Source organism: Cupressus sempervirens, chromosome 4, assembly GCF_028749045.1.
Source record: "Cupressus sempervirens isolate cs-2001-9-10 chromosome 4, ASM2874904v1, whole genome shotgun sequence".
Lineage (NCBI taxonomy): Eukaryota > Viridiplantae > Streptophyta > Pinopsida > Cupressales > Cupressaceae > Cupressus > Cupressus sempervirens.
Genome location: NC_143121.1, coordinates 724,892,273 through 725,036,451, shown reverse-complemented (window position 1 = coordinate 725,036,451; position 144,179 = coordinate 724,892,273). Strand labels below are relative to the sequence as shown.

At 36.7% G+C, this 144,179-nt stretch overlaps 1 protein-coding gene across 2 annotated transcripts; it reads left to right on the top strand.

Moving 5' to 3' along the window:
* Positions 1–25,688: 25,688 nt before the first annotated feature.
* On the top strand, positions 25,689–139,015 carry LOC149563324 (S-adenosyl-L-methionine-dependent methyltransferases superfamily protein). 2 transcript variants are annotated; one of them, XM_089826666.1, is made up of 10 exons: positions 25,716–26,008; positions 28,903–29,128; positions 29,251–29,385; positions 60,779–60,998; positions 107,767–107,953; positions 108,306–108,490; positions 121,566–121,703; positions 137,932–138,328; positions 138,443–138,625; positions 138,824–139,015. In XM_089826666.1, exons 1-8 carry the CDS (start codon positions 25,825–25,827, stop codon positions 138,058–138,060), a joined length of 1,404 nt encoding a protein of 467 aa, XP_089682792.1. In that variant the 5' UTR covers positions 25,716–25,824; the 3' UTR covers positions 138,061–138,328; positions 138,443–138,625; positions 138,824–139,015. The 2 variants fall into 2 exon arrangements, with proteins under 2 accessions (XP_089682793.1, XP_089682792.1); XM_089826667.1 differs by having other exon boundaries at positions 25,689–26,008; positions 138,443–138,842.
* Positions 139,016–144,179: the final 5,164 nt, after the last annotated feature.

Genomic DNA, 144,179 nt, shown 5'->3' with positions numbered 1-144,179 from the left:
TTAAAGATGGTGTGGTCAAGATTTACAAAGAAGCCAACCAAAATCAAACACATTCAAATGACAAGTCTAGGTATTGGAACAAAAACAAGCACGTTGCAACAGATGGGGTTACCGATACGAGACATGTGAATATTGTTGGTCCTTCCCAAAACCAGTCCAACCCACCTTATCAACCAAACAATCAACAAGCTATCAACTACTAGTAGCAGAATAACCAAAGCTATCAAAACCACAATCCAAGACCCAACTTTCAAGGGTCTAGCAATCAAGCTAATGCCATCAATGTAGTTGCAGGGCAAAAGCCCAGATTCCAACTTGCACCTAGAAATTATACACCCCTTGGTGAACCTTTGGATGTCATTTTTGAGAAATTGACTAAGGAAAACCTCATCAAATTTCCTCCTACCCAGCAAATTGACCCAAGCCAATCCAAAGCTGCATGGTACAAAGACAATGAGTACTGCAAATTTCATAGGGTAAAAGGTCACACCACCCTTAGATGTATGAAACTAAAATATTATGTGTAGGACCACATTGATTGCAAAGAAATCACCGTTGGTGCCCAAACCTCTCCCAATGCAGGCTTACAGATCTATCAAAATGCTTTTCCTCCTCACAACAACCAAAATCCTAGAAAAGCACCTATCCAAACCAACAACAACAACACCAACAACCGCCAGCCAAACCAACAGCATGGGAAAAACAATGACCATACTTCATCCTACATAGACTATGGTAGCCTCATCGGTTGTATATCTGAAAAGTAGCCTTCTGTCAATGTTATCAATATCCAAGGCCCAAACAATGAGTGTACAGTCACCACCAGAAGAGCGTGATTGAACATCGCAGCCCCATCAGTCCCATCAGCACTATCAACCCCAACAATATCATCAGCTCTGTCCAAAAGCCAATACAATATCTTGGAACACCTTGGGAACATGCCAACCCAAATCTCCATTTTAGACCTTCTCCGCACTAGTCCTGTGTACAAAAACATCCTTGATAGTGCTCTCATAGAATCTCGTGTCCTTTCAGATATCAATGCTACTAATTTTCATAATCTCGTTGGACACCTATCCTCCTCATGTGCCCTATCATTCAAACCCACCGACATACCCGTGGTTGAGCCAGATCACACCCTTCTGCTTCACATAGCCATCATGGTATCCAATTTTTCTGTAAAAAGAGTAATGATAGATAATGGATTAGCCTTGAATATTTGTACCCTAAAATTCATAAAACAAGCTAGGTATACTGAGGCAGATATCATCAGTGAGGTTATCACCATCAAAGCTTATGACAACTTGGAAAGAACTATAGAAGGAACTATTTTGCTGCCAATCAAGGTTGGGCCAATCATCTAAGAAACACTCTACCATGTTATTGATTTAAACCTACCATTTAACATCCTCGTCAGTCACCCATGGATTCATGCCATGAAAGTCGTTCCATCCACTTACCATCACTGCGTCAAATTTTTGCATCAAGACACTGAGGTAACCATCCATACCGATCCAGAACCCTTTGCTTACTGCAATGCGGTTGAAGCTTCATATGCAAACCATTGCCCTAGAATTGATATTGGCACAGCCATCGCCAACTCATCCCACACTTGTAATGACCCAGAAACCATCCTCGCCTCCACCCTATCTACCGTGAAAATCAATAACAAAGGCTGTGGAGAGTATAGTCTATCATATGCATTTGCTGTCAGGGCACTCCCACTTGATCCACACGCCCATGGATGATCGACATATCACAAAGCTAAGGAGATTCCACCTCCTCGATACAAACAGTTTGGCCCAACAACCTTTGTATCCTCAAAAATTCCTCTTCATGAGGAGCTCACTCCAGATATCAACAATTGGTTACATAAGGATGAACCTCCAAGAAATCAAGCACACCTTGATCACTTCAGCTAGAAGTATCCCCAAGAACATAAGCTAATCACTAAGAAATAGAATTATCAAGGTGGTGGTCTAGGGCCAGAAGAAAGAGGTATGCAGTGCCCCATCGATGCACACAAGTGGGAATCGAAGTCAAGTCTTAGCTTTGGCATACCCATAACTGGGGGCACCAATGAGAATGGTCACGCTTTTTCAAACATTCACCGAGACCTTGTAAAAAATTAAGACATTGCTAAGGAAGTTGAAAAGAGAGCCTATGACGATATCCCAGACCAAATCTTCCTTGGAGACTCTGTTCTCCAAGAACTATCCATCCATTTCATTGACCTACCACTCGCCCATCCACAACTCATAGATTAGGACCAACCAAGCATCATACACATTAATGAGTTCACATCAGAGGAAGCGCTTCTGAGATTCATGGGAGCTAAAACTTCTCACAAGAAAACAAAGCTAGATTCAACATATATCTACAAGTTGGATCCAAAAGCATATTTTGGAGAAAAGCCCCAACCTAGTTCTGATACACCCAAAACTGGAACTAAGGTGAATTCGAGACTAGCCAAGGCAGCAAAGAGAACCCCTTAGTAAGAAAATCCAGGACCACAAGCAGAACATGAGGATTTAGCATTGCCTCCTCAAGATAATCGACCAGAGGTGTCTTCTATTCTAATTGAGGATACTAGAGAAGTCAATGTCAGTTCTTCAGAGATCCCCAGACTTGTTCACATTACTGCATCCCTATCACAAGACCAAGCTGACCTCCTCTTTGAGGTCTTAAGAGAGAACATTGGCCGATTTGCATGGTCATTTCAGGACATGCCAACGCTGGATCCAAAGCTTGTAGTTCATCATCTTGCAGTTGATCCAAAGATCAAGCCCGTCAGACAAAAGCTTAGAAAAATGCACCCCAAGGTAGCATTACTAGTCAAAGCTGAATTAGAAAGAATGTTAGTTGCTAAGGTTATATGGCCTATCGACTACTCAGAGTGGATCTCCAACATGGTCCCCATCACTAAACCTTCTGGTGACATCAGAATCTGCACTGATTTCAGAGATCTTAACAAAGCTTGTCCAAAAGATGATTTTCCCTTGCCCAACATAGATATGATTGTAGATCTTACAGCTGGACATGAAATTTTGTCCCTCATGGATGGATTTTATGGGTATAATCAAATCAAGATTGCAGAAGAGGATCAGCATAAGACAACATTCACTACCCCTTGGGGAACCTTTTGTTACAACATGATGCCTTTTGGCCTAAAGAATGCTGGGGCTACCTATCAAAGAGCTATGACAGCCATTTTTCATGATTTCATTTATAGCATTTTGGAGGATTATGTGGATGATATCTTGGTCAAATCTCATACCTTCATGGATCATCTTGATGACCTAGAGAAAGTCTTTGATAGGTTAGCCAAATATCATCTCATGTTGAATCCCAAGAAGTGTGTCTTTGGGGTCACATCTGGCAAGCTTGAAGGCTTTATAGTTTCTAAAAAAGGTATAGAGATCGACCCCAAGAAGGTCAAGGCTATCTTAGACATGCCTCCTCCCCAGACACTGCGATAACTTTGCACTCTTCAGGGAAAGCTTCAATCCGTTTGGCGCTTCATCTCCCAGCTTGTAGATAAGTGTACACCATTTGCACATTTATTAAAGAAGGATGAAAACTTCAAGTGGGATCCTTTATGTCAACGCAGCTTCGATCATCTCAAGCAGTATCTCACCAATCCCCCTATCTTGGTTTCACCAGTTCCTGATCGTCCCTTGATCTTGTACATATCAGCAATGCTTACTGCTCTAGGGGCACTTCTAGCATAGCTCGATGACTACAGTAGAGAAAGAGCCATCTACTACATTAGTAGAACCCTAGTTGGTTATGAACTCAATTATACTCCTATGGAAAAAACTTGTTTGGCAGTTGTTTTCTCAACTCAAAAGCTTCGCCACTACATGCTAAGTCATACCATCCAACTAGTCTCCAAGATCGACCCTCTCAAGTATATGCTCTCTAAAACATCACTTACAAGCCGTTTGGCCAAATGGGTTATGCTCCTTAGCGAATTTGACATCCAGTATGTGGATAGAAAGGCAATCAAAGGGAAAGCTATAGCAGATGACCTAGCTAATGCACCTCTAGTAGATAGATATCCTTTGATCACTGAATTTTCAGATGAGCATATCTGTCTAATTGAAGAACAAGCCCCATGGAAACTTTATTTTGATGGCTCATATACATCTCATGGATCAGGGGCAGGAATATTGTTGGTCACACCTCAAGGAGATTAAATTCCAAAAGCCTTCAAGCTACAATTCCCTAGCACCAACAATATAGTTGAATATGAGGCTCTCATAGCAAGATTAAAGATAGCTGCAGAATGGAACATCACTGAGTTAAAAATCTTTGGTGATTCTTAGTTCATCATCAAGTAAGCCCTAAATGAATATCAAACCAAAGATGAAAAGCTATTACCCTACAAAGAGCTAGTTGATCAGCTAACCCATCATTTTACAAAGCTTCAATTTACACAAGTGCCTCGAATGCAGAATAAAGCAACAGATGCTATGGCTACTATCAGCTCGCTCTTGGAAATTCCCCAAGTAGCTACACAGTATGAGTTTTTAGTCGAGCAGCTCCTCACACCTGCTTATGCGAATGATGATTCAAATCGTGTTTGCATCTTGGTTGGTCCCCAATCCCCTTGGTACCATAAAATCCACGCTTACCTTCACGATGGTATCATATCCCCTCACCTCACACGAACCCAACGCCAAAACCTCATTCAAAAATCATCTCGCTATGTTATCATAGCCAATACCCTATATCATCAGGGTTATCATGATACTCTCTCTCGATGTTTAGATGAAAATGAGGTCGCGATGGCATTAAAAGAAGTACACTCCGAACTTTGTGGTGCCCACACGAGTGGTATTGTCTTAGCACGACAAATCCTTAGAGCAGGCTACTATTGGCCTACCATTGAAGAGGACTCCTATGACTTTGTCAAAAAGTGTCTCCCATGTCAGCAACATGCAAATCTTGTGCACGCTCCAGCACAGGATCTACAGCCTATTGCACCACCTTGGCCTTTCGCTTGTTGGGGCCTTGATCTAGTTGGGACTATCACACCTCTCTCATATGATGGACATAAATGGATAATAACAACTACAAACTATTTCACTAAATGGGTGGAAGCAGTCCCCCTAGTCTCAGCTACAGGAGTTCAGGTCTCCAAGTTCATCTTGTACCACATTGTTTGCTGCTTCGGCATCCCATCCACCATCTTCACCGACCACAGAGGTAACTTTGAAAATCTCAACATGGAAGAATTATGCACTTCCCTCCGCATCCATCACCTCTTTTCTAGCCCATATTTCTCATAAGGTAACGGCCAGGCAGAGGCAACTAACAAAACCCTCCTCAAAATCCTAAAGAAAGTTGTCAATAATTCTGGCTGCGATTGGCACCTACAAATAAATCCAGCCCTATGGGCCTATCAAACCTCCTTCTGTACATCCACAGGCACAACTCCATACTCCCTAGTTTATGGTGCTAAAGTAGTACTACCCATAGAGGTTGAACTTCCCTCCTTGTGCATATCTTTGTGAGGGCAAATATTAGATTAAGAATACAGAGTAGCCAGACTCACCCAACTAGATCTCTTAGATGAGAAGCGACAACAAGCCTATGATCATCTCACAGTCTATCAAACTCATCTCAAAAGGAATTTCAACAAGAAGGTGCTTCCACGACACTTTCTGCCGGGCGATATGGTCCTCAAAGAAAACATGAAAGTCCAAGCAGATCAGGAAAAGAAAGGCAAGTTTGAACCTACCTGGCTTGGTCCTTATGTTGTCACTGCATCCTTTGGCTCCGGAGCCTATCAGCTAGCTACACAAGAAGGAGAACTCTTGAATGATCCTACTAACATCATTCATCTCAAGAAGTTCTATGCTTGAAGATCCTTGGTATACCCAGCTTTTGAAAAATACAAAAAAATAGTAAAGAGAAATAAGTATCCAATGGTGAAAACTTGGCAATTCAAGAGCCTTGGATAGGTACCTTGGTGAAAACTTGGTAATTTAGGCACCTTGTGTACTAAGACTAATCCATTATCCATCACTATCCTACCCCTCATCCATCTGCTCACCATCCCATAAAACACCTGCTTGTTGCCATGGTGTTCCAACCAAATATCCCACATCTAATGAAGCTTGTAAATACCTCTTGTACAGCTTGTAAATCTTGTACCATCCCTTGTATCATAGCTTGTATATCCAAATCTTGTCTAAAGCTTGTACCATATTCCAGCTTGTATTATATGCCAAATCTTGTATCCTAGCTTGTATCCTATCACATGCACACAAAGAATCCCATTTTTCTTAAGCTTTTCGCAAACCATCTACCTATCTGCCTATCAACTATTGCAGACATCCCACCCTTCACAAACATTTCCATCTCACAAAACCCAAACATGAACAACCTTGTACATTTGTAACATATCTTGGTCTATCAGCTTGTACATCCTCTTTAGCTTAGTACCATTATATCTATCCAAATTTCGTGTTAGTTCATCCTTGATCAACATCTTGCACACATCGCACAACCCTTGGTTAGCTATTCCAATGCATCCTTTAGCTAGATCTCCTATCACCAAAGTGTTATCCTTCTTAGTTCAGCTTGCTAGATGCATCACTCATCCAGATCCATTAGCTTAGGTGCTCTCCGATAGATCCTTGTAGGATATAGCTTTCCTCATGTCTGATCTTGGTCCGTTAGTACCTCGTCCTACCCATCTCGTTGGTAAATGGTTCTCTTTTGGATTTTCACTTTCTTTTGATTTGGAATCTTCCCTTTTGGGTCTTAAAGTATCTTTTCCAAGCAATCTCCTTGTTCCCTCCTCAAGGTTGCCACGATCTTCCATATCATGGTATGTTGTGAATGGGGCAATTTGGGTGTAAGGTCTTTATCAAGTCTTTTGTTTGTTTTTCTTTTCTGCTTGTAGGTTACCCAGTGTCGGTTCCACTCTGATTCTTCCGAGATTCATGTGTGATGTTGGGGCAATCCTTGTGTGTTTGTTTCAAGTCAGCCTGTCAATCCTCTAGACAGTTGGTGACACGGCCTTGATGTTCTTGGTAACCTTGGCAATTAACCAATAGTCCTATAGCAAATCTAGTGCTCAACTACATAGTGGTACTTCTCTTTGAAGTATCCCCCTGCTCAAAAAAAAGCTTCAATGGTTTCCCTTCATCTCCATTATCCCCCATCCATATCCAACATCTGTCTCTCCTATCCCAGCTTATGCATCAGTATCTCTTTGAATCAATCTGCACTTTTAGCTTTAGGGATCCACAATCCTAGTCTTAGGGATCCACCAATCCAATCAATCCACCAAGCCTCATCTTTCGAGCTCCACAATCCTAGTCCTAGGGATCTCCAAAACCCATCTTTCACCAATCTGACTCTTTGAAATCCTGTTACATTAGCTTTATCATCCCATCATCCCTCTCCCTATCCTGGATTCCTTTTTATAGTATTCTGCTCCTTCATCCTCCACCTTCCCTAAAGTCTTAAGCTTGCTTCGTCTTGTGCATCTGATTCTCCCTTTATCATTCTCCCGTAGTGAGAGTTTGAGCTAATTTAGCCCCTTCTCTTTGCCAATCTGAGTCTCCTTACTCATCTCAGATTCTTGTATCTTTCAAGAAACCATCGACCCTCACTTTCTCTCCCCGTCGCCTTCTTGAGGGGGCATCTCGCAATCCATTCTCTTCTCTTCCACTCTAGCCTTGGGCATCTTTTTTTTTATCTTTGATGCCATGCCACTTGCGGCATCACGTCAAAGAGGGGCAAAATGTAGACACCTAAAAATCCTTTAGAAAATAAAGTATTTTTATTTTCAAAAAAATCCCTGACGACATCATCATTTATTAATTTATTTATTTATTTTTATGTCATTAAATCCCTTTATCTTAATTTAAAATATTTAATTAAGAAATCCCTCCCAAAAATGTTTAAATCTTATTTAAACATTATTTCCTTATTTATTAATTATTTAATTAATAAATTGACCAAAAATCCCAAAATAAATTATTTATTTATTTTTTGCCCAAAACTTGGCCAATTTCCTTAAGACCACTAACCTCTTCCAAAATCTTCTAATCCTTCTTTAATTTTTATTAAAGGCTAATCCCATCATTTTCTACCCTTAATCCCAACTCAAAATATTTAATTAAGGTTAAATATTAATCCTCATGTTTATTAAAAATGTTTTAATAAATATCTCCTCAACCCAAACCCATGAAATAAATAAAACTTTATTTATTTCCTAAAAAACCTTTTATCCTCATCCTAGGAAATTCTAGACTCTTCTAGAAGGTCTTCATCCTCACCCTAAGCCTATCTCTAAACCTCCATTTTAGCCTAATCCACCCCATCCACCCATACTAACCAAGCTTAGCTACTAACTCACCCACCCTCATTGAATGCCATCCACTTGCATATCTCTAACATCCATAATCTAAATCCTAAATCACCTCTAATCCCCCCCTAACCTTGTCACATTCCCTAAGCAAGCTTAAGACTTTCCTAAGCCAAGCAAAGTCAACAATCTCAACTCCCTCCAAAATATCCCAACCACCCAAACATGAATGCTCTTACAAAGTCATAAAAGACTCTTACAAACTCATTCATTTATCTTACAAGCCATTATGAAGGGTCTTTATGAAGATATTATCCCTTGAGCCTCCTTTGTTGACTCATCCTTGCCCTTTCGTCCATCCTCTCACCCTGTGACATGTGTCACTCCCTGATTGGCTATAAGGAAGCACAATCCATGTGCTCTCCTCTCATGCAATCTGAGCCCTCCATGAGCTTTTTCCCATCCTTGCATCTTAGCCCTCAAACCCTCAAGCCCTTAGCCTATAAATTGAATCCCCTCCCAAGCCATTTCATCACAATCCTTGAGCTAAAGTTATAATGTTAGTTTGAGAAAAAAGCCCTTAACCATACCCTTATAATGCCAAATTGAGAGCTCACAAAGCTACCAAATTGCCATTACCCATCCCCGCCATTGAAGCAAACTTGAAGCCCTTTGATCATACATACCAATTCTTCATTTAGACTCATCTACCAAACAAAGAATTAATTCCTATTGGGAGAGTCCATTCATTTGGCTCATATTCCTATTAGGGGTTCCTCTTTTGTCTATCTTATATGTTATGTTAATTTAGTTAATGTTAATGCTTTTGTTTTCATTAAATTAGTGTTTCTAGCATACTAAAGTAGCATATACAATAGATTTTAAAATATGATACATTCCTTACCTTGTAATAAGACATCATATGCAGTACACATATCATATCTAGTTTTTAAAGAAATTGTGAGACTGCATGGATTACCTAAGACTATTGTTTTAAACAGAGATATTAAGTTTACTAGTTACTTTTGGATAACACTTTGGAAGAAGTTGAATACTAAGCTTAAGTTTATAAATATATTTCATCTACAGATAGATGGATAAACTGAAGTTGTAAATAGAAGTCTAGGTAACTTGTTGAAATGCTTGATTTGAAACAAACCTACTAATTGGGACTTGATTTTGGAACAATCAAAATTTGCATATAACAATTCAATGAACATGAGTACTGAGAAGACTCATTTCAAAATTGTAAATGGTATGCATCCTAGAAGTACTACAAAATTGAGTAACTTGAGTACCGAGTTGAAGCATAGAGCTAAAGAAGATGAATTTGAGGACTTTATGAAGAATATGCATGAAGAAGTGAAGAGTAATATGAATAATAGTAATTGAGAATATAAGGAGAGAGCGAATGAGAAGATCAAAAGACATAAATTTTTTGAAGTTGGAGATGAAGTGGTGGTACACATGAAAAATAGCATATTTCTTGTTGAGACATATAACAAGTTGAAGATGAAGAACTTTCAGCCTTGTAAAATCTTTGTTAACTATTTTTCACTACTATTGCAAACTTTTCTTGGTTTGTTTATCATTATTGTTTATGTGAAAATTAGTTCATTAGAGAGTTGCATTGATATTTAAACATTGCACGATTGCCATTATTGTTATGGTTTGAGTTCAGATACATATGAAGAGTGGAATTATAAAGTTCAAAGTTTTAAGTTTGAGGAATAAATTAAGAAATACGAACACAAAATATTCATTTTATTGCTTCAAAAAAGAAAGTACATAGTATTTAGCCCACACAAGTTGTGGTAACTTTCAAAACAAAGAAACTTTAATAAATTTGAAATTTTCTTTTTCAACATTTTTAGAATGTTCAAAGTTCAATACATATGACACATATATAATGTTCAAGTATGTTGAACCAAAGAAGAATGAGGTAGAGTATTTTTCGTCATTGCCTGATTGTAGTGGGTTGTCTTGAAGGAGTTGATGAAGTACCTGGGAACATCCTTACAACCACTTGTGGAAACTAAGAAAAAATGAGCCAATCACATGAATGATTGATCTCGTGAATATAACCCTAACCATTCCTAATTGATTCTTCATAATTAAATAGAATTATACATGAAAGGAAGAGAAACTAGAAAATAATGATAATCAGGAAGCAAAAGGGATCCATTTTAATGCTAACTGGTTATTTAGTGTGCAGATACAATTAACAAGACCACTTAGTTATTGAAGGGATGTATTCGTCATGACATGAAACCTTCTAACTAATTAAGCTATGAAGAAAAGGGGAATGACTATTTAAACTATTATAGGGACATGTTTTGGCATGAAACCTTTTAGTCTAAGCTAAATAACCAATAGGATATCAAACACATCATGGATCAATAATACAAAAAGAAATTTCAGGAAATAAAAATATTACAAGTGCACATCCAATGAAAGATTGGTTTGTTTCTAGATGATGACAAAAAATAAATCTTTCATATACATAGCATGGAGTTTGTATCAAGTAAAGTTCATGGTATCATATAAAGTGCAACTCAACAATTATTAAAGAAAGGGTCACTTGTCAACATGCATCAATAAAAAGTGTTTACGATAATTGCAACTCAAAGACAACATGATAAGAGTTATAGCCAAAGATAAAGGAAGCTAAAAAACCATAAGATGCTATAGATTGTGGAAATTAGCATGTTACATAAAGAAAAAGAAAAATAGTCAACTTGGGTCTTGTTTTCTGGGCAAATAAGGTTGAACTTCACAAAATGATTTCTGGGTTATGTCCAAAGAAGGGTTATTTACAATTCATAAAGGGAAAAAACCTCATAATATCAAAGTGTGACGAGATATCAATTTTTTTTATCAAAGCGTCATTTTCTTGTTTATCAAAAAATAGTTGAGTAGACGTATAGTTCAATGAGCTAGCAACACAAATAATGAGTAGATGCATATTATTAAGAAGGAGCCATTTTCATATTCTAGACATTGGGGTCCATATGAATGGCAGAGACAATAAAGATGAAGGTAAAAATCTAATTCCAACTCATTATTTTTATGAAGGAAACCCTCATTGATCATAAAGATGTGTCCATAATGACCAATCACTATTGAGTTGTGTGTTTATCATAAGAAATCAATGATATTCAAATGCTTTAAAGAAACCAATTTCCAGAGCATTGAGGAAAGAAATCCAAAAAGAGAAATTAATGATAGGAAAAGACTCATGTATGAATCATCTTTAGATGAGAGCACGTTGTTGAGAAGAGAAAATAGAGCAAATATTTGAACAATAGTACCATACCTATGAAATGGTAGAAAATCTATGGGATTCCATTGAGAAAGGCTTTAGATCTTCTTCAAAGAAAAATCTCCATTCAAATATCCAAAAATGATAGTCATGCCGAGAGAGTTATTTCCAGAAAAAACAACTTCATTGAAATGCCAAACCTTTGCTTTTCTCCAACAACCGTTATTTGTAGTAAAGGTTCTAGAAATGTGAAACTATACAAATGACAAGTGACAAGAGCTTACCTTTCATTTCTTCACTTGAGCGTTAAATTTTTTTAAATGTTGCACATAATACCATTTCAGGTCCGACAAAGAGGGAGTTGCAATCTCACAATTGCACTTTTTATATAAACTTTAATTAATTTGTATATCTTAAGTGATCTTTTTTCACATTTTTCATTTAAAATATATAAATTAATAAAGTGTTTATTTATTTATTTATTATATTTATCCATATATTGTTGTATTTAATATTTATTAGATTTTATTATTTAATAAATATTAAATATTCAAATAAATAAATTACTTCTTGCTAGAATATTATTTTAAAATTTATATATTAAATTGCTGAAATTATAAACCCTTTAATATATCAATTATTTTTAAATGCAAGATGCAGAAGATTAATAAAAGGATAAAGAGAAGCTATAAATATGGAGACTACATGTGACTTTCAATTAAGGCAAAGAGTTCTATTTTAAGCCAAAGAAGATTGTTTCAATCAACTACATCTCACGAGGAGTTTATTTTGAGTCTAGGGGCAATTTGATTTTATCCTGCAGTTATTGAGCACTTAAGTGTTATTTTTAGCAAGAGATGATGTAGTTGAGGTTGGTTTCACTTACAATTCACTCAGGGACCCTCATTTATGTAATTTTTACATGGAGATGAACAATTTGACATGATTTTTGTGGCTTATTTTTCACATCCGACCTAGGGTTTTGCATGGATTTTTTAGTAGATGGAGGTAGATTTTAGTTAACTATCAGTTGCACATGGGTTTGGGAGTACATTGGATCAGTTTCTTCATAGTTTAAAGGCATTTGAGCATTATTTTTCATGCATATTTGTCATATCCGAGTTAGGTTTTTGAGCTCTATTTATTGTATTTTTACCTCATTATGAGGTCTCTTCTTTCTCGCCCAGATTTTTTGCACATTGCAAATTTTTGAGTTGATTGTAGGAGCACTTTGTAGGAGAGATTTTTTCAACATTGATTATACAGATTCAGTGATGTCTTCTAATTGATTCTTGTGTGATATTGTGGGTTCTTCACGTTTATGTTGTGTTCATCCTTCATTCAAGCCATATTCCTTATTGCATGTTAGAATCTCAATACTCATAATTGCAGGTCTTTATTTGTGTCCTTATTCTTTTGTAGAAAACTAGTAAAGCTTAGGTTTTCTCTTAAAAATAAAAGATTTCAGGTCCTTGCATAGAAAGACTTTTGTAATTAGTCTGGTTATTGTGAATCATTCGTATTGTGGATAATTTGTGTCGATTTAATTAAATTTTCATACAAATCATTGGTGTATCACCTCATTTAGGTTTAGTATTCATTATTTTCATTCACTTCTCATCTCTTTGCCTGCATACAATTAAGTTCTTAGGTGATCACTATTTAGGAACCAATCAAATCTGGAGATTCATCTCTTATTTTAGGACAACCCACCACCCGAGAGAGTTTCCATGTTTCAACAGGATAGCTAAATATTTCATCTTTTTAAAGGCATGATCCTAATTGACAACAATCTTGAGGAAGCATGACATTGGAAATAGTTTTGAAGCTGAATTTCTTAAAGACATGGATATTTATTATTTTAGACATCTATGAATATTTTGAATCTAATGAAGAGGCAACTAATAATCTTGATTATCCTAATAGAAAGACAAAGGTAATTGAAATAATTTCAAATACCAGAGTAAGCAAGAGCACTAGAGGAAAAAACTACAAGGAATATCTAGTTTAATGGTAGAATAAACATGTTGAAGCTAGTTCTAAGATATCTCAAGCCAAGTTGGATCTTTATTATTCTTCTCAAAACATAATGGCTTTTTTATGTGAACATTAGTCTTTTTTTAACCCAGGTGTTTAATGCAGGAGCATCTTGGGTTCTTTGGAAATCTTGCATCAACCAAAAATATTTCCTATTTCTGCTCTTGTCTGTTGTTCTTGGAATAAGCCCTATTGTTTGTGTCATTTCTTTCCATGTAGTTGGTTACCTAATGTGGACCTACCATGGATCATTCTCCTATATTCGTGAAACTTCATTTCATCTTGTTGAGGAGTTATGTTTTCCTTTGTTCAAAGTGTGTTCATTTCTTGGCATGTCAAGTAACACGTGGTTATTTCCTTTTGTAAGTTTTTTGTGACTTCAAGGCTTTTTTCAGCCTTGGGGATTTATTCTTGGATCACATGTGGACCTATAGTTGTTCCCACATATGTTAATTTTCTTAATTATGTGGTTGCTAATTTTTCCTTTGGAGCAACACCTATATTTTGTATTAATTGTATATGTCATGTTGACTTGTCATCTTGATGGTTATATATTTGAGATCTAGGATTAGAGTAAGAAGTAATCAAATGAGTGGAAAAGATAACATAATTTTGGCCCTATAAGCCTGAGATTCTAAGCGTTGATTGTAATTCAATTGTATATTATTGCAACTAGGTAGACCTTATGCTTGACACATTGTAAGAAGATTGTGTCAACATTTCTACCTTAAATCCAATTTAAATTGATATTTCTTCCATAATTATGTTGGCTTCCATATGTAACTCTACCAAGGTGGTTGGTGAATGTTTCCCTTGGGTCCATTTACCCTTACTCACTTGTGCAAATGTCGAATCTCAACTTCTAGATTATTCTTCAACCAAAAATCTTGCTAAATTTCTCAAATTTTTTCACTCCCTCTATCTTTCCACTTATCCATGGGTGAAATGTATAAATAAATCTATCTTTCCTTCTATCATGTTGTCTCTCATTAAACTCATGGGTATACACAATTGAGTCCCTTAAAAAATAACTCATCTTTAATGAAATAATCCAACCCTTGGCTTGTTCCACTACAATGAGTTCTTTACAAACTTTCCAAAGTTCAACAAAATTAGGGTCTTCTTTGTACAGGGTCTTGAATTTGTCAAATCTTAACACCCCATCTCTCATGTCTATCAACAGATTTCTTCTCCCACTCAAAGAATCAAAAAAATTATTTGATTCCCCACTCCTACTCTTTAGAACAAAAGTATAACTATGCAAGAAAACCACCCATATCATGTGCCTCTGATTCAACTTACCTTGACTGTTCAAATACTACAATTCCTAACAATTTGCATACCACACAAATTCATGAGGCAAAAAGAAATGCATCCACTTCTTCAAGGCTCGAAATATGAAATATAATTCCTAATCATATACTAAATACCTTTTCTTCACATCATTAAACTTCTTATTGATGTAGGAAATGTGTCTTTCCTCTTGACTCAATACTCCTCCAATTACATTTTCACTAGTATCACAATCAACTTGAAATACTTTACTTAAATATGGTAGGGATAATATTGGTTGTTTAGTCTCCTTTTGTTTTTGAAAACTCAAAATTTTTATTTGCTCCATATGTCCACTTTAAATCCTTTCGACCACCTCTTGTTGTCTCAGTCATAGGGTTGCAAAATGAATTGAAATTCCTAATGAATTTTCAGTAGAAACTATCCAATCCATGAAATGATCTTTCCCCTCCAAATATTTCAATTGTGGGTCATTCAAAACTTTTTCTCACTCTCTTAGGATCCATCTCCAAATATCACAAATCCCAAATATAATATCTCTTAATTCATGAAATTGCACTTCTTAATGTTTATCAACAACTTCTCTTCTCTCAACATGTATAACACTTGTCTTAAATGTCATAAATTATCTTCTTTTGATTTATTGAAAACCAAAATATCATCCAAATATAAAATCACAATCCTACCCAATAGTTTATTCAATACCTCATTCATTAGTCTTATTAAAGTACTTGGTGCATTAGTTAGTTTGAAAGGTATTACTAACCATTCATACAACCCTTCATTTGTCTTGAATGCAATCTTCTACTCATCATCTTCTTCGATCCTAATCCAATGATATCCATTGTTCAACTATCTAGCTCCAATCAAAAAATTCATTATTTCCTTCATCCTAGGCAAAGGAAACCTATACTTCATTGCGATTTTGTTTATAACTCTTTAATCAATACACATCCTCTATTTTCCATTATTCTTAAGTGATAGTATTTCAGGCACTACATAAGGACTCAAACTCTCTCTGATTGAACCCTTCCTTAATAATTCTTGCACCTTCTTATTTAATTCTACATTATTTGTAGACATCACCTAGTGTGTTGCCTTATTTAGAAAACTAGCTTCTAGAATAAGGTCCATACAATGACTAATATTCCTCATAGATGGAAATCCATCAAGTACATATATGAGAGTATGTCCTTCTATGTTATCAACAATTCCTTTATCTCTTCTAGTTGTCCTCCTTCGAATCTCAAATTAGACTTCTTAGTAATCAAGGTGTAAAACATACTCTCCCTTTTCAAACCATCCAAGAAATTTCTCCCTTTAACTAAAAAAACTTTGGTAGTTGTACATATATCACTCTTAGCAATCTCTTCTAAAGGAAACAAAACTTTTTTGAACCCAAAATAGTATAAATGTTTTTGCTCCCATCATGCAATACTTATTTATCATACTACCACGATCTAACCAGAAAGATATACAACTATAGGCATAATATAACACATAAATTCATCACAATAAGATCCAATCATAAATTTCACCACGCATTATTCACTTACTAGTACATTGTGATCATACCAAATCCATGTTATTTAATAGGGCTTAGTCAGGTGCTAATCTCAACAACTTCAACTTGTTCCCTGATTCCCATGTAGCTAAGTTATCTGAACCACCACTATCAATGACAACTTTGCAATATTTACCTTCAACTTTACATCTTGTCTTGAACAAACTCTTTCTCTATATTGGTTGTTCCATTTCATTATAACATAGGGCTCTCCTTACCATTAAAGCTTCTCCATTTGTAGGTTAATTTAGGAATCAAATAGTTTATTCCTCAATAAATATAGTACGCCATCATTATCCACCCTCTTATTTGAATTCCATTGAGTACATTTAAAGGCTCTGTGTCCATCTCCACCACACTCAACACTGTAAGTTCCTCTAAACATCCTCTTATCATCTCTTATATAAACATCTTTAACCATTCCTATAGAAGCTCCTATCATCACTTCAGTATGATTTATCTTCTTTGCCTTTCAACCACTCTGAAAATTTTCACCTCTTCCTCTCCATCTCTTCTCATACATTTTGTTTTACTTCTCTTCTACCTTCATTGTATATTTATAAGCTTCTTCCAAACTCTACAACTCAATAGAATTCATCTCATCCTTTCAAATCGCTTAACAATATTCTAAGTATGTCTAGATCTGATATCCAATTTGTAGAATTCATTAGTGCACTCTTTCCACTAGTTTCCTTCAGGGATAACTCAAGTGTCTAATATTCACCAATATGGTGGATTTGGCATTTTTGGCACAGTGGGATTCGGTGAATAAATTCAACATATGGGGTAGGGTATCTCACCCAAACTTTACAAAAATCAGGTCACATGTTGGTGCTCATTGCCTAATGATTTATGTAGTCAACTCCAATTTTGATGTGATATAACCAATCAAATTTATTTTTTACACATAGAAAGTTCCAAACATTTGCTTATAATTTCTAAATGGAAATTTTTGGATGTCTTAAATTCGCCCATGATTTAATAAGCTTTTTTTTTAGAGGAGGGATGAAATTCACCTATCATTTAGTAGATGTGTGTCACAAACAAATGCCATTTTTGCCAACTCTATTATTCACGAAAATATATTGCATGAATCATAATCACCTAAAAAATGACATAAGATGTGTTATTATTACTCGTAATTTGCCAAATATTTGTATAGGCTAATCATAATCACCTAAAAAATGACATAAGACGTGTTACTATTACGCATACTTCACCAAATATTTGTATAGGCTATAAGCTTCCAATGTAATTCACCAAAAAACATTGGTATAATTGCATTCATAGATCAATGTTAGTTTACACAATTTAGGTCAGTTGGTTCTATCAATTATGATTGATAGTGATATCTCAAACTATCAAGAGCATTGGCAAGTATTGATTGCAATTGATGAAAATGCGAGTAACTCAGGTCTCCATGTGTTTGCAATTTTGAGTTCATTCTTATTTAGTGGGTACAAGTTAGTGGTCAGTGGTCACTTGGGAGACCTCATATATGATGACATCTATACTTTATATTGTAGTTTGCAAAGCTAATGAATTGTAATTATATAAATAAATCCAGAATAGTCTATTATCACTTCATCAACAGGTTGATATATATATTTTACAGCCTATATTTGTTTGGAGATGTCAAACATGAACAAAGGTAAGAGTCTTGCATGTGGGGAAAGCTAAGAAAGACCAACAAAATGTAGAACCTTGTCATATTTTAGTTTGTGGTCAAAGTTAGGAAGCTACATTATCACAAGTACATTTAGAAGATTCCCAACTACTGTCACATATTGAAGAAGTTGGTGAACATGATATCTTTGATCACAATGAACTTGAAGAAGATTTTATGTAAATATCTAGAGTAGCCAAAAATACATAATCAACTTGAATGAGAATACTAGAGATGATGACAGTGTAAGAATTGAACTCCAAAATTCCTACAAAAAATCAAATAAAAGACATTAGCACCATTAAACAAAAGCTTGCAAGAATTGAAATCCAAACTTCCTCCAATCAACTCAATAAACAATAGTAAAAGAAGTATAATGCTATGTAAATATTATAAGATGCATTCATACACAAAATAAAAAAAATAATGTTAACTGGATTATTATTATCTTTATTTATCTTATTTTATGTATGAATAATAATAATAATATGGTTAGCATTGTTTATCTTATTTGGTGTATGAATACATCCTATAATATCTACATAGCAATATACTTCTTTTACTATTGTTTATTGAGCTAATTGAGGAAGCTTGGAGCTCAATTCTTGCAAGTCAGTGCTACTATATTTTTTAACTTTTACATTACTAGTCAATAAGTTATTAGTCCTTATTTATATATCGAAATTCTAAAGTTTAGGCTCTATTTTATTTATTTATTTCTACCTATTAATTTCTATTTTTTATTGGCTCCTCCTATTTTTATAAGGATTTTATCATTTTTTAAATTAAAAAAATAACAATAATAATATCTGGAAGTTTTTGTTGATTCCTACTCATGTTCTTACTCACGTGTAGTGACTCCAAATCTGGGTTTGAGAAACCTCAGGTTGGCAAGATTTTGAAGGTTTCTCCATTGTCACACTCTACAACTAATGTTCCAAACATAAGGGTGTCTCCTTCTAATCACTCTATTTTGGGCACAAACATTTTTGAAGGATTCAGGGGTGATCAAACCCTTGCGACATGTTGTTAAATCTCCTATTTTAGGATTCAATGATGAAGTTGTGGTTAGAGAAAACTATTTTTCTTCTCATGGCTTGATTTGATATTTTTCCCATCTCTCACCAAGTCTTCTAGACTTCAATAAAAATGTGATATGGAAATATACCCTTGTTCTTATTTTTTTAAACCAAAAGCACCTTTTTCATATGATATCATGCTAAGTGAAGTGAGGGTTGCACCTATCAAGCTTTTGCTATGGTTTGCCTCATTAGCTATCTAAAACGAATTGAAAAATTGTGTAAAGGTAGATGACCTAAGTGATATTTGAATATATTGTGCAAACGTAAAAAGACATATATGCAAAAAAATATCAAGTGGATGGGCAAATGGAATATCCATTTCAATATATGCCTTGCAAATAATAAAGAAACAAAGGTCTTCGTTATGGAGAAATGTTAGAAGAGAAATTGGGGAAATGAGCTTGGAAGAAAACAAACTTATGACATCATCGAGTTCAAATCTAGTTACAATCAACATGTGAGACCAAATGTTGGAAGAGGCCAAAAGAGTCTTGGAAAGAGAGAGTTTGTACATTTTTCAATTTTGGGAAGGACAAAACTTAATATAACATCCTCTTTTTTTGGGTCTTAACAAACAAAAGGCATATCAAAGAAATACAGTTATTACTTCATATTCATAGGGAGATAGTTATAACATATATGTTCATGTGAATGAGATTAATGGTTATAATTAGTTAAATGGAAATTTCATAACTAACTATTGAAGACACCATCAATGAATTCAACAAGGAATTTTAAATCTACATATCGTAGAATTTGAAACCAAAATCCATCTAGGAATGCTTCTAGAAAACCCAAGTTAGTCCATACATACCGCTAAGGACCAAATAGCTATACCACTTTATCAAAATGACAATTACCATCAAATACCACTATAACATCTAGGGCATCAAATACCACTATATTATTTAGGGCATCAAATATCATTGTATCAATTAGGGCATCAAATACCATCGTATCATTTACCACTATATCATTTAGGGCATCAAATATCACTATATCATCCCTTCTCTTTCTATTGCTAACTATGGCAATAACATATTGTTAGAAGGTATGCTCATATTCAATATTCACATAAATGAAAGACATAAATAACAATCCATCAGATAAACCTATCTTTTGCATATAGATATATTTCATGTTTAGTTGGAAGATCAATCGATCTAACTAGTTACCAATTTTATTGATGAGAAATGTTGCTTTCATTAAAGGAATAATTGAATTGATGATATAAATCAATCCACCATATCTTCTACTTGTATAAACACCATAAAAGTAAAATACATGTTACCAAAAAATGTTTGAATGCATAACTTATCTTTGTCTGGTGCATGGCATCTTGTGGAGAGGAGAAGCATTGTCATGGACTTTGCTTCCCAACCATAGACCCTTACAATATCCCCACATAATCTCATTCAAGAAAGACCCTCCCTACCTAGATTAGACATGGAACACCTTGCCCAACCATTGAGCATCTTGGTACTTAATTCCACCACCCGACTAGGCATCAAGAACTAAACATTGGACTACCATGAATTGACTCAGTTTAAACTCTTTTAATTTACTTGCTTATTGGTTACTGATTTTTATTTCTCTTATCATGCAAGGATGTACTTGAGGGTTAATGAGTATCAACACACACCCTCATCTTGACCATACTGGTCTTCCTACATGAATGCCTAGATAATTTGCCTTAACATTATATATATATATATATATATATATATATATATATATATATATATATATATATATATATATATATATATATATATATATATATATATATTCACAGCCATGCATACTGCCCAATCTGGGACAATGGCTTCAACAAAATATTCACATTACTTGTCTTTTATAAGAGTACTAAAAACATTCTTCATTCATAGTCAATGCATTATACATGAGAAATTTTGGTTCTTTCTAATTTGATGCATTGACACGTGGATGGTGTACTTATCTCAGAGGTATATTAATGATACCCTTGTACAAGTCGACTCTTTAAATAGAGATCAAAATAATACTTAACTTACTCGCAAATAACATTTTTCTTATATTACATGAATAAACAAAAGTAAAGGAGGAAATCCATGAGACTGTAAGTCATTTCATTTCCTGGACTTAATATTGATATTGTTTCCTTCATTTAGCAAACCAATTTGTTTAATCTATTGCTTGAATTCAAAATAGCACGAGAAGATCAAATATAATCATGACTTGAGAGTATCTAGCTTAACTCAATCTCAATCTTGTGGTCAGTCAATGTTGGAGATGGGAGCCTGTTATCCCGTGCATCAAGGAAGAATAACTTTGTCTTGGGAATGAATGTTGGTAGTATGAGCAATAAATCATACACACACAATGTAATACAGAAATACATTCTAATTTGGATTGAAATAGTAGCTTTGTAAATGTGAAACTTCATCGTAAGCAGGAGTATCGAAGAGCAACAAGATAGAGATGGGAGAATAAATAAGAATCTCATCATGAGCGTAGATGAAAGGTGTAGGTTCGGTTACACAAGGAAAGTTGAGGTGGTGAGGAGTTACAACAAAGACATTGGTTCATGTGGCTATCATATTTAAAAGGTCGCCTCCAAAATTATTAAAGTTTGACAGAGAAAGAAAGAAATATAGAGGGTCACTCAAGGCACAAATAATAATCAAGACCCTAGTCAAAGGTGAAAGAAATAATAATATTGTCATAGTATACAACACCATGGTATCTATAGATACCTATATATGTATGTATGTATACACATGTACATGTGTAGAACCCAAACCATATATTTCTTACATATATGCCAAACATCAAGTATGCGTATATGTCCTTATATATATAATTGGCTTACATATGTACACATATACATGTATGTATAGATATTTAGGTATCATGATGTCCAATATGAGAAGACATGCTTATGCACCATGAGGCTCCAACTATACAATTACAAAGGTACAAGCTTGCTCAAATTTCAATTCATGCTTAGTGATCTCTTTACCATTAAATGATATGTAATTTAATAGGTTAGCTCATGGTCGTCCAATGTACACTCTCACTTGCGTAATCATCTACATTTAGCCATGGTGGTTCAGGGCTTATACCTATTTTCTCAGCGATGGTGGTGCCCCCCCATGCCCAATTCCTTTATGACAATGCTTCTCCCCCTTCAATGTGCTCTTGCAAGGGAATTCTCCATGATTATATTATATTCCTCAATATAATAACAATTTACCATAACAAATTATTATTCATAAACCATCATAATGGCTAACCACCATTCCACTTCCCATGATGAATAACCAACTTTCTAAGATTTCAAGATAACAATATAATAGCATCATGACGATTAACTAACATGTCATCTTCATATGAAATTATAAGGATTAACCATCTTACCATTTCACATGATCATAACCAATTTTAACTGTTCATTGACTTCACATGAAACCTCAACGACTATGTGAACATTTTAAATTGAATCAAAAATTGGGATGTAACACTTAAGAACACTTTATTTTGTAATTTGATGTAATAAGGATAGAGGATGTTCAAATAGGACAAAATAGTCTTGGGAAGAGAGAGTTTCCACATTTTACAAATTTGAGGAGGAAATTTAAAATACTAATTTTAAAATCTGAGACATATAAGAACAACAAATCTAACCACTCTTCATAAAAAAGAACTAAAACATTAAAGTTGATTTAGTTTGAAGGGTGTCCCATATAGTCTATGTTTAGCACAATAGCCTTAAAATTCATCTATCTATGAATGAATGAATGAAGGATTTTAATAATGTCCATGAGGCTAAAGCAACCTATGGGATCCGCTTGCTAACAACTAGCCTAATCTAGCTGTAATCCTTTGACCAATTCTTCTCTTCTTTGGTGTATTTTGATGATCAAGTTTGCGGTCTTATCCAACTGCTTTTCTTCGAAGAGGTGGCCCATACTGTTATTTTCTAACATCTCTAAATATCCAGATTTGATGTTGTACGTCGAGCATTCCATGACAAAGTGATGTTCTATTTCAATGGCTCTTGTGTCACAAAATAGGCAGGTCCTATCTTCCTAGTCCTCTTTTGGCACTCTCCATCTACCTGTCTCGCATCTCAACTGGTGAGAACTAGTTTTAAGCTTGGCTATAAGCATTTTAGCCTTCCACTTAATTGCCGCGCCTAAATACACTTTTTCCTCGGGGCATGTGTTGGGGTTAAATTCCTTAATATAGTGAGATTTTTTCCTCCCCATGTGCCTTGTCCACATGATGTAACAAAATCTTTCACGAACAAACTTCTTAATTTCTTTAGTACTATCCGGGAAACTATGGATGTTGATGTCCTACTTTTGCATCTATTTGTTTTTAATTAGATAAATAGGTTTTATAGGGATCCTGAAACCCAATAGTTAAAACATATAAGGCTGATAATAAGCGTGAAAGCCCAGCCAAAAAAGTATAAGTTCAGAGGCTGATAATAAGCATAAAGCCCAACCAAAAAGTAGAGTTCTGAGAAAAGAACAGGAAAAAAGACAAGTAATACCACGGCCGAAAGCTAGAACAAAAGCCAAAAGACAAAGAAAACAAAAGAACAGGTGAGAGTTATTCCTCGCTCTTTTGCTCCAGCTCTTGCATAACCTGAGCAGCCTCGAAGGCCAGTTGATTCTCCTTCGGTTCCAGCTATTGTGCCCTTTGGTCCCCTTGGTCCTGATCAAGAATGGTGTTGTCCTTTGCAGAGTTGTCCTCTGTTCTGGCTTCATCCCTGTCTTTTCCTTCCTCATGATCCTGCATGTCTCTATCTTTGATCCAGCCAGTAAGAGAGATGATGATGTTGTTAATGGAGCTTAACAAAGAGAACATCTAATTCGCAAGGTTGTGATTGTAGTTCTCCAGGTTGTGTATCCTTCTTTCCGCCAGACTGAGCCTGTCAGCCGAATCCGTCCTCCTGTTAGCATCCATCCCATTCCTTGTTGCCTCAATATGTCTCACCTATTCTTTGACCTCCTCCAACTTGTGGAAAAGCCATTTGTTGTTTTGCTTCATCCATGTGTTTTTTCTCCTTTCTAGCTTTTATTTAGTGACTAGCTTAGGCTAGCGATGATTTCCCATGCCCTGAGTTTTCTTTAAGTAGCATATCAACCAGACCATTGCAATAACTTCCAAGGGAAAGGCACCCACTTCAGCTAACAAGATCTCATAAGGTGCTGAGGTTTTGATTTTGAGGTTGCTAATGATAAGGTGTTTTTATATTCTTTCTACTTGCCTCCATTTCTAATCCAACAAGCTGTTGCCCCAAATTTCACATCCATACAAAATCACAGGTGTGACAAGTAGCCCAAATAATATTTTCTTTGTCTTCCAATCCCAAAGTTATGCATTTCTGCACTTATTTTGTAAAGAATACAACGCCTTCCAACCTCCTTGAATCCTCTTAAATTTGCACATTTCTTAGCTGAGTTTGTTTTGGAAGTCTATTCCCAAGTACTTGTATTCGCTCACAATCTATAGAGGGCTACCCTTAAAGAGAAAAGTGTCCGAGGGTCTCTTATTTCTTTCCAACGAGAAGATCATAACTTTGGTTTTGCTGGTGTTAACTTTCATACCAACCTCCCGGCAAAAGCTTTCCAATGCCTTCAAGTGCTCTCTCAAACCATTGGCTGTCTTGGTGATAATGATAAGATCATCCACATATAATAATAGTTTTATCATATAACTAGCTAGCTGAACCCCCTCGCCACTGACATTATTTAACCATGCTTCCAACTTGTCAATGTAAAGCCCAAACAAGGTTGGAGATAGCGGGCACCCTTGTTTGTCTCCAACCTTGTTTGACCCCTATGTCATTGTCAAAGCATTCCGATAGTCCATTTGTAGTTTTGATTTTGGCCTTAACTAGTTCATATAGTCTGTGTACTGTTGTCCTTAGCACCATAGAGATTCCCAGCGCTTCCACTCTTTTCCAAAGTTTGTGACAAGGTACTGTGTCAAAGGTTTTTTTGAAGTCCACAAAACAACAAAAAGCCTCATCCATTGGAGTGTCCCATATTTTCTCAACTAAGTCTCTAAGAGTCGCCTCATGATCAATAGTGTAGTGTTTCGATCTAAAGCCCACTTGTTCCTTTGCTCTTTTCTCCTTTGTTTCAACCCATTTACTGATTTTTTGTTCTACCATGCTTCTAAATAGCTTGTCGAGAAGGGGGTTGATCATGATGGTCTGATAGTTAGAGGGGTTGTTTGTGTCTCCGCTTTTGTAGATCAAAACCATCACATTGATCGTCCAATTTTTTGAGAAACCCTCCTCATTGACACTTGTTAAAAATTCGGTTGATATGAGGTGCAAGCAAATTAACACCCCATTTTAGATATTCAACTTGAAATCCATCAATATCCATTGCTTTAGTGTCACTAACCTCCTTATACCTTGGGTGATATGATCAATCTCCTCGGGTACCATGTTTATCATTAAAGACACATACAATTTTTAAAGTTACGCACAAAATTCATCCTCAAAATGGTAGGCCTGTGCCATAAGGATAACGCTTCGATGAACGTTCACATTCTCGCAGATTCCTGCGTGCAAAACAAAGGAGGCAAATGAATCTTAGCAGATCATTGTCTGCCAAAATGCGGTTTCGATCTCAAATTTGTACAGCGTTTTTACGCAGTTCATGTTCGCGCGTTCCTTGTCGTAGTATTTCTTTCATTTTAAAGTCAGCTCGTTGCTTTTCTTCTTCTGTTGGGAGCACTGCGATTGGAGACGTGGCTGCTACTCATCCAGGTGAGATTTTTTTAATGGTTTGCAATCTTTGTTCTTATGATAAGTGATATGCCCAAACAACATTTCCTAACCACGATTGTGTTATGACAGATAAAAAATGGCCTCGCATAGTTTGTTCATTTTGAATCACACTTCAATTTATTCTCTTTGCAGTTTCCATTTTGTTCCAATGTGATTAACATTTGTATACACGAATTTCCATGGAAATGTTATGAATACATAAGTAGCTATTAAAATTCGTTGATGTCAAAACCAGCCCACTCGATTTTTCACTCTGCTCATTACTTGTATATGTAGTCCAATAATACTGTTATACGAATAAATTGAATTGTTCTACACGATTTTCAATCTTAACAAATACCCAAATATGGAGGTGTCGCTTATTTCAATACATAGTGGATAAACCACAGTCAGTTCTGTATTGCATTTGTCATATCAGATACACGGCCAACATTATCCTTATGTATCCAATAAGGATAAACTCCTCAACTTTTAAAATGAATAAGAAACGTTGTATGTAGGTTACTTTATATGCAGTTCGCCCGTAGTGTAAACTGTATCTTCCCGGGATTAGCGCCTTGTCAGGAAAAATCCAGTGGAGCTAAGGTATGCGAAATATGGTTGGGGCTGGGGTCACAAATTTTTTTCTTACGAAAGCGGCATGAAAACAAGTCCCTCACGGCTGCACAAATACAATTTGTTTCTTTTGGCTTAGATTCCGCCGTTTGAGGGGCAAGATGTACAGGGTGCCAAATTTAAAATTTGGGAACTCATCAATTTGATATCTCGATGCGGTTGAGTTATATCGGGAGGTTTATGTACTATAGAGATTCGAGAACAAGGAATAACAGGAAAAACAGAAATTTGTCAGCCCAGACTCAAGCTCCGCAAATGTGAGCTGGAAAAGATGCTTAACCTTGCTGATTTTATTCTTCCTCCTAAAAGCATATCCATATCTATGTCACATTACCTTAGTTAGTATTCAACAGCAATCACACGCATTAAGTGCAAATGCAATCAGCAGCATGACGTGGAGACTACCCTACCACCGTATAATTTTGTTGGGCTTGAATTATTTTGAGCTTGATGACTCATGGCTTAAACGTTAAACCCTATCGAACACGTCTCAGTTTTAGAGATAAAAAATTTAAAATATCTTTCCGAGGTTGCATTTTCAGAGCTTGAGATTCACCGACAATTATTTGCTTGGTACCCAGTCGTAACTTGTTTGTCATATTACAGAATCCTCCTTGTGTCTGTTGACCGAACTTCTTAGGATGCTCAAATTCGAAGGCTGGCTGGAGAGAAAATTTCCAGCATGGGTATACGCCTGTCACTAGAGGCCAGGCGATTTAGATAATTTTGAAATTGCTCCTTAAGTGGAGGGGAAATTAGATAATGTGGACGAACAGTGAAAGCCCAATAATCGAAGCCCTGGATACATATGAGAAGGTTTGATGTGTAGTGTACTGATTACCTAATTCCAGAATATGCAAGAGGTGGCATCGATTTCCGTAAGTCAGGTAATCTGACAACTGGATTTAAAAACTTAAAAAGGACATTATTCTTTACCATTTTCGAACTGCAAAGATAAAGTACAAAGTGAAATTGCAACCACAATATAAGAAGGTTGCTGGCAAAGGTGCCAAAGATATTATCAGCAGACAAGTTTACAAAGAAGTGTCTGGTCTAGGACAGATATGCTCAAGTGGACTAGATTAAAAAATTGCAATCAGTAATTACAATGTAACCAAGCCCATGCATGCTCAAGTGGACTAGATTAAAAAATTGCAATCAGTAATTACAATGTAACCAAGCACATGCAAGGATCGGAACTTCAACTGTAACCAGACAATCTGAGCCCTAGATTCACTGAAAATATACTTTACTTACTATGAAGATAAAATAAAATTGCGAGCCTTTGTAATGGGTAGCAAGCATGGTTATATTTCAGACAAAGGTAAAACATGCTCAATTCTGATAGTATAGGATCCATAAAATTGCTTCAGTAACACTTTGGCATTTTACTTTCTTGCATGCATCACTTTAACGTGAACTTAAAAAGTATAAGAAATTGTGAGAGGAAATATTGTTAAGTTGACATCAAGAAACATCTTGGACTTAAATACTCACTTGTTTAAGTGTGGGACTCCATTTATCTGGCTGAACTGTAATTTCATCTGTACAGCATCTAAAATATATAAAGAAACTGTGAGCATAACCACAATCTTTTACATTATTATAGTAAAACATAACTACCCTGCTGAAATTATAAAAAGCATTAACCTGAAAAGATTTAGAATATATCTTGCTACTTCTGGGCTCAATCTTTTTAATAGTTAAATGGATTGGATGGAAGGAAGAACTTTATTCAGTTGAACTTAAACATATATAAATACTTTACATAATTTTAATTCTGATTTTCTTCTTCATCAGGCCATGTCAACTGAGCCAGTGGAATTTCAAATTATAACTTATAATGGAATTTATTATATAAAGCCTGAGATTGATTCATAAAGATGTATAGCTTTTATTACTGTCCAGGGGACCAGAATAGTCAATAGGACCAACAGCTACAGCTTGCCTTTTTTTAATTACAAGCGCATCTTCAATATGAATGTATCTACTGCACAACTCTGCTCAAACCTGTATAATTATTTTCTTCTCAGGTAGTTCATGGACACATATGCAGAGTCATTTTTATCGGGTCCACACCATATGCTGCATAGCCATTACCTTTTGGACTGTTGCTCTCCTACACACTTGCAGCCTTAGATGACTTTTATGGAATATTGACAACTATAGAGAAAATTTCTGTTTATATACTATTTTTGACTATCGATGAATATAAATAGTCATTTGCAAATTTTAATGTGAATATTTCAATATAACAGGCCTAGCAAAGGTAGTGTTGAAGAAAGGAAAGGCAAAGGTCTTTCAGGATGGAAGTCCCATGGTATATAGTGGAGCAGTAGATAGAATAGTTGGACGGCCTTCCCCAAGGACAGGTGATATTGTGGTAGTTGCCAATGAATCAGAGAAAGCCATTGCATGGGGTATTTACAATTCGGTCTCCATGTTTTGTGTCCGCCTGATGCAGATTGAAGAGGATGCTAGTAGGCAAGTCAAAGTTCTAGCCACTCTATATTTTGTATAATTTGTATCTAAGGCACATTTTTGGAGTATCTGTGAGCAAATGGTTGACTTTATCCTTATATATTTCTTTGGATATATGATGGCAGAGATCCCACAAGCATACTTGACATGGAAAAATTACTTCAGTTAAGGATGAACAATGCACTAGACATGCGCAGCCGTCTTGGACTTCTGGGATCAGATACAAATGCATACCGCCTTGTGAACAGTGAAGGAGATAGGCATGAATGTTCCTTCTGAACTCTACCCTAAAGTGTCATCCATATTTATTCTGACAATGTGTATGTTTTTTCTTAATTGCTTTAATTATGCTGAATACAAGGAAATATGCATTTTTCTTCTTTCTTATTATTTTAGTTTGATTTCACAGTGAGTTCTAATTTGTCAAAAGCAATACTTAAATTATACGAGAGATCGAGAGATTAATATTTATATATTTATGTTGACAGGATGATCTTTCTGCATTAACTGAGATTGCCCAATTGATATCTGGGATGGTATTTGTCTAGAAAAGCTGTTTTTTTGGTGGAATTATTATTAAATTGGAAAGAATGAATGCAAGGAATTTTAGAGAATTCGATAACCACACTAAATATAGTGTGGCTTCTATTCATTATTGAACTGGAAAGTTACAAATTGGTTTTAAATTAATCTTGCAAAGTGTATTATGACATTATGTCCAACATTAGATCATCTAAAATCCCGTTAATGACTATACCTATGCCAACTCCAATATAACCACAAAATTCGACAATAGAGAACAGCATCAAAAGGTTTTGTCATTATATCAGCAGACTATTCCTGAGAATTCCGTTGATGAATGGACATGCTATCAATGACTACCAATTGTTGAATGTAGCGATGATGAACATTTTACAATAATAGATAAGTCGTCTATTATTAGTTAATGGTTATCTATTGTAAATATCTAATTAGCTTTAGTTTGCTTTCTCTAGAATAGAATGTTTCTATTCTTTACGATCATTTCCTAAGGAAACATTGTCTCATTCTTTTGTATAAATTGTCCGTCTGGTCTCTATTAATAACAAGCAAGTATTTACCAATTACTTCCGTAATATGGTATCAGAGCTAATACTTAAATTTTTTCAAAATTTTTCAAGTCAATTTCTCTAAAACCCGCCTAGGGTTTTCTGCATGGAGAAATTCGAATCAGCCTAAAAACTTGACTAGGGTTTTACAAATCACAACCGTGTCTGTGCAAATCGCATATTGGAAAAATCATAGGTTCTGTTCTCTGAAAATTGTCTCCAAATCACGATTTTCTCCTTGCAATTCGTGATTGGTATCTGCAAATTGTGGTTTACTGGGTCAAGCAACGAGATTTGCAGTCGTTTTTCCTCCTGGTTGCATGATTGTAACTGCTGGTGAAAGTCGTTTTTCATGCCATTTCTCCTTTGTTCGCGTGACCTCTAGCTGACAATTTTCTGAGTTAACATGCATTTTTTTCTCCTCCATACTGCCGTGATCTCCTTCCAACATTGGTCGCTTGTTAAAATTGCTAATTTTTGACCAAGTCTCTGCTTTTGCCCAAACCGCCATTATTTGGAGCTTGTTTTGCTACTGGATAGGGTTTTGCCCGAAAACCTAATTTTTGGGTCCGGAATTTTTTTTAATTTAAGATTCTTGGTGTGTTTTTCGAGAAGTCAACTGGGTTGTCCTTTTTTTTGGGTGCCTCGATTTTTGAGCCAATGGATCCAAAAAACGACAACATATTCCTTCTGGGTTTTTTGAGCTCTCTTTTGGGTCACTCTCCGATTTTTTTGGGTCTTTTGTTTTTTGCCTTGAAGAACATGCCTTCACAGACTTTCACAATTTTCATTGAAAAACGTGCCATGGCATCTTTGACAAACATTCTACTCGAGCATAACTTCAAATTCAATTGTTGAAATTATGGCACCTGGAAGCAACGAATCATCACAATTTTTGAATATCGGAACACCGATCAACTTGTTCTGGGTGTTACGAAGTGTCCTACTTCTCTTGGTCCTGATCAAGATGCATGAGATCTAAATAATCGAGAGGTAGTAATGCTTCTCAAATTATCTATGGTTGATGATTAGCTTTCTCAGATTCCATCGCTGCCAAGATCTGGACACATCTCAAAGGTCTTCATGAGACTTTTGACAAAAACAGAGCCTTCTTTCTGAAAAACACTGTTTTCTATTGTCATGGATGAATGCACCTTGCTCCAGACACACCTGAATCAGATTCAGGAAATTCGTGATCAGTTGCTTGCCATCGGTTGCAAGATGGAGGAAGAGGATATTGTGGTTATCACTCTTCGGAATTTACCAAAATCCTATGAGCATTTTATCAAGACTCTCAACATCACATCTTCTGGTGTTGATTTGAAGTTCACTGATCTCTGCACACTGCTGCTTAAACAAGATTGGTGGAAACAATAGTTTGGTAGTAGCTCCAATTCCACCTCCACAGAGCAAGCCTTTGTTGCGAAATCCTTTCAAAAGGATAAAGGCAAGTTTTAGTAGCCATCTCAGCAGAAGTCTTTTGCTCTAGCATCAGATGGTTCTAGAAAGAAGAACATTCAATGCAACTACTACCACAAGTTTGGACACATGAAGGTTGAATGTTGGAAACACTTAGCTGCACAGTCTAAGCAATCAAGTTCGCAGCCCAAAGCGAACAATGCAAAGCACACTGAGTAGGCGGAATTTGCCTTTTATGCCTTCATTGCTAAAAGACCTGCAAATCATGTGAAGTCGTCTGCCTGGTACATTGATTCAGGTGCCTCTCGTTAGTTCACTCACCATAGAGATTGGTTTACTGACTACTAGCCTTATTCAGACTCTGTTATTTTTAGTGGCGGAGAAGAGTACACGGTTGTCGGTAAAGGCAACATTTAGATTTAGTCTGTTGGGAGGAATCTCATATTCCTTGATGTGTACTACGTTCCAGGGATGGAACTAAATCTACTCTCAGTCAGTTGTTGCGACATTCTCCACACTTGGCAATCACCTTCAGTTCACATCAGTACAGGACTAAGTCTACTGTTGCAGTGGGTCTTGAGGATCATGGTCATTTCAGACTTATTGATTTTGGTGATTCTCAAGACTTAGCTATGGCTGTTTGATGGTCTTCTGTTAGCACACTTTGGCATTCGTGATATGGGCACTTAAATGTGTATTATCTCTCACAGCTTGCTTGGGATGAGCTTGTTCTTGGATTGCCAGAGATTCAAACTCAACAGCTTGGAGTTTGTGATGCATGCCAGGCTAGGAAACAACATCGCACACCTTTCACCAATGGCGATTCATGGTGAGCTTCTCAGGTACTTCAACTTGTTCATGCCGATATCTGCGGTCCTATGGCCACTCCTGTTCTTGGGACCAGGTATTTTCTGTTGTTTGTTGATGATTTCAATAGAAAAATGTAGGTGTATTTCCTTAAAAAGAAATCAAATGCATTTCCTGTATTTTAGAAGTTTAAACCTTTAGTTGAAAAAGAGTCTGGGAAATCTATTATTACTCTTAGATCAAACAAGGGGGGTGAATTTTGTTCTAATGGATTTTCCAGCCTCTTGGATAAACATGGCATCAAATGCCAGTTAACCACACCCCATACGCCACAACAAAATAGTGTAGTTGAACGTCGGAACAGGACAATCACTGAGATGGCTCGATCCATGCTCAAACACAGACATGTTCTGAAGCAGTTTTGGGCAGAAGCAGTTAACACTGCAGTTTATCTGTTGAACCGGTCACCCACAGTGGCAGTCAAAGATAAAACTCCGGAAGAGGCTTAGTTAGGTCACAAGCCCAGAATCAGTCACTTGAAGATTTTTGTTTCCCTTGCTTTTGTTTGGATCCTTGATGCGTCATGCACCAAGTTGGATGCCAAGAGTCAGAAACTCATGCTTGCTGGATATAGCAATCTTCACAAAGCCTACCGCCTGATCGATGTTGAGACATCTCGTCTTATCTACAGTCGAGATGTAGTCTTTGATGAGCAGCGAGGACCATTCATGCCTCTCTCTCCTGTTCTTGGTCCAGCAGACCAGCCTATGATGGCTCATGATTTGGGAGTTTGACTTCCATTAGGTCCACCTGATGGGAGGGCTCCAGTAGCTCCTGTAGCTCCAATTATTCTAGTGATACCTGTACAGACACTTCCGACTTCTCCTACAGGATCACCTCGCTTTGTAGATGTTTCACTTGAGTTTGATCCAGATTCTTCTGATGAGGATCCTGCTGCTCAAGCATCTCCTGGTACTAATATTGGTCATTCTCCTATTCGGGCTAAGTGGTGGGCTAAGACACTTGCTGACCTTCGTGATGATGAGCTCATTGATGGGAGAACTGCTCGGAAAAAGAGTAAAACTACAGATTCTGTTTTCTCTCATGGCCAACATTGTAACATAGGGTTTTCCCAGGTCTAATTTTAACATCTATCATAAGCACAGAATACAATTTTAACTTCGACTTCATAAGAAGGCAGTTACATCATTCATGTTCATGTGAAGAAGATTACCGTTAAAGTCAGTTAAACAAAATTGCTTAACTAAATATTTGAAATACTTTTTAATGAAATTACTTCAGAAATTGAAATCACATACCTCGGAAAAACTGAGACTGAAATTCATCTAAGTATGCTTCTGCAACCACCCGGGTTAGTCCACAAATATACTATAACAATTTCTCAAATTGACTGCTATCTCAAAAATCATATGATGAATATCACTAAATACCATTATAACTTAAATTAGGGCATCACATATCATCTTACCAATTAGGGCATCAATTACCATCGGTTTATTTAGGGCTTTTGGTACTGCTTTACCACTTAGGGCTTCCGCGACCACGGATTCAATTTAGGGCTTCCGTGACAATGGATTTATCTAGGGTTTTTGCGACGACGGATTCAATTTAGGGCTTCCGCAACCACGGATTCAACTAGGGTTTCTAATACCACAGATTTAGTTAGGGCTTCCAATACCACCATATCAATTAAGGTTCCAGCTTTCGCACAATCAATTAGGGCTTCGAATTTCTTTTCCTTCCGATTGCTTATCCGTGACAATTTCTCAAAATTAGATAATTACTTATATTCAATATTCATTTATATGAAGTAAAATGATGATAACAATGAAATACCTCAATTTAATCTTACCTTCTCATAAACAAAAATGATAATACCTGTTTCCGTTAGATTTCATGACTTATCTCTGTTTGACGCATATCTGATATCTTGAGAGAGGTGAAACATTGCCAGGGGCTTTACCACCCAACCTCGGACCACAATATATATACCCACACGATCTCTTAACGAGAAAGGCCCTCCTTACCCGGAATTGACAAGGAACATCTTACCATTCACTGGGCATCATGAGATATAACACGCCATACGACTTGGCAGCAGGAGATCATCATAATAGGAATATGCATGAGCTATTATTAATGATATGTATTAAAATGTCATAATTGATATTACTGATTCTTATTGTTGATGAATCTTTCTTCACGCCCCCTCAATCTCATCAGGCCTCCAAGCCCGTGATTTCCAGGTGCTTGTTTAATATCAATAAATTCACTCTTGCAGGGTATGAATGTTTGTGATACATTCTGAACTGAATATCCATATCTTTTATACATGTTTAATACTCTCTTATGAACAAAGAAACATTTATGGTTTGAGACAGTTTTCCAAGAACAAGAATTCTTTTACTGACCATCTCAATTCAGTCTACAATTTTATTAATGAAAAAGAGACACATTGAACATTCTTGATTCAACAGTTGCATTAGAAAGAAAAACATGATTAGCCATTCTAAATTTGGCAACATTCTTACTGGTCTCCTACGCTTATATCTTCAACCAATTTTTAATATCTATATCCTTGAAAAACAAACTCTCAATACACACAGATACAGCAGATGAACTCATATTATATCCAACTTGCAAACTAGAAAAGAACAACTTATTGCACTCACTAACCATCAATAGATCTTTAGATTGGTGTCTCCTTGGTGCCTGAATCCATTACATCTTATACTTAATCATGAGATTATGATTCTGCATTCTCAGATCTTCCTTGATACTCAGACTTGATCTTTATTATTAGTTTTGATGGATTGAGACAGAACAATTCATATCACATTTTTACTGATAAATGACACGGGCTGATATTGGTATGATTTATAAGCAAGGCATGGTTGAATGCAGTGGTATTATCAGACAAATAGAATGAGATCAGAAGTCTTATTATTTTCTTAATCCACACTATCACAAGCTTCACATACTGTTATTGCTAAACAGGGTTCACATATTCTGTTGGTATTCTATAAACATGGTAAGCTCAAGTGTAATGTTAAGACTTAATCTGCACACATAACCCCTTCACACTTATTTCAACTTGACTCAAAATGATGACAGGAAAAGATGATAAAAAAAATGTGAGCAAGAAGTTAAAATCGTTTTTGGTTTACCCTTACTTGTTTGCAGATTGCTAGATTACAGTATGCCCAGCATGGTGAAGTCTTCAGCATAAACTAAATCCCGTCACTCAGAAAGTATGCAAGAACGGCTTCATGTTAACTCGGTTGTATGAATTTGTGGTGAACCAAAATGTTATGACAAGCGATGATTGTTTGGGCAGAGAGGTCGTTGGGTATTAGAGGAAGCCTGGAACAAATAACTCACAGTAGAGAGAGAGACTTGCATTCATCACCAACTCGGGTTACAGGAAGACAATATTGGAGACCATGGCGGAAGCAAGAACAGACGGGAATGTTGTGTTTCTTCCAAAACGACAAGGCAGCATATAAAGATATTGATCGGCTACCCATCTTCTGCTGTTACAAGATTGAAATGCGATTGAAATTCCCATCGGTTGGAAAATATGAAACGTTGGAACAAGGGGGGAAAGTTTTTATTAATATTATTAAATGTTATATTATTATAATTCGAAAGTTTATTAAAAACTTATAAGTATTTTTTTAAAAAACATCAATCTATTAATTTATTAAAAGATGCCAAAATATTTTTATATTCAAATGCACATGTATAAACTATTATTAAAAATAATATGACAAAAGATAATTAAAAATCTTTTAAGAATACGTTTATATTTAAACTTAATTAATTATTAACAACTCCTGCAGTTCCAGAGATGAATCCTGTTACAAATCGCTTGGTCCTCTACCTGTCTATCCAATGATGGTGATGCCCTGCCTAATTCTTTTCTAACAATGCTTCCACCTCCTTCGACAAGCTCCCTGCAAGGAATTTCTCTATAATTAAACTATAAATTATAAATAATCATATTAGTTAACCTTTCGTCTTAATTCCATTAATTCGCGATTAACGAATAACTAGCATGTCATCTTCATTTGAAATCATAACGACTAACTATCTTACCATTTAACCAGATCAAATTAATACCAACTGACTTCATGTGAACTTCAACGTCTATATTTCAAACTAGGTCAAAAATTGGGATGTAACAAACATTCACAGTGTATGAACCTCAAACATATTCTAAGGCTAAAGGAATTCCAGAGTGGGAACAGGCCATGACATCTGAACACCAAAGCCTGCTGAAGAACAACACCTAGGTCGTTTCTGATCTTCCACCGAGGAAGAAACCCATTGGCTGCAAATGGGTCTACAAAATCAAATACAAATTGGATGGTACTTTGGATAAGTACAAAGCTCGTTTAGTGGAAAAGGGCTTTTCTCAACGTTAGAACATTGATTATGAGGAGACCTTTGCTCCTATTGTAAAGATGAGCACCATCAGATTAGTCCTAACCATGGTAGCGCAGTTTGGCTAGAAGGTCCATCAGATGGATGTCAAGAGTGCTTTCTTGAATGTTGATCTCCATGAAGAGGTTTACATGACACAGCCTCCTAGTTTCAAGGTTGTTGGTAAAGACCATTAGGTTCTCCGATTGGTAAAAGCTCTCTATGGCTTGAAGTAGGCCCCTCGGGCATGGTATATTAAAAATTGATAAGTACCTCAGTGATCAAGGCTTCAAGAGGAGTTCTTCAGATTCAAATTTGTACATCAAGACTACTGATAGTGACATCATCCTTCTGGTTTTTTATGTGGATGATCTGATCATCACTGGCAGTTTGGCATCTTTGATTCAGGGAATCAAATAGAATTTATGCCAGTCTTTTGATATGACTGACCTTGGGCTCATGCATTATTGCCTAGGTGTTGAAGTTTGGCAACAGTCTTTTGGTATATTCATCTCTCAGTACAAATATGCTAGGGCCTTGTTAGACAAATTCTGTATCCAGGATTGCAAACCTGCATCTACACCTATGGAGAAAGGTCTCAAGTTATTAGCAAAGTCTGATTCTCCTTCCGTTGATAATACTACATACAGGCAACTAGTAGACAGCCTCATCTACCTCTCTGCTACTAGGCCTGATATCAGCTTTGCAATCAGCTATATTTTATGCTTTATGACAGCTCCTAAGGCTGATCATTAGATGGCAGCAAAGCATGTGCCTCGTTATGTGAAGGGCACTTCAGATTACTTCTGTACTCTCGAAGTTCTAATCCTAAATTCAGTGAGTTCTCAGATTCAGATTGGGCAGGCTCTGTTGATGATAAAAAGTCAACATCTGGATATGTGTTCAGTTTGGGATCCGGTGTAGTCACATGGACCAGTAAGAAACAATAGGTAGTTTCTCTCTCTTCTACAGAGGCCGAATACAAAGGGATTGTTGAGCCAGGATGTGAAGCTGTTTGGCTTCGTCGGATGCTTGGGGATATGCAGATGTCACCAGTAGAACCGACTACTCTATTTGTTGATAATGAAAGCGTTATCAAGTTAGCACGAAATCTTGTCTTCCATGAATGAACCAAGCATGTGGATGTTCACTGTCATTACATACTATAGCTGGTTGAAGAAGGGACTATAGATTTGTAGTATGTTCCTACCACAAATCAGACTGCAGACATTCTCACCAAGCCTCTTGGTTCTGATAAGTTTGTCAAATTCAGAGGACAGCTTGGTGTTCTACATAGATTAACCATTAAGGGAGGGTATTACTATAATAGATAAGTCGTCTATTATTACTTAATAGTTATTTATTGTAAATATCTAATTAGCTTTAGTTTGCTTTCGTTTTTTGCTTTCTTTAGAATTGAATGTTTCTATTCTTTATGATTGTTTCTTAAGGAAACATTATCTCATTCTTTTTTATAAATTGACTGGCTGGTCTCTGTTAATAACAAGCAAGTATTTACCAATTACTTCCATAATAAAACATCAGTGTGCTTGCTGTGAGCATGATATATTGGGTTTTATGCTAACTTCAAGTGTTTGATTGGCATTGAAGTAGAGCGGATTTACCTTGAGGATTTTAATACAATTATAACTTTGGCATAGCCATACAGCTTCACAACTGGCATTGACATCCACTTTGCATTTCATTTTAGTGGAAGATAAAGCAAAATTTTGTCGAAACTTACTTTGCCATCAAATAATTCTCAGAGTCCAAGAAAATATATAGACAGTAGTTGAGCTCCAAGTGTCAACTGAACCAGTCCAATTAAGGATGCCAAAAAGTCAAAAGAGTGATGGGGTCAACCGTAGGGAATCAACTGAACAATGACCTTTTTCTTGCAACAACACTTTACAGCACTCTTCTACTGGGTTCACCAATGTATGTAATGCTTCACAAGCTAAAATATGGGACCACCCCCTAAGAACAAATCGGCCAAAAAAAGACTCCAAATTTGCGTGTTCTTTGCCATTTTTTCCTTAAATAGTTCCAATATATTGCTTTTCTGTTTTAAGGCATAGCTTTGACAGTGAGAGATACATTTGGGATGATTTTCAGTGGTGATATAGCAGAGCTCAACTACTCTTAAAAACTAGTGTACTTATAGACAAGCTTAAAACATCTCAGTATGGGAAAATTGCTGATTTCATTATGGTTGTAATATTACATTAGAGTTTCTTGTGGAGAATTGGACACTTACCTTTGAAAACAGGCACTTGACAGATTTAACTCCCTTTCAGCACTTCTAGACTGAAAACCTTAATAAATAAGTCCAAAACTGCACAACCATTGGCACATTACGTGCTATCAAATGACAATCTTGATACATCCTTGCTGAGCTCGTTAACATGCAAATGGAACTTCTAAATGCTTTCTCTACCTTCAAATTGTAACAGACTAATCTGGAACCAATTATCCTAAGCTCCTTTCACGCCTTCCTATAATTATTTTCAATAGGGTGTTAGAATGAGAAGCTTTCCGATAGAGAACAAGAGAGAAAATAGAGGAGACTTTAGGATCATGATTTTGCCAATCTGGTGCCCCAATCAAATCACATGAGATGATTGAGGAGTAGAACTCCACCCATTACGTAGTGAATGTAGTGCCATCCTTCAAGATGAGTCAAAGACGACGTGAAACTTCAAACAAAACCCCTACAATTTGGCAATTGTGGCTTGTAAGCTTTGAGATAAATTGCAACACATCCTTCACATGGGCACATGGATGAAGGATAATGTAATATCCCTTGTCAATTCGAACCTCAACTTGTTGATTTGTAGGTCAAGGAAAATTGTCAAACGCTTCCAAAACGATCTCTATGCTTGCTGTTTCTGAGTTTCAGACTGATTATGCTTGCTTGAAATGATATCAAAGGGAATCTAAAAGTTTGTAATTGATTACTACTATATCTAAGAAAAGAACTAAATGTATATGCAATTCTCTTTTGGCTTTTCAAATGCATATAGATGAATTTTAAATGAAAAATGCGCACTTACAGCCAATTGGTATTTTGTCAAACACTTGGGATGCATACTATTATGTCAATCATAGAAGATATAAATATGCACACTACATCAAATATATAGACCTGCAACTTATCACTCCTTTAGTGAGATATTTTCTAATTCAATGTTTAACATAATATTCCAAGGCTCTTGGCTTTGCAACCCCAAAAAAACTGAGTAGAAATGACATTATAAATCTGATATAAAATGTGCATCTACAGCTAGTTATCACTGTCACCTTTACAATGCCAAACGACCAATTTAAATGATGCAAATTGATTGTAAAACCTGATATACAAATTGCCCAATGAAGGAGATGAAATTGCAATCATAATCAAGCCAAGTACTATAGCGCGGGTACTGTTCATGGCACTGTAGCAGCCAGCAATAAATGTTTTCTCCAATTTAAGCACAAATAGAACTCCAGAATATAGCTCTCCTGAATGCCAAATTCAGTGGATATTTCACCACCTCAAATGGTTGCAACACTGAAGAATTGACGCTCTCCAATGGCTAGCTGAAATCAGAAACCCTTAGTTTTTTCTCTCAAGTTTATATCAAATGCAATTGACAATAATCGGATGTCTAACAATGAAACTCTTGCCTCTATTTATTCTTTTCCTTCACCCTTCTAGAAGGAAATAAATTATTATTAATTGCACTCTCTAGAAGCTTCCCCTTTTCCAATACAATAATTAGTTGTGCTTCTAGAAAATTAAATTAATTAAATATAAAGTCACCTTTAGGTTTATTTATTTATTGACTTTAATTTAATTTATTTCTCCTTATTTCTCCACTTAGCCTTCAGAGAATGAAAAGCTAAGAACTCCATTGAGGGTCTAAAAGATGGGGAACATTACAGATAAAGGCATGCAAACAGTAGTTGTACATGCAGTTTGCAACTCCCTTCAAGCTTAATCCCAACTCTCCATCAAGTTCAATCCCTCAGACTCCTCTTCTGAAGTGCTTGCAAATCATCAACAAATGTGGCACTATTTTGGATTGCTAGGCACCAACTTATTGCAAATCAAATTCGTCACATATGAAATCTTGAGTGCCATTTTGAGAGGAAAACTGATTAGAGTCAGAATTATAATTTTCTTTTTTCAACCTAAGAAGCCAAAAGTTAGCGTCAATAAACATTTTTTCGTTTAATGCTAATTGCTCCTGCAAGATGATCCTCCACTTGGAGTATCTTCTATATATTGCGATACTCATTTTGCTACTTGCCAAGGAAAAAGATTCAACTGGGCTAAGATTGAGAGAGATAACTAACAAAAAAATCAAATATTAGGTCATGTGGATGTAAAATATAAAATATGTCAAACAACTGCCTACCAGTTGTTTATTGAGTGACTCATCAACTGGTGATGAATTGTCAAATGTTGACAACTTCAGCCTGATCTGTATAGGTCTAGTGGAAGGACTACGACAAGCCGTGCAAAATCATTCGAAAGAGTTTTAGCACAACTGGACCCACACAAATAAAGTGGTCATTTTACTAGAATTCTGCACCTAAGCAATACTATGGGGGACCTAAAAGGCTTCTTTCTAACATTAATTAATAATTTTGGTTCCAGATGCAACTCTTATACAAATGCTCACTTTATGAGTTTGCCAGTAAAGGATAGAGCTCAGAATGAATAAGATTAGGTTGTGGGAGTGGATTTTCCTTGGCCTTGTTTGTCATTGATCAGCGCACTAAGCACTAACCTGTTAGGTGCTTCACTCATAAAATGCAGCTCAAAAGATTCATCAATATCATATAGAAGTATGCTATGAGAAAATTTAAAATTTGTGGATCTGCTGTATGGTTGTGAGGCTGATATATCTGGATTTATGAACTCTATTTTGTGATGCTTTAAGAGGATCCTGGTTGATGTAATTCAAGCCTGCGCATGCCAATACGTCAATCACACATGCTGCAATTTCACTGAATTTGGGGCTTATACTCTACCTAATTTTGTCATATTTCATGTGATAACAACATTTCAATTAGTTCAGCACATGAAAAGCACAAGCATAAACTGGACAGAGTAATATCACATTAGTCCCTAATTTTCTGAGATGAGACAGAGAGGCCTTGACTGTAGTATCATATGCCCAAGTTACCACACTGTTCCATACCTTGCAACCAGATAGAATGAGTTGCGCACCAGCTCTTTTCTCTATTAGCATTGAACAAATGCTCGATAGTTATTAATTGGGATTCTTTGAGGAGATATATAAGGTGTCAAATTAATAATAGTGCAATCGTTCTATGGGTTAAGCTTTCCATAGAGGCCAACCATAGTCTTTTTTCAGTAGCTTTATATAGACACAAATCATCATTTTTCTAGTCATTGTCTGATTTGTAAAGTTTATGTACACAGATAAAAATTGAATATTGTTCGATTTTCAGATTCTTAGTTTATTAGATATTAGAATCAACTTTAGAGGACTTTGAGTACTTAGCAAGTCTTCAACTTTTGTGTTTGAGCAGGTCCAGATGAGCCCTGCTGAGCATTTGTGATCTTTTTAAAGAGTTCCTTTTTGTGCATGTTATTTGAGTTCATGTTTGAGTTTTTCTGATTTGAAGTACAAGTTCATTAACACTGATTAGCATTTTCATTGAAGATAGCTTAATATGGGAGCATGCAGCTTTCTTCTTCTGAAAGTTGACTTGTAGAAGAAGCCTTCTTGTAGTATTTTTTATTCATAGTTTTTACCACTTCACATCACATCCTTATTTTATCCTCAAGGAGGCACAAGATGAAAGTCTCACTGTCGAAAGTATTATGCAGAGCGATTTTAACATTGATTATTTGAGGATAAGATTGGATATTATCAGATTTTCCTACCTATCACTATCCCCTTCTTTCTAGCTTTAGAGTTTCCATATGCACATGAGGGTTCCACAATTGTTTTGGAGCTTTTTGGACTCTCTCTTCATATTTACTCACTTATTGTATTTGCTTGTAATATTGTATTTATTTGTAAGCTCTAGTTGTCATTGCTTTTAATTTGCGTGAAGTAGTCTCCTTGTATTGTATTAGCATTTAATTTAAAAACAAAACAATTATATGGAAAAACTACTCTTTGAGCTAGAAGAAAAAAGTGCTGTATAAGTAGAAGTTAGCCTAAACCAGATGATATATACTTGCAATTTACATTAATTCTCTAATATTTGGGGTGGTTCGTGTTTGTGCTGAATAAATTGTAAAAATGTGTTTTCTTGGTTTTTGCTAGGGTAAAAAGGCTATGATGGTCTTTCGACATTAAGCAGTTATGCTTTTTGACTAAAAACAAACCCAGATTCCACATTTATGCCATTTTCTAAAAAATAGAGATTGAGCAGGGAAGTAAAACACATTGATGCAGATAAAAATGTTATTTTTTTGTAGGATACTAGGACCATTTCAAAAGCAACAATATACATCTTTGAGCTCATCTGTACTACCAATCTTGCAAATTCATTGAAACAATTGAACCCTGAGCACACATTGTGATGCATCTCAATAAATATTCATAAGCAAAATATGCATAGTAAATATTGTTGAACGAGTAAGACAAATTCAGGATAGCAATAACATTGAATAATCAATGAATCAACTAATAGTGAAGAGTACACAGGAAATCCTGAGGGGAGGGGGGTGTGGCGAATCAATATTTCAAAATTTAAAACTTTTAAAAACATAAAAACACATAAATCATAACAAGAGCAACCATTGAGACATTAATACCAGATTTCTCATGGAAAACCCTTTCAAGCAAAAAACCATAGCATGCAAAACTTCATTAACAAAATGGGCACCAATCCACAAAGAGTACCAACCCTCTTTGAAGCACCAACTTCAATCAGCTGAGGCATCAACCTCAGTTTGACAGCACTAACTCACAGAGAGCACCAACCCTCCTTGAAGCACCAACTCTGATTAGCGCAAGCACCAAGTCCAGATAAAACTCAAAAGTCAAAATAACATTACCAAACACTTATATTGATTTTTCTTTATCAAGCAAATCCGTATACTTCAAAACTGAGACCAACCAGTAACTTGCTCCTTAACAGCAGTAAACTCTTTCAGCGATCTTTATCCAGTGTGTGTGTGCACGTGCATCTATATATATATATAACATATCTTTAATATATTAATACCCAAGTCACTTAACATATCTTTAATATATTAATTCCATTGTGGAAGAAGCAGATTTTGAATGGGAGGTGAGAGTGGGAAAACAGGCAATGGCGACCAGCCCAGAGATTTTGTAGCTCGGGATACTAGAAAGCCACTGGCTGCACTGATTTAGGTTGGTGGGAAAGGCAGTAGGTCAATGAAAGACAAGGAAGGTGACAACAAAGATGCTAGGGATAGGGATCCATGGGGCAGAGGGGCATTGTTGGATTTAGAAGGCAATAAGAGACCGTCTAATGACGGCGATGGCAAGGAAAAGGCAGTGACTCATTCATGGTCCTCTCTTTTGGTGTTAAATTGACTTAAAAGTCTTCCTTCCCGCAAGTCATAGATATCTCCGACTTCTCCTTGGGTAAGTTTTCCATTTTTGTCCTTGACCCTGTTATAGATCACAACATCGCCTCCATGGCTCTGTCTTTGGTCAGAGAATTCATGGGTCCTAGGCCCAACATAGATGTTGTTAGGGCTTATGTGAAAAGGTGGCAGCTGAAAGGCCATTTTGATATTGCCACAATGCCGAAAGTTTCTTTTCGTTTGTCTTTGCTTGCGAAGATCTTTCTAACAGTCTTTGTGGAGGTCTGTGGGTTGTAGGGAAGTCCTCCTGGCTCTCCAGAGATGGTCCCCCAATTTTAAACCTAAATGATGAAATTTTTGCCTCCTTGCCTGTGTGGGCAAGACTCGTGGGTTACCATTGGAATTCTGGAGTGAGGATGTTTTTCAGGGCCTGGCTAGTTCTTTTGGGGAACTTCTGTTTATTGATCTTATGACTGCTTCTAAGTCTTGGATGGTATTCACCAGAATTTTTTGTTGTGTAGGTTAGCTCACTGACCTTCCCCTAGTAGTAGAAATTGTTTCAAAGCTGGGAAAATGGCCTCAGCCTGTGGAGTTTGAAACCTTGCCTTTTGCCTGATTTGTGTGCAAGAAAATAGGTCATTGGGCTAAGCAATATCCTCAAAAGGCCAACAAGGAGAAAGGAACCAAAAAGAAGGGCCAGGAAAAAGCTTGGAAAGAAAAAAATCCTCAAGGATGTGCTGTGGAAGATAAAGAAAATGGTGACCCAAATCCCAAGATAAACTCGAACGAAACATCAAATGAGAAAGACATCCCCCAGATCGAGGATATTAATTTGTTCTCTCAAAATTTTGAAGACAACTCGGAGACTTGGCAAGATAGCTCTCTGCTGGAAAGTGAAATTCTTGAAAGTGTGGGCTTCCAAGATAAAGAAAAATGGGAAATAGTCTTCCTTCTAGAGTGGAAGAATCCCATTGAAACACTGAGGCTTTGGACAACATATAGGATTCCCAACCATGTAATATTCTGGTGGAAAATCAATTTCTGTGTTTGTTTGAAAATAGGTCCCAGGAATGTGTGAAATCCACATTCCTTGACCTTGATAAGCTGTGCACTAAATGGGGAGATGAACCTATGGAAGACAAGGAAAATCAGGTAAAGTTTGAGAATGGAGTGAGGGATGCAGCCCCATGGACTAAAGTGGAAAAAAAGAAAGGGAAAATGGGAGGGGAAAATGTACAAACTGTTTCCTCCTCTCAAAGTTGGGTTTCAATGAGAAATAGAGTTAAAGATGATGATGGAACTCCTAAAGAAAATAGAGTTAGAGCTGATGTTGGTTCTCCAAAATCAAATGTGGGGAGGAGATCAGCGAAATGGATCAGAGAACAAGAGAGTAAACAAAACATTGTGTATGGTAGCTAGAGAACCATCCAGAAGGTTTGCATCCCTCTTAAAAAATGAAAACATCATCTTAGAATATTAGGGGGGCTCAACAACTTCCATAAGCAAGATGTTCTTAGGAGCATTTTTTTTTTTTTTAAGGCAAAAGTGGGCAAGCCACTGAATTTCTTAGGAACATATTAAGCGATCATAAACCAGACATTTTATTGATCCAGGAAACTAAGATGTCAAGTGAAAAAGTTGAAAAAATAAAAAGTTTCCGAAAATTGTGGAGTTGTTGGTACCAACACGAAAGGAGCTTTTGGAGGTACAAATGTTTTTTGGAATCTGAACTATGTTAATGGAGAGCCTCTCAAAGTGGAAGATAACATTGTCTCCATCAGATTTCATCATATTAGGGATGGATTCTCTTGGTTTCTGTCAAACATTGCTCCCAATACAAGGAACACAAGAGGTAGATTCTGGTCGAGGTTGGCTTTGAGCAGAGCTAACTGGCAAGATTCTTGCTAGCAGATAATGGATGATGTTAATACCCCGTTAAAGGACAATAAAATTTTTGGTGGTCTGTAGTCCCAGTCGGAGAGTGGACAAGATCTTATGGACTTTATTAATCATCAAGCTTTGATGGATGTTGATCTCCAAGGAACCAGTTGGACTAACTGAAGGACTAGGAGCGAGCTGATTCAAGTAAGATTAGACTGTGCTCTCATTACAAATGATTGTCTGGTAAAGTGCTTATGCTTTCTCAGTGCTATTCCAGAATTGGGTCTGATCATCTAAGAAACCTTGCTGGTTCGAACTCTTGAAACACAAATTTAGATGTTTGACATTTCATGAAACAGCCATCCTGCAAAGTCTTTACCTGCTGTTCTCCATTTCAGTTTGAACTGTTTTGAGTTTGTTTGCTGCAAATGTTTTTTTTCGAATTTTCTAATGATGCAAAATTGATTGGCAATGGAATAGAGACAATATTCTATCTTGTTTATAAATTTTCAAGTTTCTCATACATATGAATGATTGAAATCAGCTTTAACATTGAGTTGACATATTTTCAAACACTTCCCATGCATCCTAGGAAAAACTAATATCCATCTACAGTAAATGGCATTTTTACAAACATTTGGCATGCAATCTAAGTTGCATACTAACGTTATTTACTATATGAAAATTTTGTGAATATCTATAATTCCAAATAAAAAATGATGCACAGAACCTAATAATTTCAAATATCATTAATGGAACCTAGCACTACTCTTAGCGTTGATGTTGAATGCTCTAACAATCAACATCAACTATAATTAACATCATTGGTCATTCAACAGTAAAACAGCTACAAGAAATAGACAACAGCCTTGGAATGCAAATGTTTCTCCTATATAACTGATTGTAGCTCTCAAAAGACCACACTAAGACTTATTAGAGCCCGATCTGCTTATCAAAACCCCTTCCACGTTGCCCAGCTGCAATGTCACTATAGCACACCCATCGTGGCCCAGACATAGCATACACTGCTTTACTCCACCCACAATCACTGCTGCAAACTAGCCGCCCAAAATATATAACCATCTGCAGGTGTATCAATGCCCAATTGCAGCCTTGTATATGCCTTCTAGCAACAGTAATCACAGTAAAGAAGACAGATAACAGGCATCCAAACAGCAATTAAATTGCAAACCTGAAATTTCCCAACTGCGGCTAGCAAATGATCTCCCAAGTTGCAGAAGCTCATGCCAAAATGAGGGTAATTTTTGGCGTCCAAACCTTGACTTTAATGCAACAAGAATAAACAAAATCGGTATACAACAAAACTGAACTTTGCAACCAGAGTAATCAAAATTAATTCTCAGACAACCACTGCCCAATTCACCATGTCTTTTAATTGCTCGAAGTGTGAATCAGAGAGAGGAATCAGTCCCCACAAATCCATGATGAAACCTTCAGCAAATTCACAAAGTAATAAAATCAATAGGCAAGAGAATGAATTCTTTTTCTCCATAAAGGCACTTTTATAACACAAAATGAAGTGTGACTTCTCCATTTCACTTTTCACTTAAGATGCTTCTTGCACACTCTTTCAAATTATAATAGTTAAATGATAACATCATTTATTAAGATAGACTTAATAAACAATGTATAATATGAAGCTTCATTAATGGATCCAATCAAATACTGATGGTGCCCAACATGTGCCTCCATTGCACTGCCAAAAATAGTAATCACCCATAATTGACTTACTATGAATAGCAAGTCTATCAACAGAGACCCTCAAATCAATTTGTCAGTCATGAGTGTTGCAATGATGAACTGACCAAACCTTGCTACAGGAACCTACTAAAATGAAGACATTACAGTCCTCCTTCACTGAGAATGCTTGTCCTCAAGCAATTGTCGGAACCAAAGGCACATATTGATTCACCTAGATCCCAAGGAAAAGTAGGTGTAATGTCCTTGGCATCAACTGCAAACTCTTGTGATAATAACTCTATCCATAGAGTTATCCTAAGTAAAATGTCACCATACCAACGATGGCGTCTCAACCAATCCGTAGTGCTAAATCTTTCTACACTTGGCTCCCAATAGAGACGTAACTGACATCCGACCATAACAAGGAAAAATGGATATCTCATATCATCTACTAGATCAAAACTCCCTGCATACCCTAACAATCAGTCATGAGTATGAAGTCTATCTGCAGAACAGGAACTAATATTCCCAAAAACATCTTTATCATAACCCAAGCATCCATCCTCTATAAAACCGTCGTGAACATAGTGACTTTGCAAGTAGCCTCCCCCTAACTTGCTACTACTAATCCCATCAATTGCAAACGATGCAAACCCATCCCATAAAGAATGCTACAAAATTGGTGCCAACCCACACTTGCGCGAAACCAAATCCTCTACCTATGAATCAAAAGAGAAATGATGAGCACTCCTCACTATATAGTTGCGGTAAAATGCTCCAATCTCTATCAGAGGTTCATCAATACCAAAATGGGAATCAAGAGATGGCTCCATTGTTTGACTCCGAACAACTAATTAGGCAAGATCATGGGTAACTTTCTCAACAAACCTAACCAAAAAATCCCTGTGGGGAAGCATTGTAGCCAAAGTCTGTACAATCTTTCCCACCAAAAATCGATTACCACGAGAACCTGAATGAGAGCACCCTTAGAGGTTCTGTATAGTCCCTCTTGCGATTCTGAACTCTCAAGAGAAAACTTCATAAATGACTCTCTGCAGTAGGAAAATTATATAAAGAAGCATCAACCTGCTCCCCTGTAATCCACAACTGATCCCTCTGAAATTGTGACACTACCAACTGTCTATTGTTATCAGCTGTATGAGATGAAGTAATAGATTTGCTTCCGACAGAAGGAAACAAATCTTCATGAGAGCTCATCTCCAAATTAGACGATACCTTATCCAAGTCCTGTGAAAAAGTGAGAGTAGTGTTAGGAACTAGCATACAACACTCTAAAGAATCCATTGCTGTCACATGAAGGCTTTAATGACCTTTTTCGCATCAGCTATCAATATACTACCTACTGGGGTATCTAGTACTATAGGAAGCTCTCTGCAGTCCTCCATTGATGCACTCATCTCATCTGTAACTACTGCACTCTTATCAAGGATGGATGTAATAGCATTATTTATCACATCCATCATCCCTATCCCTTGAAGTCAACTCACCATCACCCACCATTATGTGTATGTGAACTAGACCTGGGGCTGGTGTAGATTGTACATGCTCCAACTCCGTGGTAACCTCATCAAAATGTGATTGTGACTCCTAGAGGGCCAACTGAGTACACTGCAAAGACTCTATAGTCACCTCAAATCATGGGTGAGCTCGTCAACCTCCTCCCTTATTCTCAAGGCATCATAACATACCTAGTCTTTTTCGAGTAGGAAATCCCTATTTGCTAACAACTGTGAATAATTGTGTCTCATGATTTTGAAAGTCTCTCGAGGAGCATGAGACTCCTCAAGGGAGACTACCATCATAGTGCTCATCTGTCACAGGAGCACTCCAACCATAGATAGAAAAGATCTGTTGGGCAACATGAAAGTGCTCTAATGTTGTGGCAATCATGCTGTCGCTAACCTTCAGTTGCCCAATCAAATGATAAGGAATTGGTAACCACTGATTACTGTACATGTATTCTAACCCAAACATGACATTCTGATAGGAAGTTGTATCCTCACTGCTCACCACATGATCACTAACATCATGTGCACTAACAATCTCACACATGTCCACCAACAAGGTACTGCCAGTGTGTACCTCTACCAATACTTCCTTCGACGAACTGGAAGCCATTGCTGTATCAAACTCATTGCATGTCTTTGCTTCCCCCTCACCAGTAAGTCCCTGTAAATCATGATCTTGGGACCTATCATCATCCAATAAATACTCGAAGTCATCATGATATATCAGACTTGCTGCAGCATGAATCATCAACACGTGAAACATCAAAGGTCCCTACCACACTAGTATCAACACTGTCCAACAAAGATCCCTCAACTGTTGTGCGCTGCAACATACATGACTCAATGCCATCATGTGAATCAATAATACCACCTGTTGTTCTTTGTTTCAGGTTGTATTGTTTTGAGTTTGTTTGCTGCGAATGATATTTTTTGAATATTTTAATGATGTAAAATTGATGGCAATGGAATAGAGACAATATGCTATCTTGTTTTCAGACTTTCTCATATAGATGAGTGCTTGAAATCAATTTTAGCATTGAGTTGACATTATTACAATAATAGATAAGTTGTGTATTATTAGTTAATGGTTATCTATTGTAAATATCTAATTAGCTTTAAGGTTTCTTTTGTCTTTTGCTTTCTCTAGAATAGAAAGTTTCTATTCTTTATGATCGTTTCTTAAGGAAACATCGTCTCATTCTTTTGTATAAATTGACCGCCTGGTCTTTGCTAAAAACAAGCAAATATTTTACCAATTACTTTTGTAATATGGTATCAGAGCTAATACTTAAATTTTTTCGAAAAAAATTATAATTTCTTCTTGAAATTATTTGCTTAAATTTTTTCAAAATTATTTCCGTCAATTTCTTTAAAACTTGCCTAGGGTTTTCTACCTGGAGAAATTCGAAATCTCGAGCTAGGGTTTTGTTCTCTCCAAATCTCTATTCCTCAGGCTCATTTTTTTTACACACCTGGTTCTCAGCTAGGGTTTGAGGATCTACAAATCGCTAAGATCAAATTGCGTCTGCAAAATCGGATCTGCAAATCGTGATTTCTTTGGGCATTTTTTTTGCCACTCACGTCTGCAAATCATGATTTCTTTGGCGTTACTTTTTTCAAGGGGTTTCTCTTCTGCTCACGACCAGAAACCACAACATTTACCAAGAAAAAAGGGTAATTTTTGGCATTTTTTGTGCAAGAATCTTTTGCGACCTACAACTTGCAATCTTTGCCATTTGTGGAGTTAAAATCTCCAATCTTCAGCGTGGTCTTTGCCTCTAGTTGAGCTCTGAAACAAAAATCGACCATTTCTTTCCAAGAAATTGCCATTTTTCTATTGGTTTTGACCTCCATGGCCACCGACCTGGTTTTTTGCTTGAAACCCTAAATTTTGGGTTCAAATTTTTTTTTTGATTTCAGAGTCTTGGTGCATTTTTCGAGAGCTCAACCGGGTTGTCCATTTTTTTGGGTGCCTTGATTTTTATGCCTCAATTTTCGAGCCAGCAGATCCAGAAAATGATAGCATATTCCTTCTGGGTTTTTCATGCTCTTTTTTGGGTCACTCTTTGATTTTTTTTGGGTCTTCTGTATTTTTGCCTCAAAGAACGTGCTTTCATAGATTTTCACAGTTTTTCATTGAAAAACGTGCCATGGCACCTCGGACAAACATTCTGCTCGAGCATAACTCTAAATTCAATGGTCGAAATTATGGCACTTGGAAGTAGCGGATCATCGCAACTTTTGAATATCGGAACACCGATCAACTTGTTTTGGGTGTTATGAAGTGTCCGACTTCTCCTGGTTCTGATCAAGATACATGGGATCTGAATAATCGAGAGGCAGTGATGCTTCTCAAATTATCCATGGTTGATGATCAGCTTTCTCAGATTCCATCTGGCAAGACGGCTGTCGAGATTTGGACACATCTCAAAGGTCTTCATGAGACTTCTTACAAAAGCAGAGCCTTCTTTTTGAAAAACACTTTGTTTTCTATTGTTATGGATGAGCGCACTTCGCTCTAGGCACACTTGAATTGGATTCAGGAAATCCGTGATCAGTTACTTACCATTGGTTGCAAGATGGAGGAAGAGGATATTGTGGTTATCACTCTTCGAAGTTTACCAAAATCCTATGAACATTTTATCAAGACTCTCAACATCACATCTTTTGGTGTTAATTTGAAGTTCACTGATCTCTGCACACTGGTGCTTCAGCAAGATTAGTGGAAACAATAGTTCGGTAGTAGCTCTAGTTCCACCTCCATGGAGCAAGCCTTTGTTGCAAAATCCTTTCAGAAGGATAAAGGCAAGTTTTAGCAACCGTCTCAGCAAAAGTCTTCTGCTCCAGCATCAGATGTTTCTAGAAAGAACATTCAATGCAACTACTGCCACAAGTTTGGACAGATGAAGGTTGAATGTTGGAAATGCTTAGCTACACAATTTAAGCAATCAGGTTCGCAGCCCAAAGCGAACAGTGCAGAGCACATTGAGCAGGCGGAATCTGCTTTTTATGCCTTCATGGCTAAGACCTGCAGATCATGTGAAGTCATCTGCCTGGTACATTGATTCAGGTGCCTCTCATCATTTCACTCGTCGCAGAGACTGGTTTATTGTCTACTAGCCTTATTCAGACTCTATTATTTTTGGTGGCGGTGAAGAGTGCACAGTTGTCGATAAAGGCAACATTCAGATTCAGTTTGTTGGGAGGAATCTCATATTCCTTGATGTGTACTACGTTCCAGGGATGGAACTAAATCTACTATCAGTCAGTTGTTGCGACATTCTCCATACTTGGCAATCACCTTCAGTTCACATTAGTGCACCATCACTAGTATGGCGACTAAGTCTACTGTTGCAGTGGGTCTTGAGGATCATTGTCTTTTCAGACTTAGTGATTCTAGTGATTCTCAGGACTTAGCTATGGCTGCTCGGTGATCTTCTGTCAGCACACTTTGGCATCAACGATATGGGCACTTAAATGTGCATTATCTCTCATAGTTTGCTCAGGATGAGCTTGTTCTTGGATTGCCAGAGATTCAAACTTAACACCTTGGAGTTTGTGACGCATGCCAGGCTGGTAAGCAACATCGCACACCTTTCACCATTGGCGATTCATGGTGAGCTTCTCAGGTACTTAAGCTTGTTCATGCCGATATCTGTGGCCCTATGCCCACTCCTTCTGTTCTTGGGTCCAGGTATTTTCTATTGTTTGTTGATGATTTTAGTAGAAAAATGTGGGTGTGTTTTCTTAAAAAGAAATCAGATGCATTTCCTGTATTTCAGAAGTTTAAACCTTTTAGTTGAAAAAGAGTTTGGGTAATCTATTATTACTCTTAGATCAGACAAGGGTTGGGGGGGGGGAGGGAATTTTGTTCTAATGCCTTCTCCAGCTTCTTGGATACACATGGCATCAAATGCCAGTTAACCACACCCCACACGCCACAACAGAATAGTGTAGTTGAACGTCAGAATAGGACAATCACCGAGATGGCTCGATCCATGCTCGAACACAAACATGTTCTGAAACAGTTTTGGGCAGAACCAGTTAACACTGCAGTTTATCTGTTGAACGAGTCACCCACAGTGGCGGTCAAATGTAAAACTCTGGAAGAAGCCTGGTTAGGTTGCAAGCCCAACATCAGTACCCTGAAGGTTTTTGGCTCCCTTGCTTTTATTTGGATCCCTGATGCATCATGCACCAAGTTGGATGCCAAGAGTCAGAAACTCATACTTGTTGGATATAACAGTCTTCACAAAGCCTACCGTTGATCAATGTTGAGACATCTCGTCTCATCTACAGTCGAGATGTAGTCTTTGATGAGCAATGAGGACCATTCATGCCTGTTACTTCTGTTCTTGATCCAACAGACCAACCTATGATGGCTCATGATTTGGGAGTTCAGCTTCCATTAGGTCCACCTGATGGGAGGGTTCCAGTAGCTCCTGCAGCTGCAATTATACCAGTGATACTTGTACAGACACCTCCGGCTTCTCCTTTAGGATCAACGCGCTTTGTAGATGCTTCACCTGAGTTTGATCAAGATTCTTCTAATGAGGATCCTGTTGATCAAGCATCTCCTGCTATTAATGTTGGTCATTCTCCTATCCGACCTAAGTGGTGGGCTAAGATGCTGATCTTCATGATGATGAGCTCATTAATGGGAGAACTACTCGGAAAAAGAGCAAAACTATAGAATCTATTAACTTTGCTCTAATGGCCAACATTCATAGTGTGTTTGAACCTCAAACATATTTCCGATGCTAAAGGAATTCCAGAGTGGGAACATGCCATGACATCTGAACATCGGAGCCTGCTGAAGAACAACACTTGGGTCTTTTCTGATCTTCCACTAGATAAGAAACCCATTAGCTGCAAATGGGTCTACAAAATTAAATACAAATCGAATGGTACTTTGGATAAGTACAAAGCTCGTTTAGTGGCGAAATGATTTTCTCAGCATCAGGGCATTGATTATGAGGAGACCTTTGCTCCTACTGCAAAGATGAGCACCATCAGATTAGTCCTAGCCATGACAACACAGTTTGGCTGGAAGGTCCATTAGATGGACGTCAAGAGTGCTTTCCTGAATAGTGATCTCCATGAAGAGGTCTACATGACGCAGCCTCTTAGTTTCAAGGTTGCTGGTAAGTAAAAATTGATAAGTTCCTCAGTGATCAAGGCTTCAAGAGGAGTTCTTCAGACTCAAATCTGTACATCAAGATTACTGACAGTGACATCATTCTTCTGGTTATTTATGTGGATGATCTGATCATCACTAGCAGTTTGGCATCTTTGATTCAGGGAATGAAAGAAAATTTATGCCAGTCTTTTGATATGAATGACCTTGGGCTCATGCATTATTGCCTAGGTGTTGAAGTTTGACAACAATCTTTTGGTATATTCATCTCTTAGTCCAAATATGCCAGAGCCTTGTTAGACAAATTTTGTATGTAGGATTGCAACCTTGCATCTACACCCATGGAGAAAGGTCTCGAATTATTAGCAAAGTCTGATTCTCCTTCCGTTGATGATACTAGATATAAGCAACTAGTAGGCAGTCTCATCAACCTCTCTGCTACTAGGCCTGATATCAGCTTCGCAGTCAGCTATATTTCACGCTTTATGACAACTACTAAGGCTGATCATTGGATGGCAGCAAAGCATGTGTTTCGTTATATGAAGGGCACTTCAGATTGTGGACTTTTGTACTCTCGAAGTTCTAATCCTAAACTCAGTGGGTTCACAGATTTAGATTGGGCAGGCTTTGTTGATTATAAAAAGTCAACATCTGGATATGTGTTCAGTTTGGGATCTGGTGTAGTCACATGGACCAGTAAGAAGCAACAGGCAGTTTCTCTCTCCTCTACAAAGGCCGAATACAGAGGGACTGTTAAGGCAGGATGTGAAGCTGTTTGGCTTTGTCGGATGCTTGGGGATATGTAGATGTCACCAATAGGACTGACTACTCTATTTGTTGATAACGAAGCCATTATCAAGTTAGCATGAAATCTAGTCTTCCATGAAGGAACCAAGCATGTGGATGTTCACTGTCATTACATACGACAACTGGTTGAAGACGAGACTATAGATTTGCAGTATGTTCCTATCACAGATTAGACTGCAGACATTCTCATCAAGCCTCTTGGTCCTGATAAGTTTGTCAAATTCATAGGACAGCTTGGTGTTCTAGATAGATTAACCATTAAGAGAGGGTATTACAATAATAGATAAGTCGTTTATTATTAGTTAATGGTCATCTCTTGTAAATATCTAATTATCTTTAAGTTTACTTTCATTTTTTGCTTTCTCTAGAATAGAAAGTTTCTATTCTTTACGATCATTTCCTAAGGAAATATCGTCTCATTCTTTTGTATAAATTGACCGTTTAGTCTCCATTAATAACTAGCAAGTATTTTACCAATTACTTCTGTAATAGACATATTGTCAAATACTTCCCATGCATTCTAGGAAAAATTGATATCCATCCACAACAAAGGGCATTTTTCAAACATTTGGCATGCAATCTAATTTGCATACTGACTTTATTTACTTAATGAAAATTTTGCGAATAATTCCAAATAACAATTTATGCAGACTCTGTTTCAGAATCATTAATGGAACCTGACAATGCTTTTAGCATTGACGTTGAAGGCTCTAACAATCACCAGCAACCATAATTAACATCATTGGTCCTTCAGCGGTAAAACAGATCCAAGAAATATACGACCACCCTGGAATGCAAATGCTGCTCCTATGTAACTGATTGCAGCTCTCAAAAGACCACAGGTTGAGACTCATTAGAGCCCAATCTGCTTATGAAAACCCCTTCTTTGTTGGCCAAGTGCAACATCAATTAGCAAACCCAATAGCAGCCCAGAGATAACTCCTCCCACAATCACTGCTGCAAACTAGCCTCCCAAACAATATAACTGTCTGCAGGTGTATAAATGCCTAATCGCAGCCTTGTGTATGCCTCCTAGTAACAGTAATCACAGTTCAGAAGACAGATACCAGGCACGCAAGCAACAATTAAATTGCAGACTTAAAATTTCCCAAAAGATACTAGCAAATGATCTACCGACTTGCAGCAACTCATGCCAAAATGAAGGTAATTATTGGTGTCCAAACCCTGACAGTAATGCAGCAAGAATAAAGATAATTCCATATACAACAACACCAAACTTTGCAACCAGAGTAATCAGAATTAATTCAGACAATCAGTGAACATTTCACCATGTCTTTCAATCGCTCAAAGTGTGAATCAGAGAGAGAGGGATCAGTGCTCACAAACCCATGACAAAATCCTCAACAAATTCATTAAGTAATAAAATCAATAGACGAGAATGAAATCATTTTTTCTTGATAAAGGCTCTTTTATAGCACAAAATGAAGTGTGGCTTCTCCAATACCCCTTTCACTTAAGATACTTCTTAGACACACTTTCAAATTACGACACTTAAATGATAAAGTTATTAATTAAGATAGACTTATAAACAACTTATAATATGGAGCTCAATTAATTGATCCAATCAAATACCGATGATGCCCAACAACATGTGCCTCCATTTCACTGCCAAAAATAGTAATCGCCCATAATTAACTTACTATGGCAAGTCTATTAACAAAGACCCTCAAATCAATCTATCAACTCACGAGGGTCGCAATGATGAACTGACCAAGCCCTTCTACAGGAACCTGCTAAAATGGGGACATTACATATCATTCTCCCATCTCTTTTGTGGTTGACCCTATTAATTCTATGATAAATTTTCCTTTTCACTTTGAGAAAAATGTGTCTGTTCAACCTTAATCTTGAGGATTGCAACAAGGTTTGGTGGAGTGTTGCTGTGGATGGATCAATCATGTTTAAAGTGGTGAAGAAGCTAAGATTTTTAAAGGACAACTTAAGGAAGTGGAATAGAAAAGGCTTCAGGATATTTTTGCCAATAAAAATTCCATTAAACAAGATCTTAAAGAGATTTGGGATAAAATTCAGGCTGAGGGGTATAGTGCAGCAACTATGGCAAGTGAGTCTGACATCCTTGTGAAATAACATGATATCATTGCGAGGGAGGTCTACTGGAAGTTGTGATCACAAACTATCTAGCTAAGGAGGAGGTCTATTGGAATCAGAGATCGCAAACTATGTAGCTAACTGCTGGAGATAAGCATACCAGTTTTTTTCACATGACAACCTCAAAGCATAGAACAACTAATAGAATTTCCCACATAAATAGGGAAAAGTACAAATTGGAGAAGGAGGAGGATATCAGAGGAGAGACTGTTCATTAGTCCTTCTGTTTGCTTTCACCTAATGCCACTTTGAGATATGGGGATCAGAACTTGCTATTATCGGTTATTCCTTTTATTTTGGGGAGGAGCAAAATAAATTTCTCACAAAAATTCCTTCGTGCAAAGAGATAAAGAATGGTGTTTTTTTAATGGAAATAAGGCCCTTGACCTAGATGAATTTTCCATGTTTTTCTTTCAGAGCTTCTAGCAAACTGTTGAGCATGATGTTTCTAATGCGGGGAAGGAATTCTTTGGAGCTAAGACCCTTTTGAAAGTGATTAATGCTACTTTCACTATGGTAATTCCCAAGAAGCCAGGGGCAAATTGATGCAGAGAGCACAACTAAGAAGCTTCAAGTGGGCTTCCCACTCTTGAAATCAACCATCTGGCTATCAAATCTTCAACCTTATTACAAGGTTTCAGCACACTCCAATCCTCCAATGGATGAAAGAAACACACTCTCCAACTTCACCAAGAATCCAAGGACAAAAAGAACCAATCTTGCCACTTTATGGGTTTTGCACCAATCTCCCACAACTAGGTCAATACTAGGAAAACACCCTAGAAGTTTGTCCCATAGGGTACCTATTTACCATAGACTACACTGGCTGGAATCATATGCTTGCACAAAGCCTCAAACCCCAATGTGGCCTAGTAGCCCTATGAGCCCCTTTTAGCCCTCCTGAAATGGCTTTTTGGATCTAACTTCACAAAGTTTCAAACAAGACCCAAAACAAATTAGGTTTTTTAATACCCTTTTCAAAGTTACTTCAAAACCCAAAGCACCAAGTTGTAGCCCCACTCCAGCATTCCCTTTCCTTCACAAAGCAACATAGACCTAAGTGATCAAGTTAGGCTTGGTTTACAAAGCAACCAATAGGAAATGGGGTCATGGAAATGAACTCAATACTTAGGAATGACTGACAACACTAAAATAAATTATGTCCAAATGCTCAGCCCTTCACCAAGTCCCAAACTCTTGCCATTCACAAATCAACACACTACAAGAGGTGAAATCCTTCATGGCACTTGACCTAGGGCTTGGTTGGAAAAATCACAAAATATGTCCTCCAGTTTTGGAACCCTGGAATCTTCAAGAGGACCCTACTAACTACCATTTCCCAAGTGGCCATGAAATTCCAACCAAGGAAATTGCAGTGAGAGGCCCATCTTTGCCGAACACACCAAAATGCTGTCCTAAAAACCTAGTTTCATTAAAAATGCAATAACTTGAACAAAAAAACACTTTGAACGATGAGATTAGAAGCAAATGAAAGTTGATTCAAAGCTCTATCTCAAACATCCATCAGATCTGGTCTGACAGTCCATACAGTACGTGCAACGTACAAACAACAGTAAAAACGACTCCAAAACTGAATTTTCTTCTTTGCAACTTCTTCCAATCCGTACATTAATGCCCTCCAGACCTCACAAATGAGGTATATATCTCTCCTATGTCTATTTCAATGGTTACAACCAAGATTTTAATAGTTATAACCCTTTTCTCACTAAATTGCAATTTTGAGCAACTTTTACAACTTTCAACAATGTAACTTTGCACAAAAAGTGCAATTTTTATATTTTTCACTTGATTCCACTTTTAGGATTTGGAAAAGGTTCCAACATACCTAAAACCAACCAAAACCACCTAATCCTAGGCTTTCTTGATAAAAAACATTTAAAAACCCAAATTTTCCTAATGAGCAACTTTTGCTTATAAATTGCATAAAGTGCCTTAAATATGCAAAATGGTGTCTTGCTTTGACAAGCATGGACTTTTCATCCGAGGTTTGTTTATTCTAGCCTAAGTAGGTGAAAACAAACATGAAAACCAAAATTTAAACCAAGTGCCTTGGTGCTCTGCACCACAAACTCAAGGGACTGTTTTAGACCTATTGGCCTATGCAATTTGGTCTATAAAATCTCCTCAAAGATTCCTACCTCTACAATTCTTTCTTTTCTGTCCTTATTAATTTCTCCTCAATAGAGTGGTTTTGTGCCAGGAAGACAAATTCTGGACTCCATTATCACAGTTCATGAAAATATCCATTCGCTGGAGATTTCAAATAATCAAGATTCTTTTTAGAGCTGGATATGGCCAAAGCTTATGATCGAGTTGACTGGTCTTTTCTCTCCAAAGTTCTTCAAGCTTTTGGGTTTAGTGATAAGGTGCTAATGCTTATAAAACAACTTATTTTGACTTCCTCCAATGCCATCTTAGTCAATGATTCTCCTTCCAATTTATTCAAGTTATTTAGAGGCCTAAGACAAGGACACCCATTATCTCCAATTCTGTTTTCAATCACAATGAAAAGTCTTGGAAGATATATTCAAAAAATGATAACAGAGGGTAAATTGCAGGGCCCAAGGCCTTGGTCTTCAAATTTGACCTGTTCTTATCAACATTTTGGAGGTGATATAGTTATGATGGGGTTGGTCATAATAAGAGAGGCTAGAATGAGAAAGGAGATCCTGAACATCTACTATAAAGCCTTAGGGAAAATGATAAACTGAAAAACAATCTCTTTTTACTTTATTAAGATTCCCAAGGAAAGACAAAATAGAATCTCTAACTTATTTACGTGAGGATTGCTATGACGAATTGACTCAATCAACTGCAGGAGCTCGCCAAAAATGGTGACATTACAGTACTCATATAGCTTTACATATTACACATCTGATTATCTTCATGCCTTTGTTGTCATTGCTCCCCCTCCTATTATAGTTTTGATTTAGGCTTGTTCAGATAATTCTGACTAAATATTTGAGATTAATGTAGAATCAACAACCTTTAGATATTCCTTTGTCTGTTATAAGGCAACCTATTGTTAAAACTTTTCCAATTTTGAACTTGATAATTTAGTGCCTGCTTGTTTAATTGGCAATATGGTTGAAAATTCTCATATGCAATTGCTGTTAACAAGTAGAAGAATATAATCTATTTTTCTTGTTACTTTTACAGGTTGTCCGGGCTCATTGTGGATGTGTTTAGCAATCATGCTGTTGTTGCCTCATCTGCCGCATGGGTTGAGAAATATCGGTCTATGATAGAGCTGCTTGTGAGGGAACTCCTTAAAGTTGAAGATATAAAATGGAGGCCCTCTACTGAAATATTGAAGGAGGAAGGAATAAATACAAACCTTGAGTATCAGAAACCAATCTCTGCAGAAAACAGAGTGAAGGTGATGTCTTTTGTCTCTGAAATTTATGCATTAATGATACCTACATTTCTTTCTCTGTTTTCAAACTTTGAGTAATAAACTCAAAAAAAAGTATTACATGCATTTAGATCTTGGATGTCTAAGAGATCTAACATGCACCGATAAGAAAAACTATGATACATATTAAAATATATATTTATATCCACAAATGGTGAAGCTAGGCCAATTACTGAAATTTACTTCCATTTGCAATAGAAGAGTACTTGGGTAAACTTAACTCTAGGTTCTTAAAAAGTTAAAATTATCTCAACACAAATGCAATGTAAACATACCTAGAGGGAGAAAACCTGACCTCAAACCATTAATGCAGGTACAGATAGTGATGTTGACAAAAACCTCTCAATGAAGTGATTAAATGAATATTCAAAGCCAGAGACCAAGCCTAGGGATGATTCCTATTACACAGTTGTAGTAAATCTCAGGATTGAAGAATTAACGACTTTCTAGTTGACCACCACAGGAGGGCCAATACAGATATGATAAATGCAGAAATGCCTAGGACTGATGGCGTTGTTGAGTATCCATTGGAGGAAGCAGTGGTACTTTCTACTGTAGCAACACAAATCTTTGGAAATAAAGTCAGCAAACCAATAGTATAATTCGTTTATGAAAAATCGGGCTTTAAATAAGAAACACTTGGGACTAAAAAGAAAAGTACAAAAGGGATAATTTTTTATTTATTTTGAATAATTTTTTTGAAGGCATTTCAATAGCATAGGGGATATAGAGAGCAAATAAAATTGAGGGTTTAGCCCATCAGCTGTGAGATATAGGATTTTTTTTCATTGTGTCCATATTGATATCACGGATAACATTGCATAATTCATCCTTCATAGTGCATAAATAACTAGATGCTAACAGTGTTGATAATATCAAATCTTTTTGTCAATCTGTATCTTTGCTTTGTCTGCTGTCTAATAACAAGACGGAGATAACGTTGCAACTGATGTAGTCAAGGCAATTTAACTATAATAACTGAATTTGGGTGGGACATAATCTAAGTTGGAAGTGCTTTGAATATTCCAAAGTATCATAAATGTCCTTAAGGTCAATACCCTTAGATCATTTAGATACCAAGAGTAGATAGACATCAGCACAAGAAATGTCTTGGAGAATTGTAGCAAATAAACAACTAGATTAATTCCTTGATACTTCTGTTTTGCCTGGAATAAGTTATATATTTGATGCAGGAGCATCCTGGGTTTCTTTGTAATCCTGCACATTAGTTCATTCTGCCTAGTTCCAATTTGGCCGACTTTGCTCACATTTAATTTTGGTATAGTTAATTATATTTGATGAGGGCCGACTTGTGGTTTCTCTATGTTCTAGAATTATTCGTAAGCCATTTTGGCAAGTATAAGTAGGGTGTTTAGGTTTAGGGTTAGGACAGATTTTTGGGGAGAGTTCAAAAGAAAAGAGATATGTGGATTTAAAAAGCTGATTTGGAGATCTGGAAGTTGTACATTTGTAATTGGTCGTAACCCAGAAGGCCTTACAGCTGGGCATGTATGCTGAATATTTGATGAATCAATAAATATATCCTTGTTCTCTCTTTCCTTGGTGCTGTTCCTCGTGTTTGCTTCTGTTGTGTTAACTCTTGCAAGGTGGTTTGGATAGCTGGGTGTGCCTTTGGCCCTAGTTATTCATCTCTTGCCTGCATCAGTTGGTATCAGAGTCCGAAGTTCATCCTTGTGGAGATTGGATCGTGTAGAACCCTGATTTGGATCTGGTTGTAGGGTGGCAGATCTGTGGATTTGACCTATAACTTGCAGAGGGTTACGATCTTGCAGGAACCTGATTTGTAAAGATGGTTTGTGGTAGAGGAAATAATATCGATAACGCTATATTGGATTAAGACAAATTGCAGCCAGATTAGATGCTGTGGAGACAGCCCAGAGGAGAGGAGCGCATCTTGAAGATGTAAGTGATGATGAAGCAGCAACACCAAACCATAATCCAGAACCTGAAGAAGATCGAGATGAGGAAAGATTGTTGCGATTATTGTCTAGGGAAAATTCAAAGCCTGCTATAGAAGTTGTTCCTTATGATGGGAAATTGGATACAAATACTGTGCTGGATTGGATCTCTGATATGGAGAAGTTCTTTGAGTATGAAAACACTCTTGATAACAGAAAGGTGAAGATTGCAGTCACTGGGCTGAAAGGTCATGCATCATTATGGTGGGAGCACTTGCAAATTGATAGACAAAGGAGAGGAAAGGAGAAGATAAGAACTTGGCCAAAGATGGTGAACAAGGTAAAGAACAAATTCCTTCCTGTTGATTACCAAGTTAGCTTATTGAGAAAGATGCAAAATTTGAAACAAAGGGACATGACTGTGAAAGAATATACCGAGGAATTCTATAGATTGGACATCAAATCTGGACATGTAGATGATGATGTTGAGAAAATTGCAAGGTACATTAATGGATTGAGATCTGGAATTCAAGATGAGATAAGTTTTGTGAAGTTGGGAAGTGTGGAAGAAGCATACCAGTATGCCTTGAAGGCTGAGGAGATCTTGACCAAGAAGCATGAACAAAGACAAAGAGGTAGAGGTGGTAGATTCCAAAGAGGTAGAGGTAGATCTTATGGAGAAAGTAGTAGATTTGACAATTCTATGCAAGATAAAGGCAAATCTGAATGGAAGAGTGATGATAAAGGCAAGACCGAATGGAAAGGTGGTAATTCTTACCAAGGAGGCACTAATTCTTATTGGGGAAGAGGTAATTCCTATTCTAGAAGTGGATTTCATGGTAATTGTTTTAGATGTGACAAAGAAGGGCATAGATCTTTTGAATGTAGATCCTCTAAAAGTGGACAGAATAATAGAAATGCTGTGATTCAAGAAGACATTGAAAGTTCACCAAGTGGACCTGAGGTTGGAGAAAATCTGATGGTGAGAAGAACCTTATGTAATAAAAGAAGTGATGAGGAACCTGTTTTAAGGAGAAGTCTTTTCAAGACAAGATGTAAGATGGCTGGAAAATGCTGCAAAGTGATCATTGACAGTGGGAGTTCTACAAATCTAGCATCAGAAGAGCTGGTTACCAAGTTGCAGTTAGAGAGGCTGAAGCATCCCAAACCTTATCATGTTTCATGGATCAAAGATGAGCATAAGATATTGGTAAGTGAGCAATGCCTTGTGAAATTTAAAATTGGACATTATGTTGATGAAGTTTTGTGTGATATTATGCCCATGGATTGTTGTCATATTTTGTTGGGTAGACCTTGGCAATATGATAGACATGCTATACATGATGGAAGATTGAATCAATATACTCTTTGGGTGAATGGGAAGAAACAAACATTGTTGCCTTTGATTGAAGTTCCAGAGGAGGTTAATTGTACTACTGTAAAGATTTGTATGGTTAATGGAAAACAATTTGAAAAGGAAGTGAAGAAGAATCAGGTTTGTTTTGCCATAATTTCAAGAAAACCAAGTTTTGTCAATGAAGGCCAAGTGCAAGAGAATAATGCTAACTGAGTGCCAGATAGTGGTGACCGAGTGACAGATGGTAGTATTGACCAAGTGCCAGAAGAAATTGCAGAATTGCTCAATGAATATAAAGACATTATTGCTGATGATCTTCCTGATGGATTACCTCCAGTAAGAAGTATAAGTCATTGTATGGATTTGATTCCTGGAGCAAGTTTGCCAAACAAAGCACCATATAGATTGACACCTACAGAGAATGAAGAACTTAACAAACAAGTGCATGAGTTGTTGCAGAAAGGTTTGATCAGAGAAAGCTTGAGTCCATGTGCTGTACCTGCTGTATTAGCACCTAAAAAGAATGGAGAATGGAGAATGTGTACTGATTCCAGAGCCCTTAACAAGATAATAGTGAAATATAGGTTTCTTATGCCAAGGATGGATGACATAATGGATTGTTTAAGTGGAGCAAAGTATTTTACCAAGATTGATTTGAAGAGTGGCTATCATTAGATCAGAATCAAAGAAGGTGATGAATGGAAGACTGCTTTCAAGACAAAAGATGGTTTGTATGAATGGTTGGTTATGCCTTTTGGTTTGACTAATGCACCTAGTACTTTCATGAGGTTAATGAATGAAGTTCTGAAAAGATTTTTGGGTAAGTTTGTGATTGTTTATTTGGATGATATTCTGATATTCAGTAAGACTAAGGAAGAACATCTTGAGCATATTAGACAAGTATTGCAGAGGTTGAAAGAGGAAAAGTTGCTGATTAATCTAAAAAAGTGTTCTTTTATGCAAGAGGAGATTGTGTATCTGGAATTTGTGATTTCAGCTGATGGTTTGAAGATGGATCCTGAGAAGGTTAAAGCAATTTTGGAATGGCCTACACCTGAGAATGTGAGTGAGGTAAGATCATTTCATGGTTTAGCTAGTTTTTATAGAATGTTTATAAAGAATTTCAGTGCTGTTTGCAATGCTATGACTGAGACAATGAGGGGAGATAAAAAGGAATTCAAGTGGACACATGGAGCTGATAAGAGTTTTGAGACTGTGAAACAAAAGGTTGCAGAATTACCGGTATTGGCTTTGCCTGATTTCAACAAAGTATTTCAAGTTGAATGTGATGCAAGTGGTAATGCAATAGGAGCTATATTAAGTCAAGAAGGTAAGCCTGTTGCTTTCTTCAGTGAAAAGTTGAATGATGCTAGAAGGAAATATTCTGTGTATGATCAAGAGTTTTATGCTATTGTTCAAGCATTGAAGAAGTGGAGACGTTATTTGATGCCTAAGGAGTTTGTGTTGTATACTGATCATAAAGCTTTACAATACTTGGGAAGTCAACATAAATTGAATCAAAGACATATGAAGTGGGTTGAATATTTGCAGAGTTTTACATTTGTGATTAAGCATAAGAGTGGAGTTACTAACAAAGTTGTTGATGCATTGAGTAGAAGATGTTCTTTGTTGACTGAAATGAAGGTTGAAGTTCTTGGTTTTGATGAGATGAAAGAGTTATACGATGTTGATCCTGATTTTTTTGAGGCATGGAGAGAGTGTAGAGCACCAAATCTGACAGATCACATAAGTAAGTATGATGAGTATTTCATTCAAGAACGTATGTTGTTCAAAGGCATGCAACTGTGTATTCCTAGAAGTTCTATGAGGTTGAATCTAATTAAGAAAAAGCATAGTGGTGGATTAGCTGGACATTTTGGAATTGATAAGACATTGGGTTCGCTGAAAGAAAAATATTATTGGCCACAAATGTATAAGGATGTTCAAAAATTTGTAAAAAGTTGTGGAGTTTGTCAAGTTGCAAAAGGAGTGAGTCAAAATACTAGTTTGTATACATCTATTACTGTTCCTGAGAAACCTTGGACTGACATTAGTATGGATTTTGTTCTTGGATTGCCTAAGACAATGAAAGGGTATGATTCCATATTTGTGGTAGTGGACAGATTTTCTAAGATGGCTCATTTTATACCATGTAAGAAGACATCAGATGCTGAGCATGTTGCTGAACTTTTTTTTAAAGAGATTGTGAGATTGCATGGATTACTAAGAAGTATTATTTTTGACAGAGACAGTAAGTTTGTTGGATATTTTTGGAAGACTTTGTGGAAGAAGATGGGTACTGAGTTGAAGTTTAGTTCTACATTCCATCCACAAACAGATGGACAAACAAAGGTTGTGAATAGAAGCTTGGGTAATTTGCTAAGATGTTTGGTTGAGAATAAGCCGAGTAATTGGGAGATGGTATTGGCACAAGCTGAATTTGCATATAACAATTCTGTGAATAGGAGTATAGGGAAGACACCTTTTGAGATTGTTACTAGAATGCATCCTAGAGGCATATCAGATTTGAGAGATGTTGTTGGTGAAGAAAAGAGAAGCGCTGCAGGAGAAGAATTTGCTGATTTTATGGAGTCTTTGCATAAGGAAGTGAAGCTGAGATTGGAACAAAGTAATCAGAAGTATAAAGAAAATGCTGATCAGTGTAGAAGACACCATGATTTTCAAGTTGGTGATGAGGTGATGGTTCATCTGAAGAAAGGAAGATTCCCAGCTAGCACATACAATAAGCTGAAGATGAAGAAATTTGGACCTTGTAAGATCTTGAAGAAGTTTGATAGTGGTAATGCTTATGAAGTTGAGTTACCTGATGACATGGATATATCTCCTATATTCAATATTTCTGATTTGTATAAGTATCATGAGTTAGAGGATGAAATTACTGTACTTGATGATTATCTTAAGAAGCAAATCGAAGAGGTTGAACAGATATTGGATCAAAGAGTTGGTAAGAGCACAGGAGGAAGAGATTACTATGAATATTTGGTGAAGTGGAAGAATAGACCAGTTGAAGATGTTACATGGATTTCTTAGTCTGAGTTGGATTCAACTCAGGGTGTGACACTTGCATGATTCAGGAGAATCATTTTTTTTCCAACCTTGGTTGTCTGATGCAGGAGCATCCTGGGTTTCTTTGTAATCCTGCACATTAGTTCATTCTGCCTAGTTCCAATTGGACCGATTTTGCTCACATTTAATTTTGGTATAGTTAATTATATTTGATGAGGGCCGACTTGTGGTTTCTCTATGTTCTAGAATTATCCGTAAGCCATTTTGGTAAGTATAAGTAGGGTGTTTAGGTTTAGGGTTAGGGCAGATTTTTGGGGAGAGTTCAAAAGAAAAGAGATATGTGGATTTAAAAAGCTGATTTGGAGATCTGGAAGTTGTACATTTGTAATTGGCCATAACTCAGAAGGCCTTACAGCTAGGCATGTATGCTGAATATTTGATGAATCAATAATTATATCCTTGTTCTCTCTTTCCTTGGCGCTGTTCCTCGTGTTTGCTTTCATTGTGTTAACTCTTGCAGGGTGGTTTGGATAGCTGGGTGTGCCTTTGGCCCTAGTTATTCATCTCTTGCCTGCATCAATATTAAATTCAGGTAAGCTTTAGGTATTTTTCCAATCAACAAATAACTTGAGCTATATTGGGCATACAAAGCTAAATGCTAGGATCTTGGTTATGAAGAAGCATGCACTATCAATGCATCTCTTCAAAATTAGATTCCATTGTGTTAGAACTACGTTCTTGGAGGGTCTGGAAAAGCTTCTGCTTAAATTGCAAGGTTTTATTAGAGAAAGAAATGATCCCTTGTGGATGGGGAAGGGGGCTACTGAGAAAAGACTTCTGGAAGTGAGATTGGTCGATTTCAGATGAAAAAGCTGCTGCAGTGTGCAAGGGCCACTAAAACAAATTAGTGCACAGCAGGAAAGTGCTCTTATATCAGCCAATATTAGCTCAAATGGTGAATCTAAACCAGAAATTTAGAAAGTGAAATTATGAAATGAGAGCATTTTCAATAGTCAATATAATCCTCGAGGACAAGCTTCAAAATTTCTGTAAAGAAACTGAATTGCTTTACAAATGAAGAAGATTATCACAATCTTTAATTTCCTTTAAAAATCCAAGATTAACTTGAAGGATCCAACAACATGAAGGCTGACAAAGTTCAATACATTGAGAAGGATCAAGGCTAAAGAGGTCCAAGTAAAAAATGCTGAAGATTGCCATGAAGATGAAGATAACGAGGCATCCCAAATAATGAAGAATTCCGAAGGATGAAGAAGAAAGTTAATGAAGAATTCTGAAGGATGAAGAAGAAAGTTAATGAAGATGAAGCAATTTGGGATATGAGCCATTGCAATCAATTGAAGGCTTGAAAATGTTGAGTATCAAGAGATATTGCTAGAGATGTACGGACTTCTTTATGATGATGAAGAAGTGGAAATTGAAACAAATATTACAAGATATACATGGTGAGGTGGTATCCATAGATCAAAGTCTTGCAGAGATATCACTAGTATATCGGCTTCTCGCAATAAGTTCAGTGAGCTGAGAAAACTTGTCAAGTTTGCACGGTGATAAATAATTAAAATATTGTCGAGAAGTACAAGATTTATCGCTAATATATTGCGATAACTTGAGAAAATATCATGTGCGGTGCCAATAAAACTGGGACGCCCAACAAGAGTTAAAAACATATTTTTTTGTTTGCAAGAGTAACTATGGAGGGGAGAAACAGGTTTTGGAGGAGAAAGGTGGTCGTTTGCTGCCTTGGAGATCATTCTCTTGTGGATTTGAAGCCCAATTCAAAGAGATTTTTGAAGCAAATTCAGATTCAACAGTAAGTTTTCTAAATTCTTTTTCCTTTTAAAACAAAGATCATTTTCTCTTGCCTCAGTTGCATCCAAGTTTGTACAAACTTAAATACCATTTTCAATGTACTCTAACACGTTTTTATAGCGTAATGAATAAGATCTAACACCATTTGAAAGCATTTTTTCCAAAAATAATCATACTTTTCTCAATAATTTCATAACCTAACATTGCTTTGAATTTTTTCCTTCAAGTCTCAACTTATATATATTTTAAAAAGTTTTAATCTAGTTTAGTTTGTTTCTAAATATGTTTAAAAATTCCTAAAATTATCCCTTTAAATTGTATTTTGTATTTGTAGGTTGATTCTTCATTAAACGACAATTAGGGACTCCAATAGGCACATATCCGTTTGGATATGTAGGCATGCGCCCTAAAGGCATTAGAGACGAGGCATGGAAATATGCCTTTGAAGGACCTGAATATAATATTGTGATATACATAAAATGTGAAAAACTAATTAGTGGAGGCATATCTCGTTTGAAATACCACTTTGTAGGGATAAAAAAGGCATGACACAAGGGTTTGTCACTTCACCATGGAGGAAATATTGAGTGAGATAAATGCCTTGCTCTCTGCCCAAGAAGAGAAAAAGTTGCAAAGGGAAAGGGCAAAATTGTTCATGAGGGCGGCCATTTTTGAAATGCAAGGTATGTCACCTTTTTAAGAATTGTTTAATATTTTCTAATCACCATTATTAGTTTGGAGTTTGCTAAAACAATGATTATAATGGAATGATTTGGGTTGTGACTATGTATCCCAACCACCCCTGAAGAAGAAGTAACAATTTAGGGCATAGTCACAAATCCACAAACCTACCATCCCACAGGCTTCCACTTCTGCTAGTATGTCGTAGACCACATACATCTTCTATAAATAGTTTTTTGGTGCACATAAACATACTCGAAGCACAACGATCACTAGAGGGTACTAGGTGGAACATCGATGTGCATCAACAAGTTAACATTCAATGTGTCGATTTCTGGTATTTTAAGATCCCCTTCAATGGTGCAGCAAGTTCCTATTTTTTGAATTTTGTGATTGGTTGTACAGTGGTGGGAAAGCGCTACAAGACACCTAGTCCTGTAGACTTGAGTGGGAGGTTAGTTCACTTGTTTTGATTTTTAATTGTTTTATAGTTTTACAATTTACTTATTTTTGGTGAATGTAAGTTTTTTTTAATCAAAGTTGTTTATTAAATATCTTTTTTATTTTGTGCATGTAGCTTTCTCAAAGATGTTTCTAGGGTTAGAGATGTGGTAGAAGACCAAAATTTACAATAGAAACAATTTGGCTGCACATACTTGTCGTCTGTAAATATTGTGTAGTTGATAGGGTGTTGTCATCGGTAAAGATTTTGTAGCCGACGGGTTTATGTCGTCGGTAAAGATTTGTAGCCGATGGACCCCTTCAGGAAGGTTCGGCAGAAAGTATTTATACCCCGTCTGGGATCATTGTAAATAATCGGATCCAGCATAATGTAATCTCTTGGCGTATGCGAATAATAAACGGAGTACTGCTGTTGCTGTTCTTGTTCATTATTTGTGTGCATTAATCAATTAACTTATGCGGTAAACATTTGGCACCGTTGCCCTATGAACCTACAAGGAGGGAGGAATGAAGCTTAATGCCAAATCAGCTTAACAAAGATCGAAATAAGATAAGGGGAAAAGATGGAATACGTATTGCGCAAGAAAATTTAATTTTGGCACAGCAAGCCGAACGTAGGAGGTTCCAGAAGATTACCGACAGACACAGAAGCATGGAAGAATTGTTGGAGGAGACTTGACAATGGGTGGAATAGGTGGAGGAAGCAAGGGAGGAGTTTTTGAATTTGTATTCGCCGAGGGAAGAGAGTCCAGACGGAAGAGAATCGACTCGCACAACTCGGAGTGTTGAGGGAGCCAGAGCGTGGAGTGAACTCCTTGTCTGGGATATACTTCTAGAATGGACAACTTTAGAGGAACCTTCTTCACCATCATTTGCAGCTGTTGAGACCGTCGGTGTGGGAGAACAGTCTGCCAATGTGGGAGTACAGTACGTCGGTGTGGGATTGCAGATCGCCTGTGTGGGAGTGAATAGCGCTAGTGTTGTAGGATCGAGCAACGCACATTCACAAAATCCAGTAGTGATGGCAAGACCAAAAGAAAAGTTGCCGAAGTTTGATGGTGATGGTACGGCTCACCCCATCCGACATTGCAAGACATGCGAGACAATTTGGAGGGAAAATGGCATAACCGATACAAACGAATGGGTTCGGCAGTTTCCGGCCACCCTACGGGGTGTTGCAATCCATTGGTTTGCCAATGTAGATCCCCAAAACTTAACCACTTGGGATAACCTTAAGGAGTGTACGGCAAAATTTCAACTACTCCGTGACGATAACAAAATTGTAGTAGAAATATACAATACAAGACAAGGAAAAAATGAAATAGTCCGAGTCTATGCCAAGAAGTTGAAGGACTTGATCAACAAAATGGAGAATAAGCCAGTTAATGGATTACAGAAAAGGTGGTTCATTGAAGGCCTACACCCGAAATTGCGAAAGAAAATGAAGATCGTGCCGTCGTCGTCATACACTGAAGCGTACAACCGGGCACTGAACCTGGAGAGTGAGCGAAAGACAAAAAAGAAGAAGAAGAGTAGCTCCTCTGAGTCAGACGACGATGCATCCTCGGAAGAAGAAAGTAGCGATGAGGAAAACAATAGCAAGAAGGTCCAAGCCCTCTAGAAAGACATGATCCAGATGATAAAAGAATTCAAGAACATGTAGAAAGAAACAAAGGGAAGCGAATTATGGTGCACAGAATGTAAGGCAGAAGGTCACATAAAGGGCTTCTGTCCAAAAAACCAGTTCTGCGATATTTGTCAAATCATGGGACATTCCACAAAAGAATGCCCCTTCAACATGAAAACTAGAGGCCCTCAACAGGTGTTCCTGGCACAAGAGACTTCTGCGTTTGGAGGGAGCGGGAATACAAGCACGGAGGGTGCCACGTCCGAAGGATATAGGAATAATAGACACGGGCAAAACAACAACAATGCGAACAATAACAATAACAATAGCAGCCAGAGTTGAATTCAGTATGATGCGAACGGACGACTGATCGTTCAATGTTGAGCATGCAATTTGTGGGGCCACTTTGCCCGGGATTGTACAACAACAAACACACCAAAATTATTATGCAGGTGGTGCGGACCTGGCAATCATAAAGATGCCAAGTGCCCGAAGTTTGGAGTGAATTTGATCATCGTTGGGATGGATGAAGAGGAGGTGCTGACAATCACACGGAAACAAGCAAAACTATACCTCGACTTGGCGGAAGGAAAGAAGAGGTTGGAGGAAGTACGAAAGGAAATTGAGAAAGCAACACAGGCGGAGACATCTTAGTTGAAGGATACCAAGGGCACCTCACCAAGGAATTGCGCGGAACAAAACATCGTACTTTAGATATTACAAACTGAGGTACTCGTCAAAATAGGCGATTTGTTGCTCACAATGCCTCAACTCCGATCGGCACTCACAAATATCGCACCAATTGCCAAGTTACCAAGAGAACTAGGAAGAGGGAAGGAAATTGCCGTTGGTGGAGAAGACCCAATGTTGTTAACCCTCACATCCAGACGACATTCGGCGGTCCTCGAGATGGGGATTCTCGGAAGTGTGTTGACGGACACAATTGTCGACGGAGGGTCCAGCGTGAATGTTTTACTTGAGGATACCTGGAAGAGGTCGGGACAACCGACGCTGTGGCCACCTACATTTCAGTTGCTGACAGTAGAGCAACATGACATTAAACCTCTCAGCGTTCTGATGACACAATCGGTGACAATTGGCACATAGCCGTTTCTGCTTGACTTTTTCGTGATCTCGTTGAAGAGAAAAGGATACGACGCCATTCTGGGCCGTGGATGGCTTATTCAAGCTAGGGTTAAACATGACTTGAAGAAAAACACTTTATCACTTGAAAGCAAAGGGAGGAAATTTGTCATTGATTTGCGCACCCAGATGGTGGGGGAAGAAGCTTTGTCCTCAGATTCTGAAGCAGAAGATGGAGGCAACATATGGAACCAGATCGGGAGGGAGTCCTGCGGTTGGAAGGAGGATCAACGGATGACGATTTGGATTCTGTCAACGGTCTTTACCACTGACAGATAGAGGACTACGAACTCTTTTCGAGCTGTAATATGTTAAGGGTGGATGAAGGTGAGAAAGAAGAGGAAAAGGAATGTTCGAAGGAATATAGAGAAGCGGAAGGTGGTTACGGCTGAAGTTGAAGGGAAGAACATACAGTACGAACCCAGAAAAAGGAAAGATCCCATTGTACGATTGCTCAGGAAGAAAAGGTTACGACGAACCACTGATATATTAGAAGGGTGTCAGCAGCAGGGAAAACACATCGTACGGTCTGCATAGGAAACGAAGAGAACAGACTCAATAAAAACTTTAGCAATACAGAGTGAAGGTTCTAAAATCAAGAATATAGTTATTGACGGCAAGGGATGGCAGCTGACAAAATTGTAGGCATAATGGGCTACGGAGGTGACACAGAACAGATGCAAAGCGCGGCGTGATAAGCACCTGGAACTAAACAGGTTTCAGCTGGGGTAGTTGGTGTTGAAGTATGACAGACGAAATAAACCAAGAAAGTTTAAGGTCAGGTGGGTTGGGCCATACCAGATCCGCGAGGTAGACGACAATGGAGTAATAAAATTGTGGACTCTAGACGGACAAGAAGTGCCGCAGGTAGTGAACGGGTTGACGCTGAAGAGGTACTATGCCAGGAAGACTCCCACGTCGTCGCAGAATGACAAAGACCGAACGACTCCCTCGTCGTGGCAGAATGCAGTTGGAACGACTTCCTCGCCGTTGCGGAATGGCAAAGTGTGGAGGGAAAATTGAGGAGTTGTATTTTTTTAGTTACGAAAAAACAAAAAAAAAAAGAAGAAAATAAAAACAAAAAAAATGAAAATGTAAGTAAGAGAGTGTCTCGCGGGTGGGTCCACGGATGACCTTAAGTCCGCAGGTTTCTTTTAATTCCCCGCGGGGTGGTTCTGCGGCTTAATATCTTCCTTTTGCGGATGGTTGGCAAGCCGGCATTCATATTATCTTTGTGGACTTGTCTTCTTTTTCTGCAGCTAGTCCAGCGGATTGGTTCTTTGCGGCTAAACTGGTATCTCTGTGATGTCCTCCTTCCTGCGGATGTTTTGGTCTTCCCATGGATACTTTGTGCCCTTTTGCGGATGAAATCCCTGCCGAGCTTGTTTTTTGCAAAGTGTACATCTTTCCTTGCAGGTTATCTTGTTTTTCCGCGGACAGGTGGCTAAGGCGTAAACTTGTCCCCGCAGATGCTCTTATTCTCTCCGCGGTTTGGACCTCTTCTTCCCGTGTGCACCATTTCCTCTCATTTCTCCCGCAGACGGGACGCCTGGTACCAAGGACGTTCTGTTGTGCTGTGCGTTTGTTTCCCATGGTGTGGGTTTGAGAAGTTATCCGATTGGAACAAGAAGACATTCTCGGGAAGTTCCAGACAGAACCTTGCCGTAGAAAACAAAAGCAACGGAGAAACCCTACATTGTAGAGAGGTAGAACTGATGAAAGAGGCACAGCAGCGGACGAGCAAAAAAAAAAAAAAAAAAACGATGAAAGATTGAAACAGTTCAGAATGAGTAACGCATGATGCCAAGGGGAAGGGAAAGATATAAATAGGTGGAAAATGCAAGCAGTTGCCAGAAAGAGTGTGGTATAGAAAGAAAATCACGAAAATGGTGTTTTGTGTGGCGTCGAAAGTGCTAATTTGGTCTTGGTGGCGACCTCGCCTTGTATTGCGACAGGGAGTGCCCCAAGAACCACTGTAACAACCAGTTTTTCTAGGTCTAAATTAACATCTAATCATAAGCATAGAATTTAGTTATAACTTCGATTTCATAGGAAGGCAGTTACACCATTCATGTTCATGTGAAGAAGATTTATCGCTAAAATCAGTTAAACAAAATTTCTTATCTAATTACTTGAAATACCATTAAATGAAATAACTTCACAAATTGAAATCACATACCTCGGAAAACTGAGACTGAAAATCATCTAAGTAAGCTTCTGCAACCATCCGAGTTAGTCCACCAATACACTATAACAATTTTCTCCAGTCGACTGCTATCTCAAAAGAATCATTCGATGAACACCACTAAATACCAATATAACTAAAATTAGGGCATCACATATCATCTTACCAATTAGGGCATCAATTACCATCAGTTTATTTAGGGCTTCTGATACTGCTTTACCACTTAGGGCTTCCGCAACCACGGATTCAATTTAGGGCTTCCGCGACCACAGATTTTATCTAGGGTTTCCGCAACGACAGATTCTATTTAGGGCTTCCGCAACTACGGATTCAACTAGGGCTTTCGATACCACTGTATCAATTTGGGCTTCGGATTTCTTTTCCTTCCAATTGTTTATCTGTGACAGTTTCTCAAGATTAGATAAATACTTATATTCAATATTCATTTATATGAAAGTAAAATAATGATAACAATGAAATACTTCAATTTAATCTTACCTTGTCATAAACAAAAATGATAATACCTGTATCCGATAAACAATTGAATGCATGGCTTATCTCTGTTTGACGCATGTCCGATATCTGGAGAGAGGTGAAACATTGTCAGGGGCTTTACCATCCAACCTCGGACCTTGGCATATCCCCACACGATCTCTGATGAGAAAGGCCCTCCCTACCCAGAATTGTCAAGGAACATCTTACCATTCACTGGCTTCAGGATGTAAAAACGCCATACAACTTGGCAGTAGGAGATCACCATAACAGGAATATGCATGAGCTATTAAATAATTCACATTAAATGATAAATATTGATATGTCACAACAGGTACTGTTTCATAATAATGTTGATTCCTTTCTCACACCTCGTCACCCATCTTCTCGGCTTCACAGCCGGGTGAGTTCCGGTGATTAGAATAGGCAGCTCTAACATTTATTCAAAAAGATTACAATTTACATACAATTGTTATTTCACATTCTATAACTATATTCTTTAAAGATTCAAAATAGACAACATTCTAATTGAGTGAATCATGCATAAGTTATAGAAATACTTTAATGTATCACTTTATGAATACTGATGTCAACCTCTTCACCTCCTCACCCTGTTCAGGCTTCCAAGACGATGGTTCCCAGGTGAAATTAGATTAAAGATCGAAAAGATAATTACAGCTTCTTCACCACATACTGGCATTCGCCTGGTGATTTCCTTGGTGTACCGTACCAGGTTTGTAATTAATTTCCAACTAGAAGATTATCTTCTTAGTCATTGAGTTTAAATGATTTAGAGAATTCTTATTTGGATATGTATAAGGATAAAGAGAAACCATCAAAACTTGTTAAGCAATGTATGTTATTATAGGAATAGAAACTATTACTTCTAATATTGACTACGACAGACTGTAAGTAATTAATGTCGGATAATCCCCAAAAAGATTGCAACAAACTTCATAATGGAGAAACGACAGGCTAAATTCAGAACGGGTTTTGTTTCCACTTGCTAATGCCAAAGAATTCGTCATCTGAAATTGTCGACTCACAAATTATATTCTTTTCATAAAAGAAAATTAGAATGGTTATACAAGTTTACCAATAGCTTACATGGCTCACTGTCACCAAACAATGAGATGAGCCTCTACTTGAAATAAATCCGCCAATCTGCTCTGCAACTCGCGGCAATTGACATTGCTTTGAAAGAATATGATGCGACTCTGCTCGACTGTATATAGCCTCACGTATTGAGATGATTCCGCTAGCTTTTCTGGAACCCGCAACAAGAGATCTCATTCAGCTAGCTTAACATGCACATACGGGTTGTCTAATATTGGACTTTATCTCCTCCTTAAGTTTCCACGTATCAAATGCTTGAGAAAATGGAGACGTATCTCTTTCATCTTACTAATGAGTAATTCTGAATGCACAGCCGAATGTATTCTTAGATGCAATGATATATGAACTCTAATTACTATACGTATGGAGCAGATGAAATGGCGTTAGAACTTTTGAGTTGCAAAACGAATGGAGGCAAAGACGTGTAGTTCTAAGACTATGGCACCGTAGCAGATTAAAGTCAAGAAGGAGGAAAGCTGGTTCCCTCAGCGAATACAAGCAGCCAATATATATTTAAGGAGGGGTCCTTACGGCTTCTTGCCGTTACAAGACTGCTCAAGTCTTTAATTCGATTAATATGAAGAATTTGAAAAGGAAGAGGAAAATAAAATAAAAAGGAAAAGAAAGCTGATTACAAGGTTTTCTCTCTTGTCGATACATGTTAAAGGTTCCAAATATAAATTTGAGCCGACCTTACGGCTACCCAACAGATATAATGAAGCTATTCGCATTCCCAAGGTAAATATTAATTCAAAGTAAATTAATTAAAAACAAGAACATAAGTTGGAAGATTATAATGGATTCTAATTTCCAATTATTTAATCGATTAAAAACAAGGAAGGCATAAAAGAATATAATTCGAAAATAATAATTCAAATGTTGTTAAAATTCGAACATTTTTAAATCTTATACAATCAACATTACTTGATTATTAAATTATAATGATTTCAGAGGTGATTTTATAAAATATATGTTTATAAAGAAGGATAAATTAAAATCCTTTTAAAAATTAAAGTCCTTATGATACATTTTATATTTTAACTCAATTATTTTATTTAAATAACTCATGCAATTCCACAGATGTATCCTGTTTTCAAATCGCTAGGTCCTTTACCCGTCTGCCAGTGATGGTGATGCCCTGCCAAATTCTTTTCTGACAATGCTTCCACCCCTTCGACATGCTCCCTGCAAGGAATTTCTCTGTAATTAAATTATAAATTATAAATAATCATATCAGTTAACCTTTCATCTTAATTCCATGAATTCGCGACTAATGATCATCTAACATGTCATCTTCATTTGAAAATCATAACGACCAACTATGTTACCAATTCATGTGAACCTCAATGGTTATATTTCAAGCTAGGTCAAAAATTGGGATGTAACAACCACCGTGCTAGGGGCGATGCCCCCTAGACCCCCAGTCATTGCGGTTATTAGTCGTGGGAAGTGTGATCAGTTGATGAGACTTGGAGCTGCTGCAGACATGGAGTGTCTATGTACCAGAGGCACTTGGAGTAGGTGTTGGACGTGAGGCTGTTTTGGAGGATGTATAGAGAGCTCGGGAGGAGTTGATCATCCAGTTGAAGACAGTATAGCGACACTTGGCTCAGTGTACCCGGAGTTGGTAGTACAGTTGGCTATCAAGGTCAGCTTGACTAAGGAGACAGTATTGTGTTAGCAGAGGCTACAAATGTGCGTGGGTTGGAGACTAGTTTGGTGCAAGCATGGGACGAATGTGAAAATGTTGTGACAGAAACAGATCTATCTTGTTATAGTTAGTCAATTAATGTATTTTGTTTGTTAATTTGTCTCGGATATTATGTAATTGTCATCCAGAGACGACTTTTTCTTTTGGGGGGATGATGTCGTCTGTAAATATTGTGTAGCTGATAGGGTGTTATCGTCGGTAAAGATTTTGTAGCCGACGGGTTCATGTCGTCGGTAAAGATTTGTAGTTGATGGATAGATTAGTATTGTTATGTAGCTGACGGACCCCTTCAAGAAGGTTCGGCGAAAAGTATTTATACCCTGTCTGGGATCATTGTAAATCATCGGATCCAGCATAATGTAATCTCTTGGTGTATGCGAATAATAAACGGAGTATTTCTATTGCTGTTCTTGTTCATTATCTGTGTGCATTAGTCAATTAACTTATGCAGTAAATAGTTTCTTTTAAGCTTAGGGATTTCACGAGGGTTTTTGGCATTCCTGGTCCTGGAGGTAAGAAGGTGGAAATCAAGAATCACAAGCTCTCTCAAGAATGGAAGGAACACTAGATTCAATTAGTCGGCTGTGACCTTACACCCGACGAGATGGAGTCAATTATCAAGGGGTCAAAATGCAGAGGACTTCGGCGGGATCTCATTCGAGAAGGCCATTGGAGGTGTATTATGGACGTTATCAAGAGCAAGTTGATAGGGGCAACTCGAGCTTCAAATATAGCATTGCCGCAGATAGTATTCATGAATGGCATCATGAACGGCACGGTGTATGATTGGACTACAATTCTTGTTGACAGGATGGAGGAGTTCATGACACTCCAGCACCGCACATTCTTTATGCCACATCATGCGATTGGCCTATTTCTAGAGGCAGCAGTTAATCAGATACCCATGGATGATATTGAGGCACCACCTTGGGGAAAGTTGGCAAACGGAGAACCTCCGATATTTTAGTGGAGACATCTGGACACGGGTGGGACAGCAGCGGGACAGAAGAAGGTATTTCGGGGATTGCAGGCGGCTCACGGGGACACTAACAACGGACGGGAGGAGACTTTGGAGAGCAGCGGGGCAGAGTATGAGGAAGAAAGTACTTCCGCGTAGGTTGGCAGCGAACCAGCAGATAGTGAGCCCACATTTTTCACCCCGTCGCAATTGTCAACTTCGGCGCACTTGTCCACTTCTACATCACACATTCCTCCTTTTGGTCAGTGTCATGCACCGGTCATGATGACCTCGCCGACAGTAGCAAATGTCCCATGAGCAGTGGCAGAGGGTGTCCCATCGCCAATAGTTGTTACATCGATGATCACTCCAGGTGTTACTTTCTCCACGGTTGTAGCAGATGTTGTTCTAGTTGCACTAGCGGAGCCAGTCTCGAAGAGGGTAGAGTTGCTAGTGTCGGAACCTGAGCCCCAGGTTTGCTTGGATGTGATTGACTGTGATGCAGTCCTCACCATTTTGTCTACCTTGTTAGCAGCCGCCGAGCCAATACAGATAGTCCAGCCAGCCTAGCCAGCACACTAGGAGGAGAGCATGGAGCCCGCACAGTTAGAGTAGCTGGAGGTGATGGATAGAGCCAGTGCTTTCTTGAGACAGCAGTTCTGACTCATCCCTACCGAGGTTGGTTCGTCCATCCAGTCCCTCGGGCACCTAGGAGTATCAGTTACAGTACCAGAGCCTCAAGAGGTGGAGGTGCCACAGGCCGAGGTTGCGTCGAGAGCAGAGGAGGCCGCACCGGATGTGGGCATGGTCCCCGTAGATGAGGAAGAGAATACTAATGTCGAGTGGACGATGGATGGTTTTGCAAAGGAGGATTATGGGTCGGATGAGGATAGGTGTAGGGACTACCTCAAGGCTATGAAGGTTGTGCTAAAGAAGGGACACGATGTGGCATTGCAGGCTATGACTCGACGGAGGTAGTGGCATTTGGTTCGAGCTTACATTAGGGGGATCTGTCCATAGCGGTTCCATTCATGTTTTGACGAGAGAGGTTGGCCAGCACTTGAGACACCGGAGATGTTGGCAGATTGGGCCAGTGAGCCAGAGTTGGGGCCGCGCAACACTTCGCTGGAGAAGCTGGCGCATGAGATTGTGGGATTGTATAAGGAGGTTTATTTTGTTCACAGGCATGCAGAGGCGGATAGGGCAGCAGACAGAATTGCAGCCGAGAGATCTCTGGCAGTTGAGAGGAAGGCTAGAGAGAACTTGGCCAGTCAGCAAGCAGCATGGGCAGCTGAGAGGGCAGCTTTGTTGAGGGATAAGGATGCAGTAGAACAGGAGTTGCAGTTAGCCAGGACGCAGGCTATGGATGCGGCACTTCTCTTGAAGGAAGCCGTCGAGGTTAATTCATGGATATAGAAGGATTTGAGCATTCAGACGGAGCAGGTCTATGAGTTGCGTCAGTAACAACACTCTTCAGGGGCACCACCTTCTCTCTAGTATTTTTGTTTTGTTGTATGTGGGTTGTCTCTTATTTTCTTAGTCGTCAAGAGACGACTTTTCTTTTTTGGGGGGGATGATGTCGTCGGTAGATTTTGTGTTCTGTAGCGGACTAGGTTATGCCATCGGAGATTTTGTATTTGGTAGCCGACGGGTAGATTATGATTGTTTTGTAGCCGACGGACCCCTTTTGGAAGGTTCGGTGGAAAGTATTTATACACCCTTTTGGGTCATTGTAAATCATTTTATGCTCTGTATGTAATCTGTTGGCATATGCGAATAAAGGAGTATTGTGCTGCTGTTCTTGTTCATTATCTGTGTGCATTACTGAATTAATCTATGCGGTAAACAATACTTTTAGATGGATGGATGGATAGAAGAAACCGTACCATCATTAGTTTCTTTGTTTCTTGCGAGGATCAAGTGGTTTTTATGAAATCCTTGCATGCCTTAAGGTAAAGATAGCTGAAACTTTGGCTCTAATGTTAGAGTAAGTTGTGTGTTGGCTAAATATTTTGTAAGCCATTGTAACCATAGCTTACAAAATGGGAACTTTAGGCAACGGTGTAGAGAGACAAGTCTCTCCTCTTAGCAATAGCTGAGGCTCCCTTCTTACCGTAGGTGGCTACAACAGATACCTAACTAGAAATAAAAAAAAGGTGATTCACAAGATCAATTCCTCTTCTTTCAGTAATGATCTTAATACTAACGACAACTATTTGTAATTTAACTAAAGGAATCTAGTGCTACCGTAATACCGATGACTTAAGAATTAACATAAGAATAACCTTAAGGCAGCAGTTACAACTTTAACTTATGTGATTGATAGCAAGAATCCAAAGTCTCCTATATGCAGTCTTCTTGAAACAAAAGAACAAACAACTAACAGAGCTCAAAGTCTTTGCTCAACTATTCAGATATGAAATAATATACGAAGAAGTAAAGCTCAGTCTTTAAATATTAGTACTTGCAGCCACTATCAAACTATATCAATCTTGTTTATGAAAGCTCAAAGTCTTTCAAGAACAACATCAAATATTCAAATGCTTCACAAGGAAAGAAGTAACAAAGATGAATCAATCAATGCAACGTAAGAGGCAAAGATTAATTCCAAGTATCACAAACAAAGTTTGGGAAAAACTTGCTTCTTTATTCACGTCAAAGATTTGCAACAAGAAATACAAAGCCTTCTAGTCACAAGCCCAACCTTCTCCTATAAAGCAAAAGATGATTATTTATAATGAGCTCTCTCCTTTATATTGGAAAAATGAAGAGAGCACGACAGAGGAAAAAGTGGAACAACCTCAATCACGTTCACTTATTTTTAACTAACTACTTTGACGTTACTCAAAGTTGCACGCCTAATGCAATTGCAACTTAACTACATGAGCTGATTGTATAGGTACATGTTATCTTGTTATTACAACATAGATGCTCTTTACATGTAGCCCTCCTACTACTATTCCACCTAAATCATATGAAAAATTGAAATGTTCACAGTGTCTCAACAATCTTTGTAAATTTTTGCAGTGAGTTCTGCACAACTTCGGCATCGGGCTCACCGATGTACTCAATAACCATTATGATCCTTCCATATGTGTTGGCTGCCTCTGAAACTTCCTTAATAGAGATTTCCTTTTTGCTTTGTAGCTCATCTAGTGAACACTTCCAGCTTGCAAATGTATTCGTTATACTGAGATTGAAATCATGCATTTCAAGTTGTAAGCGAATTGCTGTAGTGAACCTTATGAGAATATCCTCTTCGTTCTCGAGTTCTCTGTTCTCAGTGATAACTCCACACGACAACTACTTCTTGTTGGGTGGATATTGTTAAATATATTAGTAACTCTGATAATCATTTTGATCTGACTTCTTTGATCTAACAGATCTGGTAAAACATAAAAACCCTTAAGTGGATTGACCTCTTAAAGTACTCTAAGTTATTAACTTGATCGACACCTTCCTTGGGAGCATTTATTAATGTTCTATTGCATAGTTATAGTTAGTGTAATTACTAACTAATTGCAAACCCTTAGAGACGCCGATCTTGGCAAATACATTTTAGTTTATATAGGGCTGACCTGGAGAGGGTCATGTCCTTTCTAAGGACATGCCCCTTGGGTGCTATATATAAAAGAGGTAAGAATATGGATAGAGGACACACTCAACACAAATAAGTCTGCTCCTCTAGCATTGCTGCCTTATGCAATTTATAGTAGGGATAAAACATTTTTCAGAATAATACATCGTACTCCAAGAACACTAAATTTTCTGTCCTGAATATATAAGGACCATCTTCAGCAAGGTTAAAGGTATTATATTAGTATTGTAAAATCAGAATTTGCAAAAATCTTACATGGTATCAGAGCTCTGGTAGTTGAACCTTGGCTCTGCAAATTGATAATCAGATTTAATATATATCTAGCTTCATTCTTCTACCTACATTGGCTAATACAATCAGACCCGAAGATAGATTTGATGGAAAAGACCACTTCATTGTATGGAAATTCAGAATTATGATGGCTCTTGAAGAAAATGATGTAACACAATTTGTTGATAAGGAATCCAAGCAGTCTGATGCTAAACCTTATAAACTAAATGGATCAAAGGAAATAGGAAAGCCATGAAAATCATATTAGATGGAGTTAAAAATAAATAGTACCTATGCTAATGAAACATCAGACAACATTCAATATGATGAGTGCATTAATAAATGCATATGAGGTTAACAATGCAACTAGAACTCTTTCACTTAAAAGGCAACTAAATCATATAAAAATAAGGAAGGGAGAATCTATGAATTCATACTTCCTAAGAGTGGTTAGTTTAAGAGATGAACTTACAAGCATTGGGTACATAACTGATGATGAAGAACTAACATTAATGGCAATAGATGGATTACTAGATTCATGGGAAATATTCTCACAAGGAGTAAGTGCTAGAGACAAACTTCTAGACTTCAATAGACTTAAATGAGATTGCCTTCAAGAAGAATCTAGGCAACTCAAGAAAGGAAGGAAATTGAAAACTAAAGATGAAGAACTTCATGTTTTCAACACCAATTCCTATAAAGGTAAGAAGAAACACTTCAAGAAGAAGAAGGGTAATCAAATAAATGACAAACCTAAGAGAGATTTATCCAAAATAAAATCCTTCAAATGTGAAAAATTTGGACACTATAAATCTAATTGCCCTGAGAATTGAAAGCAGCAAGTAAACTATACAAACGTTATTAAGAAAGAGGAAAATTATGATTTTGAGAAATGTGTTGTATTCAACACTATCAAGTGAATTATCAAGCAAAGCTTGGGTAATTGATAGTGGATCATCTCGACACATTATAGGATACAAAGAAGTACTAGACTCAATATCAGAAGAAGTTAATGATGAAGTTACCATAAGTGATAATTCCACTCATCCTGTCAAAGGAATTGGGAACTGCACCTTGAAACTAAAGTCAGACGTTTCTCTTCATCTCAAAGAAGTGTTCTATGTACCAGGAATCAAGAGGAATCTAATCTCTATTATATCACTTGAAGATGATGGACACAAGGTTGCATTCATGGATGGTAAAGTAATGATTTGGTCTAAGAACTCTTCATTTAAGAAATCAAAGTTAATTGGTCAAAGAAAGGGATACGTGTATGAATTAAAATACGTAACCTATTCAAGTCTTAATTCATGAAGCTACTGATATAAACGAAATGTGGCATAGAAGGTTAGTACATCTAAACTTTAAAGCCTTATCGACAATGGAGAAGATGGTTACTGGTTTACCTAAGTTGAATAAAGATCATTCGAGCATATGCAAAGGATGCGCTCTAGGTAAGAACACCAAAAGTTCATTTCAAGATAACACTAGAAAAACTAACAATGTTTTAGAATTAGTCCACTCAGATTTATGTAGACCTATGTATGTTCCTTCTCTTGGAGGATTCTGGTACTACATACTTTCTATAGATGTTTTCTCTAGAAAAACATGGATTTACTTTGTAAAATGTAAAGAATCAGAAGAAATCCTTACCGTTTAGTTGCAGGAATAGGAATACGGGAATAGGAATACATATTCTGGGTTTGTTATTCCAGGAATAGAAAATAGGAATATGTATTGCTATTCTCTGTTTGGTAGCACCTATTCTTTGTTTGATAACACTTCTGATAACTCCATTTGCTATGACTCTATGGATGTCCCTTATGATTCCACAGTTAAAATGAAACCCGTATATAGCAGCTTGTGCGTTTTCTATAAGCTGGTCTATGGCTTTGTTGGGGTGAACATACCCAAATCTGTCTTGCAAATCATAAAATTTAATAGCTGTAGAATGATACATTCTCACCCTTGTGTCTCTAGGTCCTTTTGCAGTACTAATTTTACAATGCTGATCTTTAGCAGGAGATGAGCGAACTCTCAATGCTTTAGAAGTGTGAGTACATGACATATTCTCAGATATCTCAGTAACAACAACCCTCTTTTTTCTTTTGGATTCATTACAAATCCCATGAGTTAAGGCATGCTGGTTACTTATCGTTTCAGCAGAGAATCCCTTCGCTTGATCTTCATATATGTCGACGAAGATTATAGTAGCACAATGTTACTTCAGATTCACGGACCCGAACCCTAGTAGACAATGGAGTATGCGGATGAGCGCCAATATTTGGGCACCAAAAATTCATTGACCCGACGATTTTTTTTTTTTGGAAAAGTAAACATTGGAATAGGGTTATGTATTCCAATTCCACCTATTTTGGTGGAATAGACAAAATCCATTTTTGGGGTAAAATTGACATAGGTATTCCTATTCTAAATTCTCATTTGACATATCCAAATAGAGCATTCAAATTTTCGGGAATTTATGAATGCCAATTCTGCCCATTTTCCGGCTGCCAAACGGGCCCTAAGAGATTTAAAGAATTCAAATCCTTAACTGAAAATCAGGACACAAAATTAAAAATCTTAGGTCTGATAATGGAGGGGAATATACTTTAGATTTGTTTAAAGATTTTTGTAAAGAAGCAAGAATTAAGAGGGAGTATACTGTTCCTTATAACCCACAACAAAATGGGGTAGCAGAAAGGAAGAATAGAACAATTATAGAAGCAGCAAGAGGTATGATACTTTATCAAAATTTAGAATATTATCTTTGGGTAGAAACCTTATGTACTGCTGTCTATATTCAAAACAAAAATCCTCACTCACACCTTAGAGTTAAAACTTCTGAAGAAGTTTTTTCTAAGGTTAAACCAAATATAAGTCATCTTAGGATATTTGGGTGCCTAGTATACATATGTATTCCAAAAGAAAAGAGAAATAAGTTAGAACCCTCTGGGAGGAAAGGTATTTTTGTTGGGTATAGCGAAACATCTAAAGCATACAAAATTTACATACCTGGTCAAAAGAACATTGAACTTAGTAGAGATGTTATCTTTGAAGAAGAGCTTGCATTCAAAAGAACCCTAAGTTTTGAAGATTCCTCTCATATACCTAGTTCTGAAGAAAATCATGAACTTGAGTTTCAGAGGGAGAACATTGAAGAAATTGAAGGTGAAGCTCAAAATCTTAATCTTGAGGAAACTCAAAATCCTAAGAAAAGACCACTTTGGGCCTCTAAGACTATAGAAGAAGCACAAGACTTCTTTGCACCAGAAAGAACCTTCAGAGAAAGCAAAAGACCCAAAAGATTCTCTATCTATGCTGCAAACATGAGTGATTTATCTAAATCAGAACCAACCAATGTTTTAGATGCTATTAAACATACAACTTGGAAGGATGTTATTACAGAAGAATACCAATCCATTATTAAGATTGATATTTGGGAAATTGTTCCAAGGCCTGAGGGAAAATCTGTTGTTTCTTCTAAGTGGATATTTAAAATCGAGCATGTTGCTGATAGTAGCATTGAAAAATATAAAGCTAGAGGATTCTCTCAGAAGGAGGGAATTGATTATGAAGAAACCTTTGCACCAGTTGCTAGATACACCTTTGTAAGAGCAGTCCTAGCTATTGCAGCATCGAAGGGATGGAAAATACATCAGAGGAATGTGAAAACAACATTTCTGAATGGAAAGATTACAAAAGAGGTATATTTGGAACAACCTAAAGGATTTGAAACTCATAATCCTAAAATCTTTGTTTGCAGACTCAAGAAAGCTCTTGATGGGCTTAAATAGGCTCCCAAGGCATGGTATGAAAGAATTGATACATATCTCACCAGTTTAGGATTATCTAAGAATGAAGTTGATCCAAATCTCTATTATAAAAGGGATAAAGATATGATAATTTTGAAACTATATGTTGATGATTTACGAATAACAGGTGATGATCATCTTATAGATCAATGCAAGAAAGATCTTATCAAAGAATTTGATATGAAAGATTTAGGACTCCTTCATTACTTCCTAGGACTGGAAGTATAGCAGAACTCTAACAACATCATACTTAATCAAGGAAAGTATACATTAGACATCTTGAAGAGATTTGGAATGAGGAACTGTAGACCTATGTCTTCTCTAATGGAGACTAATCTATACAAACTTAAGGAAGCAGTAGCAGAATCACCCTCCATAGATTCTACTCTTTATAGACAGATGATTGGGTCTCTTATGTACTTGGTAAATACAAGACTTGATATTTGCTATTTTGTTAATGCCTTAAGTTAGTTTGTGTGTGAGCCAAAGGAGATTCATTCGGTTGTAGTCAAACACGTTACGAGATACTTACAAGGCACTCTTAGCCTTTTGCTTAAGTATAAGAAAGTTGACTTAAACTTACATGGATTCACAAACTTAGATTGGGGTGGAAGTGTTAATGATAGGAAAAACACTTCAGGATGTTGTTTTAGTGTAAGCTTAGCAATGATATCATGGATATGCAGAAAGCAGTCATCAGTAGCACAGAGTTCCATAGAAGCTGAATACATTGTAGCTGCAATGGCTTCTCGAGAAGCAATTTGGCTTAGAAAGTTACTTGTGGGATTATTTAATCAACCCATGAATCCCACTACCATTCATTGTGATAATCAAAGTTCCATCAAGCTTTTTGTGAATCTAGTTTTCCATGACAAATCCAAGCATATTGAAATTCCCTACCATTATGTAAGAGAGATGGTAGACAAGTAAACAATCAAGTTAGAATACATTTGCACTGTAGATTAGACAACATATATTCTTACCAAACCTCTCTCTCGAGTGAAGATAGATCACTTCAAAAAAAGATTTGGTATGGTTGAATTATAATACATTTGTATTCTTTAATTATTAATGAAATAATTTTGTGTTAAAAGTATTATTGTTAGGCTATTGACTGTTATGGGCTTCATCATTTGTATTCATTATTTAGGAGGTGACAATCTCTGAGATAATGAACACTTGTATAAAAGACATTATGAGAGGTGACAATCTCTGAGATAATGTACTAAATAGTAGAGAACTACTGGTAGATTTGGATGAGTTTAAGATCACGTTGTGATATAGAAATTTTTATGTCTATGAGTTACAACTTGGATAAAGGATGAATTTAATCATTCTCCGAATTTTATCCTATGTATTGACAGATCTTAACTCAGGATCGTATTGTGATGTAGGCTTGTCAGTGTCTATGAGTCACAACTTGGATAAAGGATGAATTTAATCACTCTCCAGATTTTATCCTGTATATTGCATTCCATGCAAAACTATTATCACAGTATAAATGATAATTCATATCACAGGTATAGTAATATGACAAGGTATCGTGTGTACAATGATATCACATGCTTAGAAGATTCAGATAGATATAGAGTATCAATCTATGCTTAGTCATCATAATTGATGAAGCTAGATATGTTATCTCTCATTATGATTATCAAGTTAAGAGGGAGTGTTAAATATATTAGTAACTCTGATAATCATTCTAATTTGACTTCTTTGATCTAACAGATATGGTAAAGCATGAAAATCCTCAAGTGGATTGGCCTTTTAAAGTACTCTAAGTTATTAACCTGATCGACACCTTCCTTGGGAGCATTTATTAATGTTTTATTGCATAGTTATAGTTAGTGTAATTACTAACTAATTGTAAACCCTTAGAAACGCCGATCTTGGCAAATACATTTTAGTTTATAAAGGGCCGACTTGGAGAGGGTCATGTCCTTTCTAAGGACATGCCCCTTGGGTGCTATATATATGAGGTAAGAATGTGGATAGAGGGTACACTCAACACAAATAAGTCTACTCCTCTAGCATTGCTGCCTTATGTGATTTATAGCAGGGGTAAAACATTTTTCAGAATAATACATCATACTCCAAGAACACTAAATATTTTGACCTGAATATATAAGGACCATCTTCAACAAGGCTAAAGGTATTATTTCAGTATTGCAAAATCAAAATATGCAGAAATCTTACAGATATTTGCAATTGACAGTTTGGTTAAAATCCAAAATCCAGTCACAAAATAGGTAGACTAGTCGTAGCGTATGAGATCAAGTCTTTCCTACATTAAAGGGAGGGCTCCCCCTTCTCACCATTCCTTGGATCAACTCAAGGTAAGCAAGAAGTTGAGGGATTTTGTAAAGGTTGTTACCAATGTTCTTTCCTCTTAGCTTTTAGGAAAGAATCCACTTGCCTGCAGAGTGAATAATGGGCAAGACTAAATCTCTAAACTACACTTCTATTTTATAGCTGGAAACAGTGATACCGATAAACCAAAACTAACTCAAAGGTTGATTGAAAGTGTACTAATTTGGCTCTAAGTCTGTTTGTCTAATTCTTAAGAAAAATCACTACCATTGGGGTGCAAAGACTTCTAGAAGTAGATGATTTCTATTCTATAATTTATTTTATTTTAATCTATTCTGAAAGAAAAACCTTTACCATTGGGGCACAAAGATTCTAAAAGTAGGGAAATTCTAACTATTTTTTGTGAACTTGAGATGGTAACATACGCTACAATCAGAGTTTCTAGTCTATGTATTACTATAATCGTTCTCAATCAAAGCTTCGGCATAGATTGCTTCTTAAATCACTATGCTCTATTATTGAACACACAATAAAACATGAATCAAAGATGATAAACACAAATTATAGTCAAACCTTCCAAATTGTGCTATCACAATTGCTTCCAGCCAAAGCTTCGAATCCAATTGCTTCTTTTATTCACCTTCCTCCCAAATTGTTACTACACAATCAAAGTTATGGTTGTACAAGTTTGGCAGAGCTTTCTTGCATACAACAAAAGATGATTTTTACAATGAGAGGGGACTCCTTTATATAGGCAAAGGAGTTGAGAAAAAGGAGGAGGAAAAAGTGGGAGCAACTCATCCAACTTTGACTTAGTGTAACTAATGAGAGAAATTATTAGATTACATGTAATTGCATCATTTCATGCAATACATCCTCTCCAATTACAAACATGAAAGAAGAAAAAAGGGTTGACGCTATTGATTTTGAATGAATCAATCCTATAGATTTTTGACAAAGGCCTTGTACTTGATGATGCAATCCTCGATGATCACAAGATCAGGAGTTCTTATATTTCATACTTCATTCACCTGGATAACCATGGTGTTGCGTCTTTGATAACTTGATGTAATCAAGCTTTTCCTCATTCCACAATTGTGAATTCTTTGTAAGATTCACCCATTTTGGAGTTTCCAACACTTCGAAAACCTTCTTGATGATGTTCGGATGTAAACCCAAAACAACTTTTCGACAAGTATCTGCAACTCCTCTCTCTTTTTAAAAAAAATCTCTTGGCACATTCCCACACGAACTCAAGTTTTCGGACAACCATTTGGAAAAAATCAAATTAATTACCACTTCTTGAGAATCAAAACATGTCTTCTTGACGGGACATCTTTGTTCTTTGAAAAAGTTTTGTCCATATTGAAGAGTACGCCACAACATGAAGATGAAAACATCTTTCAATGAAATTTGATCCATCAAAACTTTGGGACTTGAGTTACAACGGTGAATCCATGAAGGATGGGTATATGAAGTATGGATTAGATACTTATGGAAGACGTATGATGGATGGAAATGAACCCGAAAGCATATGTATTTGGATGGAAAGGGCCAAAGTTGTACTTGGAAGGATGAATTGCATGTGGGAAATGATGGGTTTTCATGTAAATGATCAAGAATGCAAGTTAGGATGCATATGGATGTGTGCAAATGACGACTTTGGTGTTTAAAGAGTGACTTACCAAAGTCGGATTCTGTTGGTGTAAATAAGTATTTACTTATTACACTTAAGTTTATTTAGGTTAATGCATTATTTTATTATTTATTTAGGTGAGACACTTAGGATTTTGTGTACTCTCATGAGTTACGCAACTCTAATTATGCACATGGTGTCTACAACACAGGAGTTTGCATCATTCACTGAGTTGTCATGTTGACAACACAGTTATTCGCACTCCTAATTTAGCATATGTTGTCTACACCACTGATTTGCGTGCTACACCATTGTAGGCTTATCTTCACATCATTGCACTTAATTCCGTGCTTAATGGAGGATAACCCATATCTGGTGGACATGTGCCTAGTTGTATGACTTATCATGATGTTGACTTCTATGCATTCTAGAAGCTCTCTTGAGGCCTTTATATATAGGCACTCCTAGTGTACTCTCAAGCTGGCAAATTGAATGAATATCGTCATTCTGATCATACTCTCTCTATTTTGGTCTACTATGTGCTTGTGTTTGAGTTCCTTGGTTTTGGGTGAATTCTGGCCTAAGCCAAATTCTTATATGGTATCAAGAGCTGAGGGAAATTCTCTACACAGCCGTTTGAGACCGTTCATGCTTCAGCACCTCGACATGAATCCAGAGGATCCACAAAAATTGGGAGCGTCTAGAGCCAAATCTGACCTCACCATTGCGTCTGGAGTGTCGATTCGGTGAAGATTGACTATAAATTTGCCTATGCTGGGTGAAAGTTGATCGGTGGGCAAAATTTTTTTGCAAATCAAAACTCGGAGGCCCCGATTTGCAGTTCGGGTATGGTCGTTTTATCGATCTGATTATTTCATTTTCGGATTTGAATTTATTTTATTCTCTGCAAATTTTTTTCCGAATTTCTATTTTCGAAATTATCTCTCTATCAGTTGGCCAGGTAGAGAATTTTTTTTTAGCTGAACCAGGCAGTGACACCCCGGCTCGGCTTTGCAATTTCATATTTATTTAATTCACAGGGCATCCTTCATATTTAATCTGCGGGGGGCATTGTACATTTTTTGGGCCATACAACTCTGCTAAATTGGGCAAATTGCCTCTTCATCGGCCAGGCACCCAAATTTATGGACACATCACTATCATAACCAGCTTCACATACAATAATTCTGGCACCTCGCCACACCCCATTGGCCAAACCTCCCTCCGGGCAGCACTTTGTTTTAATGGTCGTGGACGCTTCTATTTACACCGCGCAAGAGCCCGCAACACCTTGCATGTGGGACTATTCCTTCCCCTGGCATCGCTAAACTCTTTCCGGCGCACAGTTTATAAATTCCATCACGTTGTAGGGTTTCACGGCAGCAACGTCAAACAAAGCTCTGGCCAACAGAGCGTTCAGAGGTTCTGGCCATCAGACAGTTTTGACAGCGCCTGTACAAGTCCCGGCTCGGAAAAAGGAAACCCGACATTCAAAATATTAAATTTGGTAGTGTCATTTGATCTCCGGTCAACGCTGTAGGTTTGCTACATGGCGTAATCTCATACGCACATGCAGGATAGACGTGTTCACCAGCACCGTGTCCCTATCAGCGCCACGCAGACATTGTGTCACTCGCACAGTTAGTGTCGAGTACGCCATCCAGTCAACGTTAGCGATCCAGTGAGCGCACTTTTTTTGTGGCCCTAGTCCATACACAACACGTGGCAGTACCGTACAATGTTGACGTCATCATAAGCTTGGAGGTTGCTGACGTCATCTTTTTATGAGCCTAAATTTGACGACTGTCTGACTGTCATTCTAGGGCCAAATTGAACTGCTGCAACGGCCGTATGACCATCAAATTTAACCCCGTTATTCGCTGATGCAACCCCTCTTCAAATTGATTTTGGTTTTTGCAATCCAACTTTGGGAGGCCATAATTCGGACATTCGAACTCCAAATCAGATCTGCTATCAGATTGTAGGGTTGTGTGGACAAAAGTGTCACTTTCAGCAATAGGGCCTTTTTTTGCTTTGTATTGCTTCAGAATTGTAGCACATTGTAAATCTCCAGATTTGTAATCTATCAAGAGGTTGTAACAAGCAAAATCAGTAGTTCACGAAGGCCAAATTGCCAAGTGGCCCATTGTAATCGCACTCCTGATAAAGTTCCCAAAGCATCTATTTTGGGGGGGTTTTTTGATTTAGTGAAAAGGGGGGGTGTTCTTGGTGTTGTGTTCTCTCTTTTCTGCACTTTTCTTTCATTTTTTGCATTATGGGCAACTTTAAGTTTCCAAAATTAACTCCTCATAACTATGCTACATGGTCAATCAAAATGTGGTATCACTTAATGCACAATGAAGTTTCACAATATGTAGATGGTACTCTTCCTAAACCAGCAGGCGATAAAGTTTCAGATAGTGATATTTTAGCTTGGGTAGCAATGGATAGGAAAGCCTTAGGTGATATATGTTTGGGGGTAGATAATAAGATCATGCATCAAATCAAGAAGTGTTCTACATCCAAAGAAGCTTGGGATACCCTCGAAAGCCTATATGGTAAAGTGTCTGAAGAGGATGTGTTCAAAATTAAAGATGAGCTTGTATCCTTAAATCCTAAGTCATATGACTCCATACAGGATTTCATCATCAAGGTTAATGAGTTAAGGACAAAGCTTATTGATTGTGGGAGTTCTATCAAAGATGACAGACTGATCTATCTCATACATAACAAATTGCCATCGGAATATTCCACATTTGTATCTTCTTTTAACACCTCAAAGACTACCGTAGGGTTTGCCTACATGAAAGTCACTTTTGATGAATATGCTAAACAGTTGGATGATGAAGAAAATAAGTTGAAATCAATGGGGATTCTCAACTCACCTCAGTCTAAAGCATTGGTGGCCAACAATGAGGGTTCTCAAAATTCAGCTGGACAGGCTTCAAATAAAGGAAAGGGTAAGAAGAAATGGAAGAGCAAATCAGAGGATGCAGAAAAGACAACACCATAATCCAATCAACAAGGCAAGTCTTCCTCAAATTCCAACAAGAAGGGGGACAACAATAAAGAGAAAAAGAAGTGCGCTTATTGCAAGAAATCAGGTCATGAAGAGCATGAGTGTTATCTCAAGAAGATTGATGAGTTGACCAACATTATGAAGAAACATAATGTTCCATTGCCTAATGCTTGTAAGGATAAAGGGTCTTCTTAGATTCAGAGGGCAAAGGGAAAAGGGCAAGCACTCATGACAAATTCAAACTCTTCAAAGGAATGGATATTTGACTCAGGTGCCTCATATCATATGGGTTCTTCAAAGGAGGATTTTTCTTCAATGAAGCAGTCCAAGGTACCGCACATCTTCATGGGAGATGAGAGCAAAATGGAAGTTGAAGGAAAAAGAAACGTGGAAATGGACAATGGAGAGTTTCAAGATGTTCTCTATGTTCCAAACCTAAGTTCAAATCTCCTATCAATCTACCAAATCACTCACCTCGAAGATGAACATAGAGTTGAGTTCCTTCCAAACTCAGTAAAGGTGCACAGTTTTAAAGACAATTCCTTGGTTGCAATGGGGAAAGTGAATCATAACAAAAGGTTGTACTTTTTCTCCCATTTTGTGCCCAAGTCTCCTTGAACATAGAGTTGAGTTCCTTCCAAACTCAGTAAAGGTGCACAGTTTTAAAGACAATTCCTTGGTTGCAATGGGGAAAGTGAATCATAACAAAAGGTTGTACTTTTTCTCCCATTTTGTGCCCAAGTCTCCTTCAAAGGCCTTGTTATCACAATCAAATTCAAACGTGCAATTATGGCATGAGCGGTATGGTCATCTTGACTTTCGCTAGTTCCGCTACCTTCAGCAACTTTGCACAAACCAAATGGTCAAAGGTCTACCTCAAATCAACTTTTCTAAGGGTGAATGTTCAACAGATTCAGTGGATATGCATCCAGAGGGGAAGTTACAGAGAGGGAAGTCTTCAAGAGCACCAGGTGTTCTATAGATGGTTCACATGGTATTAGCAGGTCCTTTTGCAGTCAGCGAAGGTCGCTATATACTTACCTTCGTTGATGACTTTTCAAGATACACTTGGGTCTACTTTCTGCATAGTAAGAATGAAGTGTTGGGCAAATTTCTAGCCTTCAAGTCTCTTGTGGAAAGGAAATCTAGGAAAGTCATCAAAGTACTCCGAATGGATAATGGAAGCATGTATGTGAACATAAGACTTAAGGATTTTTGCAGACTCGAGGGAATTGATCTTTAGACTCCACAAGCATTCAGTCCGTATAAGACAAATGTTGCAGCATTGAGGATCCGCACTTTTAAGTCTTTGGCAAGTTGCATGATACATGCTAAGTCTCTAGATCCATCATTAGAAGTCGAAGCAATCAGTAGTGCCACTCACATTCTTAATCGTTCTCCTCATCCAACCTTAGACGACAAAATTCCTTGTGAGGCATGGTGCGGTAGAAAACCTATTGTGACACACTTCAGAGTCTTCGGTTGTCCTGCACGGGCAAAAATATCTTCCAAAGGATGCAAGGCACAATCATCTTGGCCTTGTACCTTCATTGGGTATGAAGACAGTGTGAAGGCATATAGACTTCTAGATCCTGAGACACATCAGATTTTTGTGGGGAAGGATATACATTTTGAGGAAAGTTCACCAAGTTTGTCCTCTACTCCTCTTCGCACATCATATAGTCTGGAAATTGATAGTGACACTAGCGATAGTGCTTCAACAGATTCAAACACGTGGGGTTCTATTGACAGTTGCAGTGAGAGGTCACTATATTAGTTCAATCCGCATGCATACATCGCCACAGTGATAGGTGCAGATCAATAGGGTACATCCAGTCTTCCAAGTACAGGTTTAGTGACAGATTTGGGGGATAGTATTGATGATCTACCTCTTCTTATTGATGTAGAATCACCTTCTTCAGTTGTTACGAGGGCTCCATCAGATCCTCTTGTTCATTCTCTACATGATCGATCGTCACAGGTTGAAGTGATCGTGGATACTTATGATCAGCAGTTGCAGCAGGGTTCTTCATTAGTTGCAAAGATAGACAGTTCTTTGAGACAGGTTCTTCAGTCAGTTGAGCAGGTTTCAAAGACATCACTTATCCATGGGATTCTTTCCATGCATAGTGGAAGCGTCTCATTTGTACCCATGGCATTGTTTCTTCCTAAGGGGAGGAACACCATTCTGCAGTCTTGGATCAACTTCATCGGAGCAGTCACTGTTCGGCATTCTTCTTTGGGGGGGGAGCCTATCCTGTCTCTCTTCCTCTTCTCATCATTCTCTTATGCCTATACTAGATGTATGTCGTAATGGGGGGGTCTTGATTACTCCATCCATTCATGCATCCCTATTCATCTCTCTTTTTAGGGGAGGGTTTTTCCCATGAGGTTTTCCCTCTTTCTCTGCTTTATAAGAGATTGCATCTTCATTATGTACATGGGTACCTAACATGGCCTAATAGCCGGGACCCATCCTGCATTGCATCCTAGATTTCGTAAGCTTAAGGGCATTCCCCTAAGTTGCACTTAAGGGTGGGTTGTTGGTGTAAATAAGTATTTACTTATTACACTTAAGTTTACTTAGGTTAATGCATTATTTTATTATTTATTTAGGTTAGACACTTAGGAGTTTGTGTACTCTCATGAGTTATGCAACTCTAATTATGCACATGGTGTCTACAACATAGGAGTTTGCATCATTCACTGAGTTGTCATGTTGACAACACAGCTATTCGCACTCCTAATTTAGCATATGTTGTCTACATCACCGATTTGTGTGCTACACCATTGTGGGCTTATCCTCACATCATCGCACTTAATTCCGTGCTTAATGGAGGATAACTCATATCTGGTGGACATGTGCCTGGTTATATGACTTATCATGATGCTGACTTCTATGCATTCTAGAAGCTCTCCTGAGGCCTTTATATACAGGCACTCCTAGTGTACTCTCAAGCTGGCATATTGAATGAATATCGTCATTCTGATCATACTCTCTATTTTGGTCTACTGTGTGCTTGTGTTTGAGTGCCTTGGTCTTGGGTGAATTTTGGCCTAAGCCAAATTCTTACAGATTCTATGGATGCAATTACATGTAATCATGACTTGATGCAATCATGCAATTAGGTTAAGAGGATGAGATTACATGTGAGTGGGTTTGGAAAATAGGTGTATATGTAAATGCATATTAAGGATGGGATTACATGTAATTGCGGACGGAGAACAAGATTACATGTAATCGCATGGACATGGAATGAAATGATGCTCTTGCATGAAATGATGAAAGGTGGAGTGAAGTGAAATGCACTTAATTTCTTGGGAAATAACTTGCAACTTCTTTCGAAAGAAGAAAAACGAAAAAGTAAGCAAACAGACAATCAAAACAAGCACAAAACAAATACATACCTTTGGTTTTAGACTCAAACATGTTAACAAGAAAGATGCTTTTAAGTGCAAATTCGAATTTGGAGTTTGGGGAAAATTCGAAAGTGTGAAAATGAGTGTTTTCATCATATTTAAGGCAAAATGCACTTCTCATGGCATATCTATGAACAAGTGTGCAACATCAAGCTAAAATATGCATAAAAATAGCAAGATAAACATGAATTAATAAGCAAGTTTGAAAATGTCCACTTACTTGGAAATCAAGGAGCCAAAATAGCAAGTTTTATAGACTTGAAGACCAATTCTTCCTCAAATCTGGATTTACAAACAACTATTTGACTTCCTCCACACTTGCAAATAATGGATGATTAATGGACATTCAATGGCCAGATTTGGCATGAGAATACCAAAAACGTGGTCAAAGATCACCAATACATGAGACATTTTTGTAAAAAACCAAGTGTTGGGACATTTTTTGCAAAAATGTGGTCTTTTTCTGCTATGAAACAAGTCAATTTTGCTATGGGAATGCAAAACCATGTTCATAGATTACATAAATATGGATTTAAACCCTAAAATGATTCATTTGTGGTAAAAAATGTGATTCAAAACTCTCAAATTCGGGGCATTTTTGTAAAAACGTGATTCATAGAGGACATGAAATGGAGCATTTTTGACTTTTCAAGGCAAAAATGGGTTAACCAACAACAATGGCATGGGTTGAAATGCCAAAACGATTCCTTCTTGAGCAAAAACATGACAAAAATGCCCCAAATCTGCGCATTTTTCACTAAAATGTGGCTCCAAAATGCAATAAAATGAGCCATTTTTTGCAAGAAATCCAATGTTTAGTGCATGAAAATGCAACAAGATGCGAAAACAACCCTAGTTGGAGAGATTTCGAGCCACACAATGGGGAAATCTAGGCATTTTTGATGAAAAATGTGTTCTTGGAGGAGGAAAACATTAAGTTTTTTGCCCTTGAATCTTCAAATTCGGGCTCACCTTTTGCAAATGCATGAATTACATGCAAAACACATTCTCTAGGAGAGATTACATGCTTTAAAATGTATGTCTATGCCTTTTTCATGCCAAACACCTTCTTGAGGAGTGTTTGCATGTTTTAAAATGTGTATTTGGTCAAAAATGCACTCTTGGAGTGCTATTACACATTTTAAAAACAAATAACTTGCCCATGTAAAACACACTCTTGGAGTGCAATGACATGTTTTAAAAATATGCTATATGCCCTCAAGATGCAAAACACACTCTTGGAGGAGCATTGCATACTTTAAAAACTTGAAAATGCATCTCTTTTAGTGCAAAACGCACTCTCTAGAGGTGTTTGCACATTTTAAAAACTTGAATATGCATTGTTGACTCTAGAAGAGTGATTGCATATTTTAAGTTGAAGGCATTTACATGCCTTGAGTTCAAAAACACATTCTCTAGGAGCATTTGCATATTTTATATGTAAATGGCTTAAAAGACATGTTTGTACAACTTAAGTGATCAATTAAGCACATGTTAAATTATTTTATGAAGAAATTTCACTTAATTGGGTCATAAATGATATTTACAGCATATAGTTTTATATATAATGTGCAAATATCATTCAAAAAATAATATTTACTAAGATGTTTTGAATTAAAACTCAAAAATTAAATCAAACTATATAGTTAATATAGTCACTAAAGTGAAAAATTAAAAAACAACTCAACTCGAAAATATAACATGAAGTGCTCTATAGTTACTTTAAGTGATAAATTTAAATGATAAAGTAACTTAAAAACATACCATAAAGTGATTTTAAGTTATATTTTTTTTGAAAAAGTGGATGTCAACATTAAAATATAACATGCTTTTTAAAATCATGCAGATCTGGAGAGTCCACTTTTTGGGCACTAAAATGATCATATCTTTTGATTGCTAACTCCAATTAAGCCCTAAGGTAGACTGAATCGAAGGGAAAATCGAAAGCAATGATTTGAGCAAAGCCAAAAGACCAAAACCTAACAAACACACTCAAAAACGAGAAAAATGACATTGAAGGCTTCAAAAATCAAGCACAGACTCAACAAATAGAAAAACTAAAAATACTTGATGAAAGCCTTCAGTAAAAGGATTCATTATATCAATTGGAGTTGATTTGTTGATCAATATTATCCAATTAAATAACGAATGAACCAAAGTAACGTGACTTGGACCTAGCTCGAACTCGACAAGGGTAACTTGACTCGTGACCCGACTTAGACTCGCCAATGACTCAACAAAGTGAAAAAACCTCAAAATTTTGAGATTTTTTAGGATTTAAAGAACATTCCATGCACCCATTATTGAATAAAGCTTAAATACACAATAACATCATGAAATAGAAGGTAATTTGATCACAATGCACATACTTAAAAGTTAAACATACATCGATTACATAAGTACAAAGGTAAATTGCTAAATATTAAAATTTAAATAGTAGCTGAAGGAAATAGAAAAGTAAAACATAGAATCATAGATATATAAAATGATAAATCCATGAAACCCATCAAAATGTATATGAAATCCATGAAATCCAACACATCAATAGTCATCATCAAATGTTCCAAATTCCGATCATATGTTAAGTTAAACAAAAAGTTAAAACAAGACTATAGCTATGACTCCTAGTCCTCATCCTCATCGTCATCCTCATCCTCATCCCCAATCTAACCTCAGGCTCAGTATAATCTATAAAATGCCTCTTAGTAAGGTGTCTTAGGTAGGTCCTGGATGACTGATTAGCCATAGCATCAGCTTGTGAGGTGCCTCTAGGATCAACTATAGTCTCAGCCAGTGCCTACAAGGTGCCACTAGGAACAATTGTAGCTCTCTGGTCCTTTGCTGCCATAGCCACGACCTCAGCCTCTCTGTCTGCCTCGTCAACCAACTCTAGGTCCTCATCATCAAAGACAGGATCAATAGCCTCAGTGACCCACTCAGACTTTGGATCAACCTCCTCTAAAGTAATCGGAGAGGTGTCACTATCCAAAATCTCCTTAGTCCTAATGCGCAAGTTGTAATGCACAAAGACTAGCTTATTCATTTTTTCCATAGACAACCTGTTACGCCTCTTCGAGTGGATGTGCTCGAACATGCTCCAGTTGCGCTCACATCCAGAAGCGCTACTTGGCTGGCTCATTATGCGGATGGCGATTTGCTGAAGGTTTTTGGTTGAAGGCCCACACATTTGCTACCATCTATTTGAATTTTGAAAAAAGGAAAAGAAAAAAATATTAGTCTCATTTCAAAATTTGAACTTTAAAGTTAGAAATTTAGAAACTAGATTGTATAAGGCTTAAGCTGCATTTTTACCTAGCTGCAATTTTGTACGACCTTCTTTACAAATTTGACTTGGAAAAATGGGTCTTGTTGCGTTATTATAGGCATCCATCTCAAACAATATATCTGTGGCATTAGTGGCCATCTTCGATATCACAGTGTATAGGCCACTAAGAACCTCATCATTTGCCTTGAAATCTTCACGGAAATGGTATGCTGGATTGAGGTAATAGGCTGCTATGTGGATGGGCTTATGAAGCTGATTTTGCCATCTCGTATCAATTATGTCTTAAGTAGGGCCATACTTGTCCTCAACTCCTACATATTTGGCCTTAATAGCCTCCTTGGCCCTATCCATGCCCTCATATATGTAGCCCATAGCGGGCTTCTCCCCATCAACAACTCGTAGGAGGGCTATAAGGGGCCCAGTGATCTACAAAACAATTTAGTGAATGATAAAATTTTGCAAAGTTGCACAATGAAAATATAAAATAAAAATATGTATGAGATAAATTAATTTATAAAATTTTAAGACTTAAGCTTTTAAAATTTAAATTACCTCCACAATCTTCTTACATGGCTCCCAAAAACCACCTTCATCATAAATGCATTTCGTTGCATCTATCTCTGCAAGGGTGGTGGCAAAGAAGGAGGAACTCCATTGTGGACCAACAAACATGCACCTCAAAGCTAACCTTGGACTTAGCAAGGATTTTAGTGTGATAAAATTGGAGGCAAATCTTGTGATACCGGGACGAGCCAACTCCTTTCCCTTCGTGTATTACCTCATAATGCTGAGGACCAAGGCATGATTATAGATGAACTTGCAAAGATTTTTGGCCTTAGCAATACATGATTTCACCCATTCAAGCTTGCTAATATCCTCGAACATGAGGTCGAGTCAATGGGCTACACATGGAGTCCAAAAGATTCTTGGGTGTCTCTTCATCAAAAGTTTTCTTGTAGCAATTTTAAATTAGTTAGTAAATAGTTAAAAATTTAGATGTGTTAAAAAACTTAAGTTTCAAAATTTAATGAAAAACTAAAATAATAATTTTTTTAGAACCTAGAAGTCAAAATTTTACTTGCAGCAATATAATTAGTTGCATTATCAATCACCACTTGGACAACATTCTCTTCCCCCACCTCCCTTATGACCTCAATAGCCTCACATAAGAATTTTGCATTTTTGACATGTGAGGAAGCATCTATAGACATAAAAAACATGGTGGATCCTGAAAGTGAAAATTAAACAAAATAATTATCATTGAATAGCAAACAATAAAACAAAATTTTAGTTATTCGATCATACATCAAATTTTAGACTTCAAGAAGTAGAGGATGATGAATTACCTTTGCTAGAAACAAGAAAATTGAGGAGAGTCCTATTCCTCCTATTTGTCCATCCACCCGTCATAATGGTACACCCCCTTTGGCTCCAAATCTTTCTATAGTCTCCAACTCAAGTTTCATCTCCTCAACCATTTTTAGTAAGAGGGGACCACTCAACTCATCTTCAGTGTGGGCTTTAAACCCCGCACCACAACTGAAAAACACATCAATCATCCCCTGCCAATAAGGAGCTTTGTTACATTTATAAAAACATTTTAACTAGCATATTTCAATATCAAGTTAAAATTATAAAATTTTATTTTAAAAATTGAATTTAAAACTTAAAACGTAAAACAATCAAATATAAATGAAGTTGAAGTACTTGGTTGCTATAAATGGAATGTTGCAGACATACCAAAACTTGCAAATTGCTCTTTTTCTAGCTTCATGGATCTTCCTATTCCAGACCAAGCTCTCAAGTGAGGGTTGTGCACCAGGAGTGGAACGTGGTACAAAAAAATTGTCCAACCTAGATTTTTTGACTCTAGGACCAAAGGTAATGCTAGTTTACTAGTAGGGGCAGCGCCACTAGCAATGCAAGGAATAGATGTAGAAGAAGTACAACTAGCAAAAGCACTAGGACGATAGGTGGGAAGGGAAGCACCTTCTCCAACACAACCTATTGAACCTAGAGGTGTAAAACTAGATACAAAAGCACATCTAGATGAGCGTGGAAGGGAATTGGAACCAATTTGAGTCAACTCTGCTAATTGTTTTTGTTTTAATTCCTTTTCTTGTTCATATTTTTCTAAGGCAACGTAACAAAAACGTTTAACCTCAGGAGTTGCAACTTTACAAGGCTCAGCATCATAACCACGTATGCCAACAATATGTATTTCAATCTATTTATCCCCCCCACTATTAACGACCTTACAAAATAGGGATTTTGTTTGAGTTCTACCTCTACTCGGAAATTCTATGGTGTACTTCCAACACTAATATTTTTTAATGCCTTTAGAGAGCTTGGGTTTTTTAGCTGGAGGAGCCATTATGAGTAAGGAAAAATGTCAAAGTTGCTGCAATAAGACATTTTACACCAAAATATTACCATTTAAGCATTGTGTTTTATGAAGATCTAAAGTAAAACAAAACCCCTAAACATACAAAAAAAATTCATCCAAAAAACCATAAGTGTAGAGAAAAAATCATCAAAATCCAAAAAGTCAGCTCTTAACTCTTTGAAATGAGTTGAGGAAGTGTTGAGAACAGCTCCTATAAACTCCTTGACGATCTAAATGCAAGCCTATAGGTGCTCCAATGTCACAAATGCAAGCTCTTCTCCTCATCCTTTCAGCTGGTTGCAAAACAATGACACACTCTCTCTCTCTCTCTCTCTCTCTCTCTCTCTCTCTCTCTCTCTCTCTCTCACTCTCTCTCACAATAGAGTGTTATGAAAGCTTTTTTAGGGTCTTAAGGATAAAAAAGAACCAAAAAATATATTAAAAAATTAAGCATTTTTTAATGTTTTAACTCACTTGGACTTTGACTGACTCGACCGGGTCATGATTTTCGTGCCCCATGAGTCACACCTTGGCTCACGAGTCAAGTGAGTCACCCTCCTTGACCCATTGTGCCCAAGTCACTGGTCCTTTTGAATCGGCAAGCCCTCCCTGACTTGTTGACTCATGAGACTTGCCGACTTGTAGTGAGTCTCGTTACTCTGGAATGAACTAAGAGAAATGCGAAACTAAGTTGAAAATGTATTGTACTATTACCTACATCTTGTGGTGAGAAAATGCAGGACAACGATTCTCTCTAAGTTGGAATAAATAGAAATATATTTGTCCAAAGTAGACCAAAGATAGATTGGAGGCTTCTTAATTGGGCTTTGCAACCCTCAACATTTGTTTTGATTCAACAAAAGTTTATGGAACATTGACATAAAGATGTTAGACTTGTAGTTGCTTCATGTCTCAGTGAGATTACATGGATAACAACTCTAGTAGCAGTCTATAATGATGATGTACTAAGGAAGGTTCTACAATTGATTGTGAAGAGCTTATAGGGGTTGTATGACGACAAAGGCCCTACCTTTGTTAAGAGGGCTAAAATTTTAGAAATCATGTCAAGAGTTAGATTAGTTGCTATTATGATTGACATTGAATGTAATGATTTGATTCCTCAAATGTTTCAATGCCTTTTGATTGAAATCAGGAAGCATCATCAAGACAATGTGAGAGCATGTATGCTCCATAATATCCTTTATCTTAGGTGAGGATGATGAAATATGTGAGCAGTTGCAATCATACTTGTTAACCATTTGGAGGGAGGAATAAGCTGTATAGCTCTTAAAAAGATTGGTTGAACATAAAATTGAAAGGTTTAAGGAACACACGACTGAAAATGAATTAATCTCAAAGGGCTTACAGGTTGTAGGAACTCTCCAAAATAGTAAGAACCAAATGAGGAGCAGATTTGTTTTACATGCCAGAAGATTTGAACACCTAATCACATTTGTGGGGAATGTAATGTCCCATTTTTTTATTTATTGTTTTTGGGAGGAATTAATTATAAAGTTATCAATTAAAAAATATATATTATAAGGTAACTTTATAAATAAAATAAAATAAAATAAAGCTTCTAGAGGTTGCTGGAAGAAGCGGAGAAAAATTAAAAAGGGGAGGCCGACCTATCAAGGAAAAAAGAATAAATAGGCATTGAGGGCTCATTGTCTATCATCGAGATTTATTATTGATTTTGCTTATGTGCATTGTGGAGCCTAGGGTTTCTGCAAATAGTCACAATTGGCCATTGAGAACGAAAACTCTCAATTGGTACGCAATTTTGAGGGTGTGAGAGATCACTTGAATTATTGTAGCTATGGGAAGGATATTTCAGTCCTTTCATTTGTGCTTAATTGCTGATTTGGAGTTTCCAGTGGAGTTGCACTTTCACCATATCATCTACAGCATTCAGTCTCCACCATTTGATCAATCCAGGTTCTTTATTTCAATCTGTAGTTGCAACAAGTTCTCAATTTGTATAAAGCTAGTTAGGGTTTCTTTGTAATGTGCTATGTCATAATGTTTTGGTGCTGAAATTTTCCATATCATTTGTAAAAACATGTGATTTTCATTGAATGAATACATTGGCACTGCTATTTCTTTTATTTCAGCAATATATTTTAGCAGTGTGTTAAATCTAGAGTTTGTTTAGTGGCCTATTGGTACGGGTCATTACAGGGAAAGTGAGGATGATAAGTCAGCCAAAGAGGAATGGACCAACAATGAAGAAAAATAAAATTTCACGACTTACAAAATATTGGAAATGCTTGTGAGGAGATGGATTCATCTGTTATTGATAAGGGATGTAAAAATCTCTACATTTGTGATTTGGAGGTTATTATTGACAAACATTTTGATGAGGATGGTCTTACTAAAGGAGAGAGTGTGTTGGAGTCTTCACTTGATTAGAATTTGCTTGAAAATGATGACATAGCAGCAGCTGTAATTTTGCATGTAGATTAGTCAAACAAGGATGTGGAGGCCTATGATGTCATTGATAACACCTGTAAAAGGTATGATGAATCATGTGTTCTTTATAGCAGCAGCTCACTTATGCATGATAGTGATTTAGAGGACCAATCAAAGAGACAATTTCATGATGATGGTATTTTGGATGATCAATTGGAAATTGCATTTCAAAATGACAATGGTACTTTGAAGAATCAACTGAAAGTTACTGATGATATAGTTGTTGCAGTTTTAGTACGCCATGATAACAATCACAGGATCATTGAAGATATATACAGGAAGACTCATATGGGAATAAGACAAAGTGGTATGGAAGGTGATACTTATGTTGTTGACTTGCAGGTGGTCAAAGTAGTCTTTGAATCTTTGAAATCAGATTATTTATGTCTACTTTCAGACATGGATTAAATTTTAAGGGTTGCTGAAGTCTATGCTGATAAAATGAGGAAAAAGGAGGATGAGGTGATCCAACATATATGGGAAAACTTGACAACATACGAGGAAAAACTCAAGTTTGTTGTATGCTGTCAAGTTAGTATGGATGCAAATTTTGGGGAAGACTTGGCATCTAGGAAGTCTCATGAGCTCATTCAAATAACAGAGGATGAGTAGGAAATTCTAAAGGACGAGTCTTTGCATCGAGAGATACTGGTTTTTTTCCAATCTAGAACAAGAGGCTTTAGAAGAGACTTTAGCCCCTTCTTTTGTAGGGATGCCTTGATGGGGTCACTTAGACTTTGAAGGACTCTCAAGAGCCAATTTAGGTTCATAGGAGCACATTTAGGGAGAGTAAGCATCCCAAGAAGTTTCAAAATTACATGGCATTGTTGAGTGACTCCTTAGTTTTAGAGCCTTTCAACTTCTAGAAAGTAATAGAGTAGAAGGTTTGGTAGGATGCTATGGTTAGAAAGTAATTGAACAGTAGGTTTGGTAGGATGCTATGGTGGAGGTATACACATCCATTATTAAAAATGATGTATAGGACATTGTGCTAAGACCAAAAGGGAAACTAGTTGTGATTTCTAAGTGGCTTTATGGAATGTAGCATGCTGCGTGGAACTCTTTAGTTAATATTCTCCAAGAAAAATATATCATCCTTGTACCCTTGATCATTCTTGAGGTTACAAAGGTGGTTGCACACTTGAAACTTATTGGTTTCTACTTAAACTATTTCTAGCGAGTCCAATTTCGATAACTATTTTTAAATGGGTTAGCATTTAAGAGTGTTTTCTAATTTAATATTAGTTTATTAAACACTTTTTAATAATAGTACTTTGCTAATCCATAATTAGAAATTACAGGGCTCAACATAATACACTACTGTATTCTTTAGCTTTGGGAAGTGGGAGTAGGCTAGTGGTTTTCTCCATATCACTATTTCAGAAAGGAGTACATGATGTCAAAGTCCAGAAGTGTTGAGTTGCTGATATTTGTAATTTGTTTGTCAATTTTAATTTCATAAGTAAACAAAAATTATCAGTGATTATTAATCTTTTTTTTCAGTTATTTTTCTGTTGGAGAGAAAGTTACATTACAAAATTAATTCCTAAACATTGAGGCTTTTTACCCCTTACGAACACAGCCACACACACAAATGCACATGGCTTCACACATGCAGATGACATGAGCACCCATCTCCTAGCCCACTATTTACATTCACAGAGTCACATCCATACACACACATAGGCAGATACTTTCACACATGCTACTGCCATTTATAGGTAGGCTTATTCTACAATTTTTTAATATCCATAGAAATGTATTAATAAATACATATTTTCAGAGGTAATTGAGTTTCAGGTGATAGAAAATGTCATCCGTTACATTGTTTGATTGGAAGGTCAGAAAACAGAGCTTTATGTATTTACTTTGAGACACACATATAGACAAACATATCCACATATATTGCTGCACCTATGGTCGGTAGGTTTCCTTCTACAATTTGAATATCTGGATCAAAATATCTATTAATTAAGCTCTAAATATTTCCTAAGGCAGCTTTGTTTCAGGTGATGGAGAATGGCATCCATTACATTGTTTCACTGGAAGGTCAAAAGACTGGGTTTTATGCAGATCAGCGTGATAATCGGCTTTTGGTGCGTTCACTTTCGAAGGGTAGGACAGTTCTTGATCTGTGCTGTTACAGTGGAGGCTTTGCACTCAATGCTGCTTTTGGAGGTGCTGCTCATGTTACTGGTATGTAGCTTCTGAAACCTTCTATATGTTCTGCCTTTGTCAACATTCAATCTGTCCATTATAAGCATTTTTCATATCTCATTTGTAGTTGGGATGAAAAACTGAATGTTTTGAATAATGTGCAGAAATATCTATTGTAATTGACGATCTCTTTCTTACTTAGAAAGTCATTTTTGTATAAAAAGAAATATATCTGCATTTTTTGTTTGAAATACTTTAGAACAGAGCCTGTAGTTTACTATTGATTTTATAAATAATACAAAGTAGAAAACTAAAAAGCTAGCCAAATTCGCAACAGTAAAATTAATCTCTTTGTTCCCCTCTTCTAATCCTTTTCAATTGTGTCTATTAGGTATTGATTCTTCATCACCTGCTCTAAAGCTTGCAGAGGAAAATTACAAACTAAACAATTTTGACCCTAGCAGAATCTCTTTTTTGAAGGAAGATGCAACTGATTTTATGAAAGTAGCACTTTCAGATGGAAAATCTTGGGATTTGATTATCTTGGATCCACCAAAATTAGCACCAAGTCACAAGGTTTGTCAATTCTGAATTGAATCATGCATTGAATAGAAAATTACATCTCACATTCAATAGAAAATCCAATAGTTCTATAATCTATTCATGCTCGATATTGGGGATAAACCATGTCTGTAGTAGATCCTATATCGGATACCTTTCTTGTTTGTTCAATCTTATATGCTTTATTTTCTACTCCTTAAGATAAACTTTAGAAGGTTACATGAAAATTCCTATCAGACAATCTATGCGAGGATCAAAATATGACTGCCACTTGTTGGTCATCATTAAATATTTTTTGACTTATTACTAAAAGGGGTTATTTAATGATCATAAAGTCAAATTATAAAGTGCATATGGGGGATAATGTAAAGTGCCAATTTAAAGGGTGATTTAAGTGATTATTAAAATACCTGATGTTATTTTGTTGTGCACCAAATGGAGGGAAATATAATGAAATATTACATTTCAAATATATCAAAAGCAAGCACAACAAAAGCTAAATATTTTTAAATTATAAGAAGTATATTTGTGAAGATACATATCTATTTCTCTTGGAGAATCATAAAAAGCCAAGAAAACAGAAAATCCATTCATTCTATGATATTGCATTTTTGTTGATTGTGTGAAGAGAATTCTGCAAGGGTTTGCAGTAGTATTTAGCTTGAGGAATTGTGAATTTTTCCACTTATTGGCACTCTGAATTGGTGAGATATCTAGTGAAATTGTGCGATGGCGATGGCTCTATAACAGAAGCCATGGATGTGCTTTAAATTGATGAAATTGGGTTTTGATTGAATGAAATTACAATCAGTTCGTTGCAAGGGTTAGAAGATCATTAAATAATATGGTTAGTCACCTGTAATAGCAGCATTTACGATTTTTTGAAAGTAACCGCTGGTAACAAGCAGCTGTGTAAGCCAATGATAGTGACGTGGATTGATTCAGAGGCACATTGGGCATTTTTTTGTGCTTCAATATACATTGGTAATTGGTGCCAAGGTTCACATTTATTCCAGAATACACCTGCAATACTGTTTGGGGATTTATTGCAAGCTATGATAATTTCCAGGTTTTTATAATTGCAAATAAGCTATATGTCAATGCATTTGATTATCATCGTATATATTTCAGTTTCCTAAATTGCAATAAGGGGAATTTTTGTGAATAGGTGCAATAGTGAATTTGAATGAAAATTGTATGATGAAATGCCTTTGAATAGTTTCGTACATTTTCAAAATGATATAATTGTCAAGTATTTGACAAGATGCCATGTTGAATACTAAGCTACTTTGAAGGATATTACCTAGTTGTTTGCAAGTCCATCTCGTTGAAAAATCAGATTATTGGTGAAACCAACTTATTAGTTTGCATGCAAAACGTTCGACAAAATGTCAAACATCGAAAATTGAAACAAATCCATTGTTTGTTAGAGTTAGAACCTACAAGAGTTCTCATAGAGCTTAGTTTAGGGTAATATTATATCATCTTTTTGTTGTTGTTTATTTAACGTCTATTCATCATTTATTAACTACTCTAAAAATTATATATTATTATTATTTAATTATATATATATATATATATCTATCTATCTATCTATATATATATTTGTTTTATCAGTTTAATTATTATTATATTGATGTGTTTTAACTTAAAAAATAAAAATTAAACTGCTTAAGCCATAATTTTATTAAATTAAAAATGGTTTTAACTTTTCACAATAATCTCCGTTCACAGTGCAAGCACCAGGGGAACAAGAACGGGGAAGAAAACCCCTGGTGTAGCCTGGAACCAAGGACCTGTAAGCATGTACAATTGTTTAACTTTGAGGCTTTGAGGTGGTATAACGCCTTAATCAAGAGTTCATATAAACACTGTTTACCCACAACAGATCAGATATCAAGTGCCTTAATTAAGATGACTTGGGTAGGCATACCTACCCTTACATTAGAGAGAATTAACAGAGAGGGAAACTTGTCTGCTGAGGGCAAGTACTTACACACTAACTGTCCTGCAAAAAATCTGAATATACAATCATCTGAAAATCACAATACATTGGAACAGAACATAATAAGAACCCAATAGAAAAGACTAAGAATTTCACTTCCCCTTGGTCCGACTAAGGCCAGTGGCTTCATCACCTGAAATCTGCAAAATTAGTAACAACCATAGCATAAACCAACATTGCTGCGTTTTATGCAATGTATTAGTGAAAAGCATCCTTAAATGAGAAGATAAAGTTCTTATGAGAAGATATCTCCTAATCACAAAGGGGATTATCAAAAAGATAAAGCCAACATAGATGTGAATTCTTAAAATCAAACCTTTCCATAACACCTCTAAAGGATAATAATGAAGCCCCAAGCATTACTAATAAGTTCATTCATGAAAAGGACATCCGAGAAGAAGATTGAGATACTGATATAAGGGGGTAAACTAGTGACAATCATAAGCAGATCTACCTCAAACCAAAGTTTGTTTTTCTAGAGATAAACCAGCTTATAGAAGAACCAAATCATGTTAACCAAGATAAGCAGTATTGCCAGCATTGCGTTCCCATGACATTGTATGGAAGTGAAATACCTGAACAAGAGCATTATTATACCATCATCAAGTATGAGAAAGAAACAGAACCAAATGATCTAAGTGTCAGAGAGTTAAAATTTATAATTCCAGTTCAAAGACACTGAAAACAACATAACCTTCAATCGAAAGAAACCTACCTTTGCCAGCAGTATAATCCCAAATTACCTATTATCCAGTATAATTGAAAGCTTAGAAAGTCAAATTTAAGATTTTCATTGTTTAACTAAGGTAGATAATGCCCATGGAGTCGATAGAGAGAGCAATCCGATCAGACTTAAAAGAAGATAGAGTTACATACATACTAAACTTTAGAAAAAAGAAAACTAGAAAATTCCATGCAAACTGAAATCAAATACCACCATCAGTCATTGAGAACTGAAGAGATGACCAGGAATGCCATTCAAGCCCAATCCTAACAAAAGACTTATGGACATCATGAAATCCTGTAGCCATGGGCTTGTGACGAAGAAACCTAAGGGAAAACTAAAGCAGCATCTGAATGACCTCCAGAAAGGCTGAAAGCGGAGGGAGAACTGCAATCCGAAAGAAAGAAAGAACAAGAAACCCATTATCAATTCCAATGAAAAGACCAGTGTACCCTGATAAATCTTCTAACAATGGAATAACCATAGATAGAGAATCAAAAAATATTATTAAAACCCAAGTCGGAACCAATTGTTGCCAAAGATACTAGATAAGGGAAAGAACAAGCTATATAATAAAATATGCATAAAGTATAAAGAAGAAACGAATTAGAAATAGAACAAGCTAACACCATTAGCACCATAAAAGGAAAACCGTGAGAATAGAGCTGCTAACCAAATTAGTTAATACAGGGTAGTAAATAGAGTCATAACTGTAAGTAAAGTATGAACCTGAAGTTTTAAAAGTCCAGATCAAAATATGGTTGACCTAGTCTTCGAAAATGGTCTTTAAATAACTATAAAACCATATTATTGTCTAGAAGGCCCTAAGGAGGTAGTATCTAAGTAAAGAGACTGCATTAAACCCAATGACGAAGGATAATGAGGTCATCCTCTGCCTCATTCTCTTCCTCCAAATCCAACATCACTACTTGTGCCTTCGGCTTCCTCGGCTTGAGAATGTCCGACAGAATGACACAATATCATTCCACATCTATATCCTTGACACCATTCGACACATCATATCTTTCCACTTTGAGATAGTGAAACAACCACATTGACAAATGGGTCAAGATTATCTTCCTCCAACGTATCAAAAAATTAATACTGTGTTTCATCTCCCACGACGACCATCTTTTGCGACAAGATCATCTCGTGTGCGCGCATGTTCTCCACGGTGTTTCATGGCTTCTCTGATCATCGGTTGTGTGGGTGTATGTGCAGTTGTCATCGCTCGTTTGTCTGTTTTGTCTCTTTTTATTCTCACACAAGATCTAGTTTTTGTTCTGCTCTCCTCGTCTCTTCTTCTTCTCCTCTCGTGCAGGGTCTAGTTTTGGCTATTTTCTCTGATCACTTCGTGCTCAGGATTCACGTGCTTACTGGTTACTGGTGTCCTCCATTTCGTGATTTACTAGTGGTCGGATTGTGTATTGCCGGATCTGTGTGTTTAAGCAGGAGTTGCTTTAGACGTTGCCGGGTCTGTGTGTAGTGGCCAGTTCACGCGAGAGTTGCATCTGACGTTGCTGGCAGCCCTCTCACGCAATGCCATTACTTTCTTTGATTGTTCCGGCTCCCTTATGTAGGGTTCGAGGTTTTTGTGGTTTCTCAAGCCTTTGTTGCTTGGTATAGTTGATCTCAGCTGCTGCTCAGATTACTATTCAACTTGATCAAGGGATTTTCGGCTATCATTGATTGATTTTTCTGGCCTCCTCTATAGCCGTTAAGTGTCTGGTGTGCCTCAGTTTTAGGATGTTGTTGAAGATGACTGCAACGAGAGATGCAGGCTCATCACAATCACAACCTTTGACCTACCAGAGGCTCTACGACCGGGTTACCAAGCTGGAAATGGATAATCAAATGCTTAGAGAGAAAGTACTATCATTGACTGAGACAATTGCATAACTTAAACACGTCACAGGCTCGAATACTTCTCAGATCAAAGTCTTCTCTGATACTTTTACTTCTGAAACTGCAGGCTTAAAATCCCATCTGGAATCCAATCCATTATCAAGTAGCTAGAAGGATTAGTTACTATCAAAGTACAACAATCAAAAATTGCAGCAAAACACTCCTCAGATTGAGGATGAATGTGTGAGACGAGCTCGTGAGTTCAACCTCCGAATATGTGGTCTCCCTCCCACTTCAGAATCTCTCTCTGCTGGACGTTCTTTCCTTAGTGATCAACTTGGTATCTCCAACATCATATTGGACAAATGCTGGATTGGTCATGGTGACATCCTTTTCATCTGGTTTCTCACCTTCTTGGATAGGCTCCGTGCCCTCAGGGCGAAGAGGAAGCTGTTTTTTGTCCCTTCTAAGATTATTCTAGATGAAGATCTGACGAAGGCTCAGGTTATAGAGCTGAAACATGCTCGTGGTATTGTTGCAAATGCTAGACAGGTTGGAAAATGGGCAGTTATTAGAAATATCAAAGCAGTTATTCGGGATTCCCCTTGTTACATCCCAAATTTTGCCCTAATTTTAAATTTGATCGTAACCATTGGTTTAACGAATTATTTCTTTTCCTAATCATGTGAAATGAGTTAGTTAATTATATACGTTGTATTAATTGTTAACAGAATTTCTTTTCCTAATCATGTGAAACAAGTTAGTTAATTAGATACATTGTACCAACTGATAACGAATTATTTCTTTCATGATCATGTGAAATGAGTTAGTTATTATAGACGTTGATGAAAATAAGCAAGCAACTATAACTGTCATTAGATGATTGACAATTGTATTGATTGGAATTAACAATCAATATATATAAATATATATTTTTCTTGAATTAATGTCTTGGCGAGAATGTTTTTGCTTGGGTGGTTGCAGGAAGAAGACTGAAGAGAGGGGAACCATTGCTAAATGGGATCATTGGAAGAGGATGGTCAATGGGTCTAGTTATCAGGATTGATAGGTATGACCTAAAATTGTATTGGAAAGGATACAAAGACTTGACCACAAGTTATATTAAGGGACCGCATGAGCTATTAGGAAAACAATATAATAAAAACTTAAAATAATCTAAATTAAATATAATTCATACATTTGAAGATTTATTATTGAATTTTCTTATTTAATCATTATTATAAACTCTTAAATATGAATACATATATATAAAAATGAAGTGGCACCAATAAATTATAATTATATAATCTATTGATGTCACCTCATCAATATACATACGTAAACGTACATAAGAGCTTATAATAAAAAAAATAAAAAAATTAAACTCTTCAACTTTTTAATTCTTTTTCCCTCTTTGTTTTCTCCTTTTTAAATTCAAATTTGTGAAGGATTCTAAAAGTCTCGATAACCGATGGTAGCCAAAAGGTCATGACTGACCATTAAAAAGTTCTTTTTGGAGATACCTTCTTCCTTTTTGCATTTCTTCTCTATTCTTTCCAATCTGCTACATCTTGATATTGAGCCCAGTGAATAACGTTTCAGCATATAACCATTTCCCAACTCCAAAAACCTATTCATTCCGATTTTCTTCTAAGACCAATTGCGTTGGGAGTTCCGAGTCGAGCAGTATGCAGCATAAGGTCAAGAATACTGGTCGGTGGACAGAGGAAATTGAGCCAGCAGTTAGGTCACGTGTTTTCTTGCTCTCTGAATTCAGTCGGTCTTCATATTTTCTTATTCCGTATATCAGCAGTACTATGTAGGAATCTTTACCATTAAAATTACTTGTTGAGTATTATGAATTGAGAACCGTATAGAAGGTGTAGTTAGATACATAATTTCCATCCTTTATCAGTACTAGAAACGGGCTGATATCTTGTCCTTTGATTTAAATCGAATGACCTTGAGATTGCTTAAATTTTGGATTGGAGGATAGAGAACTCAATTGAGTTGCATAAAACAATATCTTTGCATGTGAATATCATCTTTTCCAAAAAATCTTCAGAGAAGTAACTAATATCATAATGATCAAACACCGAGGAATTCACCAGCAAAGAAACCATGAAGGTGAAGAGGTGTAATTAAAATAGTTTAAACTTTTCAAGCACCTAGGATTCACTGGCAAAGAAGCCATGAATGGTGAAGAGGTGGAGATAACCTGCAAGAACCAAGAATGGAATCAGATATAAATAACCATGAAACAAAAAACACATAATAGCTCATGCATATCCTAATGATGAAACCTATTGTCAAGTCGAGTGGTGGAGATCGGGTTTACGAACCCAATTTGAAATCCTTGGCGAAGGTAGTTATAGGCATATGTGCCAATCATGAGATCTTTTTGTTTGTCCATAAGCTTCAGTTATTTAGGAATAACTGATGGGACACTCAAACCACTAGGTAGCTCGAATGGCTGGACTTTAGAACGTCCAAAGCCTAATCCCGAGGTAGGGAGGGTCGTTTTATTAAGTTAGGATGTGTGGGGATAAGTATGGTCCGAGTTTGAGAGGTTAAGCCTATGTCAATGCTTCTCCTCTCACTAATGTCGAGGCTTGAACAACATGACAAAGGGATTTCTTTAGTATTTCTATATGTCTCTTTTGCACTTTTACCTCTAGATCCATGGCAGAATAAATAGATAGTTTAGATTTCTAAAAGCATAAATTGAATGAATATATTAGTTGATATAGAAGATAGTTGTTACTTTACTTTCAGCTGAACATGTTATTAGTTAGTAATGGTTTAAATGTTGCAATGTTTTCATTTATTTATTTCGTTATAATAGTTGAATATAATTTGCAAATAGAATAGAAAATTGTTACTTCTTTCTAGTTAGATTCAGTTAATAGAAGTCATTGTCATTGTCATGTGTTTAAATTGGTTAGGAAAATTTGTTTGTTACACCCACCTAGTGGATGGGAGGTGAGACAGGCCTCCAAAACCAAATGACGGTCTCGCTAGCAGTCGGACAAGAGGGAGACCACCATGTGCTCTCTTCTTGTTAACTGCTGGAATGGTAATGGTTCTCTATGGTCATTACCTGGCCTCTTCCATGATGCGGTGGGGTCCGTTGATAAACTTGTCATCACTGAGACTCATGAGAGTCCCGTGCGTCCTCTTCTGGGGTTTACAAGGTATCAGTGGTTATCTATTTATAGAGAGGAGGTTCGTGCTTCCGATGGGGTTCGTGGGTTTGGTGGCATTGCTTCTCTGATTAGAGATGATATTCTCAACTTTACTTCTGTTGTCGACTCTGATGTGTATGCCAAATTTATGTGGGTCCATATTAATTGTAAGAGTCATCGCCAGGGAAATATCTTTATTGTTGTTTGCTATTTCTCGCCAACTTCCTCTCCTTATGCTATACATGGTACTGAGGACGAACCATGTATGTAGACCTTAATGAGTGTCTCTCAGTTCATTGCTTTGGGGGACATCATTATCCTTGGTGATCTCAATGCGCGGACCAAAGAACTCTAGCCTCCGCTTTATGACTGATGCTCTGATTCTATCTGCACCACAACGATTGATTCGACTACTTTGGGACTTTAGCGTATTTCTGATGACATTCTTGGGCCGATTTCCTGTTATGGTCGCCATCTTCTACAACTTTGTGAGTCCTCTGGGCTTGTGATCTTGAACAGTCTCTCATGCTTTCCAGGTTTGGAGCTCTTTACCTGTTGGCCTCATTGTGGGGGTGCTAGTGTTGTTGACTATGTCCTCACCTCTCCCTCCTTCGTTCCCTTCATTCATAGCTTCATCATCTTACGCCTTCCTCTTGCAAATCATGCTCTCCTTAGTATTCATATTTCTCGTCATTTGTCACCTCCTCTTCAACCTCCTCACCTCTTGCCTCCCGCTACCTGTCCCCCAACTTATTTCCGTTTTCAATTCCTTGACGGTGATAGTGAGCTCTTTTCATCTCATCTGGCAAGGCTTCTTAATCCTGCTTGTTTTAGTGATTCTTGTAAGGCCTCCTCCATGTTTGATTTGCATGCTGTGACCATTTGGAAGTCCGCCACCCTTTCTATCCCTCACCGCTCTTTGCTCTCCCTCAGAAGCAAACGTTGTAATACATGTCACATGAACCAATGGTTTGACGTTGACTGCAAAGCCTTCCATCGCTTAGTGCATTCCTCTTTCGAGGATCACTCCCCTACTTTTGCTCACTTGCATTCTTCTTACCTTCGTTTTCTTCGCTCTAAGAAACGATCCTTTATCGCCTCTTAGTGTAAATCCCTATGCTCCACACTTACCCGTTAACGCCCAACTTTTTTGGCACACGATGTTCCTCTCCACCCTCTGCCCTTGACTTTTGCTCCCTTACCTCTCACATCACAGCTCTTTGACTTTTTTGGGCATCCTTCTATCCACCCCTTCCGCCTCCATATGTCACTTGTTCAACCCTTCTAACATTTTCAAGGCCATCAAATCCATTCGATGTAGTAGAGTGGCAAATGAGGAGGGGTTTCAGGCTGAACTCTTCAAGTTTGGTGCTCCGGTTCTTGGCTCCTATCTCTCCATACTCTTTAATAGAGTGGTTTATACTGGTTTTCCTGTTTCTTGGTCAAGGCATCTAATTTATCCGATTCACAAGATAGGACTTGTTTTTGACCTTGGTAACTACAGGACCATTATGATCAGACACACGTTTGCCAAACTTTATGCTACAACCTTGAATGCTATGTTATCCAGAGAGCTTGATAGGAGAGGTTGTAGAGCTAGAGGCCAGGCTTGTTTCCAAGTGACTACCAGACTATGGATCACATTTTTACTTTACAAGCTATTATTGAGGAAGCTAGACACAGATCAATGAAAGTATACTACTACTTTGTTGATTTTCACAAGGCTTTTGATTATGTTCCTAGGATGACTCTATTTTAGAGGCTTCGTATGATTGGGATTTTGAAGATGCTAGTTACTGCGATAATGAGATTATATGAAAATGTGATGGGTAGATTCAAGACTCTTGCGGGTTTCTCAGTTCCAATCCATAGTACCATTGGGGTTAAACAAGGCTACCCTCTCTCCCCTACTTTGTTCAGTTTGTATATTGATGAGCTTGAGGACTTTCTTTTGAAGTCCTCTCTTCTAGGTGATGGATGCTACTTACATAAGGTCTTGACCTCCATTCTTCTTTTTGCGGATGATGTGGCTCTTCTTGCTTCTTCTCTTGAGAGTTTACAAAGGCTTCTTGATGATTTGGCTTCCTTTTGTGACCAGCGACAGCTTGTGGTTAACATGGGTAAAACTCGGGTTATGGTCTTCAATTACTTAAAGACCTCTCATCTTCATTTCTTCTTTCAGGGACAGGAGATTGAGATTACTTCTTCGTATATGTATTTGGGAGTGAAGTTTTCTGGACCCCGCTTCAAAATGAGACTGACAATCTAGTCCAGATTTAGTAAGGGTATGGGATCTCTACCTATGCTTGAGAAACAGTGTTTCAGACACCATTTTTAGGATACCTTGTCCAAGTTATTCCCTCTTAGACCCTCTTGTTTGACCGACTGTTCTTTATGGCTCAATGGTTTGGGGGCCTTCTCTCCTCGTCTTTGATTGGGCCTCGATCGAACGGGTACAAACATTGCTTCTACGACATATCATTAGATGTCACAGGTTCATTTCTCATAGTATTATTCTTGTTGAGTTTGGTGCTCATCCCTTCAAACTTGCAACCATTTTTGACTTGATTTGGTTCCTTCATCGCCTTCATGGTTTTGCGGATTCGGCTGGAGATCAAGATAGATACTCATACTTGGGGTACCGCTTCTCAGCTGTGACTGTGAGATCTGATACTAGCTCTCATGCTCGTTGTTTGTATGCGCAAACATGCTCTTTGTTGAGCTTGATCGGGATCGATATTGACTATCTCCATCTATACTAGTTTTTGTTGAATGCCCCTACTCATCTCCTCCTCTCTCATTAGGAGTTAAATGAGCATGTTAGATTGGATATCTACAGACAGTACATTATCACCACATGCACTAACCCTCCTAGTGGATTACGTCCGAGGATGGCCTTTTTATGCTGAGCACTTTATGGAGATCTATGATGGGGTTATTGTTCATCCTAGCTACCTCTATTGATGATGGTGTCATGCTCCGTGTATTTCTCTGGGGTCCTTCAGAGTTTGTTCTCATTGTCTTCGGGCTCAAACCGACCATCGTATTGACAGTGGTGAACAGATTTGTCAACTGTGTACTTTAGCAAAGGTTGAGATAGAGACACTTTATTTTTTGTTGCCCTATCTTTTATGAAATCAGAGGAAGATTTCATTGTCTGTTCTAGGACTGTTTTTCTCTGTCATCTTTCTTCAGTGACATTGACCAACAGTGTCTCACGCTTTTTCTTCAGGAGGCCACCTTGCGTTGTGATAGCACTTTACAATCACTTCTTCCTTCCCGACCTTCCTTTGATCAGCTCATTACTGCCTTTTTCTCACCCTTATCCCCGTTACGGGGTGTGAAAAGGCCGTCTAGTTCTAACTGTTCTACCAGTCATTCCAGAGCTGTAAGATCTTGCAACAGTTTCCTACGTCGGCGACACTCAACCAAGAGCTCACAGAGACAGATTAGGGCTCATGTTCTCCAACAATCTTATCCTTCTGTGGTTGATTTCTTTTCGGCAATGAAGGACTCCTAATCTTTGCCTTGGCTTTTCTCGACGCTTCTCTTTTCTCTTCTTGCTCTTGTTGTTTGTTTTTCTCGGACACCGTTTGGTGCTCCTGTTGTTGTCTATTGTCCTATTGTAAACTCTCAGTCCCATAGACCTTTTGTGGTCTTTTGTTGGACATTAATACTATTATCTTTACATATCTTATCTTATCTCAACCTAGATCACATCAAAAATTGCCCAATCCTTGAAACTAATAGAGTTTCTGGTAATTCCTTCTGTTTGCTCCAGCATACCCACATCCCCATTCATGTATAATTTTGAATATGGGATTTTTGTCCAACTGTTAATGCTATAAATTGCATTTTCTAAACCACCCAATAGATTCTCCGTAAAAAGGTTTCTATAGAGACTAACAACTCAATCCTTCAAAAAGTCCCCATATATCATGCATGCTGCAAATGAACCAATGACATCCCCATTCCAGTGCTAGGTAGGTTCACAGACAAAGTGAGGCTCATCTATAACTAATTCCATTGCATGCCTTGTTCAATCATCTACAGGTTTCAAGATTTTGTTCCATGTTCTGGCAAAACCCTTCCTTGAAAACCCAATTGCCTAGGATTGTATAGGTTAAAAACCTTGATGCTAGTTTCCATGGTTATGAATGAGAGAAAGGAGAATACAAGCCTGAAAGTATTTTTGGGATGTGGGAAGAAGCTACTCAAAGGTCATGACGAGAGAGTGAGGTACCCAAATTATAATAAAGCTAGGAACTGAAGATGAAGACAATTAAAAACCTCCGTCTTTAATACATATGTGTGAGAAGGTAATGTGTATCTCCCGCAATAAAATTTACATCATCCAATAACTTGTTTAAAATAAAGTATTTGAAGTCATGATAACGAACTTAGATAAGGGACTACTAATTCAATTAAGTTCTATAATAGTCTCTTTGTTAGCACCCCTATTAGCTAGCTCATCTACTTAACTATTGCCTTAATGGAAAATGTGCGAAATTTATTGATGTGTGTTTTATTATTATAATTCTAATTACATTTTATTATAATTTTTACCCTAATATTATTAAATTCTATGATAGAAAAGGGGACTTCATGCTTTTCTTAATCTTGTCATAATATTTGAGATAAGACTGAAATGCATCTAAGGTGTTTATACTTATAAAATCTAGTTCAAAGTAAAAAATATGTTCTATATAGAGATTTTCAAGGTTAATGTGACTTCCCTTATCAACAAAGTGTGTTTTTCCTTATTTATTACAATTTTCAATTAAATATTATAATTGGGAAATTGTTGAACATTTTCACACATTATCTTCTGATACAATATTAGACTGCACTATTAAATTTCCATAACCATTTTGCTTGGAAGTTGTGGCTGGATATCTGTTCCATAACATTTTTTTGGAACTTGCAAAAATGCTTGCCCCTTTTCAGATTGCTTCCTTTAATGCATAGAACTTACCATCATGGATTAGATTTGAATGTTCATTCAATGTTACCACTTACAACCACATTAGAGTTATGCTTTTGGCACAATTATTTGGTAAGAAGGCAGTTTGATATCAATCTATTTAGGAATCTCTGTTTTTGTCAGATACTTTTTAGAGTGATTTCAAAGTTTAAACAATAATTATTTCTATTCAAGAAATCATTGTCATCTAAAAAAAATGTGCATTATCTTAGTAAACTAATGAATTTCAAGTTGTGAGGTGAAAGTATGGTTGTATTATGAAAATTTTGAATATGTTTTCTTGTGATCAGAATGATACTTTTTGGGGTCGCATTGGACTTACATTCATAAATTCATTTGTTTTATAGGTTTTGCAACGTGCAGCAACTAAGTACCGTAATTTAAATGGTTTAGCAATGCGTCTAATCAAAAGAGGTGGCTTGCTTATGACTTGTTCTTGTTCGGGAGCAGTGACCCAAAGTGGGACATTTATAAGTATTTTGCAGGTCAATGATACTTGCTATTTTTTTTTTCTTTGTGCCTAGACATCACATTTACCATCATATTTGCATAATTCAGTTTCTTAGTAGTAGCGAATAATTGTTTTGTAATTCTCATCTATGCTTTGAAATATATTTTTCTATTTTCTTCCTAATTTTAGGAATGGGGTGAATATCATATCATAGATTTGTAGTTTAAATTTTATGTATGTTTGTCATGGTTGCAAATTTTGGATTCGGCAATGATTCAGCTGGCTCAAGTTTGTTTTTAAAAACTGAGGACTTACCAAAAAACATAGGAAAAAATTGGCATAATTTGGTCAGTCTAAAAAAGATTTGATAATATATAATTTCTTTTAAATATTCTTATAAAAGACATATGCTGAATTTGTAGAACATGTTGCTGATTTCCATCATATATCCTTGATGCCAAGAGATATCTTGTGATTCATGTCTATCCATGACTCCATAATGTCTACTAGGATTTTCCAAAATATCACAGCAAATTTATTAAGCAGTCCCATACTACCAACAGAGAAATCTTAATCAAGGTCCTCAGCTATTTTGCTTTCTATTGAGTATCCGCCGAGTAACAGGTAATTGGGTACGTGTACTAGTACCTGGCACACTTCCCAAGGGTAAGGGTATGAGTGCCCTTACAACATATATATACATATACGCATATGCATACATGTAAGTATACACTTAACCACATACACATTATATCCACATATACATATATACATACACACATGTACATATACATATGCATCTGTATATAGTATATACACATATATATGTGCATATGTTCTTATATACATATGTATATGGATACATATATTGTAATGTCCTGCCTCCATAATAAGATTTATTCAGAATAATATTAAATTATAAAAATAAGTAAAAAAATAATAATAAATTACTATGTACTATAAGGATGGACAATTGAGAATTACATTACAGAATTATTTGAATGCCTATCATTGTAGATGATTAAAGTAGGGAGGAGTTTGATATAATTTTAAATATTCCTAACTGATGTCTACAACAGTTGATATCGCAGCACAAGAAAATCATATGAATGGCAAAACTCTATGACAAAATATATTCCTGGAGGGCATCAACACTAGCATTGAATATTACTAATGACAACTCTAGCTACAATGAAGTTGTGGGGACCATCAAGGAACAATGAGGCAACAACTATAGATATAAAGGACAATCCAAACCCTAGATGTTAATTCTAGGGTAAACCATGTAATGTCCCCAAAGCAATGTCCCAATGGGGACATTACATTTATGTCTACTTATAGACATCTATATCCACATATATTCTTACACACACATATGTGCACACTATAAGATTTGGCTATCGAGATAGCTGCCCAAGATCTAGAGGCCTAATAGATAGCACAAGAACATGAGAATTTCAATATGACAATAATAAATCATATTCTCATTAAGAATGTAATAAAATGGAATGCATTTACAAAGGATACCCCTTTGTTAACTAGGACAAGGTGAGCCATAGGAAACATAAGATTATGACAAGTGTCTTAATCTTATGACATGATACATAAAGTGGTAATTTATTATCTACATAATGGGGAAAAGTGATGATGGGACAAGTTCATAAAAATTACCAGGCCATGTACAAATGGAATGTTATCTCTTGCAAATGAAGAGGAGAAAACGAAAACCCACTTGGGAAAAACTCCTCCCTAAAGGAGATAAAAATACAAATACTCTCAAAGAAGAATGAGAAGGACAAAACTTTGTGTGAGGAAAAGTCCCCCCAATAAGTGATCAAACATATCATGTAGCCTCCACTCAGTGTAGAATATGTACAAATAGTAGATGCTTGAAATTGGGTGTATAGAAGATGGTCCATGATTATTGAATAACATTCCTTCCCTTAGGATGAAACAAAACCAAAGGTGCATGTATGAAGTTTCTGCAATCCTTAAAGAAAGATGTAGGAAGAAATCTTAAAATGTAGGAAGTGTTTGAAAGTTGTTCAAGTGACCCCATGTCGATGATGAAAGTGTCCCCTTCAAATTAGGTGTATTAAGCCACACTGCTAGAAATCATGATGAAGGATGTAGTGAAGATGAATGGAGAACAAGATCCCAAGACTTGAGAGCCTTTGAAGATAAACAATCCTCCTCCAAATATTTTTCCGAGGTATCCATAAGCATGTCAAACTGTGAAGAATGAACATGTAGAGAATGAAGAAGGGAGAGTGTTCCTTCAAAACAATTGAAGAAGGATCATCTCCATCAAAGTGATTTATGTCATCATTAATGTCTCCCACATCTGCAAAAGATTACTCCATCTACAATGTCTATCAAGTAGTCATCCAAAGATACGATATCTGCAAGACAACGTATAGCTTGCTGCACTGAATCATAAGCAACCAAAACTGTAGTAACACAAGAATCATTAGGAGAAACAGCAGATGTGATATCAATAGGAGATTGAATGCAAGGATCAAGAATTGGATCACCTGTGAGAATACCTAACTCTAAGTAACCAAAGTTCTCTGGAAGGTCTAAATCAACACTAGAAGTGTGATCATTAGTTGAAGAATCAATGTTGTCAATAGGAACAAAGTTTGAAAACTGTAGTCGGAATAAAGTAACTATTGTGTTTAGCACTTGTTAAGCTAGTCGGGCTGGGTAGTTAGGAGGTGAGAGAATGCAACAAACTGTACAACAAATTTCCGTACGGCAGACTTCCGTACTGCAGCCACAGGTCGTACGACATGGACAGTTTGTGACATCCGTACGGCAGAGACAGATGGAAAAATCAGAACGAAAGGCAGATATAACATATTTATATGAAGAGTTGACTACAGTACAAGCAGCCGTACTTATCAATTCCCAGATAGGAGGAAGCTCAGGGTCATACAAGTGGTACATACAAGCAGTTAAAGAAGAAGAGATAAAGGAGATGGCACTGAAAGCAAAGGAAAAGATAAGGGAGATGGCAAAGGGCAGCGAGAGCATTGGCAGGTTATGGCTGCCACCTCTCATTAATGGGAAGCAGAAAAAGTGGCCATGGAGGAACCCTAGAAGATAGAGAAAGCAAATCCACGCACAGGGATGTCCTCCCATCCCTCTTCTTGCAGTCAAAGTTCTTTTTTGTTGTTTTCTTGTTCAGCAGTCATCTGGAAGATGACTTCTTTTTTTGGGGGGGATAGATGTAGTCGGAATAAAGTAACTATTGTGTTTAGGACTTGTTAAGCTAGTCTGGCTGGGTAGTTAGGAGGTGAGGGAATGCGTCGGTTGGTTTCCAACCAACGGACCCTTCTATAAGTACTTGGATGATTGTCAATATACGTGTGTGGTTTTTGGTATCAATAAAGAAAGATCATTTCCTTGCCTATTAGTACTATGGTATGAATAGTATCTACGAGGTTTTACTTCTTGTGTACAAATTAAACTATCCTATGTGGTTAACATAGTTCTGTATTTTGAGATTTGGTTGATATTTCCACTCTACAAAAAGAGTATAATCTAGATGCATGATGCACCACTGTAGTTCTGATAGTGGATCCACTTTGTTTTGCAAGTTTTTAATTATAATTGAATCAGGAGTGAGCTTGACAGTCTTCCTTTTTGCACCATGAGCAATTTGATATATGGAAAGGATATTATTTCTCAAGTGATTACACATAAAACATCATTGAAAGTTCCCTTGCCAATATTAATAGATTTCTTCCCAATTAGCTTCATATATGTATGATTGCTCATCATAGTAGGTGGCATGTTGCAAGCTTTAAATGAAGAGAACATAGATTGCAAAGATGCCATATGATGAGATGCTCCTGAATCAACAAGCTATTTTGTTGAGTCATGACCTATAGTAGCACAAAGGGCTTGTCCTTTGTTCTTCCCTGGAGTAAAGTGTGACTATTTTCCTTATCAAATTCAGTTTGTTTTGAAGAAGAGATTGAAGTAGACATTCTAGAATGCAAATTGATATTATTTTCCTGAAGTAGACACTCAATTTGTTTTGAAGAAGAGATTGAAGTAGACATTCTAGAATGCAAATTGATATTATTAATTTCCTTCTTATAATAATAATATTCTTCACATCTTATCTTCTTGCAATATGCACAAGTAGGCATCTCCTTCTTAGATGATTCCCCCTTAATTGGATAAATATTTAGAGTCGTCCATGGAATTAGATGTGGATTGTGTGTTCTTCTAAGGCCTGTTCTTAGATTGCTTCTGCTTCTTGTTGGATCCTATCTCATGACTAGTGAGAAAACCATGCAAATTGGATGGCTTAAGAACTATTCGAAAAATATAACAGCAGAAACAAAATAGAGAAAGAAAGAACTTCCAGCTTGATTTTATTGAATAATAGATACAAATTTATACAATAGCTTGACCCAACAACATTCCTAAATGACTGTTAATTAGATTGACAATAACCTACTTCATGATGGACAACACACACAAAAACATGACAGCTAACTGAAACTTATGGACACCTAACTCAACATCTACAATAAAAACTTGATTCAAACTAAAACTCTTTGACTCACACCTAAACTAAACTTGTGTTGCCAGCAATTCAACAAGGTTTGCCACATGTGTAACAATTATTATTGATTACTGTGCAACAATTATTATTGATTATTGTTGGAACATTAACTCTAACACCCCCACTTAATGTGAAAACTAAAGGAAAGATTATGTAGAAATTATATTTTGAAAATAGGTCATAGAGGAGTAAGACTTTATCGTAGTTATGCAACTATCATCCAGCTTTGAAACACCATTGGACACACCATCTCCACATGAAATGTCTCATAACCCTTGTAGAGGTATGATGTCAAGCTTCTGGACCTTCAAATCTCCTCGAACTATTGGACACACCATCTCCACGTGGAATGCCTCATAACCCTCGTAAAGGTATAGCTTCTCAAATCCTATAGCACCTCAAAGTATTTGAGCATCCACCTAGCCTCTACCACATTCTTTCCTATTTTCAGAGCATAGACTACTTTAAAATCAAATAGATTCTTCAATGAAATCATAATTATCTGGTGGTTCTTCTCCAAGCCTCATCTTCTTAACAACTTATTCTCTAATAGACATAACTAACAGGAAGATAGCTCTAATACCATATTGGAAAAATAGAACAGCAGAAGCAAAACAGAGAAAGAAAGAACTTCCAGCTTGATTTTATTGAATAATTGATGCAAATTTATACAATAGCTTGACCCAAAAACATTCCTAAATGGTTGTTAAATAGATTGACAACAAACTACTTCATGATTGACAACACACACAAAAATTTGATAGCTAATTGAAACTTATGGACGCCTGACTCAAACACATCTACAATAAAAACTTGATTCAAACTAAAACTTTTGACTCACACCTAAACTAAACTGGTGTTGCTAGCAATTTAACAAGGTTTGCTACATGTGCAACAATTATTATTGATTACTGTTGGAACATTAACTCCAACAAGAACTCCCATTGTTATCAACTTCCCTCCCTCAAGCATCACCATTTCTATAAATGATTCAAATTTGAAAATGAGTCATGACAATGAGTATTAAAAATAAGAACAATGTCATAAGAGGCATGAGGCCGTGAAGATGACACTAGAAGTTTTTTGGTTTTGCAAGCACCTTCCATTTCATGCAGCAAGGTACATATTGTTTTAATTTCTCTATCTTGATTTTACTGCTTTCAAGACTCAAAGAGTATGGTACATTGATTATTTTAATTTTTAAAGTTGAAAGTAAAACTTAATATTATACTTATTTTGTTTATTTAATTTTTTTAAGGTCTCCTTATTGGCAAATTGTAGTGGATGTTGTTATCGTTTTTGGTATGAAGCCCATATTAACGAGGAGCTAAAAGGTCCTATTTTGACCCAAAAGGTGGCTGATGGTAAAATCCTAATTACTAAGTACTGTGAGGTATGGAGGAGGAAGGGTTACATCACAAGAGAAGAGTAAGGTTGGCCTATAATTTGGTTCCCATAGATCAGAAGAGTGTGGAGGGAACCAGTACAGCGACTTAGAGAGCTATGTATGATCTTTTCTGGTAGTGTGGGTAGTTGATGAGTCTCCTAAAATTTAGTAGGGGTCTCTAATTTTTAGGGATTGATTGGGAATGGTCTAGGAGGCATTTGGGGGCTCTGGGATCATTTGGTAACTTTAAGTAAATTCCCTATTGTTAAGGAGGCTCTCCTATTTTCTTAGGGGAACTGCTAGTTCAATGGCAGTGGCACCAAAGGTACATACAATATAGGAGATTCACAGAGTCTTAGTTTGGGTTGACAGGATCACTTCTCTTCATTTGATGAGCATCCCTAGATTTTAGAGAGAACTGTTAGTTAAACACATAGACCACCCGAGGGACCAAAGAGATGGGTAGTGATTAGGCAAGGTTACAAAATTTTAGGGGAGTTCCTATTTTCTAGGAGGAACCACCAGTTACTCTACTAGGGTTCATACAACAACAATGACCACAACACTTCAGACGGAATCCAATTCTGAACTCTGGTTTGAGATTTATGATTAATAAGGAAACATTTAATATTTCCTAGGCTAAGGAAATAAATAAATTAATATTATAGATAATAAATACAATTACTTTATAATCGAACAAATTATATTAGGGAACATTTGCATTAGTCGTTCAACATAATATAATATTTAAGTAATATTATTATCACTTTTTAATAAAGTAACAACGTTATTTTATTAATAAAAAAGTTGTGTTACATGGGGACTCACACCCCCTTCCCAAACCTCGGAGTACCCGTCCTCACATCGGGTACTCGCGTACCCAAGTACCCACACCTCCGCCATTCTGCAACCATGTTGGCGCTGGAATGGGGAGTTGGATTTCTATTTGAGTTTTGATTTTTGAATGTTGCTGTTGGGTATGTAAATGTTACCATTGGGTATGTAATATGTTACTATGTTGATGTTCAATGGTTCTAGTTCATGTTGCAATTTTGTTATGTTCAAGTATTTTAATTTGGTATGTTCTACTGAAACATCATTTCGTAACAAGCATTTCAAGTTCTATAAGTATGCTATACAACACTCCTCTATGCCCCGTCCTCCCCTTGCCATCGTCCCCTAGCCGTCCCCTTGCCAACTCGAAAATGAGGCCCATTTTCCCTGTGTCTCGGAAACTCGTCCCGATGTCCCGACGTACCGTTGTACGTTTTACATTGTAAAAAAGGCAAATGAAACCCTAATTTGAAATTAGGGTAAGGGCTGAAAAGAAAAGTGAAAAGAAAATTATTTGCTCTCATTTTATAATTCTTGGTTTATTATTTTTATTCCATATTGTGGTCGGAGCTCTAAGTTAGAGAGTTGCAGAAATTTAGCTTGAAGAATGAAAACTTTTGGAGTGGTCAAGCTGGGTGTCCACCTAGCTTGGGCATTGCAGGCATAATTAGCTAAAAGGGGCTATTGAGAATGGATTTTGTAGCCTGATGAAGTGCACACAAGACAATGCAAACCGTTAAATAATGCATATGGGAATAGCTAAACAGTATGCAGGGGACTTCAAATGAAGACAAATGTAATTGAGTATACAGATCATATTAATGGCATCAGAATTGGGGATTTATAAATCAGCTATTTGCAGCCGTACCTCTCCCAGGTTGACTTCCAAAGTGGCCTAGGCTCTGAAATAAGAATTTGGACAGGAATTTTAGTGTGTGATTGCAGGTCAGATTCAAGAGATAGTAAATCAGTCCGCAAAACTGTTCAACTCAGCCGTACAGCAGCAATAACAAGCCCAGGGAGGCTGTACAGTGCAAAATTAGTTGAAAACAACATTAGAAGAGGTGAAATTGCTTGTTCAAGGGTTTCGATCTGCGAAATGGAGTTCGGATTCAGATTGCAGCATACAGATCGATTATTCTGAGGCAGAAATTACTGAGCTCTACAATTGACATCAGTTGCATAAGTATATTTTCTCATGATTACTGGTGAAAAGCTCAGTAATTTCTGCCCAGAATTCTCCAATGTTGGTTGCAAGAGGAATTTGTGATAATAGAAATCAATTTCCCATCAATGTGCCGAAGTGCATACACTTAGTAAGTTCTAAATAAACAAATCGGAACTCTCTCTCTCCGTTTTCAAATAAAATTTGTTTGGGATGTTTGCTGCAGCAGTTTTATTTATTGAATTTTATTCTAGTTAGCATTTTCTTGCATCAATATTGGAAAATAAAATAAAATCTGATTATAAACAGACACCAAACCAATCCTTTTTGCTGGCCAAAGATAACTTTCAAGACAAACATCAGCGTTTCCGCTAGAGAACGAGTTGGCATCTTTCATCATGACTGATGGTTGGATTGACAAAAGAAATAGAACACTGCCGAATTTTCTGGTCTCCTCATCAAGTCATTGTAGAACTTGTACTTACTACTTTGTAAACTAGAGTCAAGAATCAATATTGATTTAGTGATTACGTTTTAAAATTTTGATTGTACTAAATTGCTTTTTTTCCTCAGGTGACAGTGTTTTTGAAATCAGATCATACTTCAAGTAAAACAGAAAATGTTGAGTATCTTTGTGGGGTCTTGAAGGAAGTGTTGAAGGAGGTGTGGTACAAATTGTCACAGATAATGCAACAAATTACATTGCTGCAGGTGAAAGTCTTATGGACAGGCAGCTCACCTTGTTTTGTACCCCTTGTGCTGCTCATTCCCTTGACCTCAATATGGAGGATCTTGGCTAAGTTCCCTGGATAGAAACACATGTAGAGCTTGCAAGGATTAGTTGTAAATTCATATATTATCATCCTTGGCTCCTCGACCTTATGAGAAATTTCACAAATAAGAAAGAGTTCAATTATCTAGGGTTCACCCAATTAGCAAGAAATTTTAGTAAGTTTAAATCCTTGCTTTAGTTCAAGGCCGGATGAAAAATGTGTTAGTGAGGAGTGGATTACATCATCATTTGCGAAGAGTAATGCAAGACTGGGACAACTGATTGGGTTTTTGATGAGAGTGGCTTTTGGTAATCGATTAAGAAGATTGTGGAGGTGATATCCCTTTTTTCCCTCATCTTCATTTCATTTTATCATTTTTGTTCACACTTGTTTATGCCCATTGTTTATTTTTAAACTTAAAACATAAAACTTAAAGCTTGATGACTTTCACAACAATAGCAGTTCGTAGAGCCTCATTATTCTCCTACAAATTGCTGATAAGAGAAGTTCAGAATGGGATACATTTATGAGGGCATTGATAGGGTGAAGAAGGCCATTAGATCGTTTTACACAAGTGGACTAAATGGTCCCATATGGGATGTCATTGATCGCCGATTGACACAATTTGCTTCATAGGCCTATGCATGTAGTTGAAGACTACCTTAATCCGGTGTTCCAATTTCGCCTAGATTTCAAGGTCGATGATGAGATGCTGACTAGGCTCTACAATGATGTAGAGAAAATGTGATCTGATTTATCTGTTGGAGAAAATGTAGTCCGAAATATAGAAATTTATAGAAATTCACAAGTAGACTTCTTCTCTCGAGACTTATACAAGGAAAAATTGAACTCTATTGATGTCAAGTAAAAATCTATTCAAGGCGTAATATAAAATTTAAATCTTTAACTTTTCTATCTATGATTCTAATTCTATGATGCAAATTAGGGTAAGAAAGATCAAAACACTTTGAACTAACCAATACTTCACTACCCAAAACACAAAAGGTTGGTTTTCTCTTACAAGCACTCAACTAGCTAGTAGCCTTCCAAATAGTGTTTTTCCTTAATAACTTTCAAGGCCAAGATGATATAAAAAATGTATTACTTACAAATACTCATTTGAGTTTTAATTAGCATATTCAAAAATTGATTGTCCTTTTGCCTATTAGGCCTAAACTTTTGCAAAACATAAAGAAATCAGACCAACAAACACTCAATAAATTTTACAAAACAAACAATTAAGAGAATTGTTTCCGTTAGATTGAAGAAAACCTAGGTAGAGACATTGCCTCCAATTCTAACAAGATCCAACGGTGGAAAATAAACTTATTAAAGTTTTTCCAAAACTGGTAACCCTAAGGTAGATTTAGACCTATACTTTCAAAAATGATTATAAATTTTCATTTATTTCAACCAAACTAAAAGCCAATGAAAGTGATTCATGTATCTTTCTGACCATAAAATATAGGCATCATTCCCCACCAGGCAGTACCAAACAAAATAGTAGACTATTTTCAAGAAAAAAACACAAAAAACTAGTATGCAATGGTTTTAAAACAATTCTTCTTTCAATCCCAAACTTCAACCCATGAGTTCGAAATGGGAGACCATATTAGCGCCTTTCGAACCAATTCCAATTGTTACAACCAACCAATTTCCCTTATTTACAACTTATGACTCTTCATATTCCCATTCTTGCATTATTTTGCAATTGTATAATTTGGCAACATTTACATGATTTGACAACTTTCACAAAATACACTCTAATGACCTATCATGTATCAAAACATACATAAATGGTCTTTAAATGACTTTATTACATGATCAAAATCTATAAGTCAACTAAAGATAACAAGATGGCCTCATAAAGCCATATAGTTTATCAGGTGCTTTTGTACCAAACTCCCTCAGAACAAAAAATTCAATTCCTTCTGAATGCAAGTCTGCTTCTTCTTGGTCTTCCAATTCTTCAACAATTTGTCCATCTTTACAGTTGTCCGCGGATCCTCCTTCCTCTTCTTTTTCTTATACCATCTCCTCTTCAACATCATCTCAACTTTTAGGTTCCAAAATTCCATTTCTTGTGCATACCTCAGTAGCATCATCATTTATGTCTCCATCATACAATATAGTAACATATTCACGATTACCACAGTATGCATAATACCCTTGCAGATTTGCATATACCTCAATAATAAACAAATCTGTAACATCTTCTTTAGTAACCTTATTATTAGCAACATGCTCATTAATAACAACACAAACATGCCTTTCCACTTGCTCATCTTGAACATCAAACTCAAATAACTGAAAGTGACATGGAGATTCATTCACAACTATTTTTACCTTATCTTCTGTTGGCAGTGGGCAAACGTCCCTTGTGGGGTTTGCGATATGGCTTAACTGTCTCTTGTGGTTCTATAAGCCTATTGGTTGTATTGACCATTGACAAGTTGATCTTTTGGTGCAACGAAAATCCTAACCATTCTAACAAGTGGTATTAGAGATTGGTCACAAATTCAAATCCATGCAAGCCACAGTGAGTGAGGTGGGGAGGGGGATTGTTGGCAATAAATCAATGCCCCTCACAAGGTAGTGATATGGCTTAACTGCCTCCTGTGGTTCTATAAGACTATTGGTTGTATTAGACATTGACAGGTTGATCTTTTGGTGCAACGACAACCTGAAACATTCTAACCTCTTCTTCAATGCTTGATGTCAGAACAACCATAGTTATACTCACCATTTCATTTCATACCTCTTCCAATGTTGTTGTTGTTGTCCTTGCATGTCTTTTCTTTCTTTGAATAATCTTTCTAATAGGCCATGTAACCTTCTTTTTGATTGGTCAATGCCAACCTGAAATTGGTTTTCTCTCTCAAGCAATTGTTGAATCTCAAGTTCGTGTCTCATTCCCATTTCTTCCAAGGCTTGCCTCAACTTTCTTATCTCTTGACCAATATCCACGTGTTTTGCCTTACAATTTTTCTTCTTTACCTCTCTATGCTCTCTTTTCCCTTATTATTGCTTCTTTGGTGAATCCTTACCTTGCAAGTATCTTTTCAACAAATCCATTTTTTCTTCAAGTAAATCTCTTTCACCTTTCGTCCTCTTGTCTTTGATACCACACTTTAGGCATTTTTCTCTCTTCACCCTTGGCCTACTCTATTGGCATCCATGTTCTCTCTTCAACTTGCAAAAGACAAACTCAAAACTCTAAGTTCTAGACTCACCCATATTTCTGGGCTCTGATACCAATTGATTCTGATCAAGTCAAACACAATCAAAACTCTCTATATTAGCCAATACTTCAATATCCAAAACATGCAAAAGGTTGGTTTTCTCCTACAAGCCTTCAATTAGCTAATAGCCTTCCAAACAATATTTTCCTTTATAAATTTCAAGGGTAACATGATATAAAAAAGGTAAAAATAGTATCAGATACCCTTTTGGGTTTTATTTAGCATATCTCAAAAGTAAGGTAGGTTTTTTTCATAGGGAACCCCTTGAAATTTGACTCCCCTTTTGCCCATTAGGCTTAAACTTTTGCGAAACATGAAAAAATCAGACAATAGTCACTCGTAACTTTTGCACAACTAACAGCAAACCACTTCAATTAGATTGAAGAGTGCCTAGATACAAACATTTCCTCCAATTCTTAGCAAGATCCAATAGTGGTAAATAAAGTTATCAAAGTTTTTTCGAAACTGGTAACCCTAGGTAGATTAAGATCCGCATTTACAAAAGCGATTGCAACTTTTGCAAATCTTCATAAATTTGTACCAACCACAAAGTAAATGTAAGATGATTCATTTATCGTTCTAACCATACACATTTTAGATCTGTATTGTTTCGTACTAGATCCTACCAAGCAAAATAGCAGACAACTTGTCAAGAAAAAAAAACACCAAAAACCAGTATGCAATGGCTTCAAACCAACTTTTCTTTCATTCCCAATCTTTTTCAACCCTTGAGTTCGAATTGGGAGGCCATATTTATGAATTTGCAACCAATTCCATTTGTTACAACCAACCAATTGCCCTCATTTAGAACTTATGACTACATATTCTCATTCTTGCATTTTTTCGCAATTTTATAATTTGACAACATTTACAAGATTTGACAACTTTCACAAAATGTCCCCGAATGACCTATCATGAATCAAACATACATAAATGGTCTTCAAATGACCTTATTACATGATCAAACCCTATAACTCAACCCAAAACAACAAGATAGCCTCATGGAAGTATATAGTTTATCTTGTGCTTGTGCACCATAGTATCACCATTTTACATTGATAAAAGTCAAAGTTATAGAGTAGATGATAGAATTGATTTTTTTAATTTTGCTGGTTTCAGATGTATGGTGAGAGATGTTTAGTACCTAGGTGCCAAATCTATAGAGGATTCTAGTTCATTTCTTGAGGCAAACATGTAGGGCTTCATGATGGGAGAGCAACTGGAGTATGTTCAAGCATATACACTTCAAAATGTGCAACAAGTTGGTAATGAAAAGGGTGAATGATCTTGTGTTTGTTTGTTACAACCTTTGCTACCGTCACAGACAAATCTTGGGTACTAACACATCTATCATCTTAGAGGAGGTTAATCCACTGACAAAGTAAAATATTAAGGTTGATGATGTTATCTACAGTTATGGGGACTTGGAATGGGTTGATCCGTTGGATTGAGAGGTAGAGGTAGTAGCGTTGGATGAGGAGGCTAGAGTGCGAGGAGACCCATTGGAGAACACTTAGGCTCAGAGTGATAATGACGAGGATGAGGATGTGGATGTCATTGAGGTTGAGCCTCCAAATAGTGGGAGAGAAGATGATTACAAATTTTTTCATGACCTAGCTTAGGGGTACACGTAGGAAGGTTGCGAGGTTGACCGGTTACTGATATAGGCTACTTTGAGCCTTAGTCTTCTAGGGTCTAGCTTTTGTTTTGATATATGTTTTGAACTTCCGATTTTATGAATATTGTAGACATTTGACAGTGACACTATTTATATTTCTAATGTATTATTTAGTTTAAACTTATTTCCTTTAGAAATTTACATTTATACTTATGTGATAAGTGTAAACTTGTGTATGTGTACAAAGTAGCTTCTGTTTGTTTCAATTATTGTGTCTTTAATATTAATTTACTAAATGATGCATGAAAAAGGTCTTAAATTCTTAACAATTTTTGAGTATCTTTGTTCTTCAATTTGTTGAGTCCGAATGCTAAGTTTTAGTTTGATTTAAAAATTGATTTTGGAGTCCAAGGTGAATCAGATTCTTGTAACTAAGATCAAAGTACAAACTTAACTTCAATTCTTGCTTAAACACTGATATGCATCCATTAATGGTGTAGGTGTAGTAATGATTTCAAACATCTTTTATCTACTTTACAAGACTGCACTAGCTTGGTGGAAGTTGATGATAGAGTTAAGCCTAGTAGAGATAGTAAATATATTCATAGTCTCTTGCATTCTAGGAATAACATAGATTAAAATAGGATTCCTTAAGCCTCATCCATTTGCAATTTATTTTAAAAGTCTTGTTAGTTTAGGATCAAGTACTCCATTACTATATCATTGACAAATGAAGTTGATAAATTGTGTGAATAGCGTAAGCCCCCTTGGATTACCAGCATATGTCAAGCCAAAAAAGCTCATCTTCACACTAAAGATGCAAGTATGCAATCAGAACCTTGGAATCACCTCTGTGAACTTATCTACAATCTAATCGTACGTGGTGTCTTTGTTCAAAAGAGGATAGAGTGTCTTTGGCACTTTATTCTATGTTGGTGTGGTCATAAAACACCCATCAACAGGACCCACTTCATTATCTAACATATTTAGTTGGAGAGGGATCACATGATTTTTTATGATGCTAGGATAGTTGTTCAACACTTTTTTGGGAAAATTATTCATTCTCTTTGCGAGTTTCTCTTGGCAAACTTTGACTTTGTTGGAGCTGTGGATCCCAAAGGTGTTGGTATCTTTTCCTCTTCAGGGAGATGATCCTTTTCTTGGGATGAGGAGGGGTGGGCAAGTTATGAGGAATAGATGCATACATCCTTTGTGGAATAATCAGGAGGAAGATGGTTCTTCTCAGGAGAACCTTTCTTATTCTAGAATTGGTGGAGCTAGGTATGATAGCTCTGAAGTTGTTTAGTTTATCCTTTTGATTTATAAGGATCTTCAAACAAATAATTACTTGGAGGCTCTCACCATTTTGAATGTAGTGGAGTGAAGTTGTGTTCTTGGCTAGAAAATAATTATCCATGAGTCTGATTCCTAGGTGGTGGTGTCTCCACTGAATGATCAGTGACTAGATGATGTCAGTTGAGACATGGCTTTGTTTTGTGTGGTCCCTTCAAGAATTGCTATTTTTATCTACATTCCTTGGGAGTGGAATACAGTAGCCAATTGCTAAAAGGGCTTCTAATGCATGGTTGGAATATTGTGGACATGGGACAATTATCTTAATAATTGTCTCACTTGTTGGATAAGTTAGTGGATAAACATAGAGTTGTGTAGTACATTTTCTCTATTGGGCAGTTCGCCCTTCTTGCTTTGTAACTCTCTCTGTGTTTAATAAATTTTCAATTCTTTTCAGTAAAAAGATCTGACTAATTTTTCTTTCGCTTTCCCTTTTTGATCTTGTTCTTAATTTTAGTTATATTTTTCTCAATAGTTTCTTGCAATATTGCTAGCAATCTCATTGTCAGTTCTTCAATATTTATCTTGTTTCAACTCAAGCGTCATTGTTTACAATTATTGTATTTTTGTTATATTGAAATATTTTCTTTAAATTATTGATTTTTCCAATAATTTCAACTTCATAGCATTTGATTTGAGTTTTCCCATAGTTGTTTTATTATTTATAGCTCTCCTCTTCATATATTAAATTACATCATAGTTTAAATTTTAATGCATATTCATTCTTAATATTGCCAATATAATAATCATATTAAATCATAACATATTATCCTCTATCACAATTTCATGATTCTTCCAATTTGGTTTTTACTCATTCTTCTGTAGGGCCTTAATGCTCTTATATTCAGTTCCTGCCTGCCTTCTCTTCAGATAACATTTCTGCAATCCCACTAACTTCTACCTCATGTTACACTAGATCATGCTGTGTGTGATCCTCAGTATTGATTAAATAAAAAGTAAAGTCCTACAGAATTAATTCCAGAAGCACTCGAATACTACAAGAAAGGGGGTTTGATGCAAGATCAACAACTTTTGTTTCTGTTACATATTAAAAGCTGATAATCTATATTGTTAGGCAGTAGGATATTCTACCCAGAATTCAACATGCTTGGAATTATGAAATCATTATTGTAGAAGTTGTAAGCTTGGATAGTGTTCACCATAATTTTATTTCAATATAAAAATCCAGACTTACAGCTTCTGTTCTCAGTCTTATGAAGTAAAAAGATTTCCAAGAACTGTATTTTTCAGCAATCTTTATGGTTATTTATATACATGCAAGTCAATGGGCGAATTTGGATTTTGCAGAGAGCAGCTTCTTCAGTAGGTAGAAGAATTACAGTGCTTCGGCAAGCTGGAGCTGCTGCAGATCATCCCATTGATCCATCATATCCAGAAGGCGCATATCTTACCAATGTTTTACTTAGAATACTTTAAGCTAATTCCTTTTCATTTTGCAAAATTGTTTTCCTTGTCATACCATTCGAACATTGGTTCTGATTCTTTGAAAAGTATTGCTTGATGCCTGGCATCATATCTTCTTTGAAAACTTGATGATAATTTTTTTTGGAATTCAAATGGCGAGCCTCATCAAAGGTCAGACAAATTAATGGAGGTGTAAACTCTAATTCGGGTTCGGATTTCTCAAGCCAGAGTATTGTACATGCGGAGCTAGCAAGACTTGAAAATAAACTCAAATCTTGAGGTTTTGCTTTCTATGCAAATTCTATGTTTGATATTTTAGATTTTGCAATAAATTCAGTTTTACTGATACTTATTTAACACAAAATGTTGTGTATTTGGATTTTGTGTTATCTAGGTCTGACTAATTTTTTGAAGCAAACAGAAAGATTCACTCTCCTAACAATTGAGGTTGCCGCTTTCAAAAAATTCAAAATTTTCCATCCGTGAACCGTGTTAGATAGGAGCTTGGCACTATACCAGTCGAGTAGACCCACTCTTATAGTGGTGCAGCACTATATCATTGTTGCTGGCCCTCCAAGTTAGTGAAATCATGCAGTTGCTCTTCAATTATTTCGGGTTCCCATTGGAATCATTCTCAAGGATATATCATTTAAGTTTAGTGTCTAGATAAAATTATAATGCTTAGCTTGTCCATAACATAATTTGGGTCACTAATTTTTTTAACATCATGTTGAAGAAAGTTTATGTTTATAAATTATAATGTATGTTGAAACAGCGAACTATGTTCTGAAGCATGTCTTTGCAGCCATGTTACGAGTTCCTTTGGGTAGCAGTGTATTTACGTGGCAAATTGGAAGTGTAATTGAAATTTCATCATACAACTTGGAAATAAGGGGAAAAAAAACAAACAATAATATTCAAATATTTATGAGAATATAGAATTAGAAATTGTTATTTCTAATAAAAAGTGTACAAAGGGATACATAAAATTTTAATTGAAATAATAAGATAGATATATTATATTTTCAATTATTTTTCAATTTTTATTTAAAGTGGACACATTCAGCCTTTAGAGTACACTAGCAATAACAAGAAACATGAAGTGAAATTGGAGGCCCCTATGTCTCTATTCTCATAAAAAATAATTAAATCCTTTGTAGTAAATGAAGGTTCCTCTTTGTAGCATTCTAAACTAGGATCAATTTTATGAAGATTGTGGTTGTATTTGCATAGGCATGCACATGTTCTTGCACTATGGGTGTATGCTATATAATTGTTGAAATTCATAATAGGAAAGTTTTGGACTTAATTTCTTTTGAAATGAAATTAAAGGTTGTTGTGGAGGAAGGCCAAAACATTTATTGTTGCGGGTCCAATTGGTTGTGTTTGTTAGTGTTTATATGTTCAAATATACTATAAGATTATGCACATCTAAAATAATTGCATGGTTAGGTTAGAATTAACATTGTCATCCAATGAAGAGATTCAACATCATGGCCAACTTACATCATTGTATTGGGCATTAGACTAATCACACAATCACAAGCCATCTAATTATTTTTGTGTAATCTCATGCATATATATTCAAAATGTTTTATTAAACACATGATATGAAATGGCAACTACTTGACTATTAAGTGGGCGCTCAACCCATTTCGTTCAAATGCACTTGCATTTGAGATTCATTTTTGGGGCAAATAAATTTTGCAATGTGAAAGATTAAATGCAAACAATGTTACAAATGGTCTAATAATCACCCTTATGCGAAGACTTTCATCATGCTTAACACCCTAATATGATTACATATGAATGCCATCTAAATGTTTGTTGATTTTGTTAATTGTTTCCTTTTAATGAGTGCCATCTATATCAAGCAAGATCTTCAAACTTACTTCAGAAGATAACTATTGAAAATGCAAGTCAACTCAAAGTTTAGGAGTGTTGAGATGCTAATGAATTTATAATGAAGTTGTAAATTTCAAAATATAACCAAGAAATATAACACTTGTTGAAGGTTTTGCAAATAAGGTTGTGAGCAAAGTGGGCTTAACCATGGAGGAAAACTTCATAGTTAAGTGCACTTGAATTGGAGTAGTACTTGTAGGACTAGAAAAAAGGCGAGAATGCATAATAAGAGAGAACAACAAATCTCATTAACTATGCAAAACAATCCTCGTCTACTATTGCAACCATTGAAACAAAGGTGCATAAATAAACATGAAAACACCCCCTTCAAATGATGGTTCAATATTCTCTTTTCTTCTCCACAATCTTGATGTTGATCTAGCTCTTGATTTTGACAAGATGTACCTAAATTTTGAAAGAAAAATGACAAGGATGATATGATAGAAAAATACTGATAATGAGAATACTAGGAGCGTGGTTAGAAAAACAAGTGCAAAGAGGCTCAATTTATAGGATTTGAGAGCCAAAATACAAAATTGGAAGGTAAAGTGTGAAATTAGAAATTGTCATAGTTAAACTGCACAAATTAGAAGATTGCTACGATAAAGACATTTAAATTAGAAAGTGTGTCATAAAATGACACATTATGACAAATTGTAAGAGATGTGAATAGAAAGATGTAAGCACATTTAGTGGAAGAAGTAGAAAATGAAAGGGAAGGTGTACTAAAAGGAATGTAAAGTGTAAGAGTTTGAAAGAGGAAGGTGTAAGAGTAGAAGCTAGAAAATAGGAAGAATGTAGGAGTTGAAATTCAAATATTCAAAAACTCATAATTCCCTCACAAATTAGAAATTAGAAATCATAAATTAGGAATCATGAAATATTAACATTAGAATCAAGGAAATATGAATTTCCCATAATTCATGGAAATGAGACAATTAATTAATAAATATTAATTAATTGAAAAAGTTTGTAAAGATGAATAATTAACAAGTTGAAATGGATTAAATGATTAACACATGAATAAACCATGGATTATTTATCCCTAGGGAAAATTAGTAAAATGATTGGTCATGATGATAAAATAAGTGCAAGATAACCCTATTAAAGGATCATGATGGAATTATAAATCAAAGGCGATGATTTAGAAATAGGAACAAATTGATTGAGTAAATGATGCTAAATTGGTTGACACAAAATGATGATATGTTAAGGACACATGGCATAGATTGATGATGTATGACATTTAATAGACTTTGCAAATGCGATAGGTTTGATTGAAATTGATTGATATGATTGGTTGGAATAACAATAACAGACTTTGTCAATGTTATTAAATTGATTGGATAGGGACACGATTAGAGGTTGAGGGACTTGACAATGTTAATGATCAAGTTGATGCCAAATGATGACAAGATACGATGACAATGTACTAATGGACATGACAATGCTAATGATCGATTTGATGATTAATATGACATGCCAAGGACACATAACATGGATTAATGATTGTTGATAAGGCACCGAAGGGTATAAAAATGTCTAAAGTTTTGATGGTGATAATTGTCTTGATCGAGGGTGATCAAGATTTGATAATGCTCAACTAGGCATTGAAGGATCTGACAATGCCTAGGATTGGATGATGATGATTGATTAAGGTTGATTATTAAGTGATTTTGATGATACCGTAACAATTTTGAATCAATTCGAAAGATTTAGATTGGATATGATTTGCATTTGATTGAAAAGGGTTGAAGATAATGAAAAACATGTAAAAAGATGTTCCAAGAATTTCGTGAAATAGGTCTAAATGATAATCAAGTTGGCCAAAAGATCGAAGTTAGTGAATTGGGAAAATCATACATGTTAGCATGTAAAATTGATGAAAGAGTAGGCACAAACCATTTTCTAGCGTCTACATTTTGCCCCTCTTTGATAAAATGCATTTCTCAACATTATGTCAAAGAATGAAGAAGATAAAAGATCATGCCCAGGTGAGTCAACAAAATAGAGATAGGATGCCCCCTCGAAAAATTGGGTAAGAAATTGACTCAAGGACAAGTTTTCGAAAAGAAAAGATGATGAGGAAGATTGATAGAACAAATATTGGTAGAAAGAGGAAACAAGATTGGGAAATGATGAATCTTGCTTCCATCAGTAAATGATGAATCTTGCTTCCATAGGTGCACTTTATGCCATAAGAGCTTTATTTTGGTATGGCAAATAGATGCAACACATTGTGGCATCAAGATCCAAAGCGATAATGCAATCCCTTTGCTTAAAAACAAACACATTGCAAACAATGATTTTTTTAATCCATCTTGAAGCATATGACATACACACCCCAGATAGTTCTGAAAACACCCCACAAGCAGAAGAAAAAAGAAAAATATATCAATAAAAGATAAGTCTCACTAAACCAAGTAAGCCCACAACCATTCTAATCTTATTGTCAAAGTTGATAGTTTGTGTTTATGTTTTTGATAATGATCAATGTATCTGGTTTCAGGAAGGACACATCTTGTCTAAGACACATGTCATGTTGATAAAGGACTAGTTGGTATGGCATTGAAGGATGTCACAATGCCTGAAGTTATGATGGTGATAGTTGACTTGATCGAGGTCGGTCATGATTTGATACTGTTCAACTAGGCATTTAAAGGATGTGACAATGACCATTATTGGATGATGATTGATTAAGGTTAACTGCAAGTGATTTTGATGGTATTGAAATAGTTTTAAGTTGATTTCGAAAGATTTAGATTGGATATGATCTGCATTTGATTCAAAAGGGTTGAAGATGATGAAAAATATGTCAAAAGATGTTCCAAGAATGTCATGAAATAGGTCTAAATGATAATCAAGCTGGCGAAAAGATCAAATCTAGTGAATTGAGAAAATGGGACACGTTAGCATGTAAAAGTGGTGAAAGAGTAGGGTCAAACCATTTTTTAGCGTCTACGATACTAAGATGGGTGACCTCCAGGGAAGTCTCGTGTTTCACCTTTGTGAGCATCCCCTACATGCAATGAGTGCTAAGCGTTTGATTTATTCTAATGAGAGATGGGTTCTTGAGAACCAGTGCTCTTAAAACATGGGTCGATGAGTTTGACTCAAAAACTACACAGTTGAATCATGATAGCAATATCAAAATTTGAATTGCTATAGAAAATATCTCCACTTATAAATTAACAAGTGTAAGGGGATTTCTCATGAATGATTCACAAGATACAACATTTTTTGAAGCTTTTGCAAATGGGGTTACAAGTAAAGTGGGTTGAACCATGGAAGACAACTTTGTAGTTAAATGCACTTAAGTTAAGACCAGTACTGGGATGCTGACCTCTTGGGAAGTCTTGGTGCTTCACCTCTATGAGAATCACCTAGATACAATGAATCCCACATGTACCATTCATTCCCATGAGATATGGGTTCATGTGATCACTACTCATGAAACATGGGTCAATGAGTTTGACTCAAAAACTGCACAATTGATTACTGGTAGCAATATCACAATTTGACTAGTTGTGGAAAATATCTCCTACTTATCAATTGCTGAGATTAAGGGCTTTTTAATGAATGGTTTGTATGGCATAATGCTTGTTGAAGGTTTTGTGAATGGGGTTCCACGTAAAGTGGGCTTAACTATGGAGGAAAAATCCATAGTTAAGCTCACTTGACCTTTATTAGTAGTATCAGAAGAAAAATCACTTCCATGAGAGAGTGTTGTAACATGAGATTGCATGAATATTGAGATAATGAAAAGATATGAATGTGACATGATGTAATGCAAACACACATTTAATAAGAAAAGCCAAAAGTATGATGACGTATGCAAAACTACAATTGATATAGTGAGAAATATGGGAGATAGAGAGAAAGTTGTTGTTGTTGTTGTGTGTGTGTGTGTGTGTGTGTACACACACACACACACACACACACACACACACACACACACACACACAGAGAGAGAGAGAGAGAGAGAGAGAGAGAGAGAGAGATTCTGAAAGGAAAACTATGTATATGTAAGAATTACTTTGATCAAATTATGTTGGGAATAATATAAAGAAGTATGGAGTGAATCCAATGTGTGTTAGGAGCTATCAAGAGAAGATATAAACCATGACACAAACACCCATAATAGTCTAGGGATTGTAGTGAGCCACCAAGAATAATCTAGATCCATTGTGCTTTGACAGAGAAAAAAAATATGGAAAAAAAAAATT

Bases quoted from the DNA above. Each gene is read 5' to 3' on its own strand.
- LOC149563324 (XM_089826666.1), top strand. From the start codon at position 25,825: ATGAATCTTAGCAGATCATTGTCTGCCAAAATGCGGTTTCGATCTCAA. The intron at 29,129-29,250 runs GCAAGTCAAAGT...ATATGATGGCAG, and splicing joins ATTGAAGAGGATGCTAGTAG to AGATCCCACAAGCATACTTG. The intron at 121,704-137,931 runs GTCAATGATACT...TGGATTTTGCAG, and splicing joins CATTTATAAGTATTTTGCAG to AGAGCAGCTTCTTCAGTAGG.